This window comes from Euleptes europaea, chromosome 3, assembly GCF_029931775.1.
Source record: "Euleptes europaea isolate rEulEur1 chromosome 3, rEulEur1.hap1, whole genome shotgun sequence".
In the NCBI taxonomy this organism is placed as follows: Eukaryota; Metazoa; Chordata; class Lepidosauria; order Squamata; family Sphaerodactylidae; genus Euleptes; species Euleptes europaea.
In genome coordinates, this window is record NC_079314.1 from 124849738 (window position 1) to 124965537 (window position 115800).

The 115800-nt window shown below is 51.0% G+C and overlaps 1 protein-coding gene across 1 annotated transcript; it reads right to left on the bottom strand.

Annotated features, from left to right (window-relative positions):
* Positions 1 to 2014: 2014 nt before the first annotated feature.
* On the bottom strand, positions 2015 to 113307 carry SBF1 (SET binding factor 1). The gene is made up of 42 exons (XM_056845907.1): positions 113232 to 113307; positions 86194 to 86279; positions 74921 to 75058; positions 74619 to 74735; positions 73587 to 73697; positions 72039 to 72144; positions 71625 to 71757; positions 71323 to 71431; positions 64257 to 64370; positions 52702 to 52779; positions 49669 to 49782; positions 48470 to 48598; positions 48262 to 48360; positions 47843 to 48047; positions 46973 to 47085; positions 43797 to 43946; positions 43603 to 43671; positions 43256 to 43414; positions 42912 to 43171; positions 42288 to 42460; positions 42101 to 42174; positions 41673 to 41868; positions 41340 to 41476; positions 40997 to 41172; positions 32073 to 32215; positions 31590 to 31797; positions 24713 to 24909; positions 24474 to 24608; positions 23678 to 23770; positions 23382 to 23459; positions 22802 to 22986; positions 22496 to 22672; positions 22051 to 22152; positions 21775 to 21960; positions 21554 to 21680; positions 21325 to 21458; positions 20855 to 21091; positions 4526 to 4639; positions 4211 to 4425; positions 4010 to 4097; positions 3796 to 3927; positions 2015 to 2152 (listed from the first exon to the last, which is right to left on the bottom strand). The coding sequence occupies exons 1-42, from the start codon at positions 113284 to 113286 to the stop codon at positions 2054 to 2056; spliced, it is 5751 nt and encodes a 1916-aa protein (XP_056701885.1). The 5' UTR covers positions 113287 to 113307; the 3' UTR covers positions 2015 to 2053.
* Positions 113308 to 115800: the final 2493 nt, after the last annotated feature.

A 115800-nucleotide genomic window follows, 5' to 3' on the forward strand; every position in this document is an offset into this window, starting at 1 on the left:
CTTATTGGGTCTTAAATGGAGACCTTAACTTGGGACATTTTATGCCCCCCCCCCCCAGGAGCTTGTGGACAAGGGATGTTTTTGTGTCTTGTGGCGCTTAATTCATCTGGCTGCCGGAGGTAGGGTTGCCAACTACCTGCAGAAGAAAAATGGCCTGCCCTCTAAACAGAGGCTTAATGGGGTGTTATTCAGCAGGTGATGTTGTTTCCTCTATGCATTGAAAAGCATCACTTTCCCATTTCTACACAGTAAGTAAGGCATGGGACATTTCCCCACCACCACCACCCTTGTTGAAAACCCTAGTCAGAGGGCATTGGCCTGCAAAATAGGTCAGCAGACATGGGTGGGGGCTATTGTTGAAGTTTTCCCCTCTAGCCCAAATAGCAATCCCCCTCTTGCAGCATTTCTGTACTCTCCATTCCAGGAGGGTGGGTTTCTCCCCCCTGCCTTTTACAATATTTTTCCTTCAGTTTAAATCTGTGTATTGGTACTCTTTCACCCCATCACAATGCTTGTTCCTTTAGTATTTATTTATATTGGGCTTTGAAAAAAGTCTTACAGACACACTAAAATGTATTGTGCTTCTTTGGTAATTTTTGTGTACTGTAGCATTAATTCTTTCATGAACAAGGAGTTGGGCTAACTTCTAACTGGCCCTGCAAAGGCTGGTTGTGGTTTTCAGTTTGGTTGGCGTTTCTTGACTAGTTGGGAGCTCAGAGGCCGAGTCAGGCCTGACTCAGCCAATTTCCGCTCCTCTCCCCAGCTACAGTTCTGGGGCGAGGGGAAAGCTCCACAGCAGACAAACAACTGAATCTCGGCAACACCATGCTGCACCAGGCCATCCAGTCCAGCTCCTGGCTTATACAGCGGCTAACCAATTGCCCCAGGAAAGCCCGCAGCCAGGGCATGCAGGCTGAGGCCTTCCTCCGCTCCTGCCTGCTATCACTGAGGGGCTGAGGTTGGCCCCACACCAGCCTGCAGGAGGAAGGGGGTCACACCTGACCAGAGCCATGGTTTTTATTTTTTTATTAAATTCAATTAAGTTTTTTTCCTCTTCATATATTTTTTCCTCTAGGCACAATACAATACAAGGACTCTGTAGGTTTGACACAATGTACAGAAACTTCAATAATCTACAACCGCTCAGGTAAGTTACAAAACCCTCCATTTCACAACAGCCGGCACCACCTTTCCTCCACCTTTATGGTACAAATTTAAAAAGTGGGGAAAGGGAAAGGTGGCAAAGAGTATGTACAATGCCTTGGGGCTTAGAATAAAACATGCCTGTAAAAGGGGGGGGGTCGTACTGTCTGCCAAACCAGACCCAGGTGCACGGATGGGGGGGAGGGAGCTCCTCAATCCAAGAGGAGAGGCATCGACATGATTGACTTTGGGATGAGAATGTACTATACAGGGAAGATGGGGAAAGGAGAGAAACGGTCACAGGGACACCAGCTGCATTAGGTGACCAGCAGGACATCCGAGGGTCAGGCGGCCGTCTCCGAGGATGCTGCTGGAGGCTCCAGTGTGTTGGCCGAAAAGAAGTGGCATCATCCGAGGGCTGGCCATCCCCCACCCCCATTTTCATACGGCCAGTTGCTGGCACTGATTGCCTCTGGTGTTTGAGTCCACACCACTCATGCTCTGGTGAGGGCAGTCGCTCTTCTGAGAACTAAAGACAGGAGCTGTGGACCCTCATGCCAGCCGCCCCCCTCCTCAGCAGCACCCGGCCCACTCCTCTTTCCCAACCAGAGCAGAGGGCTCTCTTACTGCACAAGCTGGCGAGCTGCAGGAGGCAAGCAAAGGGTCTCCTCTCCGAGCTCCAGGGGCAATCTCTAGGGCCATACAGGGTGTGTGCGCGTGTGCAGGCCTCCTCCACTGGCACTTCCTGCCGCTGTGCTCCCTCAAGCCAGTCCTGACCACGCTGTAACAGACTAACTCTGTGCACAGGGGCAGCCGGCTGAGGCTGCCGAGAGGGGCGGCCCCTCCCTCCGTTGACCTTGTCCCGGCCCTGCCACTCGCTGAGGCCCGGCGGGGCTACGACAGGGCAGGCTTAGGCATCAGACAAGCAGCTCTGGATGCGGTCGATCCACTGCTGGGCCAGCTGCACATCCTGGGCGCAGAAATTGTAAACACGCTTTGTCGTCTTCAGCTGAGGAGAAGAAAGAGAGACGGCACAAGGATGATCAGCCCTGACGCCCTGAAAAGCAGACCGGGGCATAGAAACAACATGCGGCAGCCTAAAAGGCCGCAGGCGAGACACAGAAGAGCTCAAAAGATGGAACCCCTCCTTTAAAAAGCCTGGGGGCAGAGAAATGTTTGGCCTGCAGCCTGCAGAACAGCCAGGTAGGTGCCAGGCAAGCCTCATGGGGGAGGGGACTCCTCCAGTGAGGTGCCACCACTGAAAAAGCCCTGTCTCTGTTGGCCCCCAGGGAGTGCCAGCCAGCCTCGTGGTCTCCATGTTCTGCGTTAATGGGTGGAAACCATGAATAAAGGAGGCATTACGCATTCGGAGTCACGCATTTGAACTGCTACCAGTCCTTCATTAGACGTTCCAGATCAAACTTAGCAGCCATGGGATGAGAATGCATCTTCCTCTCATGGATCAGAAAGTGGTGAAATAGCTGGAAACAGAGTAACAGCAAAGGGACAGTTCGCACAATGGAAGCAAAAGAGCAGCGCAGCAGCCCACGAGAGATCGAGTGCGCCACTAGAACTGGGGGAGCCACATCACTTGTTAATGAGTTATTTTCAGTGGGGGTCAGAGCAGAGAAAGGTGTCCCAAATATGCACAGAGATGCCGTCACGTATCAAAAGGCAGAAAAATCAAAGTGGGCCGTGCTGCCCTCAAAGCAAAGTATTTCCTCATGCAACCTATCACTAAGCTGGGGCGCACGTAGCCTCGGGATGCACTGATATTCCGCAGCTCAAACCACTTTTACAAGAGGAGCAGAGAAACCCATGAACGACTTCTTTGGCAGCGGAAGCTCCTATGTCTGGGTGTAGCCTGGAGAGGAGACAACTGAGAGGGGACATGACAACCATCTTCAAGTACTTGAGGGGTTGTCACATAGAGAGGAGGGTGCCAAGTTGTTTTCTGTTGCCCCAGAAGGTCGGACCAGAGCCAATGGGTTAAAATTAAATCAAAAGAGTTTCCGTCTAGACATTAGGAAGAACTTCCTGACAGTTAAAGCGGTTCCTAGGTGGAACAGGCTTCCTTGGGAGGTGGTGAGCGCTCCTTCTTTGGCGGTTTTTAAGCAGAGGCTAGATGGCCATCTGCCAGCAATGTGGATTCGGTGAACTTAGGCAGATTGTGAGAGGGAGGGCAGGCAGGGTTGCATCAGTGCTTGGCTCTTGTGGCCCCTTCTTGCATGCCCAGGGTAATGCCGATCGCCACTTTGGGGTCAGGAAGCAATTTTCCTCCAGGCCAGATTGGCCAGAGATCCTGGAGGGTGGCTTTCTTGGGGGGGCTATCTTCTGGACATGGAGCTGGGGTCACTGGGGTGTGTGGGGGGGCCAGTTGTGAATTTCCTACATTGTGCAGGGGGTTGGACTTGATGACCCTGAAGGTCCCTTCCAACTCTACGTTTTTTCTATGATTCTGTCTGGAGACAGCAGATACAAAAGCCAGCCTCTGTGGGCCTTGTGGACCACCTGGGCAGCTCCTGTGGGAACCCGGATGCTGAACTCGCTGGCTCACGGGCCTGATCCAGCAGGGCTTCACTGTCCTGTTTCCACTATAGCAGCAGCACAAAGCGCTGGCCATTCCCCCAGACACCCGCAAAGAAGACTTACATCGAAGAAGGCCTTTTCGTCCACCATTTTGGGAGCTCCCATGGTGGGAGTGCCGGGGGTGATGGACTCCACCTCCGCCAGGTCAATGACCCCCTTGCACTCCGTGTCCAGACGGCTATCGTAGTACCGCAGCTGTAAGACAGGCATTGTGAAACACCCCCTCTCTTTATGCCCCCCACCCCGGTCCAGGCCCCCACTCTGCCCACTCTCCCACCTGGTGTTTGGTTTTATCCAGCACAAACCACCGCGGTTTCCAGGGCTTCATGAAGGCTCCTTTTTTGTACAGCGTTCCCTCGTACGATCTGAGAAGACAGAGGAGGCTTAGTGTGAAGAGGGCCCGTCAGGGCAGTCCCCCCTCCCCACTGTCTCTGCCTGGAGAGCCCTGCCTCAACCCCAGGGGGAGCTCTGCCCGCACCGGTTCTCGCTCTCTGCTGTCTGGAACTGGCTGTAGAGGGTGCTGGTGCTTCGGCGGCCCCCCTGCTTCCCGCTGGACGGGGTGGACGTGTTGCTGGCATCGCTGTCCAGGCTGAGGTTGATGGTGGAGCTGACGCCGCTCTCTCGCAGGCAGACGCCCAGGGAGCGCCGCTGGTGCGGCAGGCTGGAGGCCATCAGCAGGGAGCCGGCTGCCACCTGCGAGTGAACGGACAAGAGGGGGTATCACGCACGAGGGGAAGGCACCCCCCGGCCATCCCGCCCCCCCACCGAGACCTCCTGGCTCCAGACTCCTTACTCTGCTGCTGGAGTCCGCCTGGGCCTCCGACCGGTGGAAGGCCTTCACTTTGTCCCACGTCTCTTTCCAACGTTCTGGGACCTGCCCCAGCTCCATTTCCAGATTCTGGAGCTCCTGCAAGGTGGAAAATGTAGTCAGAGCTCTTCTGCGCACTAAGGCATCCAAAATCAGCGGACAGGCGGCTCCCTGCGGCTCGTGCTGCATTAGAGGTTCTGCCTCGTCAGGAGGGAGGCAAAGCTCCTCAGGGCACTGAAGCCATCCTGACTGACCACGCAGCTCAAACCCGGCCCCATCGTGCTTTGCCAGGTACTGCCCTGCACCTGCCCTCCCTCCATGAAAGCCAAGCATTAATTTGTACTTCCACGTTCCTGGCTGGTGCAGGGGACCACTCAAATGGGGGAGGGGGAAGAGGCCCCCATCTGAGTGAGCTCCACTTCTAGGTTCTGCATAGAGATGTGCAGGCCTGGGGGGGAGTACAAAAAATGCCCGGAAGGGGGGGGAGGGAGGTTCCTGGTTTTTTCCAGACTTTTTCACTTTTTTCTGAGAAAAATCAGAAATTTTTGGGAGCACTGGAAAAAACACCTGAGAAATATTTTCTCTTTTAGAATGAGTGAAGTGCTTTTAAAGACCAGCCGGGTGGCACTGCAGACCTCTGCAGTTCTTAAACCCAAGATGCCTTTCTGCACCTAGAAGAAGGCTTAACGTTTGTGAGGGGCACCTGAAGAGCTCTCCCCAGCTTCTCAGTGCCTCCTGTTGCCCTTTCGACCTGACTTGCGGTTGCCCTTTTCACCTCTCCCTCAAACTGCTCTCAAAGGTTGGCTAAAGAGAAGCTTATTGCCATCCCTTGAGGGAGGGGGGGGGAAAGATCCAAAGGAGGTGGGGTAGAAACTGCACCAAAGAAAGCCTCAGAGGGAAACGCTGGAAGCTGCCCTGAGACCTGAGCGCTCCCCAAGCAGACAGCAAGAATTAAGTCAGGGGTGCCAGAGAGCACAGGGGTGCAGCCCAGCGTGTGTCTCTCTCAAGCATGGGGTTTATTTGCTTCTAGAAAACCAAGGCATTTATAACTAAATATTGTCGAAGGCTTTCACGGTCAGAGTTTGTTGGTTCTTGTAGGTTATCCTTGGTATCGTGTAGGTATCCTTGGTCTTGGTATTTTCTTTCCTGACGTTTCGCCAGCAGCTGTGGCAGGCATCTTCAGAGGAGTAACACTGAAGGACAGTGTCTGTCAGTGTCAAGTGTGTAGGAAGAGTAATATATAGTCAGAAAGGGGTTGGGTTTGAGCTGAATCATTGTCCTGTAAGTATCCAGATAATGTGCTAATGAGGGGGTGGTATGTTAATATGGAACCATTGTATCCTGAAGTGATCTGTTAATGTGTGAAATCCAAAGCTAATCTGCATGGCTATTGTGGACTGTAGTCTTTGTTAGTCTGGAGGTTTTTAGGACAGGAAGCCAAGCCTTATTCATTCTTAAACTCTCTTCTTTTCTGTTAAAGTTGTGCTGATGTTTATGAATTTCAATGGCTTCTCTGTGCAATCTGACAAAATAGTTGGTAGAATTGTCCAGTCTTTCAGTGTCTTGGAATAAGACCCTGTGTCCTGTTTGGGTCAGTCCATGTTCAGCCACTGCTGATTTCTCAGGTTGGCCAAGTCTGCAGTATCTTTCATGTTCTTTTATCCTTGTTTGTATGCTGCGTTTTGTGGTCCCGATGTAAACTTCTCCACAGCTGCAAGGTATACGATATACTCCTGCAGAGGTGAGGGGGTCTCTTTTGTCTTTTGCTAATCATAGCATCTGTTGTATTTTCTTGGTGGGTTTAAACACTGTTTGTAGGTTATGTTTTTTCAAACGTTTCTCCATCCTATCAGTGACTCCTTTAATAAATGGCAAGAATACCTTTCCTATGGGAGACTGTTTTTCCTGAGTTTTCTGATTTTTGTTTGGTTTAACGGCCCTTCTGATTTCATTTCTGGAGTAGCCGTTTGCTAGCAGTGCATGATTTAGATGAATTTCTTCCTTGAGAAAACAGTGTGTCACTTACCTGTAACTGTTGTTCATCTGGTGGATTTTCTATGCAGTAACACATTGGGACTGCGCAGGCCAGCCACGGATAAGATTTGTCCGCTTCTAGCAAAATCGAAAGTGTGAGTGCTCCCCCTCCCCTAGGGGCATGCAGCCTTCCCGCCCAGCGGTCACATGACCCAGGGGGAGGGAGCACTCTCCCCTCCAGTTCTCCAACCTGCCGCCACAGAACCAATAACCACATGATTGCGGAGAGGTCCCACAGCGGGGAAGGATAGAGGGATGTGTTACTGCATAGAAGATCCACCAGATGAACAACAGTTACAGGTAAGTGAAACTCTGTTTTCATCTGCGTGGCTTCTATGCAGTCCCACATTGGGAGAGTAGCAAGCTGAGTTCCCTGGATGGTGGGTGTGGGACAGTCACCAAACCCATGACTGCAAGACGGCACGTCCCACTACTGCCTCTCTAGAAGAATCCACGTCGACCGCATAGTGCGACACGACGTCGCCGCTCAACAGATGTCTCGGAGGTCAATTTTAGACGAATAGGCAACGGAGGCAGCATAAGCCCTTGTTGAGTGCGCCTTGATCATGTCTGGGCAATCCACACGTGCTCTCTCATAAGACAGTCTAATGGCTGAGGCAATCCACCCGGACAGGGTCTGCTGGGAAGCTCGGTGCCCCCTACGGCAGTCACTACAGCAATAACATATTGAAGTTTTCCCTGTAAACAAAGTTCTTTGTAATAGAGCTCCCTCCTTATCGGAAGAAGGGGTCGGCAATGACACGGGTAAGACGAGACCTTGTGTGGGAAAGAAAGCTTGGGTGTCAACACCACTTGATCAGCATGAAACTTAGTAAACGGTGAGGAACGGCAAGAGCCGCTAAATCTCTGACACGACTGGCCGCGGTGATTGTGCCCAGACAGGCAGTCTCAAGGATAGCAAAGAGAGGGCCCCGGTGGCCAAAGGCTCAACGGTGTTTTGTGAGTTGAGACAACACGAGGGGAAATCCCCACTGAGAAACAGGTGGAGATACCTAGGGATAGAGGTTATGTCCCCATACAAAAAACCTGTGTGAGCTGGGAGAGAAAAAACACAGAAAGAGTCCAACTCAGCGTGAAGGGCCGAACAGTAGTCGAGGGAGTGGACAGTCCAGCATCGTTAAACATACAAGGTAGTCAAAAATTGATGACAGGAGAGAAGCAGCTCTGGACAAACCATTGTCAGCAGCCCACAGGGAAAAACGTTTCCGCTCGGCATCAAGAAAAACGTCTCGTGGACAACTAGATGGGGTGCAGCGGCATTTGAGCCACCCCATCTGACCATAGATTACGTAGAATTCACCATGCTGCCAGGTTGATTCTGGAAGGAATGTGAGAAATATCTTGGGGAAGGACAGTACTCCCTTAAGTCAGGGACATTAGAATCGTGAACTGAGATCTACTGGGCCAGATGGTGCTACCAGAATGCCACTTGTCCTGTCCACCCAAATCTTGGCCAGAACCATGCCCAGCAAGGGGAAGGGGGGGAACCCAACAAGTCATTTGGAATGCGTCCCCCATGGAGCCTGGGCTCACCCCCGCTCTGGAGCACAATTGAGGACACGCTGAATTGTGTTAAGTCACAAGAGAAACATTTGCAGGGTGACCCAGATTAGGAAGAGATAACGGAGACAACGTGAGTCTACAGAGAGTCTGTGACAATCGTCAGGATGATAACTTACGAAGTCTACTAGAATGTTACTCGTGCCTGCGATGTGAATGGCAGTGACAGTGGAGCCATGTGTTATGGCCAGTCCGAGACTGCATGGCTCATGAGCACAGCAAGTGGACCTTGTGCCGCCCTGTTTGTGCTGGGCGGTGCTGTCCATTGTGACCTGAACATGTCGATCCTCGAGGACCCCTGCAAAGGAATAGAGAGCAAGCCTAATATAATGAAGCTCAAGAAAGTTAATGTGCAGGATAGACACTTGAACAGGCCATACACCATGGGCCGTACAATGAGCTCCCCATCCTGATAAGGAGGTGTCAGGAACAAATGAGCCCGTGGAACAGGTGTTTGAGAGGCAACACTGAACAAGAGGACCACAAGTCCAACGAGGCAATCACCGATGTAGGGATCGACAGCTTTTTGTATTAATGGTCAATGTTCAGCTGGAATGCTGTCAGAAAAACTAAGCTTGCAAGGGGAGCATTCGCAAACGAGCAAAGGCAACAACTGCAGTGGAGAAGCCATGAGTCTCAAGTAGTGAATTTTAGGGGTCGTTTGGAACCTTTTCTAGAACAGGTTAACTAACTTTCAATGGAGTGTATTCCCTGTATTGGAAGGCAAGCTCTAGCTGTTGCCAAGTGCAGGCGGGTACCACAAATCTATGACATTAGAATAGGTCAATGGAGACTTTTATAGTTGACCAGGAGGTTTAGGTCGATTAGGACAGAGAATACAACTTCCACCTGACTTGCAAAGGCAAGCTCTGAGTAACTGGCCATTGGCCAGTCGTCTAAGTATGGACATTGACACCGCCCTGCAGGGCCAGGTGTGTAACTCCCAAAGATAAGCACTTCTTGAAGGCGTGAGGTGCCGTAGCACTACTAAGGGCGAACTGCATATCCAAAGTGCTTGCCTGTGCAGAGAAAACGCAATAGCGTCCGCAGTCTTTGTGGATTGCAATGTGCAATATGCATCCACCGGCCCAACGGCAAACCGCATCTGCTCATCTGAGAGTGGCAGGACCTTGGGTATTTAACATATGAACAACATATAGGTTTGTGGATCTCGACAGCGTCATCAATTCCCCAGGTCTAGAGGGGGTTGCTCCCCCTGTTTTTGTTGACTAGGTAGAGACGGGAATAATACCTGTAGTCCCAATCCTCGGAGGGGACCTCCCGAACGGCCCCTTTCCCCAGAAGTTCCTAAACCTCCTGTAGGGGTTGGGCGGGAGCCGGCAACGTAGTGCAAACCGGAAGAGGTAAGGAAGCAGCGTTTTGAGCTCAACAAAGCATGTTTGCTTTACTATCTTGCGAACCCAATTATCATGAGTGATGGACATCATATACTGTAACGACGAGACCATTGGACTGTGAAACGCACTTGAGCGTCTAATTCCACCTGCTTAGGTTTGTAGGGCGGTTGAGAGATGGGCTAGGACCTTTCCTGGGTTTAGGTGCGCCCAAACGCTTCCTCTCCTGCTGGGCGGAAATGAGATTGGAGGGGAAAGTATCTTGGTACCTGTATAGGCGGGATGGGTGAGACTGGCTGCCAAAGTACCTTGGCTATAAGCTGGCACAGTGGGGGCGATGCCCAAGGACTTAGCGGTTATCCTTCATGAGACGATCAAGAAGGCATCATTTAATTGCTGAAGAGCGAGGTGCCCTCAAAGGGTGGGTTTCCCAATATGCGACGGAGGTGCCCTCAAGGGCAAGGTCCTAGATACACGATCGAGTGTCATACGGAGGGTTGTCATGCATGTCTCCGAAGGACTATGGACGAGGCCATGACCTTGCTGGAAGGGTCTGCGACATGACGCACCACAATAAACTGCTGTCTGTCGAGGGTCATGTTTATCCTCTGAGCAGTTTCGTCTGACGGGCGTTGATCCTCTAGTAGGATACTAATTTGGGATGAATTCCATCCCAGAAGGCATAATAGTATCTGGCCATGATTGCCATGAAATAGAAATGTGAAGGCCAATGACACTGGAAGTATAGACTTTCCTGGGTAAGGCATCCAGCCTGCGTCCCTCCCGGTTTAGGGGCAAGGAAAGTGAACACGAACCATATTTGCCCGACAGGGCTTCGACCACCATAGAATCTGGGACAGGCTACTGGTACGGAAATCAGTGTCCTCACGACGGATCTTGTAAAGGTTCTCAACTCTTTTGGTGAAGAGGGAACGAAAGATTGGCTTGGTCCGATTAGAATCGACGACCTCCAAATGCTTCTAATCATTGGAAGGGCCGCGGGACTTGTCTCTGAGGAATGCAATATACTCATGATGGTTGACATCCGAGACGATAGGGAGGGAATATATATTAACACCTTAGCCAGACGGATCAAATCTACATATAATCTCACATCACCCCGAGGGAAATGTGATTTAGTATCCCCCGCAATGTCCCCAGGTGAGGGTTGCGGGGCGCGGAATTCCGAGTCAGAGACCTGCGTAGCCTTCGCATTGGACTTAGAGTGGACCATATCCTTTAATGTAGAAGGAGACCTTGGTAGGGAGAATCTCCAGGGGGAGTCTTTGCTATGACAGGTCCCTCTATGCCGCCTGGACCCAGAGTAAAAGGTCAACAAATGACGAACTGGATTGGTAAAGCCTTAGGCGCCGAGAACATAGGCGCCAAGACTGTAGGCTCCGAGAGTGTAGGCGCTGAGACTGTAGGCTCTGAGACTGTAGGCGTCGAGAGCCTAGGCATCGAGAGCGTAGGCATAGAGAACCTAGGCGCTGAGAGCGTAGGCATCGAGAGCCTAGGCACAGAGAGCGTCGGCATCGAGAACCTAGGCGCCAAGAGCATAGGCGCCGAGCGCATAGGGTTCGAGACTGTAGGCGCCGAAAGTATAGGCGTCGAGAGCCTAAGCGCCAAGAGCGTAGGCATCGAGATGACGCGGACGTCTGAATCAGCGCCGACACCTCCACCTGCGGGCTGGGAGGATTTGGTGTAATGACACCAACAGCGACCCTCGGGCCCGGTGACTGCAAAGGCGCACTGTACAGTTGTGTCAGGAACTGCGTGCGGAACCGCCGGTTACCCTGGGATCCGCCCTGAATTATAACAGAGGGATATACCAGGGAATCACGAGGAGGCGAGTCCTCCAGAACAATCGGTGGAGTCAGGTGATTCAAGAAGGCGTCGACGACCGACGACGAACGGAGCCGAGGTGATGACGACCCCAATTGGCACCAAGGAGACTTCGAGGAAGACCAATGCTGAGGCGCTCTGTACCGAGGAAAGTTCAACGCCCGAAGGCATCAAGGCCCTCACTGATGGAGTTGAATGGCACTCTGCGCCGAGGGAAGTTCGACGCCCGAAGGCATCAAGGCCCTCACTGCCAAGGAGGTCGAAGGCGCTCTGCGCCGAGGGAAGTTCGATGTCGAATGATGTCGAGGCCCTTGCTGCTGAGGAGAGTTTGACTGATGGCGTTGAGGCGACTTTTACGGAGATTGACGACGGTCTGAAGGAGCTGGGGCAAGGGACTTGGCCGGTAGAATGATCGACTTGAACGTCTTAATGACCGAAGGGAGGATTTAGCACGCTTAGATGTACCTCCAGCGTTCAGTCGAGCGTCCTGAGGAGAGGTTTCTTCTCAGGCTCCGCAGAAGTCTGTCCTGCAGGGCCAAGCCTTTTTAGAAGTGCCTTCTCCGGCTTCCAGACGAAGAGTTCCAGGCGATCAGTACGAGCCTTCAGTGCTCTGAGGGTGGAATGAATGTGCTATTCCCTCAGGCAAAGGAGGCAAATCTTGTGGCAAAAAGTCTTTGCATTTTGGTGCCACAAGAATGACATTGATTGAAAAGCGGAGCCTTCTTAGACTCCACTCAGTAATAACAATAAAAGAGAAGCTATAGACACGTTCTCTCTCTGTGGCGGCAGAAAGAGAACTGGAGGGGAGAGTGCTCCCTCCCCCTGGGTCATATGACCGCTGGGCGGGAAGGCTGCATGCCCTGAGGGGAGGGGGAGCACTCTCACTTTCAATTTTGCTAGAAGCTGACAAATCTTATCGGTGGCTGGCCTTCGCAGTCCCAGTTTGGGACTGCATAGAAGCCACACAGATGAAACTGTGGTTCACAGATCCGTCTTGCACGGTCCATTAATGTTTTGATTATTCCTCTTTTCTGTCGGGGGTGGTAGTTGGAATTTTTGTGTAAGTAGCGATCTGTGTGAGTTGGTTTCCGGTAGACCTTGTGACCTAACTGAAAGTTTGTTTTACGGATGACAAGGGTATCAAGAAATGGGAGTTTACCCTCAATTTCCTTTTCCATGGTAAACTGAATGTTTGGATGGATATTATTGAGATGGTTTAGAAAGTCCATTAATTTTTCTTCACCAAGGCTCCAAATAGTAAATGTATCATCTAAGAACCTGAACCAGACTGTAGGTTTGTAAGGTGCCGATTCTAATGCTGTCTTTTCAAAATATTCCATGTAAAAGTTTGCTTTTACTGGACTGAGAGGACTTCCCATAGCTACTCCATCAATCTGTTCATAAAATTCTTTATCCCATAGGAAATAACTTGTTGTTAAACAATGGTGAAATAAGGCTGTTATATCTTCCGGAAAAATCTGGTTAATCAATGAAATTGTGTCTTTTACTGGAACCTTGGTAAAGAGGGATACAACATCAACACTGACTAATATATCCTGTGGATTGAGTCTCAACGGACTGATTTTGTTGATGAAATGAGTTGAATCTTTGATGTAAGAAGTGGTTTTTCCAATGTGGTCCTGTAGGAGGGTGGTCAAATATTTAGCTAATTCATATGTTGGGGAACCAATGGCGCTCACGATGGGTCGGAGTGGGACGGAATCCTTATGAATTTTAGGTAATCCATATAATCGTGGTGGTTGTGCTTCTGTCTTGCATAGTATTCTGTGTGTGTCTGGATGAAGAGTGGAATTCTTGATCAGTATGCTAGTTTTCCTGGTAATTTTGCAAGTTGGATCTCGTTTTAGTTTTTTGTATGTGGCAGGGTCCAGAAGTTCCTCAATCTTCTTTTTGTATTCCTCTGTTTTCATGATCACCGTGGCATTGCCTTTATCAGCTGGTAGAATAATGATTTCTGGATCTGCATTGAGGGTCTTGATGGTGTTTCTCTCCTTGCGTGTTATATTGCTAGCAGGGGGCTTTGCTTTTCGTAGAATTCTTGCTGTCTCTCCTCTTATTTCCTCAGCATCTTCTTCAGGTAGATTACGAATGGCAGCTTCTACAGGTAGATTACGAATGGCAGCTTCAGGATACAATGGTTCCATATTAACATACCACACCCTCATTAGCACATTATCTTGATACTTACAGGACAATGATTAGCACATTACCTTTGATACTTTTTACAGGACAATGATTCAGCTCAAACCCAACCCCTTTCTGATTATATATTACTCTTCCTACACACTTGACACTGACAGACACTGTCCTTCAGTGTTACTCCTCTGAAGATGCCTGCCACAGCTGCTGGCGAAACGTCAGGAAAGAAAATACCAAGACCACGGTCACACAGCCCGGATAACCTACAAGAACCAATGCATTTATAACTATTAACTTAAGAACATAAGAAAGCCCCTGCTGGATCAGACCCAAGCCTATCAAGTCCAGCAGTCTGTTCACACAGTGGCCAACCAGGTGCTTCTCGGAAGCCCACAAACAAGACGACTGCAGCAGCACCATCCTGCCTGTGTTCCACAGCACCTGATATAATAGGCATGCTCCTCTGATACTAGAGAGAATAGGTATGCAGCATGACTAGTATCCATTTTAACTACTAGCTATGAATACCCCTCTCCTCCATGAATATGTCCCTTCTTAAAGCCTTCCAAGTTGGCAGCCATCACCACATCCCAGGGCAGGGAGTTCCACAATTTAATTATGCGTTGTGTGAAGAAATACTTCCTTTTATCAGTTTTGAATCTCACACTCCAGCTTCAACAGATGACCTTGCGTTCTAGTATTATGGGAGAGGGAGAAAAACTTCTCCCTGTCCACTCTTTCCAAACCATGAGTAATGTTATAGACCTCTGTCATGTCTCCCTTCAGCCGCCTTCTTTCAAAGCTAAACAGCCCTAAGTGTCTTAACAGCTCCCCATAGGACAGTTGCTCTAGTCCCCTAATCATTTTGGTTGCTCTTTTCTTCACCTTCTCAAGCTTTTTTAGGTGTGGTGACCAGAACTGTACACAGTATTCCAAGTGTGGTCTCACCATAGATTTGTACAAGGGCAGTATGATATCAGCAGTTTTATTCTCTATTCCTCGTCTAATTATGGCCAGCATGGAATTTGCCTTTTTTACAGCAACCAAACACTGGGTTGACATCTTCATCGAGCTATCCACTACCACCCCCAAAATCCCTTTCTTGATCTGTCGCTGCCAGCACAGCTCCCATCAGTGTACATGTGAAGTTGGGATTTTTTGCCCCAATTTGCATCACTTTACACCTACTCACACTGAATCTCATTTGCCATTTTAATGCCCATTCTTCCAGTATGCAGAGATCCTTCTGGAGCTCTTCACAGTCCGATTTTGTTTTAAGCACCCTAAATAATTTGGTGTCATCTGCAAACTTGGCTACTTCACTGTTTAACCCCAACTCCAGGTCATTGATGAACAGGTTGAAAAGCAACGGTCCCAACACAGATCCCTGAGGCATCCCACTGCTCACATCCCACCATTGTGAGAACTGACCATTGATTCCTACTCTCTGCTTCCTATTTTTCAGCCAGCTCTCAATCCATAAGAGGACTTGTCCTCTTATCCCGTGACTATGAAGTTTGCTTAGCAGTCTTTGGTGGGGGACTTTGTCAAAAGCTTTTTGGAAATCCAAATACACAATATCCACAGGCTCATTCCTGTCCACATGCTTATTGACGCTTTCAAAAAAACTCTAATAGGTTAGTGAGACAGGATCTACCCTTACAGAAGCCATGTTGGGTTTTGCCCAGCAGACCTTGCCCTTCTATGTGCTTGACAATTCTATCTTTAATAATGCTTTACATCAATTTACCAGGAACAGACGTTAAGCTAACTGGCCTGAATTTCTCAGGTCCCCCCTGGAACCTTTTTTATAAATGGGTGTTACATTGGCCATTCTCCAGTCCTCTGGTACAAAGGCTGATCGAAGGGACATATTACATATCTTTATTAGAAGTTCAGCAATTTCCCATTTGAGTTCTTGAAGAACTCTAGGATGAATACCGTCTGGTCCCTGTGACTTGTTAGTTTGCAGTTGGTCTAGACGTTCTAGGCCTTGTTACCACTATTTGCCTCAGTTCCTCATTCTCCCCTCTCCAAAATCTCTGTTCAGGAGAAGGAATCTGCCCTGTATCTTCAACAGTGAAGACAGATGAGAAGAATTTATTTAGTTTTTCATCAATCGCTTTATCCTCCCTTAGAGTTTCTTTTCTCCCATTGTCATCCAATGGTCCAACCGCTTCCCTAGCTGGTTTCCTACTCCTAATATACTTAAAGAATTTCTCATTGCTTGTTTTGATGTGTTTAGCAATATGCCCCTCAAAATCTTTTTTTGCATCTCTAATTATCTGCTTGCATTTCCTTTGTGCAAGTTTGTGTTTGCTTCTGTTCGCCTCGTTTGGGCAAACCTTCCAGTCTCTGAAGGAAGACTTTTTTTCTCTAATTGCTTCCTTCACCTTACCCGTTAGCCATGGTGGTGACCTCTTGGACTTATTACTACCTTTCCTGACCTGTGGTATACAAGCTAGCTGAGCCTCTAGTAATGTGGACTTGAGTAACCCCCAAGCCTTTTCAAGAGATTTAATCCTCCTAACTGTTCCTTTCAGCTTCCTCTTAACCAGTTTTCTCATTTTAGAGAAGTTCCCTCTTTTAAAGTCAAAGGTAATTGTGTGAGATTTCCCAGACACTTTCCCACTTACATATAAATTTAATTTGTTGCCATTGTGATCACTATTGCCAACTTGCTCAACTACATCCACATCCCGCAATAAGTCACTGGCAGCACCACAGAGTATTAAATCCAGGATCGCCTCCCCTCTGGTTGGGTCTATGACCAACTGTTTGAGAGCACAGTCTTTTAGGATGTCTAAAAATTTTATCTCTTTGGCTTGACTGGAGCATACATTTATCCAATCGATATGAGGGAAGTTAAAGTCTCCCATTATTACTACTTCATTCCCTTACATGCTTCCCTAATTTCATTCTCCATCTCAAGCTCACCCTGAGCCATTTGGTCAGGGGGCCGATAGAACGTCACCAGTACTAAATCTCCTTTGGGGCCCAGAATCGTCACCCATAAGGATTCTGTGGATGAGTCTGCCCTTTTTATGGTCTCTAGCTTATTAGACACTATGCCTTCCTTGATATACATAGCAACACCCCCTCCAATACGCCCTTCCCTGTCATTTCTATACAGTTTGTAACCAGGGATCACCATATCCCACCGGTTCTCTCCCCTCCACCAGGTTTCTGTAATGCTCACTATATCTATGTTTTCTCTTAAAACCATGCACTCTAACTCCCCCATTTTTGCTTGGAGGCTTCTAGCATTAGCATAGAAACACCTCCACACTGTTTCTCTCTTTCGACTTGCCTGGCATGGGCCTTTGGGCATCTTTAAGTGGCTATCCAACATTTTTTCCCCATCCCCTTTCATGTCTAAGTAATTCCCATGTGGGCAATCTGAAGCAATTTTCCCTTTGTCCATGTGCACTGAGTTTGCCCGAACCGGATGCTTCTCAGCTCCTGTTGGCATTTGCCCCAGGTTCAGTTTAAAAGCTGCTCTGCCACCTTTTTTATATTACGCGCCAGCAGTCTGGTTCCATCCTGGTTCAAGTGGAGCCCATCCCTTTTGTGTAGGCTCGGCTTGTCCCAAAATGTTGCCTAGTTTTTTACAAATCTAAAACCCTCTTCCCTGCACCACCGTCTCATCCATGTATTGAGACTCACCAACTGTGCCTGCCTAGCTGGTCCTGCACGTGGAACAAGTAGCATTTCTGAGAAAGCTACCTTGGAGGTCCTGGCTTTTAGTCTCCTGCCTAGCAACCTAAATTTGGATTCCAAGACCTCCGGACTACATTTCCCCACATCATTGGTGCCAACATGCACCACAACCACTGGCTCCTCCCCAGCACTATCTACCAGACTACCTATACGATGGGTAATGTCCGCAACCTTCGCACCAGGCAGGCAACTTCCATAAATATGTCAAATACTGCAAATGCGAAGTAAAACCATCGCAAAACCAAACACCCCGGACTCTTTTGCTGCAGTCCCAACTCAAGAGAGGCCAACGGCCTGAGTGCCAGCAACAGAAATCTATCCCGAGCCCAGCCAGCCAGTGAGGCGATCCAGGTCAGCACACCAAGCTCACCATCCCTGGCAAGAAGGAAGGCCACACTGGGATCCATCCTCCCAGCAGAGCAGCTGACCAGGCAGGGGCCGTTCTGAGGCCTCCTTGAATGCAACAAGGCCCGGTTGCGCCTTTCCCTCCTCACCGGTGGCTCCCAAAATCCAGGGCTGCAGGCCACGGCCAACCCTGCCGTTACATATTTAGAAAAGGGATGTGCCACCTTTCCAGAGGCCGGCTCAAGGTGGCTCAGAAAACAAGACACAAAGAAGTCATCAATGATCTCCCATCATAAACAGCCCCCAAACCAGCCATTAAACACAAACCAGGTCTAAAACAGTTACTCATAGAAGCAGGGAAGGCACAGGCCATAAGCATAGCCCCTGCTCCAAAGATCAAAGCCACGGCAAAAACTTGTCTTGTGGCCTGATGCCGAAAATGCAGCCAGACGGGTGCCCAGGCAAGGGGACAAAGTCCTGCCTCAGAGAGTTCCCCAGGCAGTCCATAAAAGTACGCCTTGAGGCCGCAAAAAGCCTACTCGCTCTCCCTAATTAGCTCCTAAGAATGGCAAAGAATATCAAGGAATTATCAGAACAAATATCTGCTCTTCACAACACAGTGTTAGCATTTCAAAATAAAATGACCGAAGAAATGAAGAATATTAAGGATGATATTGCTAAAGTAGGAACAGAATTAGTAGTAATTAAGCAAATAGCTTCTTCTGCAAAAGAACTGGCAACAGAAAACGAGCAGAAAATAGCCCAATTAAACCGGCAAATTAATGAACTCTCTGACCGTAACAGAAGGGCTAATTTAATTTTGGCAGGGATTTCTGAAGAAGTTTCTGCCAAGACTTTGGAAGGGTCTCTTAAGGAGTGGCTTGCAGATAATGGAGTCACGCTTCAACCAGACGAAATAGAACGAGCTCACCGCTTGCAAAGAAGAGGGAGGGGGAGCCCGCCGTGATGTTATAATCAAATTTACAAGAGAAAAGCTTCAACAGCAAATATATAAAGAACTGAAAAAAAAGAAGGACCTGAGCTTCAGAAGAAGAAGAGTGTGGGTGAGACAAGACTTTTGTCAAGAAACTCTCAAGAAAAATAATTTAATGCGGCCCTATGCCCAAAAATTGTATGCAAATAATGTAAAATTTTCATGGGGCTATCCATCCTCAATAATTATTTTCCAAGATAGAATGTCAATGAGTTAACTTTGGATCTTAAGAGATATAGGATAGGGATAGGGATCAGGCCATATTCAAGGCTATGTTATTAGCAAGCAAAGCAGTAATAGCTCTGGGTTGGACGGATAAAAGTAAATGGACTATAGAAATCTGGCACAATTATTTGTTTGAATTTATACAGTTGGATATCGTCGAGATGATGCGCCAGAAGACTTCATGAGAAGACAAGAGCAGGGAAATCACGAGTAGATGGAAGACCTATTTAGAGTGGATATCAACGGAAGGAAGAAAAGACATTCGGTGGAAGATCCAGGCTTTGTGCCCGTGGCTTGGGTTAAGAGACTAAAAAATATAAGGAGAAGGAGTGGGGCTAGGGAGGGGGATGGGAGGGATGGAAGGGAATGAGAAAAGTACGTTATACAAACAATGTATGTAGAATAAGATATATTTGAAATTTGCATAAAAAGAAACAATAAATTTTTTTTTAAAAGATCATTGATTCACTGAGAGCTTCTGTCTGGTTTGCTGGCGCCAGATGAGACATGGAACTCACTGACAGATGTTGTACTATTGCAGACCCAGTTGCGCGCCCCCCCCCTTTACTGGGCCTTGTCTGGGGAGATCCTTTGGAAGTCTCTGAGGCTGCTCGGCTGACAAAAGTGACCCTCACAGAGTGAGCAGTTCAGACCTCCAAATTGACTACGGGATCATGATCTTGTTACACCTCACCAGGAGGGGCATGATGGGAGGAGGAGGGCTCTCAAGCCCATGGCCACAAGCCGTGGAGGAGCTTAAAGGCCTGGACTGTGCCTGGGAGCAGATGGGCAGCCGATGCAGATTTTTCCAGCACAGGGGTGATCCGATCCCTGCATCCAGCTCCTGACAACAACCTGGCCGCGGCATTTTGGACCAGCTGAAGTTGCCAGACAGTTTCCACAGCCCTGCATGAAGTGTATTATACTTATCTAACCTGGACGTAATCAGCGCATGGATCACCCTGGCCAGATCGTGCTTTTTGAGGAAGGGACAGAGCCAGCATTGTAAGCCAAAGCTGAGGAAAGTTTTCAACAAAATAAAACTCTTCTATGAAATTCATGTTTGTGGAATGAGAGAAATATGCTAAGATCTCACAAAGTGCAGTAATTTGCATCTCTCATTGTGTCCTTGTGGGATGTACAAGATTGAGGATAATGAACATGTCCTACTTTACTGCAAATTTTATAAGGATCTTCGTACCATTCACTTAAAGTCAAGTCTGCAATCTCTTGAGGGGCTATCTGATCATTGTAAAATTTGTAAACTTGTAACAAAGAACAGGAATATTATTGAATCGGTATCGAAATTTCTCTACTATGCTACTAGGAGGAGATTTTCTCTTGACTCCTGACGTTTTTGTAATTGTTTTCTTGATTTGCATCTCTCTTGCTTTATTACTGGGTATAGTTGCAAATTTGCTTCTAGGAAACAAAGGCTACTTTAAATATGCTCACTAATACAATTTTATACACCAAGTTATAAATGTTAAAGGAGCAAAATAGGTACAAGTATGACAGGAAAGTAAGGATCACCTGTATTGCCATTTTTGCACATCATTTTTGCTACCCCCACCCCGTTTGGCCACCAGACGGCCCAGGAGATGGGTGGCGGAGGTCCAGGGGCCATCTCTCCGTTTTGCCATGTCATGTGGTGCCGCCCAATAATAAAGAGCAGAAATGGAAAGGTGGTGGGTGGCCCAGGAGCTGCTAGGGCCAGTGCGCCAGTCTAGGCAGACCTACACTCAGCCGTGGGGCTGGCCTCTTCCCACCAGACCGATGGTGTACCCACCCCTCCTCTTCTTGCCAACAACCCCTTCCCATTCAGTCCAAAATGCCTCTGGAATGCAAAACATCAGGGGGACTTGGAAGCCGCACAAAAGGCTAAGGACAGGAACTGCTGGGGGCACCTCATCCCTGTGAGGGCGGAGGACCGGTTGGCAGGAGGCCCTTCCCAGAAAACCCCCTCCCCACCTCACGTGGGTCAGTGGAGGAACTGTGGGACCCTTCTTGGGACCGAGCGCCTGCCTCCCGAAAAGCGACCCTCAGACCACCAACCTCCAGCAGCCGAGAGATGGCATCCGGCTCCAAGCGGCTGCAATTGTCGTAGCAGGGCCAGATGACCCTGCGCTGGCTCTGCGGGGTGCTGGTGTCCTGCTGCTGCCCGGCCTCCTCACTGGGCTCCCCGTGGCCCTGGACCAGCTCCCAGTCGTACGACGGGCCCTCGGACAGGGTCTCCTGCGTGTAGTAGTCCCAGACCTTGAGGTTGGAGATGTTGCTGTACGGACGGAGCACCTGCAGACAAAGTTGGAACCCCACTGTTTGCCTGGGGGGCCAACAGGATGAAGGCGCTCAAGGCGAACGGAAAACAAAAGGCAGGGAGGGGCTCTCTTGTGTGGCAGGCCCAGGGGCTGAGCCCCCACACCAGCTGCTGTCCCTGCGGAGCTCCTCTGCAGGAGGAAACCAGCAAAGGAGAGTCCAGCACCGGCCCACCTCCTCTCCTGCTAGGGAACGCGGCTTGAGCTCACCTCCCCGTCCTCAGGGGCATACATGTAATTGAAGAAGACGGGCGTCTTCTTGTTCAGACGGTCAATGTAGTCCCAAACGGATCTGAAGAGCTGGGAGGACCCTTTCCGCTCCCCCTTCTCTTCATACAGGAGGCCTGCCAAGAGGGAGCACCGGCCGGGGGTCACGCTGCTGCCCCCGGAGCTGCCCATCCCCACCCCACCCTGCCCCGCCCCGAACCCTGGGCTTTACCCAGCTCCAGTCGTTCATAGTCAGAATCCAGCAGGAAAGTGCGGAAGCGAGCAGACACGGCGTGGTAGCTGAGAAACTTCAGGTAGTACTGGCTGAACTCAAACTCCAGGGGGAATTGCCCATGGATCTGCAGAGCAGGGCAAGAGACACCAGACTGAGAGCTGCACCTGGCAAGGCCAGGGATTTCGGGCCCGGCAGCTGCGTCTCCAACCGGCTCTCACCTGATGGACACAATCCAGGAACTGGATGAAGATGGGCGTGAAGCCACTGCTCTGGCTGGCGAAGGTCTGTGCCCCTCGATGGCTGAATCGGTGCCCAAAGGACAGCCACTCCTTCTCAATCAGAAGCCGGAACCCCTCCATGGTGCGGTAATAAGGATCTGAGAGCAGTTGCACTAGAGACACCACCTGAGGAGGGGGGATGTCGATCATCAGCCTTTACCCTAACCCTCTGGAGAAAGACACACACACCCCGGGGAGAAGGTGGACGAGGCCTACCTGGGTGGTGATGTCCCAGCCCTCCTCCAGGCTGACCAGCACGGAGGAGCCTGTGTCCAGCAGCTCCACCACAAGCACCGAGATCTGCAAGATCTTGTGGATCTGCCAAGAAAGACAGGATGAGAAAGCAGGTAAGAGCCTTCCCGGGGATTCCACTTCAAAGGCTCCGCTTCTGGTGGGAGCTGCCAGGCCAATGGGGGGCAGGCAGGCAGGCAGGCAGGCAGGCTGGCTAGCTCCCCCAAGCCCCAGTAGACAGGGAGGCGCTTGTGACCCAGTGCGGCAGGCCGTGCGCATCCACCAGAAGAACCTTGACTCAAAGGCACAAATGAAGGCCCCTCCTAGACACCAGCTCGGGAAGCGGAACCTGCAAAGGCCCTGGCGACGGGGAAGATCAGCCCGCAGGGCGGAGGTCGGCTGCCAGCAGCTCCGCCCCTCAACCACCAACCTGCACCAGCCATTCAGACTCTTCCAGGGAGCGCAGATAGGCCACCCCGGGCTCCGCAGCCGGGTTGCTGGGCACACAGGCCTTCATCAGCTTCTTGAAGCTGGTCTTGACCTGCCGTGCTTCAAAAACCTCAATCGGCACCACCTCCCAGTGCTGCAACGGATCAGGCTTCACTCCCTGTGAAGACAGAGGCTGCTTCAGCACAAAGCCCCCCCCAACACCACCCCCACCGCTCGGCCCTAGATGCCCCTTGGGAGGCCTGGCCCTGGCATGGGCCCTCGGCCTCCTGGCCCAACAGAACAGTACCCTGAGCTGGGATTTGTCCCCGATGATGTAGAGCGAAGCGCGGTGCTGGCGCAGAAAGCAGGCCTCGGAGGGGGAGCCGTTTGGTTGAGTGCCCAGCAACTCCTTCCCTGCCAAGCGGGAACCAATCTCCATGTTGAGGGCGTAGCTGCTCATGCGCCCACTGGCGCGGATGCTGCCCCATTTGCCTGCGAGGAACAGCAGGTCAGTTCATGTGCCAAAGAGGGGCGCTTGCTCCTGGACATGCATGCTTCCTGCTGGCTCCAGATCCAGGGTTGTTGCCTGAAGCTTCCCCCCCGCACACACACACACACAAAGCGGAAGACCAGCCTCGGCCCCCGCCACGTTCTCCCAGGCCAGGCCACCATTCCAAGCACAGCTGCCCCCACAGTCCTTACCGAAGAGGGGCTGAGAGGCACATTAAAACAGGCAGGGGCATGCGGTGAGGCTGCAGAGTGGTTAGTGCAGAGTGGAGGGTTAGTCTGCCTGAGTGCCTGCCTGTCGGGGGGCTACGGAAGGGGGAAGAATTAGCAGTGTGAACGTCACATGGCCAGGGTTAGTGTCTCGGGAACCTTCACAGTACCTTGGGGGGAGTCAGGTCCCTTTGACGATGGGCTCTTGGGGGTGGAGAGGGTAATGACCCTAGCACGGTGACCTAGTGCTGAGAGAGGACAGGCGGATGGAGAGGCTTGAGATGGCACGGCTCACCCTCGTGGACAGTGGTGGGTGGCATGAAGGATGTGGAGACAAGATGGATGGACAGACCGTGGGCTTGCCCCCCCGCCCCCTCCCACCTGCGATTCCAAGGAGAGACAGCCCCGCCCCGGGGAAGCAATGGTTACTCATCCTCTGCTCTACCAGCGGCCAAACGTAGCTCACCTCCTCGGCTAATAGTGCTGGGCCCTTCGTCCTTCCCTCCCATCACCTGCTTCATAAGGGATCCCAGCTTGGGCTGACGCTTCTCAGAAGAATCTGTAGCACCAACAGAACAGCGACATTCCAGACCAACAACCGGGGAAAGGAGCGGACGCTGACCTCTGGGCTGCAGGCCAGGAAGAAGGGAAGCTGCCTCCCCCCAGGGCCCCACCCTCCATTGGGGGGGAGGAGCAGGTCCACTTGCTGGTATCCTCCTGAAACTCTGGGGCAACTGACTCCTGCCCCCCAGGGGAGGGGAGGGCCCTGCCTGGGAGCAGGGAGCAGCTCCAGAGGGCAACTGAGCCAGTGGGGGGGCTCTCTCATGCAGATGCCTTCTACTGAGTCAGACCAGTGGTCTACCAAGGTCAACATTGTCTACTCAGAAGGGCAGCCGCTCTCCAGGGTCTCAGGAGGAGATCTCTCACATCACCTACTGCCAGGTCCTTTTCACTGGAAATGCTGCCAAGGATTGAACCTGGGCTCTGCCACTGAGCCATGCCCCCCCCCTCTCGCTAGCTCGTCTACAGCCTCTTTAGCGCCCCACCCCAAGTGGTTCAGACAGACAATGAGTGAGGGTGGATATGCTGAGCTGGTTGCGAGGGGGGAGGCAGAGCTGCTGGCCAGCGAACGTGATGGGGTGGGGGGTGGGGAGATGGTTCCAGACTCACCTGGAAGCTGCTTCTCCCGACTGGGCGGCCCCAACTGATGCTCTCCCCTCCCCCCTGAGCCCAGGCCAGCTGGCGAGAAGCATCCGGCTCACCTGAACTCATCTGGGCAGAGGTGAAGCCGCTGAGAGTGTTGCGGCCGCTGGCCTCCACGTAATGGGGCATTGAGTTGATGACTGCCTGCAAGTACTTCTCTTGCTCCAGGCTGGTGGAGTCTGCCTGGGAAGGGCCTGCAGAGACAGGGGTAGTAGTGGGGACACCCTCAGCAAGGCCCTGGGAGGCAGGGGCCGCTCATCGCTGCCGCCTCCTGGCCCATCCTATCCCATGCAGGTACCTGAGGCAGGAGCATTCTGCGACTTGAAGAGGCCCACCACGCCTTTGCCGTGCAGCCCGCCCGAACGCAGCAGGACCGCCTTGGTGCGGGAGCTGCGCCAGCACACCACAGGGAAGCGGTTCTGGCGGTAGCAGCGCGAGATCCGCTGGAGGGTGTTGTCTTGGATGCTCTGAGGGACGATCAGCAGCCCCGGGTAGCTGCAGGGGAGACAAACCGCTGGGGCTACAGGGTGGAGGAAGAGAGTGGGCGAAACCTCTCCCGTGCCAATGGGTGCAGGTGAGACCATGAAGCACCCAAACCCAAGACGCCCACGTCCAACATGCCCCCCCCCACCAAATTTCTGCCCCATGAGGCTCCCTCATCTGTGAGCCTGTCGCAGTAGCAATGATCTCGCCCCCAGTGCAAGGAGACACCTGTGAGCTACGTCCTCCTTTGCTTGCAGTTTTTAGGCCTGGGAAAGTATTTAGCTGATGTAAGTTGGGAAAATTTTGGGAAAGTTATTTTGATGAGACAGCTTATGGCCTTCTACCTAGCTGTTTCAAAAATGTACTCATCATATGTTGAAGTGAACAGATGTGTTTGTGCTAATTTTGCTTATTACAATAGCCAACCAGGTACTTAAAATAGTCACATGATAAGTGACTTCAGAAATCAATCAAATAAATAAGTTTTCTCTATAACTATGCATGCCTCTGAAGACCAAATCAGATTTCCTTGAACCGAAATCAAAGCAGTCAAAGATTAAAGGACCCCTGCTTGGTAAAATATAAGAATGCTTTTGGCTTATTTAGTGTTCCTTAAGAGCAATGAACAAAAAACAAAATTCTGATTTGTTCTAACAGACAACTCGTTTTAATATGCATTAAAATAATGATAGATTTAATTGTACTTGCCTGTTTAATTACATTCTGTATAAGTTCAATAATTTTAGTTCTCTATTTTATACTGTCTTGTTTAATAAAAAGAATCATTTCCTTTTTCAATAAAGGATAGAAAGATTCATGCAGGTGTCAATTCATTTGTAGTTACCTAAATAGAGAAACAAAGGACCTGTGGTCCTGGAAAAAACATTGTATTATCAACAAGTTGGAAGAGGCGAAAGCCTTCTCTAAATTGATAAAACAGGGAGAGTTGTGATACTGTGGATCCCAGCTAAGAGCAAAGCCTTGAATTATTCTCAGTTCACAACTCTCTAAATGTTACGAGTCAGAAAAACTGATTGTCACAAGCCGCCCTCCCCACTCTCTTCCTTTGTATGGCACCCAGAGGGGTTGGACTAGATGACCCTGGTGGTCCCTTCCAACTCTATGATTCTATGATTCCTCCATGCACGCACGCACACACGCACATGCCCTTTCAGGCCGCTGGAGGGCCCAATCCAGTCAACCCGTCTGTCACTCATCTCCCTCCAAGGCTCAAGCCTTCTGTCCAAACTAGGACCATGTTTAAAGAACTAAGTGCCAACCTGGAGGGGCCAGGCCAGGAAAGAGATCAGACTCTCCTGCCTTCCCTTTCTGAAAGCAAAGCAGAAGCCCCCAGGTGCGCGGCCAAGAGTGGCTGGCAGTTAACCCTTTCTTCCCTTGCCTCTTCTACAAAGTAAAAACACTGCACCTTTTTCCTGCCTAGAGAGCCAACTGCAGCTGCTTAAAATGTAGAAGAGACAGGGGAGGAAAGAGTTCAGCGCTGCCTTCCTCCAGCAACCACCCAGAACCACCAGCAAAGACCCTCATTCACTGACCTCGCACACCTCTATGCTGCTGTTCTCCAAAGGAGTCAGGACACCACACGTGATGCGCCTGTCTCCATTTCCTTTACACAACCACCACCCTGTGAGGTAGGCTAGGCTGAGCAGGATTATTCCAAGGGACTAACCCTAACCCAGTGAGCTCCCCTGGCAGAGTAGGGATTAGAACATGGGTCTCCCAGCCCCTTGTCCGACACTCTAATCATTACATCACATTGTGTCTAGCTTGGCCCTTGGCAATTATGAACCACAGGCAAGCCCTAATCCCTCGCCGACTCGCCTTTCTTCCCCACCTGCCACCGGCTGAGAATTTGCTACTCTGCCAGCAAGATTTGGGCACTCTCCCTGCAAAGCAAAGCAGTGTGGTCAGGCTCTGAAGATGGCAACTTCACGTCCAATCTCCTGTGCCCTCCTGTGCCATTTGCCATCTCAGCCGAGCCAGCCCTTCTGTAAGCATGGCAGTCCTCAGTTGGAAAACGCCTGCTCAAGTTGACGGCATACGGAAGGGTCCCAATGCAGACAAGTGGCAACTCAAGACAACAGAAAATGCGTGCCTGCTGGAATTCCCCCAAGGTCCCAGGGATCGGTTTGTGGTCTTCCCTTACTCCTGCTCCCTAGAAAAGCAGGCTCCGAAATCTCCAACAGCTCATATCAGGGTGCTTGAGCCAACTTCACCCACACCTGAAACGTGAGACTGTGTTTCAGTCTCAGCTTCGCAGGGGCTGAGAATTTGAACCTGGGCAGGAAGGGCAGGTAAGAGATGGGCAAGGATGGAGGGACAGGCAAAAAACCTTGGAACAGTAACAACGAAAGGAGTTGACAGAATCTCCTATCACCCTTTTTTGGGGGGGAGGAGGGGGGTGTCCTTAAATAGTTCAACAAAAAGGCTTCTGGTGATCAGGGTGTCCTCAGAAGCGAGGCCGACCCACTCCTGAGCCACGTTCTGGGCCTTGCCCAGACCTACTTTTCTACCTGCATGGAACCGAAGGGCATTTTTACCTTTGGTTCCATGCAGGTAAAAAGGGGGGGGGCTTCTTAGCCCTTCTCCGTTAAGAGGCCTTAATAGGATGAAGCGTCGCCCACCTGCAGGCACAAAAGTAGTTAATAGAATGAAGCTTTTGCCAAAAAAGCATTTTGTTCAAAATGACAGGTTGGCGGGGGTGGGTGGGTGCCTGGAGTCCTTTCATATTGATATGGTGAGGTCGAAAGTGGGCGGAGCCATCCAGCCACGTGATTGTTTCTGGCGGAGGCATGCAGTCACGCCATGTAGCCACTAGAGGGGGGGTGCCTGTGAGAGCACCTGGCCAGAAAAGCCACCGACAGTGAGAGGCTCCTGACTCCGCATTCAGCCGCAGCGTTTTTTATTAAGACAGATGATGCCGTATTATTATTTGTGAGGAAGGAGGGGTTGATGTGGTGAGTGCTTGGCGAACTTTTTTAGGGGGGACAAGGCTGCTTCTGGAAAGTGGCAAGAGACTGGACAGAGAGATTCCCCTATGCAGCCCCACCCCACCCTTGCTCGTTACAGAGTGCTTATGTGAACTCCTGAGAGAGACTTGAGAAAAATATAGAATATATATGTATGTGGGTTTTGTGCAAGCCTGTTTCTATATTTTCTCAGCTGAAGTAAAAACCCATTCTTTCCTACAGCCCCTAATTTAGAGACATTTCTACACGCCCGTTCCTCCCCCTCCATCTCCTCCCCCTATGAACTAAGCAGCAGCAACAGGCTTCCAAGTCAAACAAAAATATGGGCTTTCCCCTTTATCTCCCCTGCCAGTTCTTTAGCCCAACCAAGCGGCCAGACAGGCAGAGCAGAGAAAAGAGAGGAAAGGGTTAGGCTTTAGAGACCAAATCTCTTGCTACATATCCCTTGCTAAAGTAAAAAAAAAAACACGTGTGTTTTTTAAAAGCAGACTGTAGATGTAGTGTACCTTGATTTCAGTAAAGCCTTTGATAAAGTCCCCCATGATCTTGAAACAAAGCTAGTAAAATGTGGGCTGGACACTGCTACTGTTAGGTGGATTAGTAATTGGTTGACCAACTGAACCCAAAGGGTGCTCATTAATGGCACAACTTCATCCTGGAGAGGAGTGACCAGTGGGGTGCCACAGGGGTCTATCCTGGGACCGGTACTATTTAATATTTTTATAAATGACTTGGATGATGGAATAGAGAGCATGCTAATCAAATTTGCAGATGACATCAAGTTAGGAGGGGTAGTTAATACCCCGGAGGGTATGGTCAGAGTTCAGAATGACCTCAATAGACTGGAGAGCTGGGCCATAAGCAATAAATTGGATTTCAACAGGGAGAAGTGTAAAGCACTTCACCTAGGCAGAAAGTATTGTGTCTAGATCAAGGGAAGTAATACTACCACTGTATTCTGCATTGGTCAGACCTCACTTGGAATACTGTGTCCACTTTTGGGCTCCACAATTTAAGGATGTTGACAAGTTGGAGCGTGTCCAGAGGAGGGCGACCAGAATGGTCAGAGGTCTGGAATCCATGCCCTATGAAGAGAGACTTAGGGAGTTGGGTTTATTTAGTTTGGAGAAGAGAAGGCTGAGGGGAAACATGATAGCCATGTTTAAACTTATCCACATATGTCCACTCCCCTCTAAAAGCCCTCCAAGCTGGCAGCCATCACCACATTTTGGGGCAGGGAGTTCCACTATGCGTTGTGTGAAAAAATACTTTTATCTGTTTTGAATCTCTCACCCTCCAGCTTCAGCAGATGACCCCGTGTTCTAGTATTATGGGAGAGGGAGAAAAACTTCTCCCTGTCCACTCTCTCCAAACCATGCATAATTTTATAGACCTCTATCATGTCTCCCCTTAGCCGTCTTCTTTCCAAGCTAAACAGCCCTCAGCGTCTTAACCACTCCCCATAGGACAGTTGCTCTAGTCCCCTGATCATTTTGGTTGCTCTTTTCTGCACCTTCTCAAGCTCTGCAGTATCCTTTTTTAGGTGTGGTGACCAGAACTGTACAAGTATTCCCAGTGTGGTCTCACCATAATTTGTACAAGGGCAGTATGATATCAGCAGTTTTATTCTCTATTCCTCATCTAATTATGGCCAGCATGGAATCTGCCTTTTTTACAGCAACCAAACACTGGGTTGACATCTTCAACAAGCGATCCACTACCACCCCCAAGATCCCTTCCTTGGTCTGTCACTGCCAGCATAGATCCCATTAGTGTATATGTGAAGTTGGGAATTTTTTTTGCCCCAAAACACATTACTTTACACTTGCTCACATTGAATCTGGCCCTGATGCGGCAGCTACGGCGGTTGAAACCTGGGGCATCTCTTCTCAGAGGAATGCTACAGAGAAGACAACCGACAACTGTCCTATGGGGAGCGGATAAGACGCTTAGGGCTGTTTAGCTTGGAAAGAAGGCTGCTAAGGGGAGACATGATAGAGGTCTATAAAATTATGCATGGTTTGGAGAGTGGACAGGGAGAAGTTTTTCTCCCTCTCCCATAATACTAGAATGTGGGGTCATCTGCTGAAGCTGGAGAGTGAGAGATTAAAAACAGATAAAGGTAGTGGTAGTATTTTTTCACACAACGCATAGTTAAATTGTGGAACTCCCTGCCCCAGGATGTGGTGATGGCTTCCAGCTTGGAGGGCTTTAAGATGGGAGTGGACATATTCATGGAGGAAAGGGGTATTCATGGCTATTAGTTAGAATGGATACTAGTCATACTGCATACCTATTCTCTCTAGTATCAGAGGAGCATGCCTATTATATTGGGTGCAGTGGAACACAGGCAGGATGGTGTGCTGCATTCGTCTTGTTTGTGGGCTTCCTAGAGGCACCTGGTTGGCCACTGTGCGAACTTGGTGGACTTGATGGGCCTTGGTCTGATCCAGCAGGGCCTTTCTTATGTTCTTATGAGAAAGGGGAGAGGCCCTCCTCCAAGGCAAGCTTTTCTGGCTCTGCCTCCTGGCTCCATGAGGCCAGAGCTGCAGCTACGCGGAATTCCCTCAAAGGGAATCAAAAGATGACTGAGGCAGGTGTGGGGGCATCAGAGGGGTCTGGCCTGGGAGAAACAACACGGCTCAGCCTTCTGCAGGGCCCTTCGATACTTCGACTGCATGGAGAACTCAGCAAAAGGGGTCCCAGTGAAGCCGACAAAATGGAGTCCTTCTTCAGTTTACAGAACTCATCACCACAAGATGTGGAGTGACGACAGGCACTAGCAGAGGTGATTTTGTAATGGGGTGTGTAAACTTTTCTATCAATCTTTAAACGCTGTATTCAGATCTGTTAGAATTTTTCATGTAACATAGCTTGTTCTTCTATACATATATATATTATTGTCCACACTATACTCATCGTTACAATTTTAGAAGTTTTGTTATGAGGCTTAATTAATTAATTAAGTTCAAACGGGTTGTGTCATTGCCTGGGGTGGATACGTTAAGCAAGATAGGATATCTCTTAATGAGATGTAACTTATGTAAACATAACCGCTAATTGGTTCTCGTAGGTTATCCGGGCTGTGTAACCGTGGTCTTGGTATTTTCTTTCCTGACGTCTCCTCTGAAGATGCCGGCCACAGCTGCTGGCGAAACGTCAGGAAAGAAAATACCAAGACCACGGTTACACAGCCTGGATAACCTACGAGAACCAATGAACTCTGACCGTGAAAGCCTTCGACAATATTTTATAACCGCTAATAACGGTAATTGATCGGCTTCAATTTGAAGAAGGATCTGGGTAAACTCATGGACAACAGAGGTCCATCAATGCCTCTCAGCCATGAAAACTACATAAAGCCTCACTTTCCAACGCAGTCTACCTCTGGCTGTGGGGAGCTGGGGGTGGCTTTGATTTCCATGCCTGACTGGGAGGGGCGCTGTGGGGAATGGGATGCTGGACCAGACGGCGCTTTGCCCTTAGCCAGGGGTGCTCTTCACGCACGAGCTTCCACCAGGGTGCCAGGCCAGCTGTTGGCAAGCGACAGAAGATGGAGTGTGGGAACACGGTCAGATACAAAGACCATCGGCCCTCTGCTTCAGAACACTCTGAGGACAGCCACACCGGGACAGTCACTCTGCCCCACGAGCAGCAGCCTCCTGCCCCCCGGGGTCCTTCCACGGCTCTGCAGGCCACGCTTACCTCCGGCAGACGGCGTACATCCGGTTGACCGTGGAGATGCGGAAGGGCTCGTTCTTGGAGCGGGTGAGGCTGCTGCTCAGCGTGCCCAAGCCCAGGCGCTGGTAGTCCCGGCAGCAGGCCCGCTCCACCAGGTGGCTCATGGTCATCTTGTCCGAGGGCCGGATGGTGGTGGAGGGCGTCAAGGTGCTCCTTTCCACTTCCTCGGACACTGCCGTTGCCAAGACCCAAAGCAGGAAGCGGTTATTTACCGTGCTCCCTCCTCCTCTATTTCATCCCCACAACCCCTCCCCTGCGAGGTAGGCTGGGCAGAGTGGGCCTGGCCCAAGGGCAGAAAGGGAATTCGAATCTGAGTCTCCTTCCGTTTTAGCCACTCTGCCCTGCTGGTGCTTCCGCCTTCTCCTCAAGGAGCCATATTGCCACCGTGGCCGCAGCTGGCATCCGTTTCCCCCAGCCTGCCCCAGGCACAGCCCCACTCCGACATACCTGAGATCTCATCCTCCTGGTCCTCTGGGAAGGGCTGCTGGGGGCCACGCTGCTCCCAGGGAGGGGGGGTGTATTTCTTGCGGGTGACGTACTGACGGCCAATGGTCTTCTTCGCATTCTTCACCAGGATCTTGGAGATGGTCCTGTAAGGGGGGGGGGGGCTTGCAAGGTCAGGGCAGCCTCTGGCTCAGAGACGGCACCCTAGAAAGCCGGAGCCTTCGTCCACGCGCAGACCGATGCCCCAGGAAGCAAAAGGGGTCTCTGACACACTAAACTGTCCCCCTCTCCTCCAGGAAATGCTGTTGCCACCCCTATCAGGGTCCACATGTGCAAGCCATCGCCACCACAAATGAGGACACACGTAGCACCGCAGTGGGCAGAGCAAGGAGAGAGGTCCGCACAAGCTCCACCAGGCAGCTGTGAGGCAGACGCTGGCCAGAGAGCTGCCCCTGACTGTGCGGAAGGCCACGGCAGAAATCCCTACGCTGGGGAAGGAAGACTCCAGGACCTCTGGAAGACACTCAACCAGGGAGACAGACGGCTGGGAAGCAGGGATGGCGGCGGTGTGTGTGTGTGTCCAACAGCTTCCCTGATCTGCCAGGGCCACCCCAAGGTAGATGCATCACTTGAGACCAGGGCTGTGCCTGACAGAGCACCACAACTCCCCTTCCTCAGCCACAGGGTCGAGGCAGGTGTTGCATCCAGGGCTCTGGAGAGAGAAGCTGGGAGAATTACACTTCTCCTCTGACACAGCGGCAGTGATAGGAGACAAGCCCGGATGCTAGATCTTTTCCCATGGCCCTCAGCAACAATACCCGGAGACTCAAGAAGGTGCCTCAGCACGGAATACGGGATCTGGTCAGTGAGGTGAACCAGGACAAGAGGCAGGTGCTTATTTCCCCCTCCCCCGCTTCCCTGGCACACTCCCATCCCACAACGTCTCCTGCACAACACGTGATAGGGCCTCTCCCCCCCCCTTCTCAGTGTTGAAGCACCATGTTCCCTAGCCCGATCATCACCTCACTCACAACCGGGGGAGGGGGGGAGTTGATCCAGTCCCCAAACTTGATCCATGAGCCCCAAAGTCCAGTCTGATTACCCTGAAGAACCACCCAGAGCGTGGCTTGTGACAGATCTCGCTCTGACGGACACAGAGCATCTTTTGTAAGTGGGAGCAGCCTGCCCACGTGATGTCGGCCTGCGTGATGAGAAGGCCCAGGCAGCCATTTTGGCCAGACGGGCAGCTGAAGAACCACTTGCCTATATAAGCCCACGCCTTTGAGCGCATCTCTGCCCAGGATGGAGACTGGACGGAGGAAAGCGAAGGTCCAGAAAGGGAGCCTTCTTGGCATAGACTGGTCCTCTGCCCACCCCCACCCCCAAGAAAATAACTGGACAATGAAATTGGATACATAGGAAAAACTTGTCACTTTGCCTACGTATGGGAGGGGCTGTCTCTAAAAAGGTGCCCACAAGGCAAAATCAGAACAAACCAGGATCAAACCTTCCTCTCTAAAGTTCTACAACTTTCCCCACACCCAAACATAGCCCCTCCTCTCCCCCCGCTGCTCGTGAGGCCCCCCTGCCTCCACCTGTCTGTTCTTTCCATCCTTTCATTATTGCTCTATGGCTTCACTTGTTTTGGATTTTTCTTTCTTTTTAAGGATTTGTCAGGCCTGTATCACAGTTGCTTTTGTTTCAATTCATGTTCTCACTGATCAGACTCAAGAACTCAAGGATTGTTATGCATACCTCTATGCCTTTGAAGCTGTGTGAACCACAGCGCTGTTTGTATTCTGTAATCTCTTGCTTTTTTCATGCTTTTATATTACCAAGTGCAAGCCAGCAAAAGCCATTGCTGTCACCTTTTCCTTATGCTTTGTTAACCTATTTTGACCAGTAAAACCAGCTTCTTTGGACCTGACTGTCTCTGATGTGGTTTTTGGTTCAAGTGGGCCAAGGGCTGACATTGTGACAGCAATCTCAATCAAATCTCCCTGTCAGGCTGGAGCCCCGGAGGGTTCGCCTGCCACTCGGATGGGAGTGCGGAAAGCGCTCTCCGAGTGATTCGTGGCTGGAACCCCGTGTGGTTCGCCCCAGACCCGCTGGATTAGGTCCCCGGGTAGCGGGTTCCGTCTAAGAACCCTGGAAGACGACCCCGACCTCGTACGGGATGTTGTAGCTGAGCTATGTAGGACTGGCACGGAAGTTAGTCCCCTGAATGGATTAATACAGGCCCAGTGGCGTTCCCTAACAGCAACCCCCTGGATGTCCGACGTTGAGGATGCCAACGCCCGTTTAGACCTCGGTTGGTGGAGGATGCTCGGTCGGCGGCTGAGGATTTACAACTGCTAACTGACTTGTTAGACGAACTTATTGCTCGCGAAACCCTTCCTGATCTGTCCGCGGCCCCAATCCGTCCTACTAACATGGCGACCTCAGTCGCACCGGCCCCTGAACTGTGTCAGGTTGAAGCGAGAGCGGTGGCCACACGGGTGACTGCCCTTTTCCAGGGCCACACTGTGGCAACTATCTCGATGGCGGAGCTTACTAGACATCTCACCCCCGATTTCGGCTCCAATGCTGCGGCCTTGGCGGTACTGATCCAGCCGATGCTGGACCTGAACGATGACCGTGTGGAGATACTCTACACTTTGGAAAAGGAGGCGCTTCCTCTCATTACCGCGAAACTGACCGCCCAACTGGCAGCCGACCTGGAGCTAGCTGAATGTAAAAAAGCGGAAGACCAAGCGCGAACAGCGGCCGAAGCCGCAGCGAGGGCACGGGCAGAGCAGGAGGAGAAGGAACGCCTCGCCCGGGAACAGGCGTGCAGTGGTACGTGCCCCCGACAGCCCAGGGGTTTTGACTTGCCTCCCTCGTTTATCCCTTCCTACGTTCCGTCGCGTAGTGTTCAACGCACCCGCAGACTAATGGGAACTTTACCCGAGGATACTTCCGATGAGGAGGACTTGTATATAGAGGAACCTCTCTGGGCCAACGGGTTGCGGTCCAGCCAATCCCGCCGGATTAGTGGCGCGGGCAATGAGATATTTTTGCTACGTAACCAGAATATGGACCTTTTAGAACAGGTAGCACGTTTGCAAGACCAACTGACTTTACTACTCCAAAACAACAACCAGTTACAACAGGCTCCCACTGTGCCCGTTGCTCCCGCTCCCGGGATACCGCCGCAGCTGCCACAACAACCAGCTGCTCCGGTTGGAGGCGGGGGTCCAGCCGGAGGGGGTCCTGCCGCACCTGCTGGAGGCGGGGGCCCAGCCGGAGGGGGTCCTGCCGCACCTGCTGGAGGCGGGGGCCCAGCCGCGCCTGTAATACCGGGCGGAGGCCCGCCAGCGCCTGGAGGGATTCCCGCCGCCCCGGGGGGAGGACCTATCACACCCGTTTCCAGGAGTCCCAGCTCCTGGATACCCCCAAATGCCTCCATGGAGACCGCCAAAACTGAACGTTACCTATGACGGCTCTGTAGAAACCTTACCCCGCTTTTTACATCATGTAGATAGTTATATGCGGGAACACAGGCAATTTTTCCCAACCGAAGAGAGCCGCATTCGCTTCGTGGCCTCCTTGTTAACAGAAAAGGCGGCCGACTGGATGATTCTCCAATTTGATACACGGTCTCGATCCATTCGTTCCCTCAACAACTTCATGACCGCCTTACGACGACGCTTCGAAGATCCCTTTATGGGAGAGAGAGCCAAATCGGAACTTTTACAACTCAGACAAGGCTCCTCTCCAGTTCGGGAATTCACAGATGAATTCCAACGACTCACTAGTAAAATTGTAGACTGGCCAGAAGCGACTCTTATCCATCACTTTCGAGAAGCATTGCACCCTGATATTTTGAATTGGTCATATATGCGAGGTGACCCTGACACTCTGGAAGATTGGATCTTACTGGCTGAGGAAATTGAAAGCCGCTGACGGTTCGTCTCGCTCATCCGGAATAGAGCGAAGGAAAAGGGTGGACAAAAACCACCCACCAAACCTGTGGCTCCTACCCCGCGAAGACCGACCCGGCCACCTTTGGATCGCGAGTCTCGTTTCCAAAGGGGAGCTTGTCTAATATGCGGGGGAATGGGTCACTTTGCAGTGGCTTGTCCTCAACGCCCGGAGGCCACTCACCCCAGCATGCCACCCCGAGCTCGAGGGAGACCTCAACGCAGAGGCACCGCAGCCACCCGCAGCGCAGCGTCGGGACAACCCACACCCTCTGCACTTCACGTTGAGGAATCGGCTAACCTCTCTGCACCAAACGACCCCGCAGGGTCTCGGATTACAAGTGCCCCACTGGGGGACAACTCTCTTTCTTCTGACGAGGATAATCAATGGAATTCTCCAGCTCTAATTCTGGAAACCCCTCTTGATGTGTCAAAAAACGGATTCGGTCTGTGGTGAGTGGAGTGTCTCCACAGACCCCTGCAGAATCTCCTGCTAAACTCAAAGCTCCCGTCAAGGTGAGTGAAGTGGAAACCACTGTTTATGTGGATGCAGTGTTACAGTGCTATAAAGGGGGTCCCCAACTGCCTGTCAAGGCACTTATTGACTCTGGCTGCGGCCGCAACTTAATTAATGAAGCCACGTTTGCAGCCCTCAAAGTCAAGTCCGAGGCTTTACCAGCTCCCGTCCAATTCGCCCAGATGGATGGGAGTCATTTTAAAGGGGGACCAGTCGATCATCGCACACGGGGAGTAGCGATGGGTATTGGTTCTCATTGGGAACAAATAGACTTTACCATAGCCCCCATCCGATTCGAAGTTGTCCTAGGGATTAATTGGCTTAAAGGTCATAGTCCCTATATAGACTGGGAAACTGACACTATTGCCTTTGCCAATCCCAAGTGCGACCAGCACCGACGGGAAGCCGCGGTGGTGCCTCCACCCGCTCCGGCGTTAACTTCCGATACCGCATCGCCAACGCCGTTGCCCGAGGCATACAGAGACTTTGCAGATGTCTTTGATATTAAAGAATGTGATGCCTTGCCCCCCCACCGTACCACAGACTGTGCAATTGAGGTGGTAAAAGACTGTACGCTGACTAAGAGCAAGATTTACCCCATGAGCATTTCCGAACGCGCTATCTTACGTGACTTTTTAGATAAAAACCTTGCTCGAGGGTTCATTCGACAATCGAACGCTCCCAACTCAGCCCCTGCGTTCTTTGTCCGGAAAAAAGAGGGTGACCTGCGTTTATGCATTGACTTCCGAAAACTTAATGCAGTTACACAGGCCAACGCCTACCCCATACCGTTGATTTCAGATATCTTGGGACAACTGCAGGAGGGACGTGTATTCTCTAAACTGGACTTAGTGGAAGCCTATTATCGCGTCCGCATCCGTGAGGGGGACGAACCCCTCACCGCCTTCTCTAGCTGCTTTGAAATGTATGAATTTCTTGTGATGCCGTTCGGATTAAAAGGGGTCCCGGGGGTCTTCATGCAACTCATTAACGAAATCCTCCATGATTTACTGTACCGCGGCGTGGTGGTTTATTTGGATGATATTCTTATTTATTCAAAAACCATGGAGGAACATATTATTCTGGTCCGAGAAGTTTTGCAACGTCTGCGTCATCACCAGCTCTATGCAAAGTTGTCTAAATGTGAATTTCACCAAGAGAAAATAACTTTTTTGGGGTACATAATATCTCATCGTGGCCTTAGCATGGACCCCGCCAAAGTCCAATCGGTACTTGACTGGACTCCCCCCTCCACCCGCAAGCTAGTGCAGCAATTTCTGGGCTTTGCTAATTTCTATTGAGGTTTCATTCCCAACTTCGCTCAAGTGGCGCTGCCAATCACTGACCTCCTAAAGACAAAGGGGAGAGAGGTTTCTGCAACGTTACCCTCTGCCAAAATACTGTGGACTGATCAATGCCAATCTGCCTTTGTAGCCCTCAAACGGCTTTTCACTTCTGAAGCTGTCCTGCAGCACCCAGATCCGAACCAAATGTTTATTGTACAGGTCGATGCGTCCGATGTAGCCATGGGGGGGGCCCTTCTCCAGAGAGGACCGGACGGTCTCCTTTACCCCTGTGCTTAACTTCTCAAAAAAGTTTGTGCATTCCCAATTAAACTGGCCCATTTGGGAAAAGGAGGCATCAGCCGTCCACCATGCCCTTACTCTGTGGCGGCAATTCCTGGAGGGATCCGGAGTCCCCTTTGAAGTCTGGACCGATCACAAAAATCTAGCTGCCCTCACGGGGACCCATAAATTGTCCGCAAAGCAACAGTGTTGGGCGGACTTCTTTGCTCAATTTCGTTTTGTTCTTAAACATGTGCCTGGGAAAAAAGAACGTGCTTGCTGATGCCCTATCCAGGTTGCCTCAATACCCAGTGAAACTTGATCGACCGACAGACTCTTTATTTACCCCGGTGCACAAAGGGGCCCTGCCCGTGCTAGCCGTACAGACCCAATCCCAAACTCGAGCCCAGCATGAAAACCGCACAGCGGCCGACAAGGTAACCAACCCTACCCAGCAAGCTCCCTCACCAGCCCCCCTTGCGCCATCTGCATCCGACGCCCCGCAACCACCAGTTTCCCCCCCCCTTCCATCTCCACCAGCTCCTGGTTCACCCTCTCCCACGAAAGGAGGGGGGGTGATCATCTCCAACTCCTTCCTGGACTCCCTTCGGGCTCAGTGCTTAGCCGAACGAAATGCCCAGACCCTACCCCAAGGTGTACTTGAGCAAGGTGGTTGTTGGTATAAAGACTCAAAATTATATGTGCCTAAGATACTTCGAAGAGAAGTCCTGCAATTGGCCCATGGAATTAAAACTGCGGGACACTTTGGGTTCCTGAAAACCCTTCACTTGTTGCGCAGACAGTTTTGGTGGGGGGGAATGCGTTCTGATGTGGACTCCTTCGTTCGCAGCTGCCCTATTTGTGCCACAGTCAAACGGTCTCAAAGCAAGCCCCCAGGATTGCTGCAACTGCTGAAAATTCCCAGCAAGCCCTGGGAAGTGATTGCCATGGATTTCATGACGGATCTCCCACCTAGCGGGGGCAAAACTGTACTGTGGGTTGTTACTGACTTATTTTCCAAACAGGTACATTTGATTCCGTGTGCGGGTATTCCCTCCGCCCCCAAATTGGCTCGCCTCTTTGTGTCACGTTTTCCGTTTGCATTCGTTCCCGCGCAAGAAAGCTTTTCTCAAGTTGGTGGGGGTGGAGCAAGGTTTATCCAGTGCCTATCATCCCCAGACGGATGGGCAAACTGAATGTGTTAATGCTGTGCTAGAATGTTATTTACGCTGCTATGTCAATTACCACCAAGATAGAACTGTTACCTTTTGCAGAATATGCTTACAATAATGTTGTACATCAATCTACAGGTTTCAGCCCATTCTATGCTGTGTATGGTCAGGACTTCGGTCCTCTTGCCCCTGTAGAGGTGTCCAAGGGGGAGGGGGATCCTGACGTAGCCTCTTGGGCGCACGCCCTCCGTACCACATGGCCCTGGCTTGTGAGCAATCTTGACAGAGCCAAGCGCAAATACAAGGCGCAAGCAGATAAGCATCGTTCTCCCAGCAAGGACTTTCAAATTGGTGAATTAGTGTATCTGTCCACCAAGAACCTGCGGTCCACTCGCCCCTGCCAAAACTCAGTGCCAGGTATATTGGGCCATATCCCATTGCCCGGATCATTAATCCTGTCACTGTGGAGCTGACTCTCCCTAAAACCTTAAGACGTATCCACCCAGTCTTTCATGTCAGCCTCCTCAAGCCTCATACTGCCTCTCCGGAATGGCACCCAGAACCGCCTCCCGAGCAACCAGTGATGGTGGGGGGGAGGAGCATTTCGAAGTGTCAAAGATTCTAGATTCCCGTATACGGCATGGGTCCCTGCAATACCTAATTCGCTGGAAGCACTTCCCCCCTGCGTACGATGAGTGGGTACGTGCACAGGATGTCTCCGCCCCACACTTAGTAAACGCCTTTCACACCGCCTACCCGGATAGGCCGTCCCCCTAACGGACTGGGAGGGGGCCTTAAGGAGGGCAGAATGTCAGGCCTGTATCACAGTTGCTTTTGTTTCAATTCATGTTCTCACTGATCAGACTCAAGAACTCAAGGATTGTTATGCATACCTCTATGCCTTTGAAGCTGTGTGAACCACAGCGCTGTTTGTATTCTATAATCTCTTGCTTTTTTTCATGCTTTTATATTACCAAGTGCAAGCCAGCAAAAGCCATTGCTGTCACCTTTTCCTTATGCTCTGTTAACCTATTTTGACCAGTAAAACCAGCTTCTTTGGACCTGACTGTCTCTGATGTGGTTTTTGGTTCAAGTGGGCCAAGGGCTGACAGGATTCCATCTGGAAGCACCACAGGAAGAAAAGGTAACTTTGAAAAGTGCCCCGGACTGCTTTGGAGGCAGAAAGAGGACTCGGGGGGGGGGGCGTGGCTCAGCTTTTCAACAGACAGGCTGGAGATGATGGAGAGTTCAGGCTGTCACACAGTTTACTGTTTGGGTAATCCATTATTATTGGGGCACAGAATGGCCACTGGTGGGTGTTTTCCCACTTATGCATTTCATCTACCCGTGCTTGTTAATTGCTTTGCCGGAAATGCATCAGTCGCTTGTACGTTGGCCACCTACTGCGCGCTTCAGTATCTTTTCTGGATTTAAAAATGTTCATTGCTTTGTTGCTGCTCTATTTCTTGGGCTGTCCACTGTGCTTAAGAAATCTTTGCCATTTAATTTGACCAAGCAATGACTCTAAGTGTTCCTCCCTTGCCAGGGCTGGCCCAGGAGACCCAGACTTTAGGGGGGAGCACAAGATGCCCAATTTAAAGTCGTCATCCCCTGTCCACACTGACGCTCTGAAGAGGGCTGGCCACCTTGTACCCGCCCCCTTGCAGCTCTGCTGGCATGGGGAGAAAAGTGGCCCCGATCCATTCCGTACCTGAGCGAGGGGTTCTTCTCCTTGGCCTTGGTTGGCATGGCCTGCTTGGTCACCTGGCCGGCAGTGAAAGCAAAGGAGTCCGAGACATGCTGGGGGTAGCGCAGCTTGCTCAGGTGTTTCCGAAAGATCTCGGCACTCTCAGAGGCCACCTCCTCGTCAAAGGCAATGCGCAGCAACTGTGGAAGGAGAACCAAAGCTCGTCTCTCCTGCCAGGTGTCCAGGAAAGTCCCTGACCCCGGAGCGCAGGGGGCGGAAAGACCCCTGGATACATCCACCCTCCAAGCGTGGGGGGGGCAAAGCGCTCCCTCCCTCCCTGCGCCTGCTCGGCCCTCTCGAGTCTCACCTGGAATGTGCAGGAGCGCAGCTGGAGCTGAGCGCAGCCCTCTTGGATGAACTGGTCCACCTGGGCCTGGACCGCGATCTTCTCCTCCTTGGTCAGGGAAGCAATGGGGAAGGAGCGGACCACCACCTGCTCCCCAACTGGGAAGGGGCAAAGCGACAGGGGGGCATCAGCTGTGCCCCTGGCACCGGGCATACACCAACACCTCTTTCACCCGATGGCTGGATTCAGCTACCAAGGGGCTCCCTGCAGAGGAGAGCACGAGCCCACCCCGGGCCCCTGCCGTGCCTGTCAGCAGCCCCCTCCCGGACACAGGTACCCTGGAAAGGCTTGCACCTAAGGGGTCTGTAGGGGTGCCCTTGAAAATGATGCGGTAGGTAGTGAGGAAGACGGCGCCTTCGGCCGGGAGCAGAGCGGGGCCCCCCGTGCTCCCCCCGGCAGCCTCTTCCCGCCCGTCTGGCATGAGGTACACGCGGAGGCCGTCCATCACGCTCTCTTCCCCGATCAACAGGCTTGGCCGGAGGAGCTTGGGCTGCAAGAGAGACGTCGCGTGTGTGAAAGGGAGCGCCTGACCAGGGGGAAAGCAGAGGCCCCGTGAGGCCCCACAAGCAGCTGCTCCCCACACGAGGCAGCAGCTCACATCCAGGGCAGAGGCAGCCACCCCCCGCCCCCGCCCTGCTCTTGCCGGAGGTGACTCAGTTCCAGCCTGGGGGGCTCAACAGAGATGCAAAGGCCGTCCCCCCCCTGCACAGACCCACTCGCACCTTCTGTATCGGAGGCAGCCGCTTGCTCTCCCGGTGCACGGCATCGAGGGTCTCAATGTGCATCTGGACAATGTCTAAGCGGGGGTGGGGGAGATGACAGGAGAGTCACCCTTCACGGTAATGCTCCCTTCAGAGAATCTGGACCGCCCCTCCCCCAGCCCCCGTGCCCCACGACGCAGGGACCTACCCGGGATCATGACGTGGAGCCCCTTGAGGTGCTCGTTGGTGACGCCGCTCTCGGTGCAGACTTTGTCCACAAAGCGGTTGATGAATCGTACCACATAGTTGGCCACGTCAGAGCTTTCGGCCTCCTCGAAGCCGCTCTCCGTGTCGTAGCTGTCGGCCACGCTGCCGGCAATGCTGGCGAGGAAGTGACAGGCATGAGCTCCCCTGGCTCTGGGCTGCCAGACCCTGGCCTGCCACAGCTCTGCCCATGGGCCCGCTCCTCCCCATGCAGTCAACTGCTGCCCCAGAACAGGGCTGTGAAGCAGGCAGCTCTTGGTCGCCCAGCTCCAGGGGCGGAGGTCTCGCTGAGCCCTGCTACCCCTTACTCCAGAAAGCACTCCTCTCACCCAGGGAGCCTACGGGGCAGTTCCAAGGGAGCCAAATACGCCCAGAACCAGCTCTCAGTCTGCAGAAGCTCCAGCAGCTCATCTAGTGACTCACTGGGATGGGCCCAAAACGAAGAGGCAGGATGTATCTTGCCCCTTCTTTCTTCCAAACACTCAGGTGGAAGGACCCTCTAGCCAGCTCAGGCACGTGCTGGTGGAAGCACACGCGTGCGTGTACCTGCCACCCCCCGGCAGCGTACCTGTTGGTGATGAAGCTGTTGCTGACGCTCTCCGCATCGGCCAGGCCCACGCCACGCAGCAGACGGCTCTTGCTGGTGTCCAGGGGCAGCAGCAGGTAGCTCATGCGGTTGGCGTAGTGGATGGCTTGGCTGAAGACGGTGCTCTCCTCCTTCTGGATCAGCTCCTGCTGCTTCTCACGGCTGAAAGTCGGCCAGTAGCAACACTGCTCCGCGGCAATCTCCAGCACCGACTTCTCCTTCTGCGGCCCTTCTTCCCCTCCCTGGTCAGGTCAAAGAACAGGACAACCTCGGTCTGCAGCCAGGGCCTTGCGGCAGCCTCCCCCCAGGCACCCTCGCCACCTTACCTTCTGCACACCATTCTCCTCGGCACCCTCCAGGTACAGAGCCCGGATGTGGTTCTGCACATCACAGTAGAACATGGCCTCCCAGAACTGGATATTGGTCCACACCAGGTGCTCCTGCACACAGCTGTAAGCAAACTGTGTGATCCCAGGACTGAGTTTCTGAGGAGGAGGAGGAGGAGAAAAACAGAAGCCCTTGTGCTGGGACACGCCATCAAGTCTGGCGGCCCCACCCAGCTCGCCCCAGCCTGGTCCTTCGCCTGGCACCAGAGCCCAGAGGAGAGGACTGGAGGCCCAGCTGACCTTCTCCTGGGCCTACCCTGCTGACCCGGTGCCCACAGACTACTCACGCGGCAGAAAGCAGTGACTAGTGGCAGAAGCGCTGCAGCAACCCCATGTTCATCTGCGGCACTGCAGTCCTGAGGGCAGAGAGGAGGGAATGTCAGGGCAGGACAGAGAGAACAGCCAAAGCTCCCCAGGGCTATCCCCAGAGAGCCTGAACCCAAGGCAGGCCACCTGCCTCTCCGTCCGCAAAGCCCCAAACCTGTAAGCAGCAGTTCATCATGCGGACGATGAAGTCAAACTGCTGGTGGTCCAGCACCGCCCGGTTCTGCTGCACGTGCAGGTTCAGCTCCTGAGTCAGGCACTGCCGAGCAGCCCGGCTCTTCATGGCTCGCAGCACAGCAGGGAGGAGCTGCAGGAGACCAAGGACAGTGGGTGAAAAAGACCCGGGGCTGTAGCGGCTCGGCCTCCGCCAGGCCCCAGGCCGAAGGAGACGACGCCCAGAGGCAGTGACCAAATTCCACCGGCTCTGCAGGTGGAGAACAAATTGATACAGCCATGTGGGCTCTCTCCCGAACGCCACACCTCACCACCACCCAATGCTGGGACCCTCAGCCCAAAGGGCAGACGAGAGCTCTCCTTCGAGCACCACAGAAGCACGTCCACTTGCAATGGACAAAGCGCTCGGCACCACCACTCATCACAGTCTCTGCACTGCAAAAGCACGACCTTAGCCTCCCGTGAGAATGGCGCCTGGTGAAAATAGTCTTTTGCGGCAGGGAGCCTGTGCTCGGCACGGCTCCCTCCCTGCCCTCCTCCGAACAGCAGCTGAGTAATTACGCAGAGTAACCCAACACACTTATTTTGCACACATTTTCACAGGCTTTAGAAATCCACAATTTAGAAGAAGAATTGGTTTTTATACCCTACTTTTCTCTATCTTTAAGGAGTGTCAAAGTGGCTTACAATCGCCTTCTCTTCCCCTCCCCACAACAGACCCCTCGTGAGGTAGATGGGGCTGAGAGAGTTCTGAGAGAATTGTGGCTAGCCCAAGGTCATCCATCAGGCTTCATATGAAGGAGTCGGGAATCGAACCCAGTTCCCCAGATTAGAGTCCACCGCTCTTAACCACTACACCATGCTGGCTCTTTGTCTATTCAGAACATTTTTATACTGCCTTTCCACCCAAATCATGGTCCTCAAGGTGGCAAACGTGAAAAAATTTCAAATATTAAAACAGCGTTTAAAATATGAACATATATACAATATTTTTTAAAAATTAAATCCACAAACAGCAAGAAAAGATAATAAGATTTAGTGAGGGAATGCCAAATGAAACAAATAGGTCTTTACTGCTGGCCGAAGATAATGATCAAGGGGGACAAACAACTGTTCCTGGGGAGGGGAATCCCCACAGTTTCGGTGCCACAATCAAGAAGGCCCCCTTTCCTGAGTTGCCACCTGTCTAGCCTCAGCAGATGCCGAGAGGAGCCCCCAAAGATTACTGTAATGGTCAGGCAGGCCCAAATGGGACTAGGTGGCCGTTATTGTCTGCCGGTCCCAAGCCGCATACATGAAGCTGCCTTCTACTGAATCAGACCCCCCTGGGTCCATCTAAGTCAGTATTGTCTACTCAGACAGAGCAGCGGCTCTCTGGGGTCTCAGGCAGGGGTATTTCACATCACCTACTTGCCCAGTCCCGTTAACTGGAGATGCCAGGGATTGAACCTGGGACCTTCTGCATGCCAAACAGATGCCCTGCCACTGAGCCACAGCCCCTCCCCACAGGGAGGGCTTAACAGGTCAATACCAGTACCTTGAATTGGACCCAGAAGCAAATTGGGAGCCGGTGTAGACGGAACAAGACTGGAGTGACAGGGCCCCTACAACTCAGTTTAATTACCTCGCCACCACATTCTGAATCAACTGCAGCTTCCACACCATCTTCAAGGTCAGCCCCCCACACAGAATACACTGCAACAATCTAATCTGTATGTAAGGGATGCTCTAGGCTGATCCTCCATGGAGTGGGACTAGATCGCCTGTGTGGCCCCTCCCATCTCTATGATTCTATGTAACCGGGGCATGCACCACCATAGCAAGATCTTTCCTGCCCAGAAACAGCTGCAAACGGCTCACCGGCCATTTTACTTCCAACCCCTTTCCTAATAATCCCCAGAACAGAGCTTGCCCTTATTTTCACCGCAGCACACGGGGTTGACGCTTTCGTTGAGCTACCTACTACAGCCCCAAGATCTTTTCCTCTTTAAGTCCCAGCAAGTTCAGACCCAGCAAGTTCAGACCCCGTTAGCCAATACTTGAAGGTGGGCCTAGCATCCCCTCCAAGCTAGGAATCAGCTCCTTTAGGGGGAGTGCAAACCCTTTCAGGATAGTGGGGGGGGGCATCTCACTTCCTGGGTCAAACTTTATCTCACCAGCAGCACCTCTGTTTGGTCAGGATTAAGTATGAACAAATGAATCAGGAAGTGAAACTTCAAAGGCAAAATGCTCAACCGTGAGGTAATGCTCTGGCCCCTCTGGAGACGAACCTTCCACCTGAGAACTCCCCACAATGTTTCAACTATTGTGACTGTTATCTGCCTGCGGACAGGAGCAACGCTGCAGAACGCTCGTTGAGAGAAGCGAGGGGGGCTGGAGACGGTGTACGGCCAGCCGCTCAGCAAGGAGCCCCCCTCCCTCGAGCTCTTAGTGAGGCTGACGGATTATGGCTCCACCCCCTGCTAGTGAGGCACACCCAGAGCCGTAGAGCTGGAAGACTAAAGGGACAGAAGGGAAACTGGGGCAGGAAGACCACGGCAGGAGGAAGAGAGGGGATAAAAACTCGGGACACGGAGAAGGGGGGCCCTCTTCCATTTTGGGCAGCTCTGCAAGTTACAAAGCAAGTCCAACTTTACGTGACGCAGAATTTGGGGAGGGGTAGTTCAAACTGCAATTACAATTATTATTTATTTATTCAATTCCTGTTTATCCTGCCTTCCTCCTTTCCTCTACTCCGTTTTATCCTCACAACAACAACCCTGTGAGGCAGGTTAGGCTGAGAGAGAGCGACTGGCCCCGGGACTTCCAGCAAGCTTCCATGGAAGAGCGGGGATCTGAACCGGAGTCTCCCAGATCCCAGCCCAACACTCTAACCACGACATCACACCGGCTCTCTAGTTCACACAGTTCACTTTGGGAATCCTTTGTTGGGGAGTGTTGTGTGAAGGGTTACACAGATAGAACGGTAGCTCTGTTGGTGGCCACTGCCCAAGACAACTCCGTGTCCACAGTCAGGGTCCTTCTCGCCCCCAGATGCCATAATCGGCAGGGTTTGATGGTGCCAACTGGCTGCTGCTCCGCATTTTTGCAAACAAAGCCCACACCAAAGGAGCCGATGACAAGACGGAGAAGCCCCCCCGGGTGGTCCAGCCTCCTCACCTTTTTGGCCTCCAGCATCTTGCCCTCAAAGACGTAAGTGATGCAGTTCCTCACAACCTCCAGCCGACGGGCACTGTTGGCCAAGACGACACCGTTGCGCTCCGTGGCAGCACCTGGCAAGGATGTGGGAGGGGCAGAAGAATGCCAGTCACTATCCGCAAGAGAGCTGAAGCCCCTTCCCCTTTTCCACTGACCCACACAGGACATCCCCCGGGGCAGGAAGGCATGGAAACCGTGTTGCTCCCTGTGACAGAGAGCCCCGCTGGGACAGGATCCCCACCAGACCTCGGCAGAGACATTCTTACCCCACCCTTCCTCCAAGCAGACATAGCTAACCCTCTTTTTTTTCTCACAACGACCCTCTGAGGTAGGCTAGGCTGAGAATGTGTATGTTGCCCAAGGTCACCCAGTGAGCATCACAGGAGAGGAGGGATTTGAAGCCAGTTCTCGCAGGTCCGAGTCTAACACTCAAACCACTGAGCTACACTGACTCCCAGACCTCAGCACCGGGGCATATGCGGGGCGTATGAAGTGAGGCTGGCCACCCCACCCCACGGCACATCCCGCTTCCTTGGCCCCTGGGAGACTGGATGGATGGGCCGAGCCAGTAAGTAGAAGGGAAGATCGGGGTGCTTGAATGTTACTCAAAGTACACCCCCCCCTGCACACACACAAATACCCCCTGCCCCACAAAGGCCCCTTCACTTCCTTGCCCAGCACTTCTTTCAGAGATGCTGACTGGGGAAAAGGGGCAGGGGAGGCATTCCCGGGCTCACAACCCTTTCGAGCCACGTTCTGCCTGGCAACAGCCCCCAAAAGCTTCACAACTTAAGGAACAAGACGAGACAAAACTATCCCGGGACAACGTACCAAGAGGAGGCCCAGACGGCACCATGCACTTCTTCTCTGCCTTCACCGCTGGGGGAGCCGTCTGGAGTTTGGCCGTGGCCTGGTCAATAATCCACTGGATGGTCCCCTCATCCAAGCGAGGGAAAGGCCTCTGGTGGGAGCGCAAGTGGCAGCCCTCGGCAGGCTTCTGTACCTTGTGCATCGTCACCGCAGGGTACGGGTTCTCCTGCAGCCACAAAGCCACAGATCAGCTCCCTCTCCGGGGCCCTCGCTCCTCCCACCGGATCCCTCCCCAGCGCACCAGAGAGACTCACCTCCCACATTCAGGGCAGAAAGAAGCGGCAGGGCCCGGACCGCGGGGCACTCAACCGGCACCCCCTCCCCAGAAGGAAAGGCTGCTTTGCCCCCCAACACACACACAGAAACCAGCAGGCACCCACGTTTTTGTACAGCTGCTCTGCCAGCTCCTTAATGTGGCGCAGGACCCGAGCCCTGTTGCCTTCATCTGCTTGCATCCGCTTGGCTTCATTCGCTACCAGCTAGGAGAAAGGGAGGAGATGGCTGGCAGGGTGGCCACGGCCCACATGTACTCCCCCCTGCAATGCCCCCAGAACGGCAGAGCCCAGCAGGCCGCGGGCATCCTCTCACCTCATCAAAGAGGTCCATTGTCCGGTACGGGGCCCCCCGCTCGGTCACAAAGCCAGCGAACGCCATGCCTTCCAGCACCTTGGGGAGGAAGTCATCCTCCACCAGTCCCCTCTGCCCGAGGAAGGCTGCCTGGAATGAGCAAGAGGCCGCTTCAGAAATCTTTGCGGGGTCACCTCCCACGAAGTCTGGGCCAAGTCACACATTTAGTTTATTTATTTTATTAAATTTGTATCCCGCCCTCCTCAGCAAAAAGCCAGGCCCAGGGCAACTCACAACATCCTTAAAACACAATTACTATAGAATCACAAGTCATATTAAAATCACAGTAAGTCCTATTAAAACAATGCTCATAAAGAGAAACCAGCCCTGTAAAACCACAAATATCAAAATATCAAGCATCAAACATTGGCCGCACTTATAGCGGCATAGAAGTCGCAGTGGGCCTGTGGGCAGCCAGAGCCCCCCATATAATTCAGATGGCAGCAGCAAAAAAAGGGGGGGGTTTCGGGAGGCCAGCATTGATGGAGAAAATCGTAGCTGACGTCAACCATAGGCCTGGTGGAATAGCACCGTCTTGCAGGGCCTGCGGAGTTCCCTAAGGTCCCGCATGGCCCTGGCCTCATTAGAGAGGCTGTACCACCATGCAGGGGCCAGGGCAGAGGCAGCCGGACACTCTTTGGGCCGGGGAACCACCAGGAGGTTATTATTTGCTGAACGGGGTGTTCTCTGGGGGACAGACCAGTAAGAGTAGACCCCTGGTCGAAGGGTCTGGCATTCACTGAAGACCACACACACACACACACACATATTCCTGCATCCCTCCGTAGGCGCACACAGAAAGAAATGTGCCTTACACCTGCCCTAGGAGATAAAAGATGGCTTGACTGGCAGCCCATGAGAGCCATGAGGCTCAGGAGTCTGCCACAGCAGATGGGAGATCTCTCCTGTGCAGGCCCAATGGGTTAGACATTTCCACAATTGGAGGAAGCAGCCTTGAGAGGCCCCCACCCTGCTCAAACAGGACAAATACCCACACACACACACACACACACACACACACACAAGCAGGCACACGCTTATGCCAGCAAGGCTGGGCCGAGCCCCAATTTCTCCTGCCTTCTGCAAGTGCAAGAGGATGCCAGGCGACAGCAGCTCTCCGCCCCTCCGCCTTGCTCCGCTTCGGGCTGAGCAGCCCTTACCTTGTGAAAGCGAATGACGGGCTCCGGGTGTATGCGGATGATGTGCAGGCACCAGCGGTAGCCTTGCAGCAACTGTGCAAACAAGCGCAAGAACACGGCCCGGATCTCCTTGTCCTGCAGGCCAGGAAGGAAAGGTTAATGCCCGGGGAAGAGTCCTGCCCCCCATGCCATTCGAGCTCTGTGCAAAGCCCTTCGGGGAAGCCAGGAGTAGCCTGGCGGTTGGCTGCCATCAATATGCTGACGATGCCCGCTCTCTATCACCTCCCTATGTTCTGCCACAACAGCTTTGGTCATCCATGCAGGGCTTTCTGGGGGTGCCTCCCTACAAATGAGCAAGATCAACAACCACCCGTACCCGTGCCTTCTCTGTGGTGGCCCCAATGTTGTGCAACGGCCTGCCTAAGGAGGCCAGGAGGGCTCTCACGCTTCTGTCATTCTGAAAACTGTGAAGGAAGGCAAATCTATAAAGGTAATAGGACTATATAATAAAGGAATGATTCAGGAAGGCGTTTTAATAAATGGACTAGACCACTGTGCGCAGTACGCATTACCTGTTTGCTGAGTGCGTCATCTGACTCCCTCTGCCTGCTTTCTACTTGAGCAGAAGCTGTGCCTGTTCCTGGGCCAGTCATATCTAGCCACAGTAATCCATGGCTTACTTACATCTAGACTGGACTACTGCAATGTGCTGTACTCGGGGCTACCCTTGAAGGGTGTGCAGAAGCTGCAGCAAGTGCAGAATGCAGTGGGTAGACGGTTGGTCGGGGCCGGCCGTCGGGAGCAATGTGACCCCCAGTATTACAGCTATTACAATGGCTACTGAGCTGCTCCCGAGCCTAATTCACAGTGGTGGTGGAGTTGTCCTTTGAAGCCCGGCATGGCTTGGGTGCGGGACATCTGAAGGACCGTCTTCTCCTCCCGTTTGTGTCACTGGGATTTTATAGATAGCAGACAGTGACAACATGTGCATATGTTATACTAGTCAGCAGTTTGTATAGTAGATGAAACTGATCTAGTTGACAGTAGTGTCATGTGATTGAGCCAGCCTGAACTGGCTTGAACGGCCAGAAAGGGAATTTCCAGGATGACTCAGAGTGACACAGCAAATGTATATGATTGGTTGACAATGTAACTGTAATTGTATGTAAGTCCATGAGTTACATGCAGAAGTGTGGTAGGAGAGAAATTGATGTATGGCGGAGCAGTTTGATACTGAGAACCGTGAATTGGACTGTGTAAATACTGTAAATAAATTGTACATAGAACTGGTGTGGACTGAAATTGCTGCCAGGTATACTCCTGCATTACAGCTCAGCTGCGCGCGTCAGACAGTTCCCACCCTGCTGTAACCTCAGTTGTCTTCAGCATGGGACTCACACCAGGAGGGGGCTAAGGGGTCCTCTGCTGCTTGTACTCACGTATCTTTGCTGGGGGGAGAGAAGACACCTCGGGAGGCACTCTCCCACCAATCACCGCTGGCATCTTATAAGCCACGTGGCATGTAGGCGGGGGAGGGAGAGAAGGGATGGTTGCTGGTTTGAACAGGAGCAAGTGGCAGCAATGACTCCCTCGCCCTGCAATAGGGGGACGGCGCTTGCTAACCAAGACGGTTGGTGTTAGGGGAGAAGCCAGTCACAAGTGATTGTGTTTGATGGTGCAAAACCAGAGCTGCGCCTGCCAGGGACTCCATGCAGGGATGGAACTGAGTAACCAGGGTCTGCTATGCCCGTCCATTTCCACTGTGCTATGCTTTTGTCTGCGTAGCCACCATGGCTGTGGGGAGACTCCCAATGCTCGGTGCTTGCGTGCCCAGCTGCATGTGTGGTCAGAGGACCACTTCCAAGCGCACAATGTGCAGGCCCTAGTCCGGGCTCTTCATTCGGTTGGGCTGTTGACCGGCCTGCTGCTGGCCGTAATACAAGCACCGCCTTCCCGCTGGCATCCCCCCCTCCCCGGTGCCTGCTCGCCTCTCGGGTGCCTTTCCCTGTGAGAAGGTCTGTCCTGGTGCCTGCGCAGTTGTGGGGCTTCTGTGCTGCTGCTCTCGTGTCTGACACCCTTGGCATGGTGCACCTTCGCAAGCCCCCCTCCCCCCTGGCACCTGACCCCCCCTGGAGAGGGCAAGCGACGGGCAGAGGCACGGATGGGGGTGATGTGGCTGGAGGAGCCGTTGCTCCTTTCCAGTGGGTGCATACTTGGCAAAAGGGAAGTGGCCACGGGAGGGGGAGTGAGTCCACTTCCTGGACGGCTCCCTGGCGTGTCTCTTCCAGGGCTCCTGCTGGTAATGTGACCATCTTCCACGCTGTGTGCGGGGGGCTGAGTTCCCTTTGTTCCCTCCCCCAGTGTGCTCTGTGTGCAAGCCAACATCTGGAGGCATGGCTGCACGAGTGTGCACTGTGTGACTGCTTTCCTGTTATGGGGGAGGTGCGCACACACCCCCACACACACACTTGGCGAGGCGTCCCACTATCACTTGGTATCCTAGGCTGACCAGGACTCAGAAAAGAATGACCAGGCGGGGTGCTGGTGCCACATCGGGGCTGGCTCCGGGGTCTCCAGATGGGGCTGCCAGCATTCCTACACACAAGCATTTACCGCACGGCAGACTGTCAGCTTGGTCAGGAGACTCAAACTTATACATTCCCCAAGTCAACTGAGTGGATGGTTCACATTGCAAATTAATTTGATTCAACAGCAACGTCAAGAGCACGGCTGCCTCCACTACCATTCTGTGGAGGTTGCATGCAAGGTAACTGTAGGCAGCTGACTGCTTCCCCTTCCGTATTGACTTTCATTACCAACTACTCTGCCGTACCATTTTGGCTTGCGTGGTTCACACACACACACACACACACACACACACACACACACACTTCCCCTGTCTCCTACAATCCCTCAGTCCGAACCAGCTGTCAGCTTCCTCTCTACTCCCTTGAACACACCGATCACCTGAAGCATCCGCTGAAGACAGTGCCTCTCTGCGCTGTTCCCCACCCACCCACCACCCCCGGCTCTGAGGCTCAGCACACCTCTTACCTGCATCTTGAGGGAGGAAGCAGAGATGGAGGAGGGAGGGAAGGCCAGGTCTGCAATCTCCAGCTCAGGGTCTAAGACCTGCACACAGACAAAAGGATGGCAGGATTTAAAGGGGTGACATGATAGCCATGTTTAAATATTTGAAGGGATGTCATGTTGATGAGGGAACTAGCTTGTTCTCTGTTGCTCCAGAGACTAGAACACAGAGTATTGGGTTTAAACTAATAGAAAAGCAATTCCACCTAAACATTAGGAAGAACTTTCTGAAGGTTCAATGGTGGAATGCGCTGCCTCGGAGGGTGGTAGAGTCCTTGTCTTTGGAGGTCTTTAAGCAGAGGCTGGATGGCCACCTGTCAGGAGTGCTTTGATTGTGGGATCTTGCAGGGCAGGGGCGGGGGAGTTGGGACTGGATGGCCCTTGTGGTCTCTTCCAACCTTGTGTGATTTTGTGGTCATCTTCTGGGCATGTAGTGGGGGTCACTGGGGAAGTGGGGGGGGAGGTAGTTGTGAATTTCCCGCATTGTGCAGGGGATTGGACTAGATGACCCTGGTGGTCCCTTCCAACTCTATGAGTCTATGATCCATCTGCATAGAACAGGTGTAATCTTACAGGCCTGGCTTCTTCAGTTAGCCTGAACTATTCATGGCTCATTGAATCTGCTTATGGCTTCCTCCAATATTACACAGATATTTTTTCACTCTTATTGTTCTGACGAAGGGTTAGCATCCTAAAGAAATTATTCAGCTAGCAACAACCAGTTCTGAAGTAACATGAATAGCTTATTGGTTCTTGTAGGTTATCCGGGCTGTGTAACCGTGGTCTTGGAATTTTCTTTCCTGACGTTTCGCCAGCAACTGTGGCAGGCATCTTCAGAGTAGTAACACTGAAGGACAGTGAATCTGTGTCAAGTGTGTAGGAAGATATAGTCAGAAAGGGGTTGGGTTTGAGCTGAGTCATTGTCCTGCAAAAGTAATGTGCTAATCATTGTCCTGTAAGTATCAAGATAATGTGCTAATGACGGTGTGGTATGTTAATATGGAACCATTGTATCCTGAAGTGATCTATTAATGTGTGAAGTCCAAAGCTAATCTCCATGGCTATTGTTGACTATAGTCGTTGTTAGTCTGGAGGTTTTTAGGACAGGAAGCCAAGCCTTATTCATTCTTAAACTCTCTTCTGTTAAAGTTGTGCTGATGTTTATGAATTTCAATGGCTTCTCTGTGCAATCTGACAAAATAGTTGGTAGAATTGTCCAGTTATTCAGTGTCTTGGAATAAGACCCTGTGTCCTGTTTGTGTCAGTCCATGTTCAGCCATTGCTGATTTCTCAGGTTGGCCAAGTCTGCAGTATCTTTCGTTGCTGGCGAAACGTCAGGAAAGAAAATTCCAAGACCACGGTTACACAGCCCGGATAACCTACAAGAACCAATGAACTCTGACCGTGAAAGCCTTCGACAATAACATGAATAGCTGTTTGTCTGCTAGTATAAATCCAAGGAAACACAAGACAGTAATGGGCACCCTGCCTTTAGCATCAATATTAACATGAAAGAATTATTTGTATGCTCAGAGGACCATCACAAAATATATAATACATCAGAAACATGCACACTTGATATAAGCTCCCAGTGCTCTGTAACATGTGAACTTATCCGATCTGGATTCACCTGCACACGCAAGGTAAGAGGCTTAGAAGCTGGATTGATTCATTTGATTAATTTAGGTGCAGTAGGCATGTCAGGTGTTGCTCATTCATGTTTAACAGCTTAATTCTTTCATATTGTATTTTCTCACGTTTAGTGAGAAACACTATTTTGGCCACTGTGGATGCTGAGTCTCTACACACCAACATCCCCTGCGAAGATGGCTTCCAAGCTACAAGCTGTTATCTCTGACAATACCACGGCTGATCCCACTACCAAGCTCTGCCAGTTTGCTCTCAACCACAACTACTTCAGATTTGGGGAAGATTTATTCCTTCAGATCAATGGCACCACGACAGACTGCTGTAACTCGCTCTATGCAGAGCTACCCTTGAGACTGATCTGGAACACCAGCTGGTCCAGAACGCGGCACCAAGGGTCCTGACGGGGCCCCCACTGACAGCCCACATCCAACTGGTGCTCTGTCAGCTGCACTGGCTCCAGGTGGAATACCGAATCAGGTTTAAGATTTTGGTATTAACCTTTAAAGTGCTAAACAGTCTGGGACCTTTGTATTTGTGCCTCTCCCGATATACCCCGCAGAGAGCATTGCGTGCCACCGGTGCCAACTTACTGGAAATCCCTGGCCTCAAATCTATCCGGCTGTCCTCAGCCAGAGCCAGGTGGAACTCTCTGTCGAATGAGACCCGGGCCCTGCGGGATTTAAACCAGTCCCACAGGACCTATAAAACAGAGATGTTCTGCCAGACCTATGGCTGAGGACAGCGATGGGAATATATATGAAAAGCCATCCTCCCTTCCTTACCTAATTTCCTTTTTTATTTTCTAGTTTTTCTTTTCCCTTTCCTGGTCCCTTCTTAAATTTCTTTCCTTGTGTGTTTTCCTTGTTATTATGCCCTTTCTGTCTCTACCCCCCCCCCACCCAGGATAGTGGGACATCAGTGAAGGGGTGCAGATGCCCGGCCACCTCAATATAACCTCCTCCCTACTTTGGAGAGAATAAGCGTCATCGGGGTAGGATTGGAATTTTGTTTAAATTTTAGATTGTTTCACTGGAATGTATTATAAACCATGGAATCAATGTATTTTATATGATGTCAGCCGACCTGAGCCTGGTTCTGCTGGGGGAGGGCGGGATATAAACATTATTGTTGTTGTTGTTGTTGTTGTTATAACATTTTCATGACTGGCCTGAAACAGCACTTTCGCAGCTCCCATCAGTTAATACCTTAGATTTATTGATGAGATTTTCATTATTTGGACACATGGGAAAGAAGCACGGGAGAAATTTCACCAGGCCTTCAGCACCTTGCACCTCACCATCAATTTGACACCAGTGTACAAATTCATAATGTTGTCAGGCTGTTATCTCGGTTTAGATGTTTCCTTTCGTTTCTCTGCTGAACCGTCCAGACTCAAGGACGGCTACACATACCGAAGCCTGGGAACGCCACTCCTGGGAAATAATGCTCTGTTTATGCTTTGTAATCTCCCGCCGTTTCTCTGCCTTATATTTCCAAATAACGGGCAAGACAAGCCATAGCTGTCATCTTGCCTTCCATGCACTGTATTGCCTATTTGACCAGTAAAGCCATCTGCTTGGAATCTGATTGTCTCTGTGGTGATTTCTGGTTCGATGGGTCAAGAGCTCACATTATGACAGCTATCTCTTCTTCATCGATTCTTTAGTCAGGCTGGAGCCCTGGAGGGTTCGCCTGCCACTCGGATGGGAGCTAGGAGGGCGCTCTCCGAGTGAACCGTGACTACTGCTTCTTGGAACCCTGGAGTCCTCCTCAGAGGATCCTACCCTCCTACGGGATATAGTAGCTGAACTCTTTAGGACTAATTCAGAGGTTTGCCGCTTGAGTGGACTGGTCCAGACGCAGTGGCGATCTCTAGTGAGGGTTCTCTGGATGTTAACGTCGGAGGATACTAATGCTTGTTTAGACCTCCAGGATTTTGATCAGTTGCTGGATGATGCCCGGCTGGCAACTGAGGACTTACAAATACTAACCGGTTTATTGGATAAGCTTATTGCCTGTGAGACTCTCTCATCCACGGCTCTAAGGCGTCCTGTCGCCTTGGGGGAAGGTACCATGGCGGGAGCCGCACCGGCAGGTTTTTCTTTGGTACCCAATGCAGCTGACTGTCAAGCTGAAGCCAAGAGGATCGCTATCCAGACAGCCCTCCTCTTTGCGGATTGTACAAAGGATACCACGATAGCCACCTTGGCTCAATGTTTGACCCCGACGTTCGGGGCCGATGCACCCGCGGTCGCAGTCCGAGTGCAACCATTGTTAGGTGGGGAGCCCGACCCCCTACTCACGCTCCTGGAAACGGAACTTTTATCGCACATTACCGCAGCTGCCGCTCTGAGACTTGAAAGCGCACAGGCTCTCGCGGATAGGGAAGCTGCGGAAGCGGCTAAGGCGGAAGCCGAGGCTCAAGCTGCAAGGGACAAAGAGCAGCAGTTGGCTGCGGATCGGGCGCGGACAGGCGGCCGCCCCAAAGACTCCGGACGGAGCGGTCCTCCATTGGGTCTGTCGTTTTCCCCGGTATTTGCCCCGTCGCGCACGACCCAACGCGCACGCCGCCTCGCAGAACGACGCCAAGACTCCGAGGAGTCTGAGGAAGAGGACTTGTATGGGGACAGTTCTCAATGGGCCACAAGTTTTCGGACAAGCAAACCTCATCGTACAGGTGGCCCGGGTGAGGACGTTCACCTGTTACGAGCTCAGAATCGGGAGCTATCTGGCCGTGTAGATCAACTCCAGGAGCTAATGGAACGCTTGCTTCAGGACAACAGGCAGTTACAGCAGGCCCTGACAACCCCGGCACAACCCGTTCCACAGGGGGCCGCAGTACCGGTTCAACAGGGAGTGCCAGCCCAGCCACCCGCTAATGTGCCTGTTCAACCCCTGGTTCCTGGAGGTCCCGTTTTACCTGCACCCAGGGCACCCGTGCAACCGGGCCAACCCATGCCCGGTCCTTGGAAACAACTCAAATTGAAAACTACTTACGATGGATCTCTCGAAACCCTGCCCTGTTTCTTGCATCAGGTAGACAGCTATATGCGAGAACAAGGACAGTTCTTCCCTACAGAGGACAGCCGGGTTAGCTATGTGGCTTCCCTTTTGACAGGTAAAGCAGCCGACTGGATGGTCCTCCAGTTCGACACCCGATCCCGCTCTATCCGTTCCCTCAACAATTTCATGACTGCCTTACGGAGGAGGTTTGAGGATCCCTTTCTGGGGGAACGAGCCAAAGCGGAGCTTCTACAACTAAGACAAGGCTCTACTCCAGTTCGAGAGTTTGCCGATGAATTCCAGAGACTAGCAAGCAGAATTGTGGGCTGGCCCGAAGCCACCCTAATTCACCATTTCAGGGAAGCCTTACACCCTGACATTCTGAACTGGTCGTATATGCGGGGTGATCCTGACACCCTCGAGGATTGGATTCTATTAGCTGAGGAGGTGGAAAGCCGCCGGCGCTTTATTTCCCTTGTCCACCAAAGAAACAAGGAGAAAAGCATCCAAAAACCCCAGCCCAAGGCACCGCTCCCCAATCCACGGAAGCCCACGCGTCCACCCTAGGATCGCGAAACACGGTTTCAAAGAGGAGCTTGCCTCACTTGTGGGGAACTGGGCCACTTTGCGGCAGTCTGCCCACATCGCCCTGAACCCTTTCGCCCCAGCATGGCAACCCGAGCTCGAGGACGACCTCAACGCAGAGGCACCGCGGCCACCCGCAGCGCAGCGCCAGGGAGACCCACACCCTCTGCACTTCACGTTGAGGACTCATCTAACCTTCCTACATCGAGTGACCCCGCCGGGTCCCGGATTACAAATGCCCCATTGGGGGACAACTCTCCTTCTTCTGACGAAGAGAACCCATGGGATCCTCCAGCTTTGAACCTGGAAACCCCCCTTGATTTGTCAAAAAACGGCTCCGGTCTGTGGTGAGTGGAGCGTCTCCACAGACCCCTGCAGAATCTCCTGCTAAACCGAAATCTCCCACCAAGGTGAAGGAAGTGGAAACCACCGTTTATGTGGACGCAGTTTTACAACACTATAAAGGTGGTCCCCAACTACCCTTTAAGGCACTCATTGCCTCCGGTTGCGGTCGCACTCTAATCAATGAGGCCACTTTTGCAGCACTCAAAGTCAAATCCGAGGCTTTACCAGCCCCCGTCCAATTTGCCCAAATAGACGGGAGCCATTTCAAGGGGGGCCCAGTTGATATCGCATTACAGGGGTGGCGATGGGTATTGGCTCCCACTGGGAGCAAATAGACTTTACCATAGCCCCTATCCGATTTGAAGTGGTCCTGGGAATTAACTGGATTAAAGGTCATAGTCCCAGTATAGACTGGGAGACGAACACTATCTCCTTTGCCAACCCCAAATGCGATCAGCACCGACAGCAAGTTGCGGTGCTGTCTCCACCCGCTCCAGCATTAACCTCCGATGTCCCATCACCGCCGTCCCTACCTGATGTATACCAGGACTTTGCGGATGTCTTTAACATTAAAGAATGTGATGCCTTACCCCCTCACCGGGCCACTGACTGTGCAATTGAGGTGGTGAAGGACTGCACATTAACCAAGAGTAAGATTTACCCTATGAGCGCTTCCGAGCGCACTGTACTATGGGACTTTTTGGACAAAAACCTTGCCAGAGGGTTCATTCGCCCATCGAATGCTCCCAACTCAGCCCCCGCATTTTTCGTCCGAAAAAAGGAGGGCGACCTGCGCCTATGCATCGACTTCCGAAAGCTCAATGCAGTTACCCAAGCCAACGCCTACCCTATACCGCTGATTTCAGATATTTTGGGGCAGTTTCAGGAGGGACGTATATTCTCCAAGTTGGACTTAGTAGAAGCCTACTACCGCGTCCGTATCCGCGAGGGAGATGAACCCCTCACTGCCTTCTCTAGCTGTTTTGGAATGTTTGAATTCCTTGTGATGCCTTTCGGGTTAAAAGGGGCCCCGGGGGTCTTCATGCAACTCATCAACGAAATCCTCCACGATTTACTGTACCGCGGGGTGGTGGTTTATTTATATGACATTCTTATATATTCAAAAACCATGGATGAGCATGTCGCTCTGGTCCGAGAAGTTCTGCAGCGCCTGCGCAATCACCAACTCTTTGCAAAGTTGGCTAAATGCGAATTTCATCAGAGCAAAATAACGTTCTTGGGATATATAATCTCCCACCATGGCCTTAGCATGGACCCGGCCAAGGTCCAATCCATCCTCGATTGGACCCCTCCCTCCAACCACAAACAAGTACAACAGTTTCTAGGTTTTGCTAATTTCTATCGCGGGTTCATCCCTAACTTCGCCCAAGTGGCGCTGCCCATCACCGACCTGCTGAAAATAAAGGGTAAAGGAAGCTCGGCTACGTTACCCTCCGCTAAGATACTGTGGACTGATCAATGCCAGGCCGCTTTTGTAGCCCTCAAACGCCTTTTCACTTCGGAGCCCGTGCTACGGCACCCAGACCCGAATCAAATGTTCATTGTGCAAGTCGATGCCTCCGACGTAGCTATGGGAGGGGCCCTTCTCCAAAGAGGACCAGATGGTCTCCTTCACCCTTGTGCTTACTTCTCAAAGAAGTTTGCGCACTCCCAATTGAACTGGCCCATTTGGGAGAAAGAAGCATCGGCCGTTCACCATGCACTTACTCTGTGGCGACAATTCCTGGAGGGGTCTAAAGTACCCTTTGAAGTCTGGACCGATCACAAAAATCTAGCTGCCCTCACGGGGACCCATAAATTGTCTGCGAAACAACAGCGTTGGGTGGATTTCTTTGCTCAGTTTCGTTTCGTCCTGAAGCATGTCCCTGGAAAACAAAACGTTCTCGCAGATGCTCTCTCCCGACTGCCTCAGTACCCGGTGAAACTCGATTGGCCAACAGACTCTTTATTTACGCCCGCGCAAAGAGAAGCCCTACCCGTGCTGGCTGTACAAACCCGATCCCAAACACTGCCCCCACAACGGAAGCACGCAGTGGCCGACGCACCAACTCCTCCAACCCAACCGGCCGCCAAGCCGCCTGCAGTCAGCGCACCACCGCACGTAAGTGCTTCCCCCTCCTCGACCCCCATATCTGCTCCTGCTTCCACCGTACAAAAGGGGGGGTTCCCGTCTCCGAGTCTTTCTTAAATTCCCTTCGGGCACAATGCCTAATGGAACGCTCCGCTCAAACCCTGCCTCCCGATATAATCGAACGAGGAGGTTGTTGGTACAAAGACTCGAAATTATACGTGCCCAAAACGCTCCGAAAAGAAGTCTTACATTTGGCTCATGGAGTAAAAACAGCTGGACACTTTGGGTTCCTAAAGACCCTTCACCTGTTGCGCAGGCAGTTCTGGTGGGGGGAATGCGTTCTGACATTGACTCTTTCATTCGCAGCTGTCCTGTTTGCGTCACGGTCAAACGATCTCAAGGCAAACCCCCAGGACTACTGCAACCACTTGAAATACCCAGCAAACCCTGGGAAGTGATTGCTATGGATTTTATGACGGATCTCCCTCTCAGCGGGGGAAAAACTGTGTTATGGGTTATCACTGACTTATTTTCTAAGCAAATACATTTGGTTCCATGTGCGGGGATCCCCTCCGCTCAGAAGTTGGCCCGCCTCTTCGTGTCACATGTCTTTAGACTACATTCGTTTCCGCGCAAGATAATCTGCGACCGCGGAAGTAGTTTCGTTGCTAAGTTTTGGAAAGCTTTTCTCAAATTGGTGGGGGTGGAACAAGGGTTGTCTAGTGCATATCATCCCCAAACGGATGGTCAAACTGAACGTGTCAATGCTGTACTCGAATGTTATTTGCGCTGTTATGTCAATTACCACCAAGATGACTGGGTAGAACTGTTGCCTTTTGCAGAATATGCCTACAATAATGCTGTACATCAATCCACAGGTTTCAGCCCGTTTTATGCGGTGTATGGACAGAACTTCGGTCCTATCACCCCTGTAGAAGGATCAGAGGGGGAGGGGGATGCCGACTTTGCCTCATGGGCTCACACCCTCCGTACAACATGGCCCTGGCTGATTAGCAACCTGGACCGAGCCAAGCGCAAATACAAGGCGCAGGCTGACAAAGCATCGTTCCCCAAATATGGACCTGCAAGTGGGTGACCTGGTATACCTTTCCACCAAGAACCTGCGCTCCACCCGTCCTTGCCATAAGCTCAGTGCTAGATACATTGGCCCATTTCCCATCACCCGCCTCATAAATCCTGTCACGGTGGAACTGTCTCTCCCCAAAACTCTGAGGCGTGTACACCCCGTTTTCCATGTCAGCCTTCTAAAGCCCCATGTTGCTTCCCCACAATGGCACCCAGAGCCGCCTCCTGAACAACCCATAATGGTGGGGGGGGAGGAACATTTCGAAGTCTCCAAAATCCTGGATTCCCGCATACACCATGGAGCCTTGCAATACCTGATCCGCTGGAAACACTTCCCCCCTGCCTATGACGAGTGGGTTCGCGCGCGGGATGTCTCCGCCCCCAAACTCGTCAACGCCTTTCACAATGCCTACCCGGACAGACCAGCCCCCTTGCCGGATGGGAGGGGGACTTAAGGGGAGCAGGATGTCAGGCTGTTATCTCGGTTTAGATGTTTCCTTTCGTTTCTCTGCTGAACCGTCCAGACTCAAGGACGGCTACACATACCAAAGCCTGGGAACGCCACTCCTGGGAAATAATGCTCTGTTTATGCTTTGTAATCTCCCGCCGTTTCTCTGCCTTATATTTCCAAATAACGGGCAAGACAAGCCATAGCTGTCATCTTGCCTTCCATGCACTGTATTGCCTATTTGACCAGTAAAGCCATCTGCTTGGAATCTGATTGTCTCTGTGGTGATTTCTGGTTTGATGGGTCAAGAGCTCACAAATGTACAAATTGTGTACAAATTCATAAAAAACACCTCCTACTAGAAATCTACTGAAAGCCAAACATATCTACATGCCTCCAGTCACCATCTCAAACACACCAAACAATCCATTGTCCACAGCCAAGCTCTATTCCTCAGACAGAGAGTCTCACCTGCAGGATCCACAACAGACATTCTTGGAATTACAATACCCACCTGATGTAATAAGGATACAGATCGACAAAGCCAGAACGATACTGGGGGATAACCTGCTACAAGACAGGCCCAAAGGAAACAACAACAGAACACGGCTGATGGTCACATGCCGCTCTCAGCTCATACTGGTTAAATGCATCATTAATGACCTACAACCTGTGCTGGACAATGATACTCCCCTCTCACAGGCATTGGGGGGCAAAATCTTTTCTTGTCCACAGACAGCTTTAAACAACTTTTCACCGACAGCAACACCCTTCCAAATATGGACACGGACTCTGGGACCACGGCCCGCAACAAACCAAGATGCCAACTCTGTCCCCATATCCACCCTGACAACACAATAGCCGGACCTAACACAACCAGCCAAGCCATCTCAGGCTCATTCACTTGTTCATCTGCCAACGTTATCTCAGCCACTAAACGTCAGCAACGCCCTTCCACTCTCTACTCCGGACAAACAGGTCAGTGCATATACAAAAGAATAAATGGACATAAATCCAAACCAATGGGAGAACCAGTGGAAGAAAGTTTAATCTCCCAGGTCATTCCATTGCTGACCAAAGTGTGGTGGTCCTCAAAGAAACACATTTCTAAGGGAAGGTACAACATGAGATCGCTGAACTTGAGTTAATTCACAAGTGCAGAACAATGGACACCCCCGCCCCCCAGGGCTGAACAGAGACATAGGATTTTTATCTCACTACAGAGTCTAATCCCCATCCCCGCCGCCACATTCCCCCTCTGTGCTAATCAAGCTGATTACAATGTGCATTGAACCTCTGCACACCCTGGCAACAGCTCTCCCACCTTCTGACTGGAATGAAAGGACCCCAAGATCTTCTCCCTACTCATGTCTGACGAAGGGAGCTCTGGTTCTCAAAAGCTTCTAAGCCAAATCTCTTGATGGTCTCTAAAGTGCTTTGGGGCTCAAGTCTAAATGTTGCAATACAAGTCTTTTAGCAGTGGTAAGGGGCACGTGCCATGGAAGCTTGCTGGGTGACCTTGGGCCAGTCACACACTCTCAGCCTTCTCAGAGAGAAGACTGATATAAGGGGCCTTGGGTCCCCATTGGGATGAAAGGCAGAATATAAATATATTAAATAAAGAAATAAAAATGGAGGGTCTACTTTTGTTGACTATCGGTTAGCCTCCAAGAGATGGGCAGATAGTTTAAGAAGTGAGCTGTGACCCACGAAAGCTCATCCCCTGCCAGAAATTTTGTTACTCTTTAAGGTGCTGCTGGACTCTTGCTCTTTTCTACCCTCAAAAATAAACATTATAATTCTAAATTAATATTAATAATAACTTCCTCCCAGAGAAACCAAACAACTGGACATGCTCAAAGCATATGCTTAAAGGACGCGGACGTTTAACGAGAACCTGTGTCCATTCAGTCCTCCTTTCTAGAACTTTCTAAAAGAAGATTCTTCAGCTTCTCAGAATTCTTTCACCACTGGCTCACTTTTCTTCTTCAGCCACATTTTCCTAATTAAAGGACTGCGGCTGCTAAGATTTACACACACACACAGGGCAACATTTCTCACATGCCCCTATCTGCAAGCACTCCCGAATACAGGGCCGTTTCCTGCATCTTGTGGAACAATTCCAATGTGTGCGAAGGACACCCTTGGTTCAGGAAAAAAACCACAGCTCATTTAGGCACAGAAAACCCAAAGTGGAATTCAGCTGCTGATGGGTCTCCAGTTGCCACCTCAGAGGCCCTGCGTGGTACCACCTCATCTCACCTACTGGCTCTTTCCACCCCAGCTGGAGTCTGGCTGTCCTGTGCTTACCATCGAGAGGGCATCTTGTGTCTGGTGGAGGAGGGGCTCAGGCAGCAGGGAGATGTGGATGCACTCAGGGACCGTGACTGTCCCACCATCCAGGTCTGCTATAATCACATCCAACTGAAAGAAAAACAAACACCCATTGTCCCAACAAGCTAGGGAGGGAGAGAGCCAAGAGGGAACAGGCTGAGCCATGCTTTATTTACTTATGTAAAATATTAATGTTCCCACGTTACTAACAAAAAATTATCAGTCTCATCCCAGAGGGATGAAGCAGTAAACACGACAGGTAATACTGGTTGGAGAAGGCTAGAACAAGAAAGTGGGAATAGGGCAATAAAGGGAGGCCAGGTAAAGAAGCCTATTTATTTATGTAATCTTACAAAATTTATACCCTGCCTTTCTGCCCTCATAAAGGCCACCGAAGCAGCTTACAATTTAAAACATACATAATAAAATCACATCCTAAAAACCAACAAAACACATCACTAAAACAATTAAAACCAAAGGTAAAATACATAGAAAGCATAAAAATGTCAATTAAAACATTAGGCAGGAAAGAAAGATTGCTGAGGAAATGACAAAAGAAACAAAAGTCTTCACAGTAGAAGACAGAATCAAGATTCAAGATGACAGGCTGGAAAACAGGGTTAAAACTAACAAAATGAATTTCAACAGAGATAAATGCAAAACTCTGCATTTAGGTAGGAAAAATCAAGTGCATAATTATAGGATGGGGGAGACTTGTCTTGGCAGTAGTACATGTGAAAAGAATCTAGCAGTCTTAGTAGAACATACACTGAACATGAGTCAGCAGTGTGATGCGGTAGCTAAAAAGGCAAATGCGATTTGGGGCTGTATCAACAGAATAATGTCATGTAGAAAAACAGAGTATCACTTACCTGTAACTGTTGTTCATCTGGTGGATCTTCTATGCAGGCACACACTGGGACTGCGCAGGCACAGGCCAGCCACGGATAAGATTTGTCAGCTTCTAGCAAAATCTAGAGAGAGTGCTCCCCCTCCCCTTGGGGCATGCAATCTCCCCGCCCATCGGTCACATGACCCAAGGGGGAGGGAGCACTCTTTCCTCCAGTTCTCCAACCTGCCGCCACGGAACCAACCACTGGTCTAGCGGAAAGGTCCCACAGCAGGGAAGGAGGGAGGGATGTGTGCCTGCATAGAAGATCCACCAGATGAACAACAATTACAGGTAAGTGAAACTCTGTTTTTCATCTGCGTGGCTTCTATGCAGTCCCACATTGGGAGAGTAGCGAGCTCGCTTACCAGGACGGTGGGTGTGGGACAGTCACCGAAATAAAGATTGCAGTACGGCACGTCCCACGGCTGCATCTCTCGCTGAGTCCACATCCATAGCGTAGTGTTTCATAAACGTGGAAGGCGTGGACCAGGTGGCAGCCTTACAGATGTCCCAGAGATCTATCTTGGAAGAAAAGGCGATGGAAGCAGCTTACGCTCTGGTAGAGTGCGCTTTAATCATAGGAGGGAAGTCTTGGTGAGCAAGATCATAGGCCAGTTTAATGATTGATGTGATCCACCTCGAGAGGGTTTGAGGAGTAGCACGGCGACCTTTACGGTGTCCCCCGAAGCAAACAAAAAGGTTATGGTCCGAAAGTTCTGAGACCTCTTAATGTAAAAAAGGAGGGCTCTTCGGACATTGAGGGAGTGTAGCGCTCTATCAGCGTCTGAGGATGGGTGAGAGAAAAAAACAGGGAGGACAATGTCCTGTGTAAGGTGAAAGGCCGATACGACCTTAGGTAAAAAGGATATCCTTGGCTTCAGTACCACCCTATCCAAGTGGAACTTAGTACAAGGAGGGGAATGTGAGAGCGCCGATAAGTCGCTTACCCTCCTTGCCGAGGTGATTGCGACCAAAAAGCCCGCCTTAAATGAAAGTAGAGCCAGTTCACAGGTGGCTAACAGCTCAAACGGAGGTCTCATGAGCTGTGAGAGGACTAAGGAGAAACTCCACCGAGGAATGGGAGGAGTGACAGAAGGATACAAATTAGTGAGACCTCTCAAAAACTTTTTGGAAAGGGGATGAGAAAAAACTGAAAAGGAGTCGATATCCGGATGAAAAGCCAAAATAGCGGCTAAATAAACTTTAATGGATGAATTAGATAAACCTTCATCTTTGAGAGTTAACAGATAATCAAACACAGTAGATAGTGGGCAAGTAATTGGCGAAACATCTTTGACCTTAGCCCAATTAGAAAAATGTCTCCATTTAGCGTCATAGGACTGCCGTGTGGAGGACTTCAAGGAGTGTAGTAAAACCTACCCTGTCAGACCACTGCTCTGGGGCCGCACCCTCCAGGCAGTGAGTTGTAGGTCTGGGGGGGAGTGAGAGGGATCCTTCGGAAGAAGGATGTAGTTCCCTTGCGCAAGTGACATGAGCACTGAGAACCACGACCTCCTGGGCCAAAACGGAGGGACAATGATGGCATCTGTCTTGTCGTGGTTCAACTTGGCTAGGACCTTGTGAAGTAGAGGGAATGGGGGAAAGAGATAGAAGAGAGCCCCATTCCAAATTGCCTGAAAGGCATCCCCCAGTGAGCCCGGGCTGGCTCCCGCCCTCGAATAAAACCTGTGACACACGGAGTTGAGGTTTGTGGCAAAGAGGTCTGTTTGCGGGTAACCTCACTGTCGGAATATTTGGTGGAAACAGTCGCTGCTTAAGGCGAGCTAGTGTGTTTGATTGGGAAGGCGACTCAGAGCGTCTGCTAACATGTTGCTCTTGCCTGCGATGTGAATCGCTACGAGAGTAGCGTGGTGAGTTATGGCCCATTCCCAAATGTCGCTGGCCTCTTTGGAGAGCAAAACGGACCCTGTGGTGCCCTGCTTGTTTATATAATACTGGGCAGTGGAGCTGTCTGTAGTGATCTGAATGTGATGTCCGTCCAGGTGCCCTGTGAATGAAGACAGAGCAAGACGGATGGCACGAAGTTCTAATAAATTTATGTGCAACCGGGACTCTAGGTGCGACCATGTACTCCGTGACGTAAGGTTACCACAATGAACCCTCCATCCAGAAAGGGAAGCATCTGTGAACAGGTGCCTCTCAGGGGAAGGACAATGAAAGGGGACGCCTGAGAGGATATTGATATCATGTGCCCACCATTGTAGGGAGGAAATGACATATCTGGGGATAGACAGGCGTTTGTGCTGAGGATCTACATTGAGCCTAAACACCCGGAGGAACCGATTTTGGAGCGGGCGCATACGGAGGCGTGCATACTCTACCACAGCCGTGGTAGAGGCCATGAGGCCTAACAACTGTTGTATATGATAGGCTGTCTGAAAACGTTTCCTAGTGAACCTAGCCACCAGTTTTTGAATAGCGCGACCTCTTTGTACAGGGAGGAAGGCCCTGGCTTGCTCAGCATCCAAACGCGCTCCAATGAAGGTCTGCACCTGTGCAGGGACAAGTTTGGACTTGGAAAAATATTTACCAGGCAAGGCCTCCACTACGACGGAATTAGGTGGGGGGTGCTGATAAAGGAACACTCCACCTTCCCTGCGAATCTTATAGAGATTCTCTACTCTTTTGGTGGATGAGGGGACTGAGGCAGGCTTAGCCCAGTTGGTACGGACCACTTCGAGAATGCTTTTTATCATGGGGAGGGCCACAGGGCCTACATCAGGGCTATGGAGGATATCCATAATATCATCTATTGGGCCAAAATCCTCCGGTTTAAAATCAATTTTCAGAGCCTTCGCCATGCGAACATCTCCCATAGGAGAAACCGGTTTAGAGTCCCTGACAGCGTCCTCGTGTGAGGGAACTGAAGCGCAGGATTCCTCATCCTCATCCGAACCAGGAGAGAAGGAGGCGTCATACTCGGAATGATCAGTGTCCCTTGACATGGAAGGAGACCTGGATAGAGGAGGCTTGCGAAGCGGCGCTTGCCTTTGACGGACGGGATCTTTGGAGCGGTCATCAGGATGGCGAGATGGCGTGTGTCAACACCGACGAGAGCCTCCAGAAGGCGAACGTGAACGGGAGCAACGGTGACGACGACGGTCGACTGAAGAACCCGAGTAAACGGATGGAATCGGGTATCGGCGTTGAGAAACATCTCGGCGCCGACGGGAGGGAGACGGTGCGTCCGAATGACAGGACTGCGTGAACGAAGTGAATGGCTATGTCCGGTGATTAACTGCTTGGATGATTAACAACGAGTGTGAACATCTGGACCATGTGAGCGAAGTGAACGGCTATGTCTGGAGATTGACTGTTTGGATGAAGACCGGCGAGATTGGGAGCGGCGAGAAGTAGATCGGCGCCGACGATGAACGGATCGGCTTCGACGATAGGATCGGCTCCGACGAGATGAATGGCTCTGACAAGAGGATCGGCTCCGACGACGAGATCGGCTCTGACGAGTCGATCGGCTCCAACGAGAGGACAACCGGCGTCTGCGGGAGACGGATCGACTCCAACGGGCGGAACGTCAAGAAGAGGATCAGCTCCGACGGGTAGGGCGGCGACGGCACGAAGTAGACCAACGCCAACTGGATCTGGACGAAGCCGAGCTTTGAGAATGGCATCAAGAAGTCGATCGATGCCGAGGCCGTTGACAAGGTTCGAGATGGGACGAACCTTTCGGCAACTCTACTTGGGTCTTTTCGACTGACCGTTGAGAGTCTCGTTGGGTGCTCACAGGAGGGGATGGCTGAACGGCACCTTCCTGGAGATCTGCAGATTCTGCCTGAGGCCCCTTACCGTCAGGCTGAGGAGACTTTGTCAGCACCGGAGGCACATCTTTGTAGAGATGAAGGAGGTGCTGTTTAAACTCAGCCGAGTCTTCCTTGGCCCTGCTTGGACACGGAACCGAGGGGGTAGCCAGGGAATGAGGAGGAGAATCCTCAATAGTAATGGGCTGCTGCACAGCTACGTCAGAGGCAAGCGACGCCGAGGGATGAGACGACTTGGCTTGAGGTCGGCGTCGCGGAGATGGTGATCGGCGTCGAAGAGACTTTGGTGAATGCGAAGGCGATCGGCGCCGAGGTGATCTGGAGCGGGAAGCATGGCATGAAGAGCCGCGGTCGCGGCCATCTTGGGAATCCGGAGCAGTAAACTTTGATGGACGAACAATGACCGACGAGGGCTTCTTAGAAGGGCCACCCTTGTTGGATTTTTTTGTTGGGGGTCCCGCTTCGGACTGCGGCTTACCGGTCGAAGTACCAGGCTCAGCAGATTGACCCTGCGGACGAAGAGACTCTTTGTAGAGGTGAGAGAGCAGGCAAGTTGACCGAACCCTCAGGGCCTTGTTGGAGAGTTTGGAGCAACTTTTGCAAGTTGCAGGAATGTGGCCTTCTCCCAAAGGAGACATTCAAGGTGAGGATCAGTCTTCGCCATTTTGGTACCACAAGAGGTACATTTTTTGAAAAGTGGAGCTTTCTTGGACTCCATGGCTAGAGACGAAGCTAACACGTTTTCTCTCTGTGGCGGCAGAAAGAGAACTGGAGGGAAGAGTGCTCCCTCCCCATTGGGTCATGTGACCGATGGGCGGGGAGATTGCATGCCCCAAGGGGAGGGGGAGCACTCTCTCTAGATTTTGTTAGAAGCTGACAAATCTTATCCGTGGCTGGCCTGCGCAGTCCCAATGTGGGACTGCATAGAAGCCACACAGATGAAGAGCTGTTTTCTGTTGCCCCAGAATGTCGGAGAAGAACCTGCAGGTTGAAATTAAATCAAAAGAGTTTCCGGCTAAACATTAGGAAGAACTTCCTGGCAGTTACAGCGGTTCCTCGGTGGAACAGGCTTCCTCAGGAGGTGGTGGGCTCTCCTTCCCTGGAGGTTTTTAAGCAGAGGCTTGATGACCACCTGACAACAGTGCTGGTTCTATGATTCACTATGAAATTTCGGCAGATGGTGAGAGCGAGGGTAGGCAGGGATGAGCCAGTGCTTGGCTCCTGTGGCCCTTTCTTATACGCCAAGGGTAATGCTGATTGCCCGTTTGGGGTCAGGAAGGAATTCTCCTTCAGGCCAGATTAGCCCCAGGATCCTGGAGGTTTTTTGCCTTCCTGTGGGCATAGAGGGGCCACTGGGGGAGTGGGGGGGTTGCTGTGAGTTTCCTGCATTGTGCAGGTGGTTGTACTAGATAACCATTGGGGTCCAGTCTAGCCCTATGTTTCTATCTGCTGGCATAAGATGGCCACACAACTGAGAAGGCTGTCTCCCTAGTTGACACCCTCATAGTCTGAGAAGGGGGGGAACTGAAGGAGGGCCCCATAAGATGACTGTAGTGGTCAAGTAGGTTCATAAAGGAGTATGCCGTCCTTCAGGTCTGTTGATCCCAAACTGTATAGGGCAGAGGTGTCCATGATATGGCCCCCGGGCCAGATCAGGCCCCCGGAAGGCTTTTATGCAGCCCTCGGAGGCAAGGGCTGGTCCTGGGATGTGATTATTAGGAGGGTAGGGGGGATTCAAGGGTTCCTGGCCAAGGGTTCTTTCTCCCTCTTTCTCTTTATTTCTCTCTCTTTCTCCCTTTTTCTCTCTTCATCTCTCTATTTCTCTCTCCTTTTCTTTCTTTCATTCATTCATTCTTTTCTCCTTCTCTCTCTTTCTATCCCTCTCTTTCTCCGTTTCTCTCTGTGGTTCTCTCTCTCTCTCATTCTCTCTAGTTCTCAGGACACAAGGAGAAAGCTCTCTTCTCTTTGTTCTCCTCCTCGAATGGACACAAACAATGGATGACTAAACCTTTACCTTGGGATTGCATCTTGACCACGAGGGGAGCTATCCCCACATTCTGAGAATGAAGGTAGTGGAGGACTTTAAACACTGGTATTTCAAGAGCTGCCAGCCTATCCCAATTTAACCTTGTTCAGGGTAAGGACAAAGTGAGGGTTCAGGAGACCTGCCCGGTGCTCATACAGACCTTGTGTCTGCCCGCAGTGGTCAAAGCCTACTGTCAGTGAACACCCCATGCCTCATTGGGTCCCACTTTCCAAAGGGCAGTAAAAGGAGGGGCACTAGTTGAGCTTGCCATCCCTGAAGTATGAAGGCACGACAGACTGAAAGACAGACAGACAGACATGGGCTCACCAGCTCCTGTGTCTCGGACTGAAAGGCGGAGCTGACCCCGATGATGAAAGGGGTGGGTGTGCTGAGGACCTCCAGGAGCTGAGCCGGCAGGATGGGCACATATGTGAAGCTGAAACCAAGAAACCAGAAACACGACCTAATCCCGAACTCCAGACATCTTTGTTCTGCCCCAGGAGAACCAACCAGGCCACCCACACAGCAGGAAGGGAGCAGGCTGGAGGAAGCCTCTGCCCCCCAAGCAAGGCAGGGAATGCTGGTGGTGGTCCTAGGCCTAGCCTGCCTCAGCTACCCCATCCGCTGACCTGTATTTCAGGGGGAAGATGAGGGCAAGCAGGCCCCGGCAGGCATCCGTCAGTCTCTGGTAGCTGCTGGACAGAAAGAGGATCTTGTGCTCCGTCAGAGCAGCGCAGAAGAGACAGAGCACGTTGGTGATTCCTGGAACGGAGGAGGCGGGGGGGGGGGACAGAGAGACACTCAGCCTCACCACAAGCCTCAGGAAGCAGCCCCAGCAGGAGGTCCAACTTTCCTGCCGGAGCCTTGCCTGGACCCAGAGCACAGCTGCCAGCAGAGGGGTGGGGGACAGAGGGCAGCCCAAGGGGAAAGGATGCCCCTGCAAGGCCCTGGAGCTCCCACGGGACTCCTGGGTGCCCCTGGCGAGGGCAGGAGAGGAGACCCACGCAGGGCCCGAGGAATTGGCCTGGCCCAAGCAGCCTCACCCAGATGTCGGAAGAGAAGAGCCACGCTGCAGTTGCTGACCGGCAGGGAATCGGTGATGGGCGTCTGGATCACTTGCCGGTCGCCTGCGCCAAGGGAGATGGTCCTCTGCAAGAGACAAAGGACAAACCCACGGCCGGGGCTCAGCCGGGAACTGGCGGCACAGGCTCTGGAGCTGGCTCCCTGCTGGGAAAAAACGCCTCGCCTCTCAGCTCTCCAGAGCAGCAAGACTCCTGCGAGAAGAACTCTGATGGGTTCCCCACCTCCTGGGCCAACTGTTGCTTGCATGACCCTGCTGCCAGAACAGGGATTCTATGAGGTTCGCACCCAGGAAAGACGCAGCCCTCTGCATTCTCAGAGACCAGGCAGGAGGAGGTGGAATCTCCAGGGCCCCTGGCCTTGCCACGGAAGCCGTTTCTGGAAAGAAGGCAGGTACCAGGGAACAGAAAAGCACCCTCCTACATATCCTCCCCGACCCAGACCTTGGGGTCCACGCTTCTCTTCCTGAAGTCGCCTGCCCCGACTCAGATGCTGTAGCTATTCGTGTGCCCTTTGGAGAGGGGAGCTGCAGGCTGCCATCTCCCAGGGGGGCACTCTGAAGGCATCTCAACCCCCAAGCCTCCTCCCATGGCAGGAGAGAAAAGCCCCCAGAGAGAAAAGAGGTGCATACCGCTCCTTCATCCTCTGTGCCAGGCTGAGAGAGAGACAGACAAAACCGTACAGTCAATTAGAAAACACAGTGCAGCCCGCAGACAGATGGCCAAGCAAGCGGGGAAAGACAAGCACACCAAGAAGCAGAACGCCACAAGCCGACAGCGCCCGAGGGGGGAAGGGCCTTGAGGCACAGCAGAAGGACAAGCAGAGAGGCACAGACCTACGGGCCGGCCAGCCGGCCTGACAGCCACCAAGCACAGCAGAGCTCCACAGCCTGCCTGCCTGCCTACCTGCCCGCAAGGGGTCTGACACTGTTGTGAGACAACAAAGGGCAAAGCAGCAGGGGAAGACAAGCACACGCAGAAGCAGGACACAGCCAGCCGAGGGCACCAGAGGGGAGACCTTGAGGGGCAGCAGTACCTGCCAATCCGCACAGCGCAGGCTCCAGCTGAACGCGGCCTGCCTGCCTACCCTCCCAGGCACCACAGTCATCCCCAAACAGGCCCGGCGGGCAAACCAGGGCTGCCTTCCTGCGGAGCGGCTAGAGTCAGCATCTGGGAAGGCAACACCTTTTTTGCCAGCCAAGCTTCCCATGGACGGAGGGCCTCACTTGCAAACACAGGAGCTGCCCTATGCAGCCCCGGAAAGGGTTGCCGCACCTGAGGCAAAGCGAGCGCACCGCAAGCGCACTCTCCCTGGCCCCCCAGCAGCTCCCTCTCGGCTGGGCCCCACTTCGCCCTCCGCTCTTTCTGGCTCCAAGCACTCCAGGAAGAATCCAGCCAGGGGTCCTGAGGACGCTGGGTGGAGGAAGCACAGCAAGGCCTCCTCCGCTGCCCCGACGGCCTCTGCTCCCAGGGCTGAAACGCCAGAGGCCATGGAAGGCAGGACGGACCCACCTGGGTACCCCCCGTGATGGGGATGGTGCAGGTCAGGAGGTTCCCAATGACGCTCTCCAAGGAAGTGTTCAGGCCGTCCACATAGATGGTATAAATCAGCCCCAGGCAGTTCTGCAGGTGAAACGGGACAAAGAGCAGTTCAGGTGGAATCGGTCTCCAGCCACAAGATGGAGCTGGAGGCACAAAAGCAGGGCACCAGCCTCTCAAAAGGAGAGGACTCAATCCGGCAGAGCCTCACGGCTGCCGCTGACCCGACCCTGCCAATAGCCACTGACAAAAAGGGCGCCCCAGAGGGGCCCGGCACAGGGACAGAGGCCCTTCCTGGAAAAGCCAAAGGAGACCGGCCTTACACTGGAGAAGGGCTGGTTCACGTTGAAAAGGTCATGGGGGGGAGCGTTACGGTTTATCCTCCCCGAGATGGACACAGGACTGCTGGGAGGCAGATTTCAGTCGGAAGAAGGAAGCATGCCATGACAGTGGAGTCCATGACGCAAGCTGGAGGGGGAGACCGTTCTGTTCCAGCTGTTATGGATCAAAAGCCTGCTCCGTGGGCCGTTCCCTTCTGACCAGTGGAAGCGGAAGAGACCCACAGCCTCAAAGTGGCCAAACAGAGGGGGCAGGTCGCTCAGAGAGCGCTAATTTTTAGAATTAGCTTCATTTTTTTTCCTTTTTAGAGTTTATATTTTAGCGTAACCCAGTAGCAAGCATAAGAGAGTCTTGCCGTCTGACTAAAGCCATCCCTTATGGGGTGACCTTGGGACACACAAGTCTCCCCAAAGAGGAGCCAGGTCCACGCTTGGCACGCAGGTAGTCCTGGGCTCTTTCCCAGGGTTTCGGCAGCCTCCACTAGGCGAGGCCTCCCAGGCCATCACCGGTAGAGCATGCTGCCTGCCCACCCTGCTGAGCACCCGCAGGGAGGCAGCGGCCTGGAGGCCACGGACTGCCTGCTAGGATGGGAGACTCGTGGCTTCGGCAGCCACACGCAGGGAAGGGGCTCTTCAGACACACGCTCTCCCCCAACAAACACCTTACCCGGAAGACGTCAGCATGGTCCAATCTGGAGACCAGCACCAAACTTTTTGGGGCAAAGAGTTGAGCAGGCTGGATGAGGGCTGCGGCCACCTCCTCCTCCTCCTTCTTCAAACGGTTCTGAAGGTGGGGGGTTGGGGGGGAGAGAGGGAGTGGTCAGATACTTCTGTGGACTGATAACCCAGCAAGGCTGGCACAACGGCTAAGAGGCAGCATTGGGGGGCGCCACCCACCCACCCCCCAGCACCCCCTGGCACCCAGCAACCCCCTGGCACCCAGCGCTGTGCTCTGTGCCGCCGGATTACCTGGGCCCTCTCCACAGCCTCCCAGAAGGTGAAGCAGGCGCAGTAGTGCCGCTCCGAGTTGATGTCTGTCAGGACAGCAATGAAGAAAGTTGGGGGGTGCCTCTCGCTGAAGAGCTGCCACCCACTTGGCTGGCAGAACTGCGGGGGGGAAAGGCAGAAAGGCAGTTACAAGGCAGAGCAGACCGACCCCTTTCGCTGCTGTCTGTGCCAGCGTGTGGAGGCCAAAGGCACACGCATTTGCCCTCTGCAGCTCCTCCCTAAAGGTTCGCGCAACATCTGCAGTCCCAGACCAAAGCTTCAATAAGAGCAGAACTCGGGGTGCCTCCACAGAGGCGTGGACTGCGTTTTTGTTCCTCTGCCGTCCCAGCTGTTGAAGCTGGGTGTGACCAGAGGAACAAGTCAAAGGGCTCATAGCCAGGACCTTGTAGTCACCTCGGGTCTTCAGCAAGCCAGGCCAGTGGGACCAAGACTAATCTAGGACACGTTCCTCAGTGGAACAGGCTTCCTAGGGAGGTGGTGAGCTCTCCTTCCCTGGAGGTTTTTAAGAGGCTAGATGGCCATCTGTCAGCAATGCTGATTCTATGACCTTAGGCAGATCATGAAAGGGAGGACACCTTGGCCATCTTCTGGGCATGGAGTAGAGGGTCACTGGGGGGGTGTTTTGGGGGGGAGGTAGTGGTGAATTTCCTGCATTGTGCAGGGGGTTGGACTAGATGACCCTGGTGGTCCCTTCCAACTCTATGACTTTATTCCATGTCTTTCCAATCTTGTATTTCTGAACCCAAATCCACTTCCCAAGAACAGTGTAATATACTAGTATCACTATAAGTAGTTTTGATTAGACATGTATAAAAGTTTGAAGCTCCCCCTTTTGACCTTGACTGAATAAGTTCAAAACTAGTTTATAGGGCATTTGATCTGCTGTTTATGTAATAGGATGATTGAAAAAATAGCAAACATGTTTACTGTCATATTTTGCAGCTTATCTTGTATTTGGGTGCCTCGGGGAAGTTGATTAGAAGAGGGGGGAAATCCGTCTATACAGACCATGGTATTCCCAGTTTTGATATTGCTGATATTTGTCTTGATTATTTAAAAAAGTGGGTGATCACGGAAAGTTTAAGAGTAGAAATAGGAAGAGCTAATTTTTCCAACCAAGGCGTCAAATTAAGAACCTCAGAAGAGCCCTGCTGGATCAGACCACGGAGGGTCCATCTAGTCCAGAATTCTGCCTCGCTCGGTGTGGCCGACCAGTTCCTCTGGAGGGCCAACAACAGGGAACAGAGGCTGAGGCCTTCCCCCAATATTGCTTTCTGTTACTGGGATTCAGAGGCTGACTGCCTCTGAAGGTGGAGGTTCCTTCCAGTCAGCTTGGCTAGTAGCCACTGACAGGCCAGTCCTCCGTGAGTGTAACTAATCCCCTTTTAAAGCTGCTTGTGCCTGTGGTCCTCACTGCATCGGCTGGCAGCAAATTTCACATTTTAATTATTCGCTGTCTAAAGGAGCATTTCCTTTTGTCCGCCCATCAGCTTTATTGGATGCCCTCAAGTTCTAGTATTTTAGAGGAAGAAGTTCTCTTTGTCAGCTCTCCACCCCGTGCATCATTTTATAAACCTCTATCAAGTACCATCTTAGACAACTCTTTTTTGTACTGAAAAGTCCCGGATTCTTCAGCCTTTCTTCATAGGAAAGATGCTCCAACCTCCTAATCCTCTTGGTTGCCCACTTCTGTACTTTTTCCAGTTCTGCAACGTCCTTTCAGAGATCCAATGACCACAACTGTACACAGTATTCCAAATGAGGCCGCACCAATAATCTGTACAGGGGCATTATAATATTGGCCGTTTTATTTTCAACCCCACTCCTAATAATCCCCAATGTAGAGTTTGCATTTTTTCACCGCTGCAGCAGACTGGGTTTGACGCTTTCATTGAGCTACCTACTACAACCCCAAGATCTTTTCCTCTTTAAGTCTCAGCAAGCCCTGACCCCGTTAGCCAACACTTGAAAATGGGATTTTTGGGCCCAGAGCGCATCGCCTTTCACTTACCAACACTGAACTTTATTTGCTACACTGCCGCCCACTCACCCAGTTTGTGGAGATTCTCCGGGAGCTCTTCACAGTCATCCTTGGTTGTCACCATCCTGAATAATTCTATGCCATCTGCAAACTTGGCCACTACACCACTCACCCATAGTTCCAAATCGTTTATGAACAAATTAAACAGTATCAGCCCCAATACCAATCCTTCATGGGACCCCACTGCTTACTTCCCTCCATTGTGAGAACTGCCCATTTATTTCTGCTCTTTGATTCCTGCACGTAACCAATTTTTAATCCGTAAGAGGCCCCGTCCTCTTATCCCAGGACTGCTAAGCTTTCTCAGGAGTCTTTGGTGAGGCACTTTATAAAAAACTTTTAGAAAGTCCAAGTATGTTGTGTCTTCCAGGTCACCCTTGCGAACACGCTTGTTCACTTTCTCAAAGAACTCCTAAACGTTGCCGAGGCAGGACTTCCCTTTACAGAAGCTAGACTGATTCTCCCTGAGCAGGGCTCTATACGCCTAATATCTGTATCTTTGATTACTGTGTCAACTAACTTGCCTGGGAGATACATCAGGCTGATGGGTCTGCAATTTCCTGGTTCCCTCCTGGGCCCCTTTTTTAAAAATTGGTGTAACCTTTGCTACTCTCCAGTCTTCTGGTCCAGTGGGTGAATTTAGTGATAGTTGATCTACTAACCCATGTATGTAACCTATCTCACATCTGAGTTCCTGAAGTACTCTCGGATATATACCATCATGACCTGCACTCATCGGTTTTTAATTTCCCCAACAGGTCTAGAACGTCATCTCTCGCCCCCTCAATTTGACTCAGTTCCTCAGACTCCCTGAGAACAGTGGCTGTGGCATGCATACATGCCCCACCCTTTGAATAGTGAACACAGAAGCAAAAATGGATTGAGCTTCTCTGCCATTTCCCCATCCTCCTTCAGCAATCCCTTTATTCCTTGGTCATCCAAAGGCCCAACTGCTTCTCAGGCTGGTTTCTTGCTCTGGATAGATTTCAAGAAATGTTTATTGTTTGTCTTGATGCTTTTAGCAACCTGCTCCTCAAATTCTCTTTTTACATGCCTAATTATTGACTTGCAGTTCTTTTGCCAGAGCCCGCGGCACCCCTTCTGTTCAATTTACTGGGGCACTTTTTAAAAGAAGCCTCTCCACTTTTTTCAGCTTCCTTGATTTGCATTGTTAATCGTGAAGGCCTTCTTTTAGACTTGGCAGCGCCGTTCCTGACCTGGGGGACGCGTTCTATATGGGCTTCAATGAGAGTGGTTTTAAAGAGCTGCCAGGCATCCTCTAAGGATCTGACCCTCTTGTGTTCCCCTTTCAGCTTCCTTTTAACAATTCCCCTCATTTTTGCAAAGTGCCCTCTTTTGAAATCAAACATTACTGTTTTGGACTTTAGGGGTAACTTGCCACTGACATGAGAGCTGAACTGAACGGCCCTGTGGTCCCTGTTCCCAACTGGTGCAACAACCTCTACATTTCACACCAGGTCTGAAGTTCCACTCAGAACCAAGTCCAAGATCACTGGCGGACTTTGCCACCAGCTGCTCCACTGCACAGTCATTTATGAGGTAAGGAGAGTGAATCTGGTACCTGACAAAGGAAGCTCTGACCCTCGATAGCTTTACTCCCCCCCAAAACCCTATTGATCATCTGTCTGAGTTTGTATGTATCTACCAGTACACTGTGTTAGATCAGGGATTCCCCATGGCTCCTAATATTTGACAGTGATACAATGCACCTTTAAGTTGTGATTTCTTTGCTAGATTAATACATTTCTCTAGCATACTTTGCCATTTAATAAAGATAATAGGCGGAGTTAAAATGGGCAGATTTGGGGGAAGAAACTAAATTTAGGTAGGACAGACATTATGTGTAACCAAGAAAAGTGCGACAATTTGTTAATTTTTTCCCAGTTTCTGAATGTCCCATAGCCTGATCTGATGGAAGAACTATGCCCTATGAATGTGGCAGAGAGAGAGCGCGTGCGCCAGGGCTTTCCTTCAGTATTTTTCTGTCTGCACAAGAGATGAAAGGAATTTGGGGGTGGGCACAGAGGGGGGGGCACCTAGAGACAAGCCCCTTTCACAGCTCTGCAGGAGTCAGCGATGAGTCCAAGCACAATTCCCACCGGGGAGAGGGGGAGGATCTGTGCAGAGCTCCGTTTCCATCCCATGTGGATTAAGAATTGTACATAATTAAGCAAATAATGGTAGCTTGCTTAATTTACAAAGGTTTTGGATGCTGAAAAATTTGGAATCTTTTTAGCAGAGAAGCACACCAACCTACACTGCTAGCCTTCCCAGACACCCCCTCCACACATGCGTGCGCGCACACACACACACACACACACACACACACACACACACACACACAGAGAGCTACTCAAATGCTGCCTCCTGTGTTCGAACAGCTCCTTGCCACACCGCCTTCAGAGTGTGCTGACCCAGGAGCAATATCGCACTGGGGGTCGCCAACAGCACCTGGGTACAAAAGTTGGTTTAGAAGGAATGCCTCCAGCCCCTAGGCCTGAACACTGGATGAGGGCACTGCCCGGGCACGCACCCCGGAGCCTGGGTGGGGGAGGAGGGAGGGGAGCGCCAGCTCTCTTCCCCCAGCCTTGCCCCTCCAGGCTGCCTGGTACAGAACCAGCCCAGAGGTGGCAGATGGGGAGGGGGAGTGGCCGTGGCCTACGGGGGGGCCTCCGTGATGCCTTGCTGCTACCCAGAGTCCCTCGCTGGAGGGTATGAACCTGGTGCTGGGGGCCGGAGACAGAACAGGGGTTTCGTTTCACCCGCCAGGACGCCCTCTGACGGAGATGGCAGAGGCAGCCCCAGATTCTGCACGGAGGGCCTGAGGTTCACGGTTCTCCGGGAATTCAACATTCACGTGGAGGCCGTCCTAACAGAAAAGGCTCGTGACTTCATGGCTGCCATGACAACCATGGGGGATCTCAGAGAACATTCTGATCCCGACACATACGGCGAGACATTTGCCTGGTTTTCTGCTGACAACGTAGAACGCTTGGCAGTGGAGAAATTTTTCACTCCGCCTTTGCCATGGACCATTTCCTGGTGAGGAGGAGACTCACGAACAATCAAAACCTCTGCAAGGGTGAAGGGCTGGTTTGGACCGCCCACCCCAAGAGGCGGACTCCGGGCATCTCACAGGGATTTTGTAGTGAGAACCGCCCTGCTCCTGTCACAGTCCTGGCCAACCTGCAGAATGCAGAGGTGACCCAGACTGCAGGACAGGGCTGCTCCAGAGGAGCCGGGAATGTCCTCTGGGTCACCAAGGGATCTGGGAAGATGACACGGTTGGACAAATGTCTAGAGTGCAAGTGGAGGAGAATTCAAAGTGAACGCAGCCAAACATGGGTGAGCAGGCATCATCGCACCTACCTCAGTGGCAATGGTGGCAAAGGAAGCTTACTTCCTTCGCTGCTACCACGGCATCCACACACTCATTCGGGAGAGTTTTCCAGGTTGTTTAGGGGGCTTTTAGACCCAATCCCAGAGGATGTCAACCTGCTGTGATTCCTCTGTCATGTGTTTTGTGGCTAAAACTGCTCATATCCACCTCAACTGAGATGTCACAGTTGGCTCAGTTCAATGGCAGAATACCACTGGGCTGCAAACTGCTCCCATTTAGACAGATGACTTCCAGTGGGTGAGGCTGGATAAAGCAGCCAAGCTTCCTTAGAAAAGCCCCCCCGTCTAGGCTCAGCCCTTCATGCCCCTTCAGGGGCAGTAATATCAAGCCAGGCAGAGGCAGTGTCATGGCAGCTGCTTTGAAGGAAGTGGGTTTGAGCCTGGCCTGTATGGGTCCCGGGACGCAGATAACCCAACAGCTCCTGCCCAGAGTCATTCTTAGGTGGCCACACAGCTGCAGGCCGCCTTCTAGAGGGCAGATCCATCTAGACCACTGGTTCGCAACCAGGGGTCCGTGGACCACCAGGGGTCCATGAGAACTAAACCAGGGGTCCGCGAAACAAAGTTATAAACCCATAATAAATTAATATTTACGCGGGCGGCATGGCGGCGGCTTGCGGGCGCAGAGTGCGGCGGCGTGCGGTGGTGACTCGCGGGAGCACCGACAAGTAAGGAACATGTGGGGGTGGGGAGGGTGCAAGCGAGCCTCACACAACCACACACAATAGGAGAAACACTCGACAAACCTTGTTTGATGATAGCTGTCGAAGAGGTTTTAGGGATGGAAGCCAAAAAGAAAATACAAGAAATACCTCTATCGAACAACACGGTAAAAGCTCGAATTGAAATTATGTCAAATGACATCGAGGAGCAGCTTGTTTTGAAAATAAAAAATTCGCCATGTTTCGCTTTGCAGTGTGATGAATCGACAGACGTTTCTAATTGCAGTCAGTTGCTCGTATTTGTCCGCTTTTTAGACGACAACAACACTATTAAAGAGGAATTATTGATTTCGCGGAAACTGGAAACGACGTCAAAAGGTATCGACGTCATGAATATAATAGCGGAGTATTTTGAGAAACATAGCATTATGTGGGAAAAGCTCGCTGGCTTCTGTACGGATGGCACTCCAGCCATGTTAGGATCACGCTCCTGTCTAGCAACATTAATAAACAGAAGAATCCTTCAGCAATAACAACTCATTGTACCATACATCGTCAGGCGTTAGCTTCCAAGACTCTTCCTAAAAGCTTTGTTAATACCATGGAAATGGCCATAAAAGTGGTCAATGTTATTAAAAGCAGTGACTTAAATACACGCCTTTTTAAAAAACTGTGCACTGAAATGGACTCCGATCATGAGACTCTTCTTTTCCACACCGAAGTTCGTTGGCTATCAAAAGGCAATATGCTAGGAAGGTTATTTGAACTAAGAAAAGAGGTTGAGCTGTTTCTAGCCGAGAAGAAAATTAAAGATTTACTAGAGCTGTTTTCTGATTCGAAAAGTCAGATGCATTTGGCTTATCTTGTGGATATTTTCTCACATTTGAATAAACTAAACTTACAGTTGCAAGGTTCTGGAAACATAAATTTAGCAGGTGTGGGAAACATTTTTATGTTTGAAGACAAACTGGGTGCCTTTATTTGCAAGCTTCAATTATGGGTAGGCGAAAACAATTATTCTGCGTTTGTGACATTAAAAGCACTGGTCGATGATAGTAAAGATGACATGATCACCGCAAATATACAAGACAACAACATCAGAAGTCATCTGCAAATGCTGGTCGATGAATTCCACCGTTACTTCCCGGAATATAACCAGACAGAATCAAAAGATACCCAAAAGCTGATTCGCAATCCTTTTGGTATTGCTGTTGAAGAGGTTGCAGAAGAAATCCAGGAAGAGCTCATTGAATTCCAAAATGATAGGCACTGTAAGGATGCGTTTGGATCAGTTTCTCTTGAAGAGTTCTGGTGTAAAAAAAGCAATTTCATATCCTACAGTTCGGGGATTCGCCTTACGATATCTTATGCTCTTCTCCACCACTTATTTATGCGAACAAGGGTTTTCTGCTTTGCTTATAATTAAGAACAAGACCAGAAATTGATTGGAAGCAAGTGATGATATTTGTGTAGCTCTGAGCAACAGTATTAGCCCCAGAATTGCCCAGTTTGTAAAAAGGATGCAAGCGATTATTTTGCGAGATTTCAAGAATATTTCAGGGCTGGGAGTAAACTTAAAAAAATCGGAAATTATGTGGTTCAATGGAACGAAAAAGGAAAAAGAGGAAGTCAGGAAATATACAGGAATGAAAACGGGCGTTAAAAAAATTAAATACTTGGGAGTACAGTTACCAAAGAATATATAAAGAATGGTAAATATTAATTATAAGGAGATATGGAAAAAGATGAGTAAGAAGATGGAGGAATGGAAGAATAAAATCTTGAGTATACTAAATAAAATTAGGGCAGCCAAAATGTTTATAATATCAAAAATGATGTACTTGTTTCAGACTCTCCCGGTGGAACTAGATTCACGGCAAATGGGTGCGTGGGATGAAGCTATTAGGAAATGGGTATACGGAGGAAAGAAGGCAAGAGTAATGAAGAAAATTATTTATGCGCCTCAGGAGGAATTGGGATGGGGTCTCCCACAATTACAACAGTATTATGAAGCATTTCATTTAAAAGCATTGATGGAGATTGAGGGAGCTGAAAATATGAAATGGATAAGAGTAGAGAATGAATTAAATCAAGGTATGGGGAAATATGGGATATTTACAGAAAATTTAAATAAAGCTTTACGATTAACCAAGGGCCCGAGACGGGCAGTATTGAGTGTTTGGAAGAAATGGAAAATGAAGTGGATGAACAAACAATCAAGATGGACCCCAATAGTCTGTGTGAAAGAAAGTGTTATAGATGGTAACTTAGGGTTAAAAATGAAAAATAAGGGTTATTATAGAGTGAAGGACATATTAGATCACCAAGGAAATTTGAAACCTTTTCAGAGAGTATTAGATGAAGTGGGCCAAAGACATTGGCTGGGACTGAGGGGACTATATGAAGCAGTAAAACAAGGAAGATGGGGAGAATGTATGAAAAGAGAGGACAATGAATTGGAAGAGTTAATAAAGAGTGAAGCATATATTAGAAAAGGATTAGTAGGGAAAATATACAGAATGATGATAAGAGATAAAGAATTTATGATTAGAATAATACAGGCAAAATGGGCAAAAGAAACCACAATATCAACACAAATGGTGAATAAAATGATGAAGGGTATTAAAATGTTGAAGGTGGATAGATATAAAGAGTTGGAAAGGAAAATAATGCTGAAGAACACCGGCCCAAATAGCACATATGATCAAAGGAATGAGACCGAATTGTTGGCACTGTAACGCAAAAGAGGGGTGGTTCTCACATTTGTGGTGGGAGTGCCCAAGGGTAATAGAATTTTGGAACAAAATACTTAGTAAAATTTGAGAATTATTTAAGATTAGACTTCAAGTAACTGTAGACCTGATGTTTTTGGGAATAATGGGTTGTGAGAAGGTAGAAAAGAGTGAACAAGAGATGTTTAAAGCGATGATATTAGCGGCTCACGCAGTTATAGCTTTTGGATGGAAAGATAAAACAAAGTGGACTATGGACAGGTGGAATAATTATGTGTTCGAATATGTGCAAACAGATGCATTGGGATACTTAAAACAACAGACGATGGGAGAAACAGAAGAAATGGAACTGAAGACTAAGTGGAACCCATACATTAACTGGGTGAAAAGAGGAGAAGCCAACGAAGAGACTTTAGTAAAACTAAAAAGGCTATGCTCATGGCTGAAAATATGAAAATATGATATTATGGATTGGTCCGTGGGGGGAGGGAAAGGGGGGGAAAGGGGGAAATTTGTATTGGAAGAAGGAAATTGTCAATTGTAATTATAAAGGTATGGAGATGTAAAATGACCTCCAATGCAATAAAAAAATATATTTAAAAAGAAAGAAAGAAAGAAAGAAAGAAAGAAAGAAAGAAAGAAAGAAAGAAAGAAAGAAAGAAAGAAAGAAAGAAAGAAAGAAAGAAAGAAAGAAAGAAAGAAAGAAAGAAAGAAAGAAAAGCAAGCTCAAAAATCACATTGATTTACAATTAAAAGTTCTCTATTATAAAAAATATATTCAAATATTATTCTAAGTTTAATGTTTAACTAACAGTTATAATTAAAGTTTATTTTCAAATTCTCTGATTTTTTTTTTTGAACCTTGGGGTCCCTGCACCGAACAAAAAAGTCCTAGTGGTCCCTGGTCAAAAAAAGGTTGGGAACCACTGATCTAGACCCATTTCAACCTGGCTGCAAGCGCATTTGATTGGCTCCAGTGGGAGATTCTCCTGGGCCTCTCAGGGGCTTCCTGTGCTGGAAGAGCTGGGCAAGCTGGTGGTGGAGCGTACTGTGCTTCAGTGCTGCCGGGCAATTGGCTGGCCAATGGCAAGAGTGGTGCTGGGGGCCGCCACAGTTAGAGCTAAGCACCCTCTGCACTCTAGTGGTCAGAGGCAGCATCGGGGGAGGCCCTCGGCCTCTGGGGCCACGGTGGGCCCCTGCTCTGATCACACCCCGGTGAGGTCACTCTGGTGTGCTGTGTGGTGGGCTGCATTTGAGAACTATCCAGAAATGTCAGCTGGTCCGAACTGTGACCCTCAGGCAATGGTTGGAGTTTGGACTCGGGGGAACTATCGCCCATGGGTGGAAAGAGCTGCTCTTGCTGCCTGCCTATTTCCAGGCACAATTCTAAGTGGTGGTTTGCCTTGAAGGCCGGGGACCTGAAGGACTTCCTCCTCCCACGCTGATCAGACCACCAGCTAAGATCCTCTTTGTGTGCCCTGCTCCCTGCGCCTCCTCCCCGTAGAAGTGGGGTGGATGGTGACCAGATCCAGGGCTGCTTCAGCAGTGGTGCCCTTGCCTTTGGGGCACACTGCCCCTTGGGGTTGACCGGCCACAGACCTCGCTGCTCTTTGGATCCCGACTGTCCAACAACACCCACCCCCACCCCTTCTCCACAGCCTCTGCATTCCGATCCCATCCCTCGCTGGGCAGCAGGGCAGCTGGTAGCACGGAGAAGAGAGAGGAGAAGCATTGCCCTGGCAGGAAGCCCCTGAGGAAAAGGCCATGCTGCCCACAGTGGGACAGGAGTGGCCCGAGGCCCCTTTCTCCACAGCCAGCTGGGTCTGCTCTGGGCGCCTTCTTGGCCCTCTCACCCTCTCGCTGGAGCTGCTGTGCCTTCTGTGGAGGAGAGAGCGGGAAGGCACAGAGGGAAGCCCTTCACCTTCCTCCAGACACACAAAGGCTGACTAAGGCTCAGCAGTGGGGTGGGGGGAGAGGCAGCCCTACACACTGAGGAGGGATCTGATAGCTGGAGGGAGCCCAGCTGTGCTGTAGGCTGACGTGGGCCCCTGTCAGGCTTGGAGATGCCCTTGCTGACAGGATGCTGCTGCACGGGGAGGAATGTGGAAAAGGAGGAGGGCTCCGGAGCAGGAAAGGTCCCGGGCAGCACGGGAGTTCCAGAGGAGGAGGACACAGAGGCTGAATTGAAAACACAGCACCACAATTCCCTGAGTACTGCGAGAATGAGTGCCGTCCCAAGATCCAGCTCTGTTTACGAGAGCTGCCACATCTACACTTTCCCCATTCTCCTGCTTGTGTTGGGATGGCAAACAAAGGAGCTCTGCAGCAGGAGACCTGAGAGAGCACCCTCAGTGCCAGATCCATAGCTGGACGACTCACCAGTTCAATGCCCTGGGGGAAAGGGTTGTCCTCCCAGTCCTTCTCCGGAAAGCGCTGGAGTATCTGCCCTTGGCCATCCCCACTCCCTGCAGACAAAAAGACAAACAGAGAAGATTCAGATCATAACGTTTGGACCTCCTCTCTCCAGCAGGGGACTTCTGGCCAGGGTCTCACCAGCTCCACCTTAGTAATGCTGGATCACGTAGGGAACTCCCAGTGGCCTGACCGGGCCCACCAGCTGAATCCTGGTAGGCAAAGAACACACCAAGCAGGACAGATTCATCTGGCCTGTGGAACTGGGACCACCCACATGTTTCACTCCAGTTCTCTCTGGTACCCTCATGCTGTCCACAGATTATTATTTTTTCTCTCCACACTCACTAAGCAGCCAAGGGCCACGGGGGCTCCAGAAGGACCCCCCCCTCCCCACTGCACATGCTTTTACGGCAGTATGGACCATTCAGAAATATCCCCACCTTTTAAAGCAAATGGCTCAAGGAACTGCAAAACCCACCACAGGAGGAGACTGCCGAGCGCAGCCTGCCCACCCCCTTCCTTACTGCAAGCAAGGCTCTGGCTCACGGGCTGGCTTGAAGAAGGTCCCAGCTTCAAGCCAGGCATCTCTACTTAAGGAGTTTCAGGCAGAGAGAGACGTCTCTCTGTGTGAGACCCAGGAAGCCATGGGAAATGGAGCACGCTCAGCATCAAAAGATTCAAACAGGAAGTAGCATGTACCACACACACACACACACACACACACAATCGACAATTAAGGGGGAACAAATTAAAAGGGATGAGTGCTTGCTAAAATCAAATGGGGCTAACTCTTGCACTTGGATAAAGGGCTTCTTTCACAACCACAGCATTTTAAAAGACAATGTGCCCTGCAGAAACTACACACACCATACGTTTTCCTCAGTCAATTCCTAGCCAGGTTCTCAAGACCAGAACTAATTAGCTGCAAAAATTAAAGCTACATAGACTCTCACACCACTCAAGCTCATGTTCTTGCCGTATTTCAGAAGGGGCAAAAAGGTGACAAAGTGAGGAAGCAGAGGCAACTGAAGAGGGCCTCTGAAGATGGCCAGAGTACACAGGTAGGTTCGCATGGGGGGAGGAGGAGGTCCTCCGGAAGGTGTGCTGGTCCCAGGCCACACTGGGCTTTCAAAGGTCAATGCCAGCGCTGTGAATTGGGCTTGGAAGCAAACTGGATGCCGGCATATATCAGGCTGGAGTGACACGGTTCCCCATGACCCTCTCCGGTCAACGCTCTGGCCACAGCATCCCTCACCAACTGTAGCTCCCAGAGAGCCTTCAGGGGCAGCCCCACAGAGAGCACACTGAAGCAATCCAATTTAGATGTTACCAGGGCATGTTCCACAGTAACTATCAGCATTTAAACCCTTGAGCTTTCATGAATCAGAGCTCACTTAATAAGGAGCGCGCTGTATCTGAGGAAGTGACCTCTGATTCACGGAATCATTCATGCTGGAATAAATGTTGGAAGCCTTGAAGGGGCCGTCGGACTTCCCTTCCTAAATTCCTGCCTTCTACTGGACAGCCCCTATTCTTGCAAACACCTTTGAAGCCAGACTCTTTGAAATTCACCTTCTCTCAATCTAGCCCTTCGAGCAAGCCCTGCTGTTTAAAAAGGAGAGGACGGTGAAGAGTCATGAAGAATACACAGGCCAGCATAGGTGTCTCAGTCCCACCCTTCAGCCTTACAGCATTTAGAGATAAAATACCCCAGACAGTTAACTGCAGTGAGGTCCCAAAGCTGCAGGACACAGGATGTCCGCATCAGTCCAAGCAGGGAAGGAAAAACCTCGGCTTCAGATGTTGTAGTCAGCAGTAAAGATAATAATAAAGGAAAGTATTCAGAAACTGTTTACATTACTGGCCAGATCCAAGCCAGCAGGCTATGAAGAAGACAGACCTGCTGTGGGGGCCTTCTCTTTCTCTCCCTGCTTTGCTGCTGTTGGATCTGGGGACCCACATTAAGATCCACGTTTGCTGTCACACAGTTTCTTTAGCACGGGGCTAGGTGGCCAAAACCACGACCAAGGCACTTTCCTTTAATATGTTTTCCAAAATAAGAATACACGGCATGATGGTAGCCATCCCACTGAGATCAGCAAGAAAGAGATCAACTGTGCTAAGTATTCAACATGGGTTTCAGCAAGCTTAACTGTTTCCAGATTGGACCCGTAAAGCTAAAATTCAATGGGCAGCTGGCAATTATGGAGCCACCTTTGCATCATGTGACCCAACACAGCAGAGGCGAATGTGGGAGTAGCGCAACCATACAGGAGCGGTGTCCAATCAATCATCATTGGAGCATTTGTTGATCTGGATTCAATAACAGAAGCATCCATTGTACATTAACACAATGGAGTCTTTTATTCAGATCTAGGAACCAGACTCCTTTTTTATCCATCCACCCCAGACAGTGTTGGGTGGTAAAGTTGTCTCTGCAGATGCTGAGGTGTGGGAGTTCCAGATTTTGACCTTCCTCCAACCTAGGAAGACAGGAATATGGTGGAGACGGGGAGGTATGCCACCCCCTTTACTCATTCTGGGGAGGAGGAATGGTGTGATGGCACAGCATCTGCTTGGCATTCAGAAGGTGCCAGACTTCATCTCCAGTTTAAAAAAGGATCAGGTTAACAGGTGATTGCCTGAGACCCTGGAAAGCCCCTGCCAGCCTGAGTAACTACTACTACTACTACTACTATTAACAATATTAATTAAACTTATACCCCGCCCTCCCCGACACTACCGGGCTCGGGGCAACTTCCAACAATGAATGCAATAAATCATAAAGATACATATGAATACATCAGCCTTAAAACATAAAGATAAAAGCTTAAAACAAGACTCAATTTAAAAAGATATAGTGCCTTAACTCACTTTATAACATGTCCTAGTCAAGGAGGTTGGCCAGAGATGGAGATCTGAAAAGGCCCCAACCTCCAGGAGGCCCCCCCAGCCCGAGGCCAGGGGGAGGCTGGGCTTTGTCGGACCAAGGGTCTCATTCAATACATTTGTTCATTTCACTCATTTGTGCCCGGCCTTTCTTCCCAAAGGGGACCCAAAGTGGCTTACGTGGTTCACCTCTCCTCCATTTTATCCTCACAACAACCCTGTGAGGTAGGCTAGGCTGAGGGTGTCTGACTGGCCCAAGATTATCCAGCGAGCTTCCATGGCGTGAGTGGGCATTCAAGCCTGGGTCTCCAAGATACTAGTTCAGCACTCTTAACCATGATGCCACACTGGCTACCTTCATGTATTTACGTATTTCCACCTTGCCTAGGGCTCAAAGCAGCTTACAAATTACAATGGAAAACACGCAAGCCGAAGTCCCAAATACCCCCTCGCCCCCAAAAGATCCTCTATTCCATTCAAGTCCTGGCAAACAGAATGCCCTCGCAGTGCCCCCCCCCCCAGCTGCCAGGAGCCCATTCCACAAAGTGGGAGCTACGATGGAAAGGTACCGGCTCTGGCTGATGATTCTACTTAGGAAGCATTTTCTAACAGAGCGGTTCCTCAGTGGAACAGGCTTCCTCAGGAGGTGGTGAGCTCTCCTTCCATGGAGGTTTTTAAGAAGAGGCTAGATGGCCATCTGTCAGCAATGCTGATTCTATGACCTTAGGCAGATGATGAGAGGGAGGGCATCTTGGCCATCTTCTGGTCACTCGGGGTGTGGGGGGGTAGTTGTGAATTTCCTGCATTGTGCAGGGGGTTGGACTTGATGACCCTGGTGGTACCTTCCAACTCTATGATTCTATGCCAGACAAGCCCCTCCAGGTGGGCAAAGGGGCAGTCAGCGGCAGCCTGGACCCTGTGACCGCAGCCCAGGGCCACAGGGGGGAGGTACTTTCTATTCCTTCTTTCTGTTCAGTTAGGCTTCTCTCTCAATTTTGTACTTAATCTCTTTTCTAATACTGTATGCAAGACTGACCCCCCTTTTGCGGAATGTCATTCATTACAAAGAAAAGGAGGATTACCTTACATTAATGTACTAGATCATGATGGGTAGCAGTGTTCATCTGTCAATAGCAGTAGAAAAGATCAAGAGTCCAGCAGCACCTTAAATAGTAACTGAATTTCTGGTAGTGTGTGTTCATACTCTGCCAGTAATTTTGTTAGTCTTTAAGGTGCTACTGGACTCTTGATCTTTTCTACTATTAACGTACTAGTTACATTAGGTCCAGTAATAAAGAGATTTCTGTGTATAACTTTTTATTGTTATTTATTACTTATTTTTATTTTTGTGATTTATAGCCCGCCCTCCCCGGCCAAAGCCAGGATCAATGCGGGTAACATCACATAAAATACATTAATATAATCAATAATAAAATTATTAAAAGAAACAACAAAATTCCAATTTAAAACTTAAAAACTACAGAAACTACAGATGGCACCTAAATACTACTCATATTGCCGGATATAAGCAGCAGATTACCCCTCAGCTGACATCAATAATATAACAGGAGTGAGGGGATCATCTAACAATTTTAGGGGGATCATCTAACATTCATTGTCATTTTTCCTTTTGAGTAAATATGGTAGCACTAATTCAATTTTGCTGATAAAAAGCCGAAGGCTAACATTCTACGCAAGCTTACTTGGAAGCAAGTCCTATTGGGCTTAGTTTACTTCTGAGTAAACATATGTGGGACTGGCCTGACAAGCCAAAAATAAGCTGGGGAGGAGCCTTTCTGGCATTGCAATCTTGTGTACAGTTACGCCAGTCTAAACTCATTGACTTCAGTGGACTTAAACTAGAGTAAATCTGCAAAGGAATGTCCTGTAAGGACCATGTTTCTGGCAATTTCCAAAGTAAAAAAGAGTTTTCTAAAAAATATCTTTGCAGCATGTGCACACTTCCTCTGCTTTTGTAACGTTTAAAGAAACATATGATCTCACAAGCATGAATGCAGCTGAGCAGCATTTATTTAATTCATTTATACCCCTCCTTTCCCCCAGTGAGGACCCAATGTGGCTTGCATCCTTCTCCTCTCCTCCATTTTATCCTCACAACAACCCTGTGAGGTAGGTCAAGCTAAGAGAGTGACGTCGAGCAAGCTTCCATGGCACAAGTGGGGATTCAAGCCTGAGTCTCCCAGATATGCGTCCGACACGATACCACACTGGCTCACCACAGAATTCAGCAGGAAATAACTCAGGCTACGTCTGTGCCCCAAGAACTTTTAAGATCTAAATTTAGGCAGTGGGAGAGAAGAGATTGGAGGGGAGAAGGAAAGCTGGAATGAGCCAAAGGCACGCACAACATCACCCTTGTGCGTGTGTTAAGTGCCGTCAAGTCACTTCCGACTCATGGAGACCCTATGAATGAAAGTCCTCCAAAATGTCCTATCTTTGACAGCCTTGCTCAGATCTTGCAAACTGAAGGCTGTGGCTTCCTTTATTGAGTCAATCCATCTCTTGTTGGGTCTTCCTCTTTTCCTGCTGCCCTCAACTTTTCCTAGCATAACACCACCCTTACAATCTGAGTAACATCATAATCCTATGAGTATTTACCCCAAAGGCAGACCTCCAGGGGGTTCACTGGAAGTGGCCCAGTGGGTGAAATTCACAGCCTTCCCCTAGCTGAAGGGGGAAATGTGCTTCCAGGAAATCTGCTTCTGACTGGAGCAGAACCATTTGAGCCTCTTCAGCTTTATTCAGAAATCAGTCACCATAAGACTACTGAGGCTTACTCTGAAGTAAACATGCACAGGATTTGGCTGCAAGTGACGGAAGACACTCATGCTTGAATCCTATTGCTTTGTTGCCTTAATTCTAGCTTCTGATGACAGAAAATTGTTTTAGAATAATAACTGGGGGGGGTCGCTAACTCTTCTTCCTCTATGAAGCTGTGCACCTGGTGGCATTTAAGTTTGTTAGCAATTCCTGATGTTAAATGTGTTTAAATTCCTTCCTTTCTAGCTTCATGTATTCAGATGGTGCCCAAATTATGTGATATGAATTTACATGATTTTTCAGCTTGAATGAGATTCCCTTGCCTTGCCTTCCTCTTTCCTCTTTATCACCTTGTGAAGTCACCAACAAGTCACCATCCTGTTCCAGGTACATTAATGGAAAACATTATTAAAGGTAGAATTGTAAAGCATATGTGCAAGCCCTGCAGAGCAAAACCCAACGTGGCTTCTGTAAAGGTAGGTCCTGTCTCAATAACCTTTTAGAGTTTTTTGTAAGTGTCAATAAGCACGTGGACAGGAATGAGCCTGTGGACATTGTCAAAAGCCTTTTGGAAATCCAAATACACAAAGTCCCCCACCAAAGACTGCTAAGCAAACTTCATAGTCATGGGATAAGAGGACAAGTCCTCTTGTGGATTGAGAGCTGGCTGAAAAATAGGAAGCAGAGAGTAGGAATTAACTGTCAATTCTCACAATGGAGGGATGTGAGCAGTGGGGTCCCTCAGGGATCTGCATTGGGACCGGTGCTTTTCAACCTGTTCATCAATGACCTGGAGTTGGGGGCGAACAGCAAGGTGGCAGGATAATGCTGCTGCATTCATCTTGGTTGCAGGCTTCCTAGAGGCACCTGGTTGGCCACAGTGTGAACAGACTGCTGGATTCATGGACCGTGGTCTGATCCAGCAGGGTTTTTCTTATGTTCTTATGATGCATAGCTATTCTCTCCAGTATCAGAGGAGCATGCCTATTATATTAGGCACTGTGGAGCACATGCAGGATAATTCTGCTGCAGTCGTCTTGTTTGTGGGCTTCCTAGAGGCACCTGGTTGGCCACTGTGTGAACAGACTGCTGGACTTGATGGGCCTTCTTGGTCTGATCCAGCAGAGCCTTTTTTATGTTCAAGAAGAGGGTACTGTCAAGTCACTACCGACTCATGGCCAACACGTGCATGGGGACAAGCAAAGGCGGGTTATTTACCCTTCCCTTCCTCTGCGTACCAACCCCCTTCTCCCTCAGAGGTCTCCCATCCAAGTACTAACCAGGGCCGACCCTGCACAGCTCCCAAGCCCCGAGGAGCTCCAGCAAAGTTGCCTGAAGCCACTGGGGTCTTGGGGAAATTCAAAGCCCCCATCCCATTAGTCTGCTGAACGCTCAAGGCCAGGTGGCCTGAAAGACTAAGGCTATAAATATTTCACATTTCTGAAAAGTTGGACTGAACGTTTTAAACACCAGAGGACCACTACTAAAACACACACACACACACACACATTTTGCTCCTGCTTTTGGGTATCTAGGAAATAAGATTTTTTTTTCAAAATGGAAGATTTGCTGCTGATTTGATTAAAAAAAGCTTTTCTGCAACTCAACAGGGAGTTTCAGTGTTCACTTCCAGTAATATTGTGGTGGGGTTGGATTTCACAGCTGGCTAGCAGAAAGTTACACTTTGTGGACCTAGTGGATGCTGTGATGTAATGGTGCCTCTATGGTGTGGCCCTTGCTGGGAAGACCACGTAGAGTAGTTCTGGTCACCAAATCTCAATGAAGATACTGTGTAAGTGCAGAAGAGGGCAAACAAAACAATCAAATGGGCACAGGAGGGAAGGCTGAAAATGCCGGGGGCTTTTCAAGGGGGGGAAATGTGTGCGTGGGGGGGGGGGAGACATGATTGAGGATTACATGATTCTGTGTTGGGTAGAGGAAGTGGACAGAAAACCTCCCCCCCCTCCTCTCCCAGAGCAGAAGCACTGAAGGACACCAATAGATTCAGTATGGACAAAAAGAACCACCTCATTACTCAACCATTAAAGGAACAGTAGGATTCACTCCCCAAGGAGGGATGCGGAGACAGTGGACGGCAAGGAGGGCTTTACAAGGGGATTAGCCATACCCATGGATGTGACGTCTCTCAATGGCTATTAGTCATAATGATTAAAGGGAACTTCCACACTCAGAGGCAGTCAATCTCTGAATGCCAGAGCTCCAAGGCAACATCAGCGGAAGGCCTCTGGCTCGATGCTCTGTTTGTTGGCCCTCCAGGACAGCCGGGGCCCACAGTATGAAACAGGATGCCAGCCTAGATGGGCCACTGGTCTGAATCAGCAGGGCTCTTCCGTCCCTAGAGATGGGCTTGATTTCTGCCCAAACACCATTCGAGGCAACAGCCCGATGCCCAGAGACAACGGGCTTCCCTTTCCTGGCCCAGCAGGAAAAGGGCCGGGCCCTCTGCCAAAACTGCAGTATGCAAATGCACATCTGAGGCCTGACAGCATAGTAGGCATAAGCGCATCTCAGTGCCATGCACAAATAGAGCGGCCAGTGCCAGTGGCTGAGGCAATGCCTGCCTGGGTCCAGCCTCTGCCTAGCTAGGGAGCGGCCCTTTAAAAGAACGCCCTGCAAAAGGCAAGCACACAACAGGGCCATGTATCGAGTGACTGAAGGATGGATCTGGACAGGGTGGGAGGACCACCCAGGAAGGGGCTTCGCTCTTACTGGAAAGGGAAGAGTCCAGCCTCCACCTGGTCTTCCCTTCCTGCCACCAGGCTCTTTGCCACATCGAGAATCACTCGACTCTGAGGCACACAGGACTCCACCCTTGAAACTGGCCACGCTGGCATGGGCATTCAGTGCAAATGGCAGCACTTCCACACATGCCACTTGGATTACCACCCTTGAACCTCTGAATTGTCAACTACAATATAGATCTCTCTCTCACACACACACACACACACACACACACACAGAGCTATGTTACACTTAGGCCACCTAAAAGGTTTAAACAGTTTCTCAAAGGCTCCTGAATAAAGTGCAGCAGTCACAGTATAATTTATTAACACAGATTATTTTATTTAAAATAATCCCACACCGTCGAAGGCTTTCACGGTCAGAGTTCATTGGTTCTTGTAGGTTATCCGGGCTGTGTGACCGTGGTCTTGGTTTTTTCTTTCCTGACGTTTAGCCAGCAGCTGTGGCAGGCACCTTCGGAGGAGTAACACTGAAGGACAGTCCTTCAGTGTTCCTCCTCTGAAGATGCCTGCCACAGCTGCTGGCGAAACGTCAGGAAAGAAAAAACCAAGACCACGGTCACACAGCCCGGATAACCTACAAGAACCAATAATCCCACACCGTTTTTTGATTGAGAAGGTTCTCAAAGGAGTTACCAATTAAAACAGGAACCACCTAAGAAGAGCTGTGCTGGATCAGACCGGTGGTCCAACTAGTGCACATCCCAGGCCTCATAGTTCTCAGAATCCTTAATCATCTTGGTTGCCCTCTCCAGCACTTCCCCAGTTCCGCAATGTATTTGTGAGATTTGGAAACCAGAACTGGGCACCGTGAAACAAATTAATCTGCACCAAAGATCTATACAGGGGCATTACAACACTGACTCAAAATCAAACATCAGATTTTATTTTAGAGATCGATCGATCGATAGATCTTTGAGTAACATAATCATAGAACCACAGAGCTGGAAGGGGCTGTACAGACCACCTAGTCTAGCCCCCTGCTCAATGCAGGATCAGCCTAGAGCATCCCAGCTGCTGCTTGATGACTGCCAGTAAGGGGGAGCTCACCCCCTCCCTAGGCAGCCTATTTCACTGCTGAGCTCCTCTCACACTGTAAAAAAAATTCTCCCTGATGTCCAACCGGTACCTTTCTGCCTGTCACAGTAGCAATGATCTCATCCCCAGTATAAGGAGACATCTGTAGCTATGTCATCCTGTGCTTGCAGTTTTGGGCCTGGGAAAGTTTTTGGGAAGGTTTTTGAAAGTGAACAGATGTGTTTATGCTGATTTGATTATTATAATAGCCAACCAGGTACTTAGAAATAGTCACATGATTGTGATAAGTGACTTCAGAGATTGATCAGATAGATATGTTTTCTCTATATCATGCATGAGTCTGAGGACCAAGTCAGATTTTCCTTGGACTGAAGCTCAGCTATCAGAGATTGAAGGACCCCTGCTTGGTAAGATACAGGGACCCTTTTGGCTTATTTGATATTCCTTAAGAGCAATGAATAAAAGACTGAATTCTGATTTATTCTAACAGACAACTAGTTTTGATATGCATTAAAACAATGTTAGGTGATTTGATTGTGCTTGCCTGCTTAATTACATTCTGAAGGAGTTCAATAATTTTAGTTCTCTGTTTTATACTGTCTTGTTTAATAAAATGAATCTTTCCCTTTTTCAATAAAAGTTAGAAAGATTCATACAGGTGTCAATTCATTTGCTGGTTACCTGAATAGAGAAACAAAGGACCTACATCCTGGAAAATACATTGTATTATCAAAAAATTGGAAGAGGTGACAGCCTTATCTAATTTGATTAAAAGGGGAGAATTGTGATACTGTGGATCCCAGCCAAGAGCAAAGCCTTGACTTATTCTCAGTTCACATTTCTCTGAAAGTTATGGGCAGATACATTGTCCGTTACACACCCGCAATTTAAACCCATTATTGTGGGTCCTATCCTTTACTGCCAACAGGAGCAGCTCCCTGCCCTCCTCTAAGTGACAGCCCTTCAAATACTTCAAGAGGGCAATCATGTCCCCCCCTCAACCTCCTCTTTTTCAGACTGAACATTCCCAGGTCCCTCAGCATTTCCTCGTAGGGCTTCTTGGTCTCCAGGGCCCTGATCATCCTCGTTGTTCTCCTCTGCGCCCGCTCCATTCTGTCCACATCTTTTTTTAAGTGAGGCCTCCAAAACTGTACACTGTACTCCAGGTGCAGTGGAACTATAACAACTTGTGATTTGGATGTTATACCCCTGGTGATACACCCCAAGATTGCATTAGCTTTTTTGGTCGCTGCATCACACTGGCTGCTCATATTTAACTTACAGTCCACCCACACCCCAAGATCTCGTTCACACCCACTGCTGCCCAGAAGTGTATCCCCCATCGAGTATGCATGTCCCTAATTTCTGTTACATAGATGCCGAACTCGGCACTTATCCTTGTTGAATTGCATCCTGTTCACATCCGCCCACTTTTCCAGTGTGTTCAGATCTCGTTGTATTCTATCTTTGGCTGTTACCGCACTAGGTATTCCCAGCGATGTATCAAGAGTTTGGAAATGTTATAAAAAACATCGCTTTAAAAGGGTTTTTGGATGCCACGGCTAAAAAATGGTTGAAAGACGTCTTCACAGCTAAAGGGGCCAAAATGCGAACAGTATTTTTTATAACAGTTTCAAACTCTTAATACATCGATGGGAATACATAGAAAGGGCGAACAGTATTTTTTATAACATTTTCAAACTCTTAATACATCGCTCGGAATACCTAGTGCGGTAAGAGCCTCTGTCTTCTGGTGTGTTTGCTGCTCCTCCCAATTTTGTGTCATCTGCAGATTTAAAGAGAAGTCCCTCCACACCCTCATCCAGATAATTTATAAAAATATGGAAATGTACCGGGGCCCAGAACCGAGCCCTGTGGCACCCCACTGGACACCTCCCTTCATTCAGATGAAATGCCATGGACAACTACTCTTTGGGTGCGGTTCTCCAAACAGTTCCCTGTCCACCTAAGTATCCTAGAGTCTAGTCTGCAGTGCTCCCCCTTAACTATGAGAACATCATGTGGGAGCCTGTCAAAAACTGAAATCAAGGTAAACAAAGTCAACGGCATTCCCACGATCCAGTAAGCTCGTCACTCTATGTAATAATAAACTATGTAATAAGCTCGTCACTCCATCAAAGAAGGAAACAAGGTTGGTCTGGCAGGACCTACTAGGAACAAATATGTGTCGGCTTCCCTAGATCACCACGTTGTCCTTCAGAGGCTAACAATGCTCGCAGATTGACCTCTTTAAAATCTGCTTGCTCCAATATTTTCCCTGGAACAGAGGTCAAACTGACCGGCCTGTAGTTTCCCTCCTTCCATGTTTGAAAATCTGGATAATATTTGCACTCCTCCAGTTTTGTGGCACATCTCCTGTCCACCAAGAGGGTGGCACCGGGGGAGAGGGTTTCAACGCAACACCCTCTGGTGTTTGGGATCCCACAAGGGGCGATCCTCCCCCCAATGCATTTTAACATCTATATGCACCCCCTGGCCCAGCTAGTCAGGAGTGTCAGGCCTTTGCTGGTAGCAGCAGTAAAGGCTCTTGACATGAGTAGGCCAGTTTCTGGCTACACGTCAAGTCCTTGGTTCTCATGCCTGTAAACTCTGTGTACAGTTTCGCGCGTCCTGTTTTCCACAGCTGTGCTCTGATGTTTAGTCTTCCTTCCTGGGAATCGCCTATCTCGGGATTGCTTAGCCATGTTTACTTTCACAGCCTGTAGTGCTTTTAAACATGTAACCTGCCTATGTTTCACCATTATCAGCCTCACCTGCCTGTAGGCAGTCAGTCCTTTAATCTGTCTTTTTGCTCCTAATAAAGTATTGCTGCTTCAGAGCTACCTGCCTGGATGAGTTTGCTTATGGGATGCTAGGGACAGACACCTGATCCTGACAAGGAGTTGTGGGCTGGGTTGCCATCAATACGCAGATGACACCCAGATGTATCTGTTGATGGATGGCCAGCCAGATGACCAGCCAGAAGACCTGGCCAGGACCAGCCAATGCTCAGCCAGTGCTGCTGCTACTGGCAGCATGAAACCCAGGGTCCTCTGCTCCTAGCAGGTTCCCCCCACCCCCCACCCACCCCAGCCCTTTCAAGTAGTCTGCTATCTGTCCACACTTCTGGGAGCAGAAAGAAGGCTACATTCTCAAAGTAATGCAAACCAGGCCACACAAAATATAAAACCTAACAACACTGTTGCCTAGAGTAATATCACAAGAGTCTCGTTCAACCAAAAAAACCCGTCTCAGATCACCACAGCTATTCCAGTTCAGAAGAAAGCAGACTGACAAAGGAACAGAAACCAAGCATTCAGATTCAAGCACAGGTCTTGTGAAAGTGAAAGTGTCTTAAGATCCTGACAGCCATGGGGGCTCTAGGCAAACCCTCCAGACAGGCCAATCTGTAAAAGAGGAGCATAAAGGATCCATGGTGACCCAGCTGTGGGTGGGTAGCACATGCCACCAGAGTCCACAGAACTGCTACGAAGGACTGCAGCTGGCACGTGGGTTCATGCACGCGAGTGATGTGGTGGAGCTTGCCTGCTATTCTGAGCAGACCACATTAAGTAGATTATACCGGTAGAATCAGCTCCACAGAAACAGCTGCAAGCTCAGCTTCTTGAAACCTTTCAAAGACAACAGAGCCATTAGAACAGGCTGCAGGAGACAATCCTGCCACCAGACAGCAGAAGCCGTTTCTCCCTCTAACCCTGTCAAGGTCTCATAGAGCCTGCTCTGGTTCTGCTCAACACAACTAGGGACTGATTTGGAGAGGAGGAGCTGTGCTGCTCAAGGGTCACAACGCAGCATCGAGTCTCGTTTTGCCAGGACGCAAGTGAGAACTGCCGGCCTCATGACATCCATGCTCCAGTTCTTCAGCCTTCCCTGAAGCAGGCAGCAGCCACAAGGGATGGCTGCCCTGCTGGTAAGCAAGAGGCTGTGGGGAATCTCTACAGCAGATTCTGCTCACACCCCTAGTGGGTTTCCATGGCAGAGGGGGGATTCAAACAGGGGCCTCTCAGATCCTAGTCTGAAACTCTCAACCACTACACCACGCTGGTTTGCACCGGGGTGGATGCAGATAGCCAGCAGCCAACAGCCAGTCCTGGGTGAGTCATACAAGTCATGTGGTGTCGAGTCTGGCGGTTGCTGCCAGGGCTGGTCCCAGTGAGTCCTCCTTCAAAGGTCAAAAGAGCCCCGAAGAGGGCCCTGACCCTCCCCCAGCCTTGTGCTGACAAAATCCAAGGTCTGAAGACTGACAATACTGTTGTGATTGCCTCACAACCTTCACAATGGCCACTGAGAGGACATTCATTACTTAAGGGTGGAGGCACAGCTTCTATTATTTGGGGGGGTTTCTTACTCTCCATTTTTTCATTTATTGTTATTTGTTAAGTGTTCTGTTTTTTCTCCTAACCCCCAACACTGGCCCCCACCTCCCCCTTGCCCTCCCCCACTACCCCTTTCCTCAGCCCAACCCTTTCCACCACCGCCACCCTCCACGTCCCTCTGCCCACCCAGCCCAGGCCTCCTTACTGCTGCACCTGCCCACTCCACACCATTCCTCCCAGCAGGCTCCACACACGCAGGCAGGCCCTCCTCGCTCACCAAGGCTGCACAGCCCCAACGGACCCCGCGGAGGTGTCCGGCATTTCAGTTCAACCCACAGGTCACTCAGACGCTTCCAGCCAGGGGAGGAAAAGGGAGCAGCAGCAATGTGGCCTCTTCCGTGCCAGGAGCAACTTTCCCCACCTCAGAGAAACAGGGAGAGAGGCAGGGAGGCGGCAGCGGCTCCAACAAAGGTGCGATGCAGGTGCAAATGTCCCAAGTCTGAAGAGAAATGCACTCTGTACATGGCCCCCAGCCACAGATTTCACTATTCACAGAGCTGCCATTTTGAGAATTAGATATATTTATGAAATGATGATGTGTTTATACTGTTATAATCATTTTGTTAGTTTACTAGTGATGTTCACAAGCAACATAATGGAGTGGGAGGGAAACAGATATTTATGGTAGTTATGGGCTTCTTTGTTTGTTATTGTTTATATTGTTAAAGAAAAAAGGAAAATAGGAAGTCCTTAAAAAGAAGAGGACAGAAAGCAACAAGTAGGCCTACCTGGACAGTTCTGCTAGGGAAGTCAGAAAGCAGGATCCCCCACCCACCCACCTCTCAAAGATCTACACCGGAGGGAGCCCCTGCTGCTTAGCTGGCCTCATAAACAACAGTTTGGAGTCTTGAGTGAGCTGTGAGGGTCTTCAGTCAACACCAAATTATTCATTAAGGATAGTGAAAGTGTACAAAAGAGCGTTTCTTGAAACTGTGTGAATGGCAAACACGATAAAAAGAAATTACATGTGAGTAAGCACACATTTGGGCAATGAATCCTAACCAGAAGAGAAGCCTGGCATCTGAGATACCAGTAACTAGCCAAGAAAGAGAACCTGGAGACACCGCAGGGCAGCTCAAAGGAAATACTGACAAAGGGTCCAGGAGAGCAGACTCCATGCTGGGGACTGTTTGCAAAAGGGAAATTATAATATTGTCAGTTTTAACGTAAATTGTTGGCGCAGCCGTATTGGGAATACTATATATATAGTAGGGTTGCCAGGTCCCTCTTCGCCACCGGCGGGAGGTTTTTGGGGCGGAGCCTGAGGAGGGCGGGGTTTGGGGAGGGAAAGGACTTCAATGCCATACAGTCCAATTGCCAAAGCAGCCATTTTCTCCATGTGAACTGATCTCAGTCGGCTGGAGATCAGTTGTAATAGCGGGAGATCTCCAGCTACAACCTGGAGGTTGGCAACCCTAATATATAGTCTGCTTTGCCCCATCCAAAATAATTTCTTAAGAGCAGAAAGGGGCAGAAAAACCACAAGTAATAAGGGACTGCAACGATTTCTATACACAGAAAGGCTCAAGTGATTGGGCCTTTTAAGCTTAGAAGAGACAACTAGGGAGGGGGGTGTTAGGCATTTATAAAATTATGCAAGTTTGAAGAAACCTGATTCTCTGTCTCCCACAAGAGGGAACTCACAATCACCCAATGAAGGTGAACAAAGGAAGATCCAGGAAAGACCAGCAGACAACCTTACTTTCATTGTTAGCCCTGCGCTCTTCTGGGCCTCAAAGCAATTCCAATTATCTTTGGGGTTCAATCTGGCTTCCCCTTGTGTCCAGATATCGTCTCGGACAGAAAGAGGGAGAGCCAAGTGAGGAGAGCCACTACAAAACACACACACACCTTTTTGCCCCTGCCATCATGCTATCTACAAGGTAAGAAGAGTGTTTGTTCCTCCCCACCCCCCAAAAAAACAGATCAGATCTGCTATTAATTTCTGCTGGAAAACCATTTCAAATCCATTTTTAGGGTGGTTCACTGATATTCAGACTGATCATGGACATATTGTTAGTCAGAAGTCACAGGGGTTTTAATGTGGTTTATTCTCAAACAACCAATCATAGGATTGCAGAATTAATGAGAAGGCTGCCTTAGAGTCAGGCCACTGATCCAGCCAACCCAACATTTATCCAATCCAAAAGAGGCAAGAGAAGGAAGAACTAAAAAACAGTTCAGAAAGAAAAATTGGAAAATTTGGGGGAACACAGCAAAACACTTCTATAAATATTGTTTTTTCTTTTAGAATGAGTAAAATGCTTCTTAAGGCAAGGTTTTCACACTCAAAATGAATAGTATGAAAAAATCTGAGTTTTTTTAAAAAATTCTAATGGAAAATTTGGGGAAGCACCAATAAACTCTTATGTAGTAGACATATACAACATTTTCAAGACTATTTTAGTTTATAAGTTAGTAATTTTGCAACAATATGCTTAATGATAATTATTGAAGAGGCCAGTGTTTACCATGCTACAACTTAGTTTAACATAAAGACTTGCCGGTATTCCCGCCTATTGTTTTTGTCAAGACAACACATATTCTTTTGTTTACTACAGAATTTGCTTTCTACCTTCAACTGTTGTTTTTTCCTACCTCGTGGGTGGCAAACAAGGAGGATGCCCTGGTGCTAAGGGTGCCACACAGTGTGCCGCAGTGCACAACCCTCTCAAGTTCCAGAGGCACAGCTGCAATTTTTCCTTATAGAAAATGACATCTTTATACTTGAAATTCCTCAAATTTGCTGAACAGTACAATTTTACATGCTAAGTTATACATGTATTTTATGTTGCTAAACCAGTAAAAGAAATTTAGGTTTGATAGGAAGGTATGGCATATGTTTTAGTTTTCCCCAAAATTTCTATGGGGAGAGGCAGAGCACAGGCTTTTTTCCATGGCTCCAAAATTTCACATATCCTCCTGTTATCAGAGATCCTTCACCTGGAAATGCCAGCGGCTGAACCTGGGAACCTTCTGCATGCAAACTAGGCACCCGACCACTGAGCCAAACCCCCACCACCCCCACCACCTTTTCGAATGGTAAAAACATATCTGGAAAAGCGGTTTTTACTGTGTGCCCTCTGGCCACCAAAAAATATGTAAATGTTCTAAAATGGCAAAGAACTTGTTTTTGAAAAGTTGTCTGCCCACCCACCCCCCTTCACTTTGGTAATTGTTTTGGACAGAATTACATTTAAATTAAGCATTTTAACAGGAAATAACGTGTTTGTAACAGCCAAAAACTATAGATTTTGTAGACTAAAACCCCAAGTGTACATCTACAGATTGGCCCAAATTTGCCTCCCCAGAAGATGTACAATGTGTGAGCTTGTGTAAAACTTAAATATTTGTGAAGTAAAAAAATTAAGACTTTAAAAGGGTAAAGTAGTCAATCACACCATTGGAGTAAAAATAATTTCATGTATTTATTGTTTTAGATAAGACTGAAGACAGCAAGCAGCAAAGATGGTTTAAGTTGTCTTCCTTTATTAACACAGTACAAGGTCTGATTAATCTAGGAATTAAGGTAATATTGTGTGGCGGAGTTGCAGCTGGCTAGAGGAAACAGAAGTGGCCTACCAAACCCAGTCACAATTTGTGGATGCCTGTGGATGGCTAGAGAGAGCCCCATGAACAGGGCAGCATATTCCTGAAGGCCAGGCATGGCCCCATTCTGCAGACTGCTGAACTAGATGAACCCACCTTGGCCTGATCCAACAAGGCAGCTCTGTGCTATAAGCCTTCCAGAGCTCATCACAGATCCCAGGCGACTCATGGTTACCACAACCAAAAGGTTGCTTCTATATAAGGAAAAAACAACTGACTTCATGCTCGCCTCAAAAACCCTCTGCTTCCTGCTCGCCCTGCTCCTCACACCAATGCAGCAGCTACACCGGCAGAAAAAGACGCAAGCCCCCAGTCACATTCATTCCATCAGCACAGCCAATCCAGAAAAAGCTTCCTACTAGAGCAAAATGTCAGGTCACCAGTTTGTCAACTGGGGTGGTAAATTTATAGCCATGCTGTACTATCAAACTGGGACTGGGTGCTTCCAATGAAACAGGAGGGCCCTTGAGTCTGGCTGGTAGTACAGCACAACCACAAAGTGACCTTGTTTCTAGGATAAGCTCTGCATGGAAATACAGGAGGGAACAGAGATCACAGTATGTTGAAAGCCAGGGTGGCAGCCTGCAGACAGAAACACAAAACTTGAAGAGCTACAGCATCTCCCAACTTGAGAGCTTCAAAGTTGGCTCCAATATATTTTGCTGTGGGGTGCCACATTAGGGGGTTTTCACAGATCTGGAGGGCACATTTCCAGACTGACAACTTTGATCCAAGACCACTGCATACCACCTATTTCAGGGCAATAGGAACCCACTGATAACTGTACGACGCCTACCCAGCAGAGGACAAAGCAAAAGCAGCTAGAATACAACCCTTGGTTTACAGTGTCATTCTCCTCTAAATTCTTCCTCCAAGACCACAGCCCCTTCAAAATCTTTCCAGAACCAACATAGGCTAACTCTAACTTTAGGTCAAACCCTGTCCTCTGGCTATGCTTTTCAATGTCCACATTCCCTAGATCCGTGTTGGCGAACCTATGGCACGCGTGCCACTTCCGGCACGCGTAGCTCTCTCTGCCGGCACGCGCGGGTGGGCTCAAAAAGGCCTCCCGGGTCGTCTGGGCCCCTCCCTCTCTCAGCTGAGCTCCCCCCCCACCGTGCGTGCGTGGGCGCGTCAGCTTCCTGCCTCGCACTCACGCGGCTGGTTTCTTCCTCTTCCCCCTCTCGCCCCCAACAGCTGACAGGCGGCGGGGAGGCCAGCAGCAAGGAGGCGGGGCCTCCTCCTCCAGGCTCCAGCAGCAGCTCCTCCTCGCCGCCTTCCTCCTCCTCGTCCCCCTCAGGCGGCTCCCAAAAGTCCCGCTCCAGGCTGCCGCCGCCATCGTCGTCCTCAGGCGCCTCTCCCCCGGCCGTTTTCGCCCGCTGCCTCCTCCTTCTCAGGGCGCTCACGGAGGGCCAGGCGGCCCCTCAACAGCCGCGCGTCTGCCAGAGAAGGGCCTGCCATCTCCCGCCGTCCTCCCCCTCTCCCCCGCTCGCGCTCGTCCCTGACTCCTGCTGTAAGCTTGTGGGGTAGCCGGAGCCACCCTCAAGTCCTCTGGCTCGGGAGTGGCTGCGTGGCCTCTGCCTTCTCCCTCCCTGCCCCCTAAGGTCGCCCGCAGGCTGGCGGGGTCGCGAGTGTTGGCGCGCTCGCCCTCGCTCTCGCCGCCCCCTCCTTCCCTGACCCCTCCCAGCTGGGAGGTGACCGATGCTGCTGCGCTGGGCCCCAACATCTCCGCCGTCCCGCACCATCGCCTCGCCGCCTCCCCAGAGCTGCCGGTAAGGGGGGGTGAACTTCGGGTGTGCGCCCTGGAGCAAGTCCTGGGTTGGGCTTGAGGCCCGACCCAGGACACTTTCTTTCTTCCTTCCATCCTTCCTCCCTTTCATCCCCAGATCCTTCCTTCTCTTTCCTTTCCCAGTTCCTTCCTTCCCCTCTTTCTTTCTCTTTCTTTTTCTTTCTTTGTCCCTCCCCCTTTCTTCCTTCCTTCCCCAGTTCCTTCATTCTCTTTCCTTTCCCAGTTCCCTCCTTCCCTCCCCTCTTTCTTCCTTCCCCTCTTTCTTTCTTTCTTCCTTCCCCTTTCTTTCTTCCTTCCCCTTTCTTTCTTTTCTTTCTTCCTTCCCCTCTTTCTTCTTTCCCCTTTCTTCCTTCCCCTCTTCCCTTATTCCTTTCTTCCTTCCTTCCTTCCTTCCCCTTTTTCTTCCTTCCCCTTTCTTTCTTCCTTCCCCTTTTCTTTCTTTCTTTCTTTCTTTTTCTTTCTTTCTCCATCCCTCCCCCCTTTCTTCCTTCCTTCCCCAGTTCCTTCATTCTTTTTCCTTTCCCAGTTCCTTCCTTTCTCCATCCCTCCCCCTTCCCTTCCTCTACTAGGGCTGCCAACCTCCAGGTGGTGGCTGGAGACCTGGCAACCCTAGCAATAATGTCTGGTGGCTGAGCAGAGGACGAGTCCTGGAGAGATGCATGCCAAATACAAACAACTGTTTATTGAAAGGTAAAAGTTTGCATCATTGAAAGCTCTGTTATTGTGTTTTTCTTTTAACGCAAAATATGTGAATGTATGAGTTGTTTTTTCTAAACTAAAACCTCAGTATTCAGGTTAAATTGCCGTATTGGCACTTGGCAATAAATAAGTGGGTTTTGGGTTGCAGTTTGGGCACTCGGTCTCTAAAAGGTTCGCCATCACTGCCCTAGATGGTAAGCCAACGGAAATACCCAGCGCAGCCACCAATAATATCCCTAATCCATGCAACGTAAGAGCCGGCATGGTATACATTTCAAGACTTTACCTTTAATCCTGTTGTATGTTAAATGGTATTAACAATCATTGCCAACTGGGTGAGAATCAGGATTCTTGCCACTGTCTACACAGGATCAGGTCCAAGTTGGAGTAGATAGAAAGTCAGCGGAGGCACAGCAGGTAGAATTACCCCGGGGAGCCAATCAGGGGACCAGGATTTTTGACACAAGCAGCCTGCTGTGGCATACTTCATGTTATGCCGCAACAAAATACAATGTATTCTTCTACTTAATCTTACAAAACCTGCCTTCTACCAACCACTTAGGTCTCAGTATCATCCAAGCATTCAGTCAATTGATGCAGAAGAAGAGTCCAGTAGCACCTTAAAGACTAACAAAATTTCTGGCAGGGTTATGAGCTTCCGTGCGTCACAGGCTCACTTCTTCAGATACAGCTAGGATGTGAGTCCATCACATTCTAGCTGTATCTGAAGTCCATCACATTTGTTAGACTTTAAGGTGCTACTGGACTCTTGCGCTTTTCTACTGCTAGTGACAGACTAACACAGCTACTCATCATGAATCAACTGATGGTTTTCAAAACCAAGCAGGCAATTTACTACATCCCTGCAAAAACGGTTTAGGTCTAAATCTGGTGGTGGTGGCGGCTCTGCAGAAAGGTTTGGTGAGCAGATGAAAGAGGTTCACATTCCAGCAACACACGCTTGACAGTCAAGGGAACGCTGATCAGCAAGGATGGCGTCTCCAATTGTTAGCTGATCAGCAAGGATGGCGTGTCCAATTGTTAGCTGGACCGTGACAGTCCCTTACCTGCAATGTCTGCAGGATGCATTTGGCCATGAGCCAAGTACTGGTTAGATCTCAAGGAATCTCTTTCTGGCTATCCTACAATTCCTGCCACAGTACCTTGGGCACAAAGACTGGGGATAAGTGGAACTTTAATGTCACATGGCAAGTTGGCACATCTCCTCAAGGACAGCATTCCACAGTTTTAGGGCAGCAGCAGCAGAGAACACTCAGAGCCAGATGCCCTGGGTTGAGCTGGGTGTGTGCGCAAAGGTGTCTGTCAGGGGTGGCAGCAGTCCTTTAGAGGGTGCAGTGCCAGGCTGTCAATGGCTTTAAAACTAATCACCTTCACCTTGAACTGAGCTCAAAAACAAATTGAAAGGCAGTACATTTCACAGCGACTCACTCCAGTAAGCAGACAAGCAACAGCACGACATTATTTTTAGTCTGCCTTTCTCTCTGGGACTCAAGGCGGATTACAAGCATGAAAAAAAAACTACTCAGTCAATCAGGCAGTGGATGACAACATACAATAACACTTGACTCTTGCAACACGGATGCCTCGTAAAACAAAACAATGCCGTGGGGCTGCTGGGGCTAAAGAACTGTGCACAAGCTGAAGTTTCAGAGTTGTTCTTCAAGGGCGGCCCCTAGGGCAGCATGTAACAGTAATCCAGCTTTGAGGTTACAGGCCCTATGGCTCACGGCGACCAAATCAGCTGAGGCAATAACAGAGGGCCGCCTCTTCCCAAAGGGCACCTGGAATAAAGCCTTCTTCACTTTACCTTCTAGCTCCATCACGCCTGGATTCAGCTTCATTTTGTTCCCCCACCTCCGCTTGATAACCGCGTCACGTGGAACCACGAGCGTCATTCAGTGTGACACACTGCCCAGCCAAACCAAACATGTGCTGAATAAAATGGAATCACGACAGGCTGTGGTGACGCACTCTCCCTCCCAGCCCGGTCTATCGTGTTCAGGCTGCTGTTGCATCAAAACTCTGGAAAGAAAAAACTAGGAGATTCACTAATGCTCTGCATTACCTATCCTGGTCTCAGTCAGATGTGCGGGGTCAGCTTCTGCATCCAAGATGACAGATGCTTTTCCCATTTACAGACCTGGCAATTCACCACCACCAGCATGAGACCACGTCTCCTTCCTTACTTCTCTTACCTTAATTTCAATAAATTACCTCGATTCAAATATAACTGGCTTAAATTCTTGAATGGTGAGGAATAAATGTGGACAGGACAATTATCAGAAGAGCACAGGGACTTTGCAGGGGCTCAGGTTGGGGGCAGGGAGTGTCCTATCACCCCACAGAATAAAAGCCACATTCACAAAAACCTGAAAGGAGCTCAGTGGTACAATGTGAGATTACTGAGCTAGAATTCTTTAACATGTCTTGGACAATGGAACCCCCAGGGTTGAACAGGAACATATGACTCTTACCCCATTATAGATGCGAATGTTTGGCATTTCCCACCTCTGTGCACATCTCCTTGCTCTAATCAAGCTCTGCATCCTGACTCCAACTGGACCTTCTCCAACACACCTCCCACCTTCTGACCTGACATAAGGGCTCATGGATCTTCATTCTCATTTGCATCTGAGGAAGTGAGCTGTGGCTCATGGAAGCTTAATATACCTTGGGAAATGTTGTCTTTAAGGTTACACAGAACCACAAGTAATGCCAGTGATGGCCGCGTGGGCAAGTGGCCCCAAGGACCTCTGTGAGAGAAAGTTAAGGTTAAATCACACACAGTACCTGTGGGGGGGGGGGAGAAGAGTGATAAAAGTAAGTGAATCAACAGCCTTCAGTGCCTTTCCTCCCCAAAACCTAAACAATGTAAAGGAAATGCATGCTGTAGCATACTTGAACATTTCGACCACACTTGATTTCCCCCCCTAATCCAAAATTTCAGATCAGATATTTGCTGCTAAGTGCTTTCCACAGCGTTTGTGAACTGCAAGTCACAGTAAGCGTGCTAAATCCGACCATGCTGCATTTATGGCATCTGATATTTTTCTGGGAAATGCTACAACTCAAACCTTTCAAGCAAACCCCATTCACAGACCCTGCTTGATGAGGTGGCTCAGGACCGGCTCCCTCCAGAGCACAAGAGGAGGCACCTCTCCCAAGCCAAGACTGGCTCACTCGCTCCGGCCAGGCGCTTGGGGAAAACCCAGGGCAGAAGGGTAAGCACCACTGCACTCACCAAGCCCCAGTTATTTATTTTTTTCTTTGTGTAATGACACAACTTATAGTTATCTACTGTTAGTTCCACGCTCCCTGCTGACAAAGGGAGCCTCAGATGACCTGCACACAGGGTGGTGACCAAGCAAGCTTCAGAGATGTGGCTGCAACACCCAGACTGGTCAGCCTTCAAATCTCACAGCAACACGGAGACCGGAAATCTCGTCATGAATAGACTGGAATTAGAAAATTCCACTCCCAAAAAAGCCAGGCACACTCAAAATGTGGCAGCAAAACACTGCCAAGCAATCTAATCTGAATCAAAGCAAAACTAGAGCCCTCTCCCCCTCCCCAGTTCGATCCGTACTCCCCAACCCGTTTGCGGCACCAGTCTTCCACCCAACAGAACGTGACAGGCTCCTGCAATGCTATATATGTATAGCTGAGCTCATCTGATCTGGTTATGCCTCCTTGCCCAAGGGGAACATGGGCCCGTGAGAGAATTTCCCTGGGCCACTCTGGCTAGCAGAGCTCAACATCGAAGGAAGGACTTCCGGCTGGACTTCAGGCCCAAAGGCAAAAATGACTCAGTCCGTGGTGGTAGTAAGATGTAGTGAACGATGAACAAATGCTTTTGTCTAAAAATCCCCTCTTATGGTTTTCACGAGTAAAAGTTATAAAGGAGCTACACAAGGCTGTTTTATGCAGTGTTTTTTTCCCCAATTTTGTGACACTGACAACATTCCTGACAACATTCTAGTCACCATATATCAAAAAGGACATCACAGAGCTAGAAAAGTAAAGAAGAGGGCAACCAAGATAATTACGGGGTTGGAGCACCTTCCCTATGAGGAAGGACTGAAGAGTTTGGGACTTTTCAGTTTAGAAAAGAGATGACTAAGGGGGGAACATGAGAGAGGTTTATAAAAAAATATGCATAAGGTAGAAAGAGTTGACAAAGAGCATTTTTTCTCCCTCTCCCACAATACTAGGGAAAGAAATGTCAAAGATAGGACATTTTGGAGGACTTTCATTCATAGGGTCGCCATGAGTCAAAAGTAATTTGACGGCACTTAACACACACACACACAATACTAGAATTCGAAAGGCATCCACTGAAGCTCATGGGCAGTAGATTCAGAAGGGACAAAAGGAAACATTTCTTTACATAGCGAGTGATTAAAATGTGGAATTCTCTGCCAGACAATACACTAATGGTCATAGGCACAGACAGCTTTGAAAGGGGATTAGACAGATTCATGGAGGACTGGTTTATCAGAGGCTACAAATCAGGGGGACTGAAGGGAACCTCCACATTCAGATGCAGTAAGCCACTGAATCTAGTGCCAGGAGGCACCATCAGGGGAAGACCTTGACCTCTATGCCCTGTTGTTGGTCCTCCAGAAGAACTGGTTAGTTGCTCTCTAAGACGGATGCTGGACTAGATGGACCACTGCTCTGATCCAGCAGGGCTCTTCCCATGTTCTTATGAAGGCCTCGGCCTCTATGTCCTGCTTGTAGGCCCGCCAGAGGAACTGGTCGGCCACTGTGTGAGACAGGATGCTGGACTGGACGGACTCTCTGTGGTCTGATCCAGCAGTGCTCTTCTTATGTTTAGCATGGGCAATGGAGCCAGCTTGGTGATTCATGCTCCGGTCCCCAGGGTGGGAAGCTTGCCAAAACGCTCAAATGCTCAGTCTGAAATCAAACTCGTCACTTGTCCAGAAATGTACAGGGGGCAGCAGTTTGCAACTGTTTCTCAAAAAAGCCACAGGTTTTGCCACTGAGCCTTCAGTGTGCGCCAGAACCCTCAAGTGATAGCTCACGATGCCCTGCCGTTCTTTTGCTGATTCACAAGTACTAGGAAACAGAAGGCCAGCAGAGAGCTTGGTGAGGAGGAATTGCCAAGCCTCAGAACATTAAAAAAACAACAGTTAGAGCAGACCTTTGCATACCTGACCCTGAGACATTCACCTGCAACTCCTTCCTCCCTTCTTCACAGTAAAAATGTATCCCCACCCAACCATTCAGACACCTCCATCCCAAAGAAACAGACAGAAAAAACTGAGTCTGCCTAGCATTTACAGAGCACAACTGTGCTTACCCCATATGTTCTTTTTCCTGACAATACCACTCGGTGAGGGGCCAGTGTTGCTTAAGACTGATAAGATGGAAGCAGCCACCTTTTCTCTGATTTCCTCCTCTTCACCCTCTTCCCATGTTATTCCCTCTCTTTACATAAAAACAAACAGTAAATGTGGGGGGCATTATTAATTCAGCACATCTTAAATTGGGATGTACCCCCCAGTTGAGGAACAACACATCACACCATAAGCTGCAATGAGATTTTATCTGACCCCATAGAAGCCGATAGATGAATTCAAACAGAGATGGCAACCATTCTCAACACCTTAAGATACTTAGAATTCAGGAATGATAGATGTTACAGGTATTCTTATGATAAAAACGAATGATCTCCCTGCCCAGAATGCCCCATGGGCTGCTGCTGCTCTTTCAGAGCAGTGTGTCGCCCAGGAAGGCTTTAGGAAACTGACAATAGTACATGTTATCCCAGACTGTTCCCAATAGATACCATTTAATGATGACACAATACAGATCAGATTAAATAGATACTCAAGTTTCATTTTAATTTAGTGGCCATAGAAGTTAGTAATGTTTTTGAATAGAAGTCATCAATAAATGTTAACGGTTCATCTTTTGTATAGTTAAGAGTCCTTCTCAAGAGGGGTTGTTATATGGGGGTACTGACTTAGCGACTGTCTGGATGAGCTTGAGCACAGCCTGCTGGAATATTGTGTTTTTCCCCCTATGTGTCTTTTCCCTCTTTTTCTTTCTGTATCGCTATATTGAAAAAAAATTAAGAGAGAGATTTTATCCGACCCCAGACAAGCCTTAATCAACAGATGATCCCTTTTGCCCAAAATTTCACTTAAAAACAAAACGACTCAAACTTGATGCCTAAACAGGGCAGCGGGGGGGGGGGGGTGCCTGGCCTCTCTCTCTGCCAGCAGGGGGGAAGGAAGGAGGGAGGGAAGGGCTCCCGCCGGGCTTTGGGGGGCTCGCGCGACCCCACGTGCCTGAGGGAACCCATCCTGCATGGAGACCCCTGTGCTCGACGCCTTCGCGCGCTCTGGCCGGAAGGGGCCAGGGGCCAGGGCCGCGCCGCCGCCCCCCCCCCCCCACCACACACACGGGTCGGCGCATCTGCCGCCGCCGCCTCCTCTCGGGGCAGCCACACACCCCCCGCTTCCCACGGGCAGAAGGGGGCTCCTCCTTCCTCCCTCCCTTCGTCCAACGGGAGGCTCCGGGGGGGGGGCGCCGCCTCAGCCCCCCGGCCCGCCCCTCCCGCAGCCGCGCCAGAGAGGCCCGCCGGCACCACACGATGAGGCGGCGGCGGCCCGAACCCTCCGCCGCCCCCGACGGACACCAGGGAGGCGCCTGCCCCCGCCGGCAGCCGGGCCGGGAGCGCCAGCGGGCCCACATCCCGGCGCCTCCCTCCGGCGGCACGAAAGCCGGGTCTGCGGGCGGGCGGGCGGGGGTGCGGGGCGGGCTTAGAGCAGAGCCGCCGCCCACCGGGCTGGGGAGGTCCCGACTGGTCCCGGAGGCCGCGGCCCGCGCGAACCCCCGCTGCCTGCCTGCCTGCCTGCCGGCCTGCCGGGGAGGGCCGCGGGAGCAGGACGCGCGGCGGCGGCGGCCAGACGGAGGGTCCTGCACCGCGCGGGCCCGGCCCGGCCCACCCCACCCCCCCTCCGCTGGCTGTCTGGCTGTCTGGCTCACCGCGCTTGCCCTGGGCGAAGGCCACCACCAGGAAGTAGTCTGCGAGGCGGGCCATGGCTGCGGCGGAGGGCGGCGGGGCCGCCGCGTCTCATCGCCTCCGCGCCCGACCCGCCTCAGCCGCCGCTGCTCCGTCCCCCGCGGCTGCCGCCTCAGCCGCCGCCATCTTGCCTCGGCGGCGGAACCCGACCCAGCCCGGGCGCCGCGCGCACGCGCACCCACGCCGGCAGGGGGCCAATGGGAGGCGGCCCCGCCCACGCAGCGCCCACCCATTCGCCCGCCGAGCCGGCCAGGGCGGGAGCGAGGGAACGCCCCTTCGCGCGGCGGGGCGGCGCCTCCGCTTGGCCCGTCCGCGCCGGCCTGTGATTGGCCGGGAGAGGCGCGCTCCTCGCCCGACGGAGGGTGCCTGTTGCGCCCCAGCAGGGGAAACCGGGAGGAGGAGGCGCCGCCGCCGCCGCCGCGATGGTCTCGCCTCGGGGGAGATGGGTGGCCCCCAGGAGCCCCCCACGGTGTTGCGCGCCCGGAGGAAGCGCCGCCGGGGGGGGGGGCGGGTCTGCAGGAGCCTCAGGCTCCTGGAGGCCGGGGGGGCGGGAACCCCCTGAGCGGACCCTCCGGGGGGGGGCGCGGTCCGTGCAGGGCGGCGGCGGCCGATCTTTCCTGCGGGGGGGGGGAGATGCTTTCTCTTCCCCCCACCTTCTCCTGTGGCTTGGGCGGGGGTGCTGGTTGCCAACCTCCAGACTGCCGGTCTCAGTCCTCCGGGGGGGGGGCGGGGAAGGGGGCTGGTGCTCGGGAGAGCGGACTCCCTCCTGAGCCTCCTCCCGCGTCTCCGGGCAGGGCCCCACCCAGAGTGGGCAGGCCCGGGGGGGGGGCGGCGGGCGACGCACCGCTCTGAAAGCGGGGCCTTCTGGGCAGGGCGACGGCGCGGAGGGATGAAACACCCGCTTACATTGTCGTGGCCTCTGGGCAGTCCCACGTGGGATCTGCGCATGCGCAGGCCAGCCGCGGAGCCTGACTCGAAGCTTCTGTGCCTAGAGATGGGGACGCTCCCCCCCCTCCTGTCAACGGCTCTTCCCGCCATTTGGGTCACGTGACGGAGGGGGCGGGAGCGGCCATCCCTCCGTTCTCACTTCGCCGCCGTGGGAAGAGGACTTCGTGGAGCTTCCTGTTCTACCATTTTCTGGTGATTTCACTATGGCGCCTTTCAGAAAGTGTTCTGTCTGTGGCCCCAACATGTCGAGGCAGGACGGCCGTGACAGGTGCGTTCTATGTTTGGGGGAGTCTCCTGTCCCCTCTCCTTGCCGGGCTTGCTGCCGCCTGACTGGGAGGGCCCGTAACGATGGGGCAAGGCGTTTAAAAGGGGCACTTTATGACAGACAGAGCCCTAGCCCCTCTACCATGTCTGAACAACAGTTACAGGTCAGCGCAACGGTGTTTTTCCCCGCCCACAGGTCCTTTCTCTCTGCAGAACTGTACAAAGGGGTGGGGGTGGGGTTCTGGTGCCCCAGGGGGCTTCCTAGGGAGCGAGTCCGATGGGGGTCGGGGGAGGGAGGCCTCCTTGCTGGGCCCTGGAGAGGCTGCTGCCCGGAGGGCTTTGGGCACAGGGGCTCCCACGGGCTCCTCCCAGCCTCCTGCCTGGCACAACAGGCAGTTGTGGCCCTCCGCCGCCGGGGAGGGGCACGGCATCAAGAGCCCAGCCGAGCCCTCCCGGATCTTGCCGAGGGGTTCTGGCTGGGCTTGGCTGAGTGGGGCACGGAAGGCCACCCCTGTGGGCAGCCCCCAGGGCTCCGGGCTCCAGGAGGGCTCTCCCAACAGGACTGGCAGGGCCGGCAGCAGCAGACCCTGAGGCGGAGCAGCAGCTGGGGCCCAGAGAGCTTCTTCCTGCCGGGCCTGACTCCCCACCTGTCCTCAGGTCCTTCCCGGCTCAGTTGTTTGCATGCGTGCCACTGTCCAGGCGCCCGGCATTTGACTGAGGAGTGCACGCAGGTTGTGCACAGGGGCAGCACTACATACTGAACACACCAGCCAGTGCTGTTGGGGGGAGCGGGGGTGAATGGGGTGCAAGTGTCTTGGGGGGGGCTTGTGAGCAGGGGCAGGATGCGCAGCAGGTGAGGGAGGGGAAGGGGGGCTGGGCGCTGTCTGCCAAGAGCCTCCCCAGATCTGCCACTGACAGTGGGCAGGCGCTGCTTGAAAATAGTGGATATTTGGATACCAAATTGAACCCCCTTAAGTGGGAAGAGGGACCATTGAACCCGTCTCCCTTTCCCACATTGCCCGTTCTTAGCAGGCAACTACAGAGCTTTCCTTCCTCTGGCTGGGAACATTTTTGCTGCGTTGAAATCATGCTCAATCCTCGGTTGGGCATGTGGGTGTCCTGTTTCAGGGTCAGCTTCTGCAGGTCTCAAAACTGAGCTGCGTGACCGTGTGTGTGGTCAGGGAGAGAACGGGGTGGGGGGCTCCACATGCATGTTGACATCCCTCAGGACAGTATTTATCTGTTCGCACCAGTTCTGTGCTGCCTCTTCAGAGCCTTCTCCAAGTCTTCCTGGGACCCACAGCCCAGACCCCAAGACCA

What these genes read in the sequence shown, in the direction of transcription:
- SBF1 (XM_056845907.1), bottom strand. Translation starts at nt 113,286, where the DNA reads ATGGCCCGCCTCGCAGACTACTTCCTGGTGGTGGCCTTCGCCCAGGGC. An exon ending in CAGAGCAGCTGTACAAAAAC is followed by an intron (nt 48,048 to 48,261) that starts GTGGGTGCCTGC and finishes TTGTGGCTGCAG; the next exon opens with GAGAACCCGTACCCTGCGGT. An exon ending in GCAGAATGCTCCTGCCTCAG is followed by an intron (nt 24,609 to 24,712) that starts GTACCTGCATGG and finishes CTGTCTCTGCAG; the next exon opens with GCCCTTCCCAGGCAGACTCC.